This window comes from Dipodomys merriami, unplaced genomic scaffold, assembly GCF_024711535.1.
Source record: "Dipodomys merriami isolate MVZ:Mamm:240054 unplaced genomic scaffold, mDipMer1.0.p SCAF_16, whole genome shotgun sequence".
Classification (NCBI taxonomy): Eukaryota; Metazoa; Chordata; class Mammalia; order Rodentia; family Heteromyidae; genus Dipodomys; species Dipodomys merriami.
This window is the reverse complement of record NW_027202937.1, coordinates 7464231-7605239: the sequence shown is the minus strand read 5'-3', so window position 1 is coordinate 7605239 and position 141009 is coordinate 7464231. Positions and strand designations below refer to the sequence as shown.

Genomic DNA, 141009 nt, shown 5'->3' with positions numbered 1-141009 from the left:
AATGCAACAGTACAAAAAATTTAAGAGCCAGAGGTTAAAAAATCTCTTTCTCTTCCTCCCAGGGGATAACCATTGTTCACGGTGCCCCCCCCTTTATCTTCCCAGACAATCTCTATGCATATGCAAACGTGGGGATATATATAGCCTTTATTTAAAATGTAACACAAATGGGATCGTACTTTACACGCTCTTCTGCAACTTGCCTGTTCTGTTTCACAATGTAGCCTCGACGTCTTTCCCAGTCCACGGCGCCCATAAATCTCTCTGCTTCTCGCCGATGCAGAAGTGTGCGGTGAAAATGCGCTGCCGCTTGTTTAATCAGAACTCCAGTCTGCTTCTACGGCCCGGGCCAGAGGGAAAGGATTGGGGTGAGTGGAGGGCGGATCTGTCTAGGGGACCCGTTCCCCCTACAGCTGGGGGAGACCCCCACATTGTCAGCCTGGGGAAGGGATGGCATTGGTCGCCCCTCTTCACGGAGAGACAGAAGGTGATTTCAGAGTGACCTCCCCGATAATTAGGCGGGGGGGGGCAGCTCCTAAGGGTACACAACGCGCGCGCCCCTCCCCTCCCGGAGCGGGCCGCGGGCGCCGAGGCTCCTCCAAGGCCGCGAGACAGGGCCGTGGCGCCCGGCCCGCTTTTCCATCTCTTTGTCTTTGCTCATGATTATCACCTTGCAGGTCACCGGGAGCGGAGCGCGCAGGGACCGCGCCGCGCCGGCGCTTCCAGCTGGCTCCCATCAAGAAGTTAGAAGGAGGCCTGCAAACACATTTCCTCTTATCGCCTCTCCACGGCCGCGCTTCCCCCGGCGGGGCTGGGGGAGGGGAGGCGGCCGAGGCCCCTCCCCGGGGCCTGGACACGCATCTCGATGCCCGGGCAGAGCCCGCGGGACAATGGGGCCCCGTCCACATTCCACTGAACACAGGTGGGGCGCCCCGACCCCGCGCCCGGCCGCTCAGGGGGGGGGGACGCGCGCGCCCCAGGCGCCTGGCCGCGCGCGGCGCGCTCCGGGCCCGGGGTCCGGGGAGGGAACACCGCCGCTCCGCCCGCGCCCCACCTGCCGGCAACCAGCCCGGGCTTCTGAATTTTTTATCATCTCACTTAGCTTGGAGGAAATCCAGAGGTCAAAGCCGGCGCCGGCGCTCCAGTCACCTTGCCCGTCCGGGGGCGCGCAGCCTTTCCGAACCCGCTCACCCACGGGGCCCTAAATTATGGCGATTACGCCGCAATTCGCGGCGCGACATTACTTTGATACACTACCTGCGGCAGCGCCGCCCGGGAGGCGTGCGTTATTTACCGGGGAGGCGGCGGGCGGGCGGGCGGGCGGGGGCGCAGCTCCCTCCCGGCCCCCCCCACCCCGGCCCCCGCGGCCCTCCCCGCGCGCCCTGCGGGGTCTGGGGGAGAGCGACCCTCTCCTGACCGCCATCTAGGCCCAGAAAGGAGCCAGGGGCGGGGGGGGGGGCGGGTGGCAGCTGGAGATCAGGTTGGAGGGGGGGAGGCTGCTTTGGGGGGGCATCCCCGCCCCTCCCTAGGCGGCCAGTCAGGGCCTTTTTGGCGCAGGCGCCCAGGAGCACACGGTTGCCACCACCCCCCCTCCCCAGCGAGGCGGTTCACTGGATTGCCAAACTGGGGGTGGGGGGGATGTAATCGAAATGGGGGTGATCGGGTTACCGCCTTTGAGCCGATCCTGGAAGTTGAGTCTGCCCCCCACCCCCAGAGGCCTGGTTTAGGGGGCCGGGGCCGCGCTGGGCGGCCGGCCTCGCTTGGCTCCCTGATCCTAGCTCTGGCTTCTGCATCTAGATTGCAGGTTACCTCCGCTTTTAGCCAAAGCGGTCCTTAAGGGAGATGGATTTCTGATTGAAATCCAGTCAATTGGCGCGGAGGCTCGCGGGCGCAGCGTGAGGCCACTTCAGGGGAAATTGCCCCGGGTCTGCCAGCAGGGCCAGGAGCCTGGCCGGGCGCGGGGCCTGGGAGCGGCCGCTGGCTTGCCCTGGTAGAAGGACGCGTTTAGTATGCCTGAGTTAGTCTTCATGTTCCTGAGATCCCCCCCGGGGGGGGGTCTGTTCTGCCGTGTCCAGCTCCGGGGCTCTGTGCGGGCAGCACTCGGGGATCATCCCTTCCAGTGTCAGGTGTCATCCGGGTGTCCCATCATGGTGCTGCTGTGGAGATGCAGCTGTGTGGGTGCGTGCAGGCCAGGGGCCCGCCTTGATTCGCGTGCTCTGTCCAGATGTGGGTTCCTTCCTGTCTGGTAGGGTTTGCGGACAGGGAGAGGAGAGTCCCTGCAGGACCCTCCAGGCAGGGGACCGTTGGAAACAACCCCCAGCACCCGCATTCACAGGAGTCAGGCCTGTGTCCCACTGGCATCTTCCCTTCTGGACAAGGTCCACCCTGGGACCCTAGCCTTCTTTCCCTTGGGGGCCAGGGTGGTAAGGAGTCCAGGCAGGGGATCTCTGACTTGGCGTCACCATAGTTCTGGAAGCTTTTGGCATAGGGGATCTGGATTCTAGGAGAAGCATTCTCTCTAGTGGAGGAGCCCAACATGAAAGGCAAGTTCTCCTGGAAGGGGCCGCACTGGATCATTCCGGGAGGAAGGCAGCTGGCCTGGGAAGGCCTGAGCCCCCTTCGTTTGTCCTTGGGGGTGGGGGTGCATGGAGACAAGAGTAGGACAGATGCATTGCTATCCCTGACATGTCAGAGGCTCCTTGCGCCCGCTCTCCCCAGGCCGCAAAGAACACACATCACCGCTCCGTCCACTCTGGGGCCTTGCCTGAGATGAAGGCATTTTTCAAAAGGAATCCCCATTGCCCGCAGAGCAGATGGTGCTGTGGGGCATCCAAGGGCAGGGAGAGAGGACAGCACTGGGAAGCCAGCAGCCCTGGTCCTTGTCCTAGTCTAGCCATGTGACTTCCCTGCGGCTTCCCTCATGAAGTATGAGCCGGTTCCCTGTGGACAAGCCTGGGTGTGGGGCTGGACGAATCCAGGACTCCCACGGTCATTGGCCGATGGAGCCATCAATCAGTCTAGCTGTTGCCTGGTCTCTCCCTGCACCCCCTCCCCTCCTCCCCCAGCCCCCAGAAGCCCTGGCTGGCTGTTCCTGGGTCACCTACTCTCTAGGAACGTTCACTGTTTTCCCTGAACCAAGGTCACGTCCCCTGTGCCATCTCTCATTAATCTTAGCTTTTCTTAGGAGTGACACAATGCCCTTTGGGAACTTAAGGGCAGCCATCTTGTCTGTGCCCCACTGTCTCCTCAGGCTTGCCAGCTGTCCTTGCTGCTTCTGCGACTCCTCAGGACTCACTGTGATGGGAATTGATGGAGCTCCCTGTCTGATGGCGGAGTTTTGTGTGTGTGTGTGTCCGCGTGCACGCGCGCGCGTGCACGTGTTTTATGTTTTGCATAGGCCATGGGGCCTGTTGAATTTCTGCCTGGCGAGGCTCCAGGGTTCGTGAGCTTTTCAGAGGTGCCATCTTCTTCCAGAGCCAGAATATTCCAGTTCCTCTGAAAGGGCCAGCCTGCCCTTCCTCAGGAAGTGGGGCTCCTCCCCTGCCCTGTCCTCCACAGAGAGGGGAGCAGAGAGACGTAGGAGTGGACGCCCTGCTGTGTCTACAGTGGGCACCCCGCCCTGGCATCACAGACCCAGGGGCCAGGCGAGGTCATCTCAAGGTCTGCAGCCCCCCTCCCCCTTTCTTTCTCCTGGCTCTCCCCCCATCTCCTGCTCCCCCCAGCCCAGCTCTTAATTTATTATTAACTCTGGAGCTGACTTGGAGCTATGGAAGCCGTGTTGTCTCTCTCCTCCGAGTCTCTTATGGTCCCCCAGGGGAGGAGAACGCCAGATACACAGAGATGCACGGCTGCAGCCGGGGGAAGGAACCTAGCTGTGATCAGCCGCTGTGGCCTCAGATGCAGACCCGCCCCGGGCAGGGCCCTGGCCAGCTCGGCCTTTAGGTCTCCTTAGGTCTCCCTGTGGGACACTGGCTTCCTGCCTGCCCAGTGGGGGTGGGGGTGGGGGTGGGGAAATGGATGGATTATCAGCGCCCTGGGGCAGCAAGAAGGAAGAGGAGGAGGAGCAGGAGGCGCAGGAGGAGGAGGAGGAAGAAGAAGAGGACCTGTGCACAAAGCAGCCTTTCTGGCCTCTCCCTGAGCCATTAGCGTAAATGGCAGTGGGAGAGGCAGGTGGGAGGAGGTTTTCATTTCCCTAGAATTTACTGGAAGGAAGAGGGTTATTTGGAAGTTTCTGAGAGGTGACAGGGGTTCACCGGCCCCCTCACACAAAAGGATCAGTAGGTGTCTGCCCTTTCCTTTTTCCTCTCCCGTGGAGATCCAGGAGCTAAAACCTTTGTGACAGCCCCACCGTTACCAGCTGTACTTAGGCAGAAAATAACGCTGGGCTGGGACCAGGGTTGTGGAAGGGCTGGTTCTACTCCTTTAGCTGGCTAAAGACTTGGCCCCGTGGGACTTCTATCTGATGACTAGAACAAAGGATGAACCCAAGGATGGTGTCAGATGTTACGTTAATCATGTACTGGACTGAGTAGGTTGGGTTTCCTGATAATTGGCTGTGTGACCTCTGGCAAGTCACGCAACCTCTCTTGGCTTCCAGTGTTTTATTTGTAAAAGGAGAACAGAAGTGAAGATGTACTGGGGCCGGGACACAGCATTTTATATGGAGCGTCACATCCCCTCCTCCGAACCACACTGGGCCGCCGGCACATGACTGTTCTGTCACAAGGAAGATTTCACACCCAATGGGAGCATCATGGCCTTCCCCTACTAATAATGGTCACATGACTTAAACACACGGCTATAAAACCTAGTGCTGAAGCTTTGTAGTTTAAACCATTCTGGGATAGTGCGTGTGTGCACGTGTGTGTGTGTGTGTGTGTGTGCACGTGTGCGCTCATGCACAAACATGTGCCTGCCAGTGCTGGGACTTGAACTCAGGGCCTAGGTGCTGTCCCTAGGCTTTTTCTGCTCAAGGATGGCACTCCAGCACTTGAGCCACACCTCCACTTCTGGCTTTTTGCTGGTAAATAGGAGATAAGATTCTCCCAGCTGGCTTGGATCCCAGTCTTCAGATCTCAGCCTCCTGAGTAGCTAGGATTACAGGTGTGAGCCACTGGTGCGGGACTATCCTGTGATATTAGCCCCCCCACTCCCACCCCCACCTCCGTCCTTGGAGGCACAGCGGGAGGGTGAGGTGAACAATGTGAGCTGTGGAACCTGGTGAAGCACATCTGGATCCGGGACCTGCTACTCCGCAGCTGTGTGGCTTGGGGCAGACGCCTTTGCCTCTCTGTGCCTTGGTCTTCCCAAGTGGAGGGATGATCCACTGCGAGGGGGTCGTGGCCTGCCGGGCTTCCAGCAGAGGCTGGCCTATGCTGGCTCAGGCTGGTGCTGTCTGGCCCAGGGTAGGAGTTGAGAATTGCTGCTGCTTCGGACAAGCACTCTGTTTTTTTTGTTTGTTTGTTTGTTTTTGTTTGTTTGTTTTGTCGGTCGTGGGGCTTGAACTCTGGGCCTGGGCGCTGTCCCTCAGCTCTTCAGCTCAAGGCGAGCGCTCTACCACTTGAGCTACAGCGCCACTTCCGGTTTTCTGGTGGTTTATTGGAGATAGGAGTCTCACGGTCTTTCCTGCCCGGGCTGGCTTTGAACCGCGATCCTCAGATCTCAGCCTCCTGAGTAGCTAGGATTACAGGCGTGAGCCACCAGCGCCCCGCTAAGCACTCTGTTTTTATGAGGTTGGGTTCTGGGCCTTTGTTAGAGCATCAATTAGGGGCAGGATTCTGGCAGGCCTTGAGCTTCACTTCCAGCTCCATGGGGGGGGCGGGGGGAGGGGCTGGGAGTGGGTGGGTGAGGAGTGTGTCTGCTGATAGAACATTCTGGTTAAACTGAGGGCAGCCGGTCCCTTTAGCTTCACTCTCGTCGGAGCTGGAGATGTGTTTGAGGAGCACAGATCTGGGTCCTGCTTCGTCAATGGGCTGCGCCTCCCGCTCCTTCCGGAGAAGGCAGGGAGGCGTGGGGGCTTCCAGGGGCCAGTGAGCTTCTGGTCTTTTCTCTGCCATCTGCACATCTGTGAAATGGGGGAATGAGAAAATGAGACTCTCCTTTCTTCTTCTTTTGGTCTGTTATGAGGCTTGAACTCAGGGCCTGGGCGCTGTCCCTCAGCTCTTCAGCTCAAGGCGAGCACTCCACCACTTGACCCTCAGCGCCACTTCCTATTTCTGGTGGTTAATTGGAGATGAAAGTCTCACAGATTTTCCTGCCCAGGCTGGCTTTGAACTGCGATCCTCAGATCTCAGCCTCCTGAGTAGCTAGGATTACAGGTGTGAGCCACCCGCACCAGCGACTTTCCCTTCTTAAAAGGCGACTGCGGGTGAGATGATGGCTCTCCGGGAATGTGGGAAGCTGTGAAGGGCTCCACCATGGAGCCTCTGCTCTCCCGGGTGTAACCCCGGCTGGCCTGCAACTCTGGATCTTCCCATCTCTGCCTCCTGATTGCTGGGATAGCAGGTATGTGCTACCACACCCAGCTGGAGGTCTATTTTCTAGACCAGGAGTGGGCGCTGAGCCAGGCATTCACCCCAAGGATTAAGATCACTTGTTTCCTGATGTTGTTTTTGTTCTAAAACAGACACTCAATTGATGGACACTTCCACGAATAGAGGCTTCAGAGATCTGGCATGCATGGATAAAACACACACACACACACACACACACACACACACACACACACACACACACACACGGTGGGCCAACTTTGACCAATGACTCCTTCAGTTCTGTTTCCTGATGTTGTTTTTGTTCTAAAACAGACACTCAATTGATGGACACTTCCACGAATAGAGGCTTCAGAGATCTGGCATGCATGGATAAAACACACACACACACACACACACACACACACACACACACACACACACACACACACACACACACACACACACACACACACACACACACACACACACACGGTGGGCCAACTTTGACCAATGACTCCTTCAGTTCCCAGAGTTCCTCCTCCTATCTGACCCACCTGCTGACGATGAAGATTTCCATTCATTTGAACAAGTGATTGTGGGTTAGGCCTGGAGATATCCATGGGCAATTAGGGTCTTGAGGCCCCACAGCTCCCCCCACACACCGCCCCCTCCCCCCCCCCCCCGCCAGCTCAGGCTGCAATTCTAGCACCTCAGAACCCAGAGGTCCAAAGATTCAACATTTGAAGCCAGCCCAGGTGGAAAAGTCCTCGAGACTCCATCTCCAATTAACCACCAAAAAAGCAGGCTGGAGGTATGACTCAAATGGTATAGCCCCAGCTAAACAAGCCAGCCAAGACTTCGTGAGTGAGGCCCTGGTTTCAAAACCAAGTACTGGAGAAAGAATAAAAACAGGGAAGGTGGAAGGGAGAGGGCAACACACCCCCTTGGGGGTCTTGCTGGATGGGTGGCACTCTTACAGACACGGCCACGGTGTTCTCGGTCTATCGCCACTGCCACGGACCACAGTAAATGCCTTCTCATGTTTATAAGGCCATTGTACCATCGCGCCACTTTTCAGGTGAGGAAACTGAGGCACGGAGGGGCGAAGTCACCTCTCCTAAGCTCACAAGGCCAGGAGCTGCTTTGTGAACAGCGTGGCCGGCTGTGGGGGCCACGGAGCAGGATTTGAGCCATTACTTGACGAGTCACACTGCATTAATTCTTCTCCATTCCGTGTGGCCCATTTTCTTCATGTGTGTGGTTAATTGGTGGGTTTTACTGCATGTCAGTAAAATGACCGGAAGCTGAGGGTCCAGGAGGGCTTGTACCTTTCTGAGCGGGAAAGACAGGGAAGCCACAAGGAAAACTGTGGAGAGGGGCAGGAGCCACCCAGCCACACGCCACACGCGCGCTGCCTTCCTCCCGCACACGTGGAAGAGCTTGTCGGGTTCTATTAAGAGAAACCCAGCACCGTGTTCACGGCCTTGACCCATCCGTCCCGAGACCCCTTTGTAACCATTTGCCAGAGAACGGCGTATACCGAGCCAGGGTTTTCTGTAAACAAATTAAAAAGTAATAAAGTGGCCCCATCTGCATGCTAGAGTAACGTGCTTTCATTTTAATGACACTTGCAGCAGCAGAGCCGTTTGGATGGCTCGTCACACGCATGCGGCCGCCGGCTGCACAGGGGCATGCGCACACAGGCACCTGCGGCTGCGGGCCGGTCTGGCCCCAGGCCACCTGCTATGTTAGGCACCTGATAGGCTGCGCATGCAAACAAGAGTTAGCGATCGAGGTCAGAGGTCAGGAGACTGTGCACACAGTCCCATGAACAATCCTAACTATCCTGCACCCTGAGCTATGTCTCAGGGAGGCTGGCCTCTAGGGTTTGTGGCCCCCAGTCTATGGCCCTCTGCAGGGGGTGGAGGGCCTTGCCCAAAGCCAGGCACCAGTTGGAGGTGGTAAGGGAGGTTGGGGGTATGTATTTCTACGAGGTTTACATTGCTATCAGGTTTCTTCTCCTATGTCTGGCTCTGGCTCTGGGACCCCTGGCTCTTCCGTCACAGATTGTCAACCAGTGGAGCGAATGGAGTCCCGGCCTTGCCTGCTGGAGAGAAAGAACAGCTCATCTGTTCACCATCCAAGAAGAGAGCAGCCCAAAGCATTCAACAGTCTCCACGAATGAGCGTTTATTGAGCATCTACTGGAAGCCACGCTGGGCCATGGGATTTAGAGAGGAAAGGGAACTGCTCCTTCCTCTGGGGACATCCACAACTGGATTCTTGCTTGTCAGCCACTAGCATCACCGGGAGATCCAGAACAATCCATGCCCTCCTGCTCTAGCTAGTTCCTCTAGGACCTCAGCTGGGTCCTATAGAAACCCTCCTCCCCGTCCCCGCCAACCCAAGAGGTCTAAAGGATGCCAAGGCTTGAAGCTGGGGTTGGGGTTCATGTTTGAGTTCTGCAGAGAAGACTGAGCATAGGGCTGGCTGGGAACATGGATTGTGGCAGCCCCAGGAGGACTTGAAAAGATAGAAGTGGGGGCTCTGGGCAGGAGAGCGATCAGCCTGGCACATTTGATTATACATTCAACAAACCTGAGCAGGGCAAATTCTCTATCTCAAGAAACCTCTGAGAAGAGGGGTATCAGTGACTCACACCTGTAATCCTAGCTACTCAGGAGGCTGAGATCTGAGAATCGCGGTTCAAATCCAGCCTGGGAAGGAAAGTCTGTGAGACTCTTATCTCCAATTAAACCACCACAAAACTGAAAGTGGGGCTATGGCTCACATGGTAGAGGGCACGCCTTGAGTCAAAGAGCTGAGGGACAGTGCCCAGGCCCTGAGTTCAAGCCCCACAAGCAACAAAAACCAAACCAAAACAACAACAAAAGATGTCACCGGATCAAGACCTCAGGAACAGAGCAGACAGGCTACGATCCTCCATGAGAGCTGCCTCCTGTCTGGAGTGAGCTGTATGACTTTGGGGTGAGTAACTGGTTGATACCCCACATTTCAGAGTCACCGTCTTACCCTGAGAACTGTACTAACCACGTCACAGGTTTTTTTGAGACTAAGGGAAGCCTCATTGGGGTGACCACATCACCCGATTCTAAGCACCCTACAAGCCCTCAGGGAGCCCATACCTGTTCTATTTGGTAGCTTCTATTATTGTCCCTTTTGTGTGTGTGTTCCAGTACTGGGACTTGAACTCAGGGCTTGGACACTGACTCTTAGTTGTTTTTTTTTTTTTTTTTCCCAAGGCTGGCTCTCTACCTCTTGAGCCATAACTCCACTTCTGTTTTTTGTTTGTTTGTTTGTTTTCTAATTGGAGATAAAGACATCTCACAGCCCTCCCTTCCCAGGTTGACTTTGAACCATGATTCCCAGATCTCAGCCTCCTGAGTAATCAGGATTACAGGCATGAGTCACTGGTCCCTGGCTCTTGTCCTGTTTCGTAAATGATGACACTGGCCCAGAAAGACAGTAAGTAATTCACTCGAGGGTATCAAGTGGCAGGACCAGGGTTTGAACCCAGGCAGTCAGCCCAAGCATAGGGCAGACAGACAGTGGAACCGTCCTGTCTGGCTGGGGAGGAGGGCCAGGAAGCTCTCCCTGACCTGTGTCATTGGGCAGGGAAGAAGTACCCTCAGCAGGTCGTGTCTGGATGAGGAGCTAAAGCCTGCTGGCCCCGGCTCTCTTCCCTCTTGAGCCCAGAGGCTGGTGAGCCCCAGGCACACTGGTCAGGAGGGACTCTGGCCCCGAGTCCCACTTTACCAAGGGTGATAAGGTTCTCCCATCACCGTAGTGCCAGTCAGCCTGGCTTTAGGGCCAACAACAGACACATTGAGCTGGCTAGGGATGCTCTCTTGCCTGGGCTTTACTCTCAGCATCTAAGAGGAGGCCTGAGCCCTCTTCTTGTGGCTCTGTCACAAGGATGAGGAGCTCCTTCCTTCCTTCCTTCCTTCCTTCCTTCCTTCCTTCCTTCCTTCCTCTCTACCTCCCTCCCTCTCTGTCTTTCTTTCTTTTCTTTCTCTCTCTTCTTTTTTGTAGTTCCACTCCAGAAGCTGAGTCCCCTAGTCTCTTTGGTTACAACACATTATTAATTCCGCAGCCATATGGTACATAAAGGGTCCCCTGATGCCCGGGAGAGGGGAGGAGAGCCGGCTGCAAGGACGGGATCCTAGAAGGGGCTGATTCCCTCCATTGCAAGTGGTGTGGGTGGTGCTTTGGGACAGCCACACCCACCCAGTGTGGGCCCTCCCCCTCGGTGCTGGTGGGGGTGTGGTCCGGGAGGATGCTAGGCTGCACAAAGGACGGGAACCTCTCCCAGAGAAACCTGAAGAAATGTGGGATGATGGCAAATCATGCGACCTCCGGGGGCCCCCGCTGTCTGAGCTGTAAATTGGACATAATCATAGGACAAAATGACTTTGTTCAAGTAAAGCAATTTGCAATAAATAGTGTTTCCACAGAGGATGGTTAGCTGGAATGATGATGGTGGTGTTGAAGGCTTGAGGGGAGGCTCAGGACACTTAAGTTACCCAGGTCATGTGGCGGATTGGTGTTTAAATCCAATCCAAACCTTTCATTCAGAGGGGCATGGCAGAACCGAGACTAGAGAGGGCCATCAAGGGGCAGTGCCTTAGCCAGGGCTCCCAGCAGTGGTGTCCTCCACCAGGGCACTGAGTAGGGGACAGACGGTGGCAACTTGGGTTCGAGTCTTAACATAGACACTGAAAACAATCATCCCAGGGAACCACACAGACACAGTCACATTCAGCAAAAGGAGTTTGTTGTCAGCAGGGGCTGACAAGGCCACCTCCCTCATGGGAGAGGGAGAAATGGCGGCTATCCTTTCTTCAAGGGTTATTTTATAGTCAGGGGACTAGAGGTGGGAAGTAAAGTGGGAGGAATGGCCAGGGTTGAAGGCCAGTTGGGGTTAGGCCTGGCCAGATCAACGGGTTTTGGGGGAGGAGCTGAGGACCTGAGATAGAAGGCATGTTGGCTCATACAATTTACAAGACACCCCCTTCCTGGGGGACCTCTGTGGAACAGGGGACAGGGAGGACTCCAGGGGCATGCAGCCAACCTTACGTGCTACATTGGAGGGGCAGAGCCTGGATTCAAGTAATAGATTTTTTTTATAGTACTGGAATTTGAATTCAGGACCTCAAACTTGCTAGATAGGTACTCTATCACTTGAGCTACATGATCAACACCCCCTCCTTCCAGCCATTGTTTTAGTTTGTTTTAAAGATAGGGTGTTGTACCTTTGCCAAAGCTGGCCTCTGACCTCCATCTTCTGACCTCTGCCTCCTGGGTAGCTGGTATTGCAGGTATGAGCCATTAAGCCCAACCCCAAATCACAGAGATGTTGAATGGCAGAAGGGACTACAACTCTCAGCCAACTGAAGCTAGTGGTTTCAGAACTGCATGCCATCCATTGGCCTATTTTGTTTAGCTTGCAAAGTGCTTTTTTGGTTATTGCTTTTTCTTTTTGTTTGTTTTTTGCCTGTTCTGGGGCTCACACTCAGAGCCTACGCACTGTCCCTGAGGTTTTTTTGTTGTTGTTGTTGTTTTTTGTTTTTGTTTTTGTTTTGCTCAAGGCTAGCACTCTACCACTTGAGCGGTAATTCCACTTCTGGTTTATGGAAGTTTAATTGGAGATAAGAGTCTCACAGATTTTCCTGCCCAGGCTGGTTTTAAAGCACAATCCTTAGATCTTAGCCTTCTGAGTAGCTATGATTACCAAAGCCAGCCATCAGCACGCATTTATTTCATTTTTGAGACAAGGTCTCTCTACTTAGTCCAGGCTGGCCTCCTGCCATAGCCTGTCTAGTACTGGATTACAAACCCATACTATTCACATGTGAATTGTTTGCTCAGGCTGAGGTCTGTTACTGCTAGCTTCTCCACAGTTGCACTCACATCTCCTTTCACACTTATCTCCTTGGGCCCCAGTCAGTTCTTTCAGAAATCAGTAACAGGGCTGGGAAGGTGACTTAGTGCTAGAATGCTTGCCTAGCATGCATGAAGCCCTGGGTTCGATTCCTCAGTACCACAGAAACAGAAAAAGCCAGAAGTGGCGCTGTGGAGTGTTAGTCTTGATCAAAAGAAGTTCAGGGAAAGTGCCCAGGTCCTGAGTTCAAGCTCCAGGACTGGCAAAAAACAAAACAGAAATCAGTAACAATGGTTTTGTGCCATTACTGGGGCTTGAACTCTGGGCCCTGTGCTCTTGCATGGCTTTTTTTCTTTTTCTCACAGCTGGCATTCTTTTGTTTGAGTCACCAGTCTGGCTCTACTTTTGATTGGCTCTTTGGAAGATGAGTCTTGTAGACTTTTCTTCCCTGGCTGATTTTGAACCTTGATCCTCTGGATCTCAGCTTCCTGAGTAGCTAGGATTACAGGTGTGAACCACAGACATACAGCAGGCATGATTATGAGCTCTACCTATCCCCAAGGGCTCTGAGCCTCGGGGAACTATGTAAGTTACCCAACCCCCTCAGCAGAGTGAGCCCCACACACCGAGCATCATTTGCCTAATTTGGCGAAGCGATCCTTCTGATTCTTTCCTCAGTGAGCCTGACCAAGGTTACCTGGGACCAGTGATCTCTGTTCTCCACCGGGCCACCCAAGGGGCTCTGTCAGCCCTGCCTGGTCCATTATTTAGCATGGAGAGCTGGTCTGGCCCCCTCCCTTTGGGGGAAGGGGAGGGGCAGGAGAGGAGGTACTACCCCTCTCCCTTCCTGGAGTCAGACAAGTCCCTGCCCTTGTCTCTGGGGGTCTTACATCCAGAGGGCAGTGAGGATCAAAACAGCGAGTTAAAAGTGAAAAGCCACAGCACTTCCCGCACACTTCCCTCTGCCTCTTGAGGAAGGCGGCACAGTTGTGGGAGCTTTCATGTTGTTGAGAACAAAAAGAAGCGGCTTTCATGGCGTTTCCTCTGCCTTCCCGATCCTTAGTGCAAAGAGCTATTATTATTAGACAGGCCTCCACTGCTGCCAAGCGGGCTTTGCCTTCGAAGGAGGAATGAGCCATGGTGTTTTGTTTTTGTTTTTATTTTGTGCCAGTACTGGAGCTTGAACTCAGGACCTGGGCACTGTCCTTTAGTTTTTCTCTCTCAAGAGTGGGTGATCTACCACTTGAGCCACACCTCCACTCCTGGCTTTTTGGTAATTATTTGGAGATAAGAGCCTCACTGATGTCTGCTTATTGAACCGCAATACTCAGGTCTTAGCCTCCTGAGTAGTGAGGATTATAGATGGGAACCACCAGCTCCCAGCTTGTAACTGTGTTTTCTGAGTATAAGAAAAGCGTGTATACAGATGCGCAGCCTGGCACCACTCCATTTGGTACTGCCATTTTCCCAGTGGGCAAGCTTTGGGGAAGCTGCAGCCCTGGCAGAGGTCAGGGTCAGAAAGTGGGTCCTGAGGAGGCCGTGCTGGTTTGTTAATGGATTTTAAGGTTACAAATTGATCCATAAGAGAGGCAGAGGAATTGAGGTACCTGGACCAGATAGGCCATGTGGAGCATCCCAAGTTCACGCCTGGCATGAGTTGGGCAGGGCTAGGCCAAACCCCTTGGTAATCATACAGACACTACATTGAAAACTTGGTAATTGGTCCCCAGATGACCTGGCCTTGGCTAGGCTGAGATTGTGTTATCCAAGAACTACTGAGTAGCCAATCAGGGGGCTTGGGGATTACTGAGCAGCCAATCAGGGGGTTGTGTTTTGCCAGTGAGTAAATTGAGTGTGTTGGTAGCTAGGTGGATTAAAAGAGTGCCCTTCCCCCTCCATCTGACCTGGCTTTGGCCTCTGAAGTTCTGGCTTCTCAAGGCTGAATGACCAGGCAGGAAGTATCTTTATCTTTATTGTTTTCTTTATTTTATTTTATTTTATTTTATTCTTTGTTGGCCGTGGGGCTTGAACTGTGGGCCTGGGCTCTGTCCCTCAACTCTTCAGCTCAAGGCAAGCGCTCTACCACTTGAGCCACAGCGCCACTTCTGGTTTTCTGACTGGTCTATTGGAGATAAGAGTCTCACAGATTTTCCTGCCCAGGCTGGCTTTGAACCATGATCCTCGGATCTCAGCCTCCTGAGAAGCTAGAATACAGGTGTGAGCCACTGCTGCCTGGCTCAGGAAGTATCTTTTGAGGGAGAATTTTCTCTACTGAGGTGAGATTTGGAAGTTCCTCCTCCCTCTGCTTTTACTTCTGAACTGTTTGTGTCTTGGCCTTGCTGGTTTGGTTTAAGGTTTAGACTCAAATCTATCTGCCTTTGCCCAGGACCACCAGGGCCGGTCCCATTGTGGCAGGGAGTTGCCACGGCACAGGTCTGTGGAGTGAGGCTGAGGTCTCAATCCTGACCCTTGTGTGACCTTGAACTGGCCTTGTCAGGAATAGGAAGTCAGATACAGGATGTCAAGCCCGAATCACAGGTGGCTTCCACCGGTAATCTTACCTGCTCAGGAAGCCCAGCTCTGAGGTTCAATGTTCGAAGCCAACCCTGGACAGAAAAGTTTGTGATCCTCTTACATTCAATTCACCAGCTAAACATGGAGGTGTGGCTCAAGTGGTAAGAGTGCCAGCCTTGAGTGGGAAAAGCCAAGTGAGAGCTCAAGGCCCTGAGTTCAAACCCCAGTACTAGCATACGCGCACGTGCGCGCGCACACACACACACACACACACACACACACACACACACACACACACACACACACACACATCGGGAGATGTCCATTTGCATTTGAAATGCCACATTTAGGATATATTTATATGTTCAAAAATTCCTTGCTTCTCTGAAATTCAGATGGAGCTGCTCATTTTGTACTTTCTCTAGAAAACACTACTTTGGACAAGTTCCCGAGCCGCTTGCTGATTGCTGTCTCATTTCAGGGGTGGCTCTGAGGGGTAAGAAATGCACCACGCCAAGAACAGGATGATAATAATCATCCCAACCAGCGTATTAGAAAGTGCTTAAAGCTGGGCACAAACAGCTTTAAACTGTCTCAAATCTGTAATCCTACCTACTCAGGAGGCTGAGATCTGAGGATCGTGGTTCAAAGCCAGCAGGAAAATCAGTGAGACTCTTATCTCAATTAACCATCAAAAAACCAAAAGCACTGTGGCTCAAAGTGGTAGAGTGCTACTAGCCTTGATTGAGCAAAAAATCTCAGGGACAGTGCCCAGGCCCTGAGTTCAAGCCTCACGAATGACAATAAAAGAAAGAAAGAAAGAAAGAAAGAAAGAAAGAAAGAAAGAAAGAAAGAAAGAAAGAAAGGAAGAAAGAAAGAAAGAAAGAAAGGAAGAAAGAAAGAAAGAAAGAAAGAAAAAGAAAGAAAGAAAGAAAGAGAGAGAGAGAGAGAGAGAGAGAGGAAGGAAGGAAGGAAAGGGAAGGAAGGCAAAGAAAAGAAAGAAGAAAGTGCTTCATTTCTAGGGTACCTGTGCTCTACCCCCCAATTTCACCAGTAACAGCAAACCAGCAGCATGAGGGATAGAGCATAGACGTAGGAGGAACTTCCTGGCAGGAGGGACCTGGCAACATCCCTACTGCGCAGGTGGCCCAGAGCTGTAAGGTGCTGCAGCTGGTGAAATGCGGGCTGGGGAGACGGATGGCGGTGCCGCAGCTCGCAGACAATGACAAGTCCTCTCGCACACTGAGAAGGAATGAGCTGTGACTATGCCAACCACATGGATAAATCAGACCCAGACCACCAGGTCAGCTGACGGAAGCCAGACCCAGAATACATAACGTGGGATTCTATTTATCCGAAGTTCAGAAGCAAGCCTTAACCCAGCTGCCTTGTGGAGGGACACACTAGGGATGACCTGGCCCCTCATGGAAGTGGGGGAAGAGGGAGGGGACAAGAAGGCAGGGGAGGAGGGGTGGGGGAGGAGGGGTGGGGGAGGAGGGAGAGGGGAGAAGGGTCCCAGGTATCTGACTGTGAGCTGGACCTCGGTGGAGGTGGTGGCCACTCTGATGTTTCTCACAAAACCATTAGTTACTGTGGCACGCGTGCTCTTTTCTGGATGGGAGGTTGATTTCACAGTGCACCAAGGTTATGGAGAGGGAGGAAGGGAGAAAGGGAGAAAGGAGGGGGTCTTCCAAGCTCTCCTCTCCCCCCAAAGCTGACCTCCTGGTGAGGAGGGGCCCATTACGGAAGAGCAGGGAAGTGACCTCTTCCTGCCCTTCGGAGTTAGCAAGGTAGGAAGTGAGTGATCACATGGGTGCCCTGGACCTAGAGTGACCCTGTTAAGATTCCTTCTCATTTCTGCCTTCCAGGTCCATCTACCTGTGCAGGCAATGGGGGGAGGGGGAAGGAAGGGGCTGGGGAGGAAGAGATTGGAAGGGAGTTGCAGAGCAGAGAAGGCAGGTGGTGCAGGATTGGGGGGAGTTAAGGACCCCAGGCCAGGCTAGCTGGGGCTCCACGGTCTGTTCTAATGACAGTTCCTCTCCATAGCCTCCTCCCTCCCCGGCCCAAGCGGGGATAATGATCGGAGATAATGATCAGCTAGGGGAGGGGGTCACTTTTCATTAACCCTGACTTCATTTCCAACTGCCCTCCCAGAAGCCTGACCCTCCCTCCCACCCTCCCTCCTGCTGCCGGCCTCCACCAGGGCAGTACCTGCTGGTAGGTCCCTCTTAATTCCCCGGAGAGTGACATTTAAGGACTTATTTATGGAGCCATAACAATTTACAAGCTGTGAGAGGAGGGTTGTCTTGGGGCCGGTGGGGGTGGGGCAGGGACAGAGTTGGGGGAGGGGGCAGGGGAAAGGGTTGCTCTTTTTCACCTGCTGGGTTGAAGGGCTAAGTGATGGGCCCTCATTAAATCCTGGTCAGCTCTCTGGAGATGAGCGAAAAGTCCGGCCATCCGCTTGCTTTTCCTGTCCTCAGCCACCCCCCAGGGTGTGCGAAAGGCCTACAAATGTCTTAGTACAGCCTTCCTGCCCCGACCTCTTCTAGGCAGGAAGCCAGCAGACGACAGCAGATACCTAGGTCCCCCTCTGGCCCCTCGGAGCAGGCAGGCACTGCCGAACCTCCTGTCTCTGGAGTTGCAGAGGGCTTTCATCCAACTACAGGGCCTCTCCACCCTTCCTGTACAGGTACAGGCAGCATTGGAACTCAGAGCTGTGGGGGACATTGAAAGCCAGATCCGCTTGGTATGGTGATGCATGGCTGTAATCCCAGCCCTCCGGAGGGTGAGGCTGGAGGACTGTGAGTTGGAGGCTAGTTTGGGCTGCATAGCAACACCTTGTCTTAAAAAGAAAAGGCAAGAAAAAACAACCCAGATCTTTCCTGCGAAGAGGTCAGGCCAGGCAAGAAGGCTCATGGGAGGGGACCGGGACTAGTTCCTGGGGCAGAGGCTGGGCAGGGGGAGGTGGCTGGTGGGGTGGTCAGGGGATGGGGAGGGGCCGGGTGGAGTGGTCAGGGGATGGGGAGGGGCCGGGTGGGGTGGTCAGGGGACGAGCCCCCCTCAGTCCTGGCTTGTAGCTTGGTTCTCCTTTCTGCTCTTTCTCATCTCAAGCTTCACTACTTGCTCAGCCTCTGTGGGAACCTGATTGTCTCTTCCTATTTCTGCCTCTCTGCCCGTCTCAGCATGTCCCCTCTCCCCCTGCTCTGTCTCAATTCCCAGGTCATTTGCTATAGAAGCAGCCTGGCTGGCGAGCCGGCTGGGAAGAGGAAACGGGCCTTTGCGTGTGTGATTAGCTTGTGTTCAAGTTCAAATCCAGGTCTCACCACTTCTGGCTGGGCAGGGTGCCTGGGTGTCTGACTGGGAGCTGGGCAGGTTGTCTGGGTGTCTGTCTCGGGGCTGGGCAGACCGAGGAGGAGGGCAGTGGGGAGGGGGCTCCGGATAGCAGGCCCAGCACAGGCCAAGGTCTGGAGGGAAGCTGGCCTCAGAGCAGGGCAGGGGAGGAGCATGTTCGTTGGGGAGGAGCTTGTCAGTCAGGGAGGAGCTTGTCAGTTGGGGGAGGAGCTTGTCGGTCGGCCTTTCATTGCTATAACAAGCACCTGAGCCTCAGGCTGCTGACCATCTTGTGCGAGGCCTTCGCCCAGGAGTCTGAGCCTTGTTCTGAGGGGGCTAGGGAAGGTGGTGGGGACCAAGGCCTGATGAGCTGCCTTGTCTTCCTTTGTCCCACAATCCTCCTCTTCCCCACACCTGCGTTGGGGAGCTCCCCTCAGCGCCTCAGTGCGTGGGTGCCCACCGCGGTAAGTAGATGAGCACCCACGTTTCTCCCTGGGTCCTAGAGGACCTCTCTGACCAGTCCCTCTCTGCACATCCGGGCCCAGTACTGGGCCTCCTGGCCCGGTTTGGACTGTACTTCCTCCTTACCAGGAAGTTATTGGCCACAACCAAGAAGTCCGGCACCCCATTCTCTACATACATGCTTCCTCTGTAGTACCTGGCCCCGCTTTGTTGTTGTTGTTGTTTTCTGTTTTTGTCTGTTGTGAGGCTTGAACTCAAGTCCTGGGCGCTCTCTAAGCTCTTCTGCTCAAGGCTAGCGCTCTACCACTTTGAGCCAAAGCTCCACTTCCAGTTTTTGAGTGGTTCATTGGAGATAAGAGTCTCACAGGGACTTTTCTGCCTGGGCTGGCTTTGAACTGCAGTCCTCAGATCTCAGCCTCCTGAATAACTAGGATTATGGGCGTGAGCCACCGGGGCCCAGCTGAGCCCCATTTTTAGTTACATAGTCGCTGTGCTCCATGAGATCCTGGGCTTTTGCATCCCATAGCGTTCCTGGGCCTGGCATTGGCTCCAGGACTGCATGTTGAAGGAAGGATAAGGCCCGAGTCTCTGCTCAGACCCAGGGCGCCTCAAGGGCAGGGATCTGCCTCTCTCTGGCAGCCTGGCATTCCTTCACCCCCGCACAGGGCTGCCTTCTCCCTTCTTAGCTCTTCTCCTGGGTCCCCTTGCCCCAGCCAGAGCTGGCGCAGGCAGGGGAGTGAGGCCAGCAGCTGAGGAGGTTTTTTAGCTCCGACTGCACAGCCGCCTCTGACAGATAGAACTGAGGCTTTGGATTTGCAGGAGAAATCTCCAAGGACAGACACCCTTGCCAGTGCCCAAGCTCACAAACCCAGCCTCCAATCCCTGCCGCTCCCTTGACAGGAGCCACTGCTCTTCCTGTCTTTAAAGATATCTCTGCGCCCGCTTTCAAGAGTCCATCTCAATGAGAGACAGCGTGGCTTAAACATCAGAACACACACACACACCACACACACACACACACACACACACACACATGACTCATAGCCTGAGTGCAACAATCTCTTTTGGCTCTTTGCTCTTCTCTGCCTTCCTCCCTCTTGTCTAGTTTCTCCCTATTTCTGTCACTCTCTGTCTTGGTCAATCTGCGTCTCTTTTCCGTCTGTCTCCGTCCCTTGCTGTGTTCTCTGCTTCTCTCTAATTCACCGTACATCGTCTCTGGCCATTTGTGCCTGTCACTTGAGTCCTGGGCCCTCTTTGTTCGTGTCTGCCTGCTCTCCCTTCTCCCTCTGGGCCTCACTTCCCCGTCTCTCCAGCTGTGCCAGCCTCCTCGCACACCAGTAGCTCACACTTAGCCAGCTCACAAGGCAAGCATAGAAAGAAAGGGAGGGCACGCAGCGTCGCTGGGAACTTGCACAAGTGGCGGAAACAAGGCAGAGAGGCAGCAGCATGGAATAAGCACGCAGCTGTCTCTTTTATCTCTTCTTGGCAGGAGGGAAGGAGCAGGAGAGAGGGGAGGCTCAGAAGAGTGAGCATGGGAGGGAGATGGATGGTGGGACTCAGAGCAAGACAGAGAGCGTTGGGGAGCAGCTGATAGGGCCTCAATCAAAAAGGGTGCAAGTTTCCATGACCTCCCACCCTGAGCTAGGGATTTTTGTTCCTGAATTCTTGGTCCAGAAGGATAGAATAAGGAACCCATAGAAGAGGGGTGTGTGTGTGTGTGTGTGTGTGTGTGTGTGTGTGTGTGTGTGTGTGTGTGTGTGTGTGTGTGTGTGTGTGTGTGTGTGTGTGTGTGTGTGTGTGTGTGTGTGTGTGTGTGTGTGTGTGTGTTGCTCATCAGAGCTAGTTGCTAGGCAGCTCTAGATCCCCCGATTTCCAGATGGTACTTCCTGCCTTGCCTCAATAACCAGATAGGCCACATGATCAATTTGGGCCAACAAGCACTTCCAATCAGAGTAGTTTGATTGCATATGCCAGACCTTTTCGGGGTGAGTCTTTCCCTGCGGTATAATGACCAGAGAGACTTGAGCGAGGGCTCACCACTAGCCTGGATTCTGGCACAACTACAATGAGCAGAGAGTGTGAATGAAGGCTTCAAGGTTGTTGAGCCATTGAGATTTTGGAGGTGTTTGTTAATGAAGCAGAGCTTTGCCTATCCTGACTTATATATACATACACACACTCACACACATATATATGTATATATGTATGTATATATATATATATATATATATATATAATATTTATAGGAGGACATGTGTCTGTGGGGTGGGCAAGTACAAAGGTACAAATCTCTGGGCATTTGTGACATGAACTCAGCACTAAACAAAGAAGGAAAGTCTTCCTCTGCACCTTCTCTTCTCCTATCACACATTGAAGCAACATAAAGCCACATCTTCTGAGCATGGGATCTTCCCTCATTCTCCCACTCCAGACTCCACTCAGACTTGAGCAGGGTCAGGTCTCTGCTCTGAAATCCAGTGTGAGGCCTGGCCTTGGTCCCCTTTCTCTGTCTCTCTGTCTCTCTGTCTCTCTCCCCCACCCCCTCATCAGTTGTGGGGCTTGAATTCAGGGTCTGGGTGCTGTCCCTGAGCTTTTTCATTCAAGGCTAGTGCTCTACCACTTTGAGCTACAGTGCCATTTCTGGTTTTCTGGTGGTTAATTGGCGACAAGAGTCTCACAGACCTTCCTGCCCACTGCCTGGCTCCTTGGTTACCTTTCTGGCCCCCAAATACCAATACCTTTGGGTCTTTGGGGTAGGTCTTCTTTCTCTCCTCCTGGGAACCCTCCACTCCTGCCCCTTCTTCCCATACCTGCCTCCTTTTCCATGTTCCTTTCTCCATTTCCCCCTTGGACATTGTCCACCTTACTTCCAGAGATCCCCTTCTAAAGCTGTCCTTGGGCCCCGCCTCTGTGGCGCCCACATCCTGCAGGGCTCTGTGGGGAGGACCTGTGTGGTTTGTTCTGGGTCGTCCCCCAAATTGCTGCAAGGCCACAGCTCTGGTCCAGCATCACCTCCACTTCCTGTGCCTCTCTGTCCCCTGTTTACCAACCCTGGGGCTTTCCCTGCACCTGCCCACACCATGCCCACCCTCATTAACGCTCTATAAATGACGCAGTGGGAATGTTCCCTGTGTCCTGCCAACCCAATTATTAATAAGCTGCCCAGTGCCAGGGCCACGGGCACCTTCACTGCTTCTCACCGGTGCTTTTGGCTGTACCTGACCTGCCTCCCCCACTCCCTCCCTCCTTCAGGAGCCCCACTATCCTGCCCTCCCCCACCCCCAACACCTTGCCTGCCCACTCCAGACCCCAAACCCAGCCAGCAATCCTAGTGCTTCTTAAAGCCTGTGCTGAGCCACATTTATTGGCTTTAATCTCAAGAGGAATTCACACAGTCCTTCCCCCACCCACCCCCTTTGCCTTCTCCTCCTCTGCCATCTCATGAGCCTCTGTTCTCAGGGCCAAGGATTCCCTGGGTGTGAGGATGGCTGCAAACCCACCTCTTCTAGGGCTGAGTTAGGCACTGCACCTCTCCAGGCCTCCCTGGCTGCCCTCTCTAGAAGATCTCTGAGTCCTAGGGGCTTTGGAGTGAGGTGAAGGACTGGACAGAGCAGCACCCTCTGTTAGTCTCTGCTGGAGGGCTTGAGCCTCACTCTGGTGAATGAAACCACGCGCTTAAGCTGGCACCCCAGCACCCAGCCTTCTGTTTCCTTCAGGAGTCTATGTCCTCCTGTCTCCCCTCTGCAGCCCAGCTGGAGCTGAGGAAGGGGCCCCCTCTGCTGCCATCCTGGGTTCAGCTATTTATTCCTGCCTGTGGGGGAGGGGGAAGGGACTGGGGAGATGGAAGGAGGGGCGCAGGCCTCACCCTAGCTAGACTGGGTGGTCTCATGGACAGCACCAGGCCCAGGCTGGTCCCCACTTTGAGCTGATAAAAGGGCTTATGTGCTCCACCTACCCCACTCAGCCCCTTCCCCACTCCCCACCTTCTTCAGAACAATAGCTTCCCTGGCTGTCTGGGGGGGGGGGGGCTGGCCAGGAAGGGACAGGATGGGAACAGCTTGCAGATAGATCCATCCTCCCTTCCTTCCTCCCTTCCTTCCTTCCTTCCTTCCTTCCTTCCTTCCTTCCTTCTTTCCTTCCTCTTTCTTCTTGTTGGTCATGGGGCTTGAACTCAGGGCCTGTGCACTGTCCCTGAGCTCTTTCCCTCAAGCCTCGCGCTCTACCACTTTGAGCCACAGAGCCACTTCTGGTTTTCTGGTGGTTCATTAGACATCAGAGTCTCACTGACTTTCCTCCCTAGGCTGGCTTTGAACTGTGATCCTCAGATCTCAGCCTCCTGAGTAGCTAGGATTCCAGTTGTGAGCCACCAGTGCCCAGCTGCGGTTGCAGGCTGAAGGCAGAACAAGAGGCCAGCAGAGAGAAGAGGCAGGTGAAGGGGAAATGAGAGTGGGCCTCAAAGGCTTGCTCCTACCCTGGCCAAGCAGCCCAACAAGAAACCTCTCTCCTGTCCTTCCTTAGGGAGCAGTTTTCAACCACATTATTTGTGAAGGGGAGGGGTAGACAAGGGGGTCATGTGGGCCAGGCCTACAAGGAACCAAACACCTACTCTGGACCGCCCCCCCCAGCCTGCCCCAGCCATGGGCGCCCCCGCATGGCCATCAATGGCATAGCACTCACCGTCAGGTGGTACCCAGGGCCTGGGAACCCAGCCAAGGCTGCAATAGTGTCTGGGGCAGGGAGAGACCCTGGCAGAGAGTGAGCACCACCCTGAGCAGTGGTCAGGCCTAGCTATTTGTCATCTCCAAACACCAGTGCACACAACCCCCTCCACGTTGCCACCGAGCAAGGTAGTGGAGGTCTCCGGTGTCATTCCATCCATGACTCTTGCCTTTGACCCAGTACCCAGGAAGTCCTTCCTGGTACCTGTCATACCACAATGTCCCTACCTACCTAGTGCCAATGCTTCTGTCCTCAGGATCTCTGTGCAGCCCTCCAGCCGCTCCCATGTGTCTTGTTGTCTCCCACACCGTCTCCTCCATCCATCTCTCCGTACACACATCTATTACCAGGCAGCTGCCTATGCATCATGCAGCCCCATTATCCATCATTTATCTGCATATGTATCATTCATGCTTTCCGCCATCTATTATCCAACACCTCTCCTGCAGCTCTTTGATGTCCCTTACCTTGCCATCGGGGGTTAGCACTGTCAGGCCTGCTTTCTCTGGCCCCAGAGAACAAAGAGACCAAAGAGACATGGAAAGAACTGGGGCCACTGGTGGAGGGGGGATGGAGACTAGGGGGCTCCAGTTAGAGACCCAGATGGAGGTGTGTGAGTCATAGCTGCTCCGCTGAGGTGTGCAAGTCATGCCTCACAGTCCCAAACGATCAGGAGGATGTGGGTTTGATGTGAAGCAGGAGAACTCTAGGCTAGACATGAGTGGGACTTGTTGGTTGATGGGTAATGACCTGTCTATGGCCACAACACCTGCAAAAAAGATGGCGCAACTTCCTGTGTCAGGGGAACAAGCAGAGATGGAGATACAGCTGTGACTGAGGCCAAGGAGAGAGACAGATGGTCAGACAGCAGACAGACAGAGACAGACAGACAGACACACACACACACACACACTCTCTCTCTCTCTCTCTCTCTCTCTCTCTCTCTCTCTCTCTCTCTCTCTCTCTCTTCTGGGATTCCAGGAATTTGAAAGTGAGGAGGTTTTCTTTTGGCTGAAGAATTCTTTTTTTGATGTGTGCTGTAGTTTAGGTTAGTCTCAAATACATGATCCTCTTGTTTCCACCTCTCAAGTGCTGTGATTATAGGTATACACCACCATGCCTGGCTAGCTGAGTCATAGCAGCACAGGTCCCAGGTGGGTCTGGCTGCATAGTCCTAAGCTCCTCATGTGTGGGTGCTATTGTCTGAATTCCCCATCATGGTTCCAGCAGGCAGTGGGTGGTTCATGGCTTCTCTGAGCCTCATCTCGAATCCTCTCCCACCCTGAATCCTCTGTGGAGACCTCTGTCCTATGCTCCTGTGCCCCGCACAAACACACGGAGGCCACAGATAGGGAAGTGAGCATCCAGGGTGCTCTGGGCAGAGCTTGGTCCTGGCTGTTTCTACATTCCCCGCTCTTAGACGAACGGGACAATTAGAAGAGTTAGAAGGAAACGTTACCCACAGTTCTGTCCCAAAGAGATGAGATGGGACAGGTATCGGTGGCTCCCACCTGTAATCCTAGCTACTCAGGAGGCTGAGAGTTGGAGGATCCAGGTTCAAAGCCAGCCTGGGCAGAAAAGTCCACGAGAACACGATTTCCAAAATATCCACAACACAGCCAAGCTGGAGGCATGGCTCAAGTGGTAGAGCACCAGCTGAGCAAACACAAGTTCTTGAATACCCACAAGCCTAGGCACCCACCAAAGTAAACAAAATAGAGCTGGGGCGTGGGGTCATAGGGGTCACAAGGACAAGTTCTGCCGGAGACACCTTCCCCTTGGGACGTGCTGTGGGCTCTGGTCCCCCGAGGCACGGGAGTGACACTGTCATTTTTTGCCATCTCCACAGAGATTCTTGGCAGGGAGACACCTTGCCATGGGGCTGCGTTTCAGGGGAGGTGAGATGAGGGCAGCTACGCTGGGGATCATTTTTCAGCCCATTCATTTGAGACAAGAGAACACATTTGCTCTTTTACTGGGGAGGAAAGGGATCCGCTGGGCTTCCTAAGTTGCTTGAGTCTGTGGTTTCTTGGCACCTGAGTTTGCCAGGGCCGGGGGTGGGAGACGCGGCGGATGGCCCCTTCACAACAGCAAGGGTTAAAAAGCACTTAGCAGCAGCACATAATGAAAGCAAATGTAAGAGAAAGAATATCCTCAGGATTTAATAAACTGCAAACAAAATTATCACGATTCTTTTCCTAGCCAGTTGAGTTTTCAGTGATTAAGAAAATACAATTTCCTGTAATTAAATCTTAACAAGAAATGTTATTAAAAAACACTCTGTCCCGGCTCCTGTAATAATTGCATGTTCCCCTAGAACAGTAAACAGAATTAGACTTTGAAGCGTACATGCTAATCCATGTGTCATTTTGATCAAATTTGTACTAATAACCTGTCTCCTTATTCTGAGACAGGAAAGGCAGGCGAGAGGCACCCGGGCCCGGAGGGCAAAGGAGAGCCTGGTGAGGGACTTGCTGGCTTTGGTTTCCATGATAAGAAAAGTTACATCTGTTGGACACATGCTGCGTGCTAGGTTCTGTGCTCAACTGTTCGTGTATGCCATTTGACCTACAAACCATGTGTCCATTTTGCAGACCAAGAGACTGAGGCCCAGAGAGCTTGCTTAAGAATCCTTGGAAGGCTGGGATGGTGGCTCAGTGGTAGAGTGCTTGCCTTGCATGCCAGAGGCCCTGGGTTCAATTCCTCAGCACCACATAAGCAAAAAGAAAAAAGCTGGAAATGGCGCTGTGGCTCAAGTGGTAGAGCGCTAGCCTTGAGCTGAAGAGCTGAGAGACAGCGCCCAGGCCCAGAGTTCAGGCCCCACGACCGGACCCCCCCCCACCCCCCAAAAAAAAGAATCCTTGGAGCCTTGATCATGTGATAAGGTGCTGGGGTGTGGCTGTGGGACTTTCAGGGGACCGATGTCCTGCTTTTGGCTGAGGATATTTTCTCCCTGGAAAACCTGTCTGGTGGGATTTTTTGCCAGTCCTGGGGCTTGAACTCACAGCCTTGGTGCTATCTCCGTGTGTTTATGCTCAAGGCGAGCACTCTACCACTTGAGCCACAGCTCCACTTCTGGATTTTTGGTGGTACATTGGATGTAAGAGTCTCAGGGACTTTCATGCCCAACTAGCTTCCAACTGCGATCCTCAGATGTCAGCCTCCTGAGTAGCTAGGGTTACAGGTGTGAGCCGATGGCATTCTGCAAACTTCCTTCCTTTTGAAAAAGAGGCCAGGCAGTGGAAGGAGGTTACTGTATCGGGGCTGGGCATGAGGGGGAAAAGCTGGGGTTGGTGTGGTTCAAGGAGCTGGCAGGCTTTATCCCTTAATGACTCTGGAGTTTAGCTAGAGAACCTTCTAGAAGAGTGGAGAAGGACTGGGTGTGGAACTGGAGGGATGCTCTTCCTGCAGGGTGTGAGTGTGCACGCGTATCTCTGCGGGTGGTGCAGAGAGCAGGTTGCATGTGCCGGGGACCCAGCCAGGGTCCCTGCGGGCCGGGCAGGGCGCCACACAGCCCGGCCCAGGCCCCAGCTCCCTCTGTGGAAGACGAGCCCGAAGGCATCCCAAGCTCCCACACGCACGCGCGTGTGTTTCCCCAGGCAGGGGCCTCCATCCACTAATTAGCTTTCCTAATGAAATCCCTGCTGGAGGGAGGCGGGAGCATTGTCTTCTGATCCTCAGGGACCAGAGGATCTAGAAAGCACCCCTAATCTCTCCCCCCCCCCATCCTTTCCCTACGTTCCCATTCACTACAGCAGGAGCCCTCCCTCCCGCCCCAAGGTGCCTGGTTCCCGGGAAGGGGGTGTGTGCCAACTACGGTCCCAGGCTTTCAGTGGGAAGACACAGGCATGAGAGATGGACACGATAAACCGGCGTTCCCAGCCTTAGTGTCATCTCCTTCCTGTCCCCCCTCCGTGCACCCCGCCGCCCCTGCCCTACCCTGAGCTATGGGCGGAGGTCTGCTCCACACACATGGCGTGGGCTCGGGGCCTCCTGGCCCTGCACATTGTACCTCCTCCCTGAACGCAGGGCGCAGCCGTGCTGAGGGAGACCTGGAGCAGAGATGCAGGAGTGCCCCCGTGTCCTCCTGAGAGAAAGAGGAGAAGTCTGGGTCCCTTCACGGCCTGCTCGTGGACGTCCCCACGCACTCCCTCCCGGCCAGCAGAGCCCCACAAGGGAACTCCTTGCTAGTAACTTTGATTTTTTTTCAATTTGTGCTGGGCCCCAGGCACTGAGATGTTTTGTTGTTTTTATTTCCTCAAGGCTGGTGCTCTACCACTTGAGCTACAGCTCTACCTCCAGCTTTTCCATGTTTAATTGAAGATGAGAATCACACAGACTTTCCTGCCTAGGCTGGCTTTGAACTTTGATCCTGAGGTCTCAGCCTGCTGACTAGTGAGGATTACAGACGTGAGCCATTGGTGCCCAGTTATGGTCTCTTATAATAGCTTCCCATTCACACTGCCTCACCATTCCCTGAAGGACCAGTAGTGGGGCTTGAACTCAGCATGAGCCATAACTCCAGTTCTTGCTCTGTGCTGCTTCATTGGAGATAAGAGTCTCTTGGATTTGTCTGTCTGCTGGGGCTGGCTTTGAACGTTGAGCCTCAGATCTCAGCCTCCTGAGTAGCTAAGATTACAGGCGTGAGCCACTGGCATACAACCAGGCCCCATCTTTTAATACTGCCAATTAAAGATTAGGCTTCACCCTAGGACTCGGTGGGGAAGGGATAAGAACAGATCATAGCATGCTGGTTGCATGCTGTATTCGTCACATCTAGGAATCCTATCCAGTTTTACTGCCTGGCTTCATTTACCCTCCCGTGCTCTGCATTGCCTCCCAGTGGGCATCTCCAGGCCCTGCATCCTCCTGGGCCCTCTAACATCCGGATCTACCCTATCTCCCGGCCTGAGGACAGGAGGTGACCACCAGGTCCCAGACCAGCAGAGAACCACAACTTACACAGAGGCTAGCCGGTCAGGTTTCCTTCTGAGTGACTGAAGGATAGAAAGCGAGTCTTTGCTCTCAAGCAGGCAGAGAAGGGCTGGAGAAGAGACTGCTTTGGCAGGGGAGGGGGGTGCAGAGAAACTGGCAAAGAGGAGGGCTGAGCTGAGAGAGGAGACCCTGCAGTTCAGGGAAAGGATGGAAGGGAATCAGCCTCCATCATTCCCTGGCCAGGCTCAGCCATGCTGGTGTCCGGAGCTCAGCCGCAGGGAGCCCTGGGTACTGTGAGACATCCAGAGCATCCTGGGGGAACCACAAAAGCCTATGGCTACTTAGCTACCTGCTGCCACCCTTCCTTCCTTAGTGGGAAGAAGTCTGGTTTTGTCTAGGAGCAGCCAACAAGCTCAAGAAAGTGAATCCAATCTCTGGTTCCAGGAAACAACACATGATTGGTATGACTTAACCAAACTACTCCTGATTGGTTCAAGGCAACCCAGTTCTAGACAATCAGATGCTGGAGGGTTGCTAGGATTATTTCTATTTCTTGAAACAAGGAGGCCTGTAGAGAAGCCTGCAAACCTTTCTTCCTTCTTTCCAGAAGGTGTTGAGTAAAGGTGAAATGCCTGGAGGCATGGCAATTATCTTGTGACTGTAGGCAACCAGCTGGCCTTCTGGAGGACAGATAAGAGGCTGGATCCTCAATGATGTCATATTGCAGAGCCACTTAATGACCTGCACTGTCTACTAAAGACTTCAGATATGACAGAATTTTTATCTTTATTTCAGAGGCCACTCTGTGTGTGTGTGTGTGTGTGTGTGTGTGTGTGTGTGTGTGTGTGTGTGTGTGTACACGTGTGTGTGTATGTGTGTGTGTAGGGAAATACTCTCTTACCCACATAATTCCATTTTTTGTTTGTTCGTTTGTTTGTCATGGGGCTGGGGGCCTGGATGCTGTCCCTGAGTTCTTTTGCTCAGGGCTAGTGTTCTACCATTTTGAACCTCAGCACTTCTAGTTTAATTGGAGATAAGAGTCTCCCAGGGATTTTGATGCCCGGGCTGGCTTTGAACTGTGATCCTCAAGTCTCAGCCTCCAGAGTAGCTAGGATTACAGGCACAAGCCACCAGTACTTAGTTATATTGAGTTCTTAATTTCACTTATTTTTAGTTCTATTTGACTTCACAGCATGCCCTAAAGATCCTCCCATTGTGATTTGAAATATACAGACTTGAAATATGTAGACTGATACGTTGACATTTTCCTTATTTGCTCTAGATTTTTTTTTTTCTTCGCGCTGGTCCTGGAGCTTGAACTCAGGGCTTGGGTGCTATCACTGAACTTCTGTGCTCAAGACTAGCGCTCTACAACTTGAGCCTCAGCTCTACTTCTGGATCTTTGGTGGTTAATGGATATAAGAGTCTCAGCCAGGCACCAGTGGCTCTCGCCTCTAATCCTAGCTACTCAGGAGGCTGTGCTCTGAAGATCTCGGTTCAAAGCCAGCCCAGTCAGGAAAGTCCAAGAGACTCTTATCTCCAGTAAACCACTAGAAAGCAAGAAGTAGTGCTGTGGCTCAAGTGGTAGAGCACTCACCTTGAACTGAGGAGTGCAGGGACAGTGCCCAGGCCCAGAGTTCAAGCCCCATGACCACCACCAACAACAACAAAAAAGAATCTCATGGACTTTCCTGTTGAGCTGGCTTCAAACTGCAATCCTCAGATCTCGGCCTCCTGGGGTAGCTAGGATTACAGGCATGAGCCACCAGCGCCTAGCACTTGTGTTAGTATTAATTTTTTTCAAATACAGTTTTGAGTGTTTGCATGAGGCCAGTTTCAGATTGAGATCCTCCTCGCTTTGCCTTCCAGTAACCAAGATTAAAAGTGTCCGCACCATGCCTAGCTCATGACTGCTTTTGTATTCCCTCTTAAGTAAGCTATGGCCCTATGGTCATTTAAAAAAACAAGACAAAAAACCAACCAACCCATAGCTTTATTGAGCTCTAACTCATATGCCACAAAGCCCATCCTCGTAAAGCACACAAATCCATGTTTTTTTTTTTAGTGGAGTTGTACAACCATTACTATCAATTTTAGAACATTGCCACCATCTCCGAAACAAACTCTGTTGCCCCTTAGACGTTTCAGATGGCCGGCCCGCCACCCTCCAGCCCGGACATTCATCCATCTCCAACCTGCCTGGAAGGACATCTCATGTAATCATGTGGCTTGTTCACCTTTCTGGCTAGCTCATTTCACTGAATGTGGAATAAATGATACTTCTTGTTGTCGTTCCGGTACCGGGGCTTGAACTCTGAGTCTCTGGCTCTCTCATGGGACGTGTTCACTCATTGCTGGCGCTCTACCACTTGAACCCCACCTCTACTTCTGGCTTGTTGCTGGTTCACTGGAGATAAGAGTCTCACAGACTTTTCTACCTTGGCTGGCTTTGAACTGTGATCCTCAGATCTCTACCTCCTGTGTTGCTAGGATGGCGGGCGTGAGCCACCGGCTTTGGCTGGTTTGCATTTCTGACTTCCTGGCATGTCTTGCTGTCTGTTTGGTATACAGGTGTGTGAATGTTAGGATGTGTGTAGATTCACATCACCACCACCACAGTCAGGGCCCTGAAGAGTCCTGTCACCCAGAAGGAGTCCCCTGACCCCAAACAGGGTCCCTTTGTCCAGACTCCTGACCTACAGGAGCTTCGAGGGGACCTCCCTCAGCGCCCCCCCCGGGGCCCCCCCCAGCCCTTTCTCCCTTGGTTGAGTTGGAGTGTGTAGTGTGGTGTTGGGGGAGGGGCGTTGTTGCTGTTGACACTTTGAGGCTCTGGTTGGGATGTGTTGGGAGGGGGACGCTGGGACGGGGACCCCTGGGAGATGAACAGGCCAGAGCTAAATGGAGATTTGGGGGGATTTTGTGGGAAGGAAAATCACACCACTCATTCTGTCTTGGGGAGGGGCTCCCCTCCGCCCCCCTCAGCTGGGCCTTCCAGGCCAGGGTATAGGCCTGAGGCTAGAGACAAACCCTGCCGCCTTTGGCTAGGTGGGAAATCCAGGGGAGGGGGCGAGGAGGGGGGGTGATTCTCAACTTGGGGCCCCCTGCAGATGGGAGCTGGGGGCGGTGGGGGCTGCGGGGAGGGGGCCGCTGCCCAGCTCCACCTTGTGAGAGGTTGGCGGGAAGGTTTCCATGGAAACAGCAGCTCCAGCATCTCCAGAGATTTGGGGAAAACTGGCTCTGAAAAAAAATCACCAGATTTCTTTTCTGGGTGGGGAGGGACGCGGCTGAGTTTGGAGAGGCATGGGGCGCCTGGCGGGGCAGGGGTGGCTGTGGTCCGGGGCCAGGGGCCATGTCCCTGTCCCTCCTTCAGTCCCCCAACTCCCTGGACCCCCCCCTCTCTCCTCCCATGCCCTCTCCCCTCCCTGCTTCCCCAGCTCCCATCCCCCAGCCTTCCCGCTGGCCCCCATCCAGCCTGGGGGGACCGAGGAAGACACAGACGTGGGGACGCTTGCTGGGGAGTTAATCAAAGTGTCTACAACTTCTCCTGATCCTGTCCCCTCCCTGGGGAGAGCTGGGAGGGGGCGGGGACGAATCTGCCTCCATCTCTCCAGTGGGAGGCGTGCACGCACAGACACATCAGACACGCCATCAGCCGGAACCTTTGCTTTGAGAATGGCTCTCCAGCGCTTTCCCTCCCTGGCCAGGACTCCCCAGCTTTGCCAAGAAGCTCCCCGAGTTCCTGGCCCTGCCTGTTCTGGAAAGGGAAAGGCGCCCTGGATCTTTCCAGATTCAGAACCCATCGCACACAGAGCCCTCCCCCCCTCCTCCCCCCTCCGTTCCTCCCCCCTCCCTTCCCTCCCTCCACCCGTCTTCTTTTTTTTTTTTTTTTGCTTTTCCTTCCTTCTACCCTTCCTTCTCTTTCCTCCCTTTCTTCCTTCCCTCATTCATTTGACAATGATTAACTGTGCGTGTGTCGTGCAACATAGGATTCTCTTTGCTAGAGACAGATTCCGGGGATGGTGGCTTGTACTGGAGACAAACATTTCCAACCCTTAGGGTGGAGCCTATACTTGTGTGTGTGTGTGTGTGTGTGTGTGTGTGTGTGTGTGTGTGTGTGTGTGTGTGTGTGTGTGTGTGTTAGAGACAGCATAAACAAAATAATAGTGACAGTAACAAAAATAATAATAAGTAAATGAATCCAATGTGATTAAATAGTCTGGAACAAAAAAATAAAGCCAGAAGAGATAGAAACTATGTCAGGATGAGGGTTACGATTTTAAATAAGGCTTTAAGGAAACATCTCTAAAAGGCCATGCTTGATAATGACCTGCAGGAGATGTTAGCCTGAGCCGTGCGGATTTCAGAGGAAAGAACACTCTATGTGGAAGGAATGGGGTGTGCAAAGGCCCTGGGGCCAGGGGAGTGCCTGACACTCAATAGAGTAACAAGGATAGTGTGACTGGACTGGATGAACAAAAAGACCAGACAGAGATGGGGTGGGAGGCAAGGAGTGGGTAGGAGAGACCTCTGGGCTCTCTCTGGAGTATCAAAGGCCCTGTACCATGCCACTGCATTTTGTGCAAACTCCAGGAATCCTAAACTCAGGTAGGAAGGAATAAAGGCAGCCTGAGCCCTCCCACAGATGAAGGACAGGAGCCTGCAGCCGTGGTTTCCTGCAACCCGGGCTTAGTTCCGAGCCCTCCCCCATTGCGAGGTGGATCCTGAGAGCTGGGGCTGGTGGGTCAGTCGGTCACCACAGAGGGGGGACCCAGGGCGTCCCCAGGCCACGCAGTCTCTGGGGCCTGCAGACCCCCACCAGCACCTGCGGCCCTGCGCGGGGGCGCAGCGGTGTCTGTGTAATTACGGCGATGATTCCCGACAAGCGGCTTTCCCTCTTCTTATCACCTCCCAGTGAGAAATAAACCGTTCAATAATTAATTGACAAAGATGAACTCGCTGTCCTCCGCCAGGCTGGGAGGGCGGGGGGGGGGGGGGCGGCCGCAGCGTCCTCAGACAAATGATGTGAGAAGCAGTGGTCCCCGGAGAGGGGGGAGAGGTAGGAAGATCTCACTGGCAAAGGCCCTTCCACCAGCCCCTGGGCGCCCGGGACGCACCACTGCTGGGATGGACATCACTAATTCATCACTAATTAAGGTTCCAAATTGGGGCTGTCCGGAGGAGGAAGACACTGAGGCCTCTGCACGCAGAACCAGCTGAGGCTGGGGACAGAGAGACGGGAGAGGATGAGAGAAAAGTCGCGGAAGGAGCTTGGAAGCAGAGGTGTCGAGATCAGGTCGAGGTCTCTGTGTCCTGTGTGACAGGGATGGGTCACTTTCCCTCTCTGGGCCTCATGGTCGCCATCTATACAATGAGGTTAGAAAATTATCCCCTGCCCGGAGCTGGTGGCTCACACCTGTAATCCCAGCTACTCAGAGACTGAGATCGGAGGATCACAGTTAAAGCTGGCCCCTGACAGACAAATCGATACGACTTTTAACTCCAATTAACCAGCAAAAAGCCAAAAGTGGAGCCATAGCTCAAGAGGTAGAGAGCCATCCGGGCACTGGTGGCCTCAAGCCTATAATCCTAACTACTGAGGATCATAGTTCAAAGCCAGCCCGGGCAGAAAAGTCTATGAGCTTCTTATTTCCAATAAACTACTCAGAAAAAGCTGGAAGTGGCACAGAGGCTCAAGTGGTAGGCCCTGAGTTCAAGCCTTGGGTCTGGAAAAAAAAAAATCAAGGCTGAGAGTTCAAGCCCCAGTACTGGCATTTAAACAAATAAGCAAACAGAAGATCTCCAGAGTTCTCTCTAGACTGACAATGCCAGTAGTCCCAAATTCAAAATAGACCCAGGAGAGGGAGAAAGGGGAAAGGAGGAGGAGGAGAGGGGGAGAGAGAGATTGGTGAGGATGGAAAGGGTGGGGGAGGTACGGGGGGGGCATTGGGTTCTGTCCTTGGTGCTCTGTAAGGGGTAAGGAAAGGCAGGCAGGGACTAAGGCAGGACTGAGGGGGGACATGTATTGAACCCCAGCAGCACCTCGGGCACATCCCCAGCCCCTCCCAGCTGACTCCTCGTGGCCCGGGCACCACTGGTGTCCTGGCGCCGTTCCTTTGTTCAGCATCGCCACACCACGGGTGCCGGTTAAGTAAAATGGAGTCTGCCAATAGAGAGGAAAATCAAGCAGCATTTAGCAGATGGGAGCTCTGTCGATACGCAGCTGCGTATGAAATGGTATGAGAGCTGAGGCCGCTGGGTCACAAATGCCTGGCGTCGCGTTCCCCACCTGCACAAATGTGGCTCCCACTGTATACACTGCAGGGCACCTTCCTGGGTGCCACGGCCACATGACCTGCCAGCCCGAGCTGCAACAGCCTGTCTGTCTGTCTGTCTGTCTGTCTGTCTGTCTGTCTGTCTGTCTGTCTGTCTGTGTGGGGACAGAAAGTCTTGTATCCAATCCTGACCCAGCCAGCTAGGATGAGGAAGGCTCCTGGAAGATTTCTTCCTCCTTCTTGGAGCTGTAAGCATTCTCCAGCTCGGGGCTCAGAGACTGGTATAATTCTGTATATCCTCCTTCAATTACAGTTATGATGATTCCTTTACAAGGCCATATAGGCTAGTGGTTAAGAATCAAGGCTCTGACTGGGCACCAGTGGTTCATGTCTGTAATCCTAGCTACTCAGGAGGCTCAGATCCGAGGATCACGGTTCAAAGCCAGCTCCGGCAGAAAAGTCCCTGTGAAACACTCAAAAACCAGAAGTGGCGCTGTGGCTCAACTGGTAGAGCGCCAGCCTTGAGCACAAGCGCAGGGACAACACCCAGGCCCCGAGTTCAAGCCCCAGGACTGGACAAAAAAGAATATAGGCTCTGACTGGGTATGGTCGCTCACACCTGTAATTCCCGCTACTCAGAAGCAGAAATTAGGAGGATCCTAGTTGGAGCGTCCAACCTCATCTCAGCAAACAAGTAAAGGATGGGGTGAATCTGAAGGAAGAGCATCCACTGAAACCAGCAGTAGGCAAACAATGTTAGACCTCACCTGGAAAATGACTGAAGCCAAATAAGAGGTGGGGTGTGGCTCACGTGGTAGAGCACTCACCTAGCAAGTGTGAGGCCCTGGTTTCAAATGCTAATACAGAAAATAGAAAGGAGGAGGAGGAGGAGGAGGAGGCAGCCTCTGTGGAGTCAGGCGACCTGAATCTACTGCTAGGCTCAGAACTCCCAGCCTTGGAGCACCACGCTGAGGTGATTTGCTTTGCCCCAGCCTGGGCAGCCGCAGGTGAGGCTCAGTGTAAGCATTATGCCCACCTTTGGTCCTCAGCTCCACCCAGACCTGCTGGCCCCGCCCTCTCTCCGTCCAGACCCACCCACTCCCATCTACATCACTTCCTATCTCCCAGACTCTGCTGCTCGGAGCCTGCCATGCGCTCTCTCTCCGGGGCAAATATGGCTCCTCTAATAAACCTTGTAATAATCTTTCTCCTGTGCCTGCCTGGCTCTGTGTGGTCCCCTGGCCTGGATGTGAAGGATCCTTTCATTGATCCTTTCACTCAGGAAATGTTCTGGTTGGTCCTGGCAATCATATTCAATGCCATAGTCTGGCTGAATTAACAACAAGATTTTTTTTTTTTCTGGTCCTGGGGCCCAAACACTGGGTGTAGGTGCGGTCCTTGAACTTTTTGCTCAAGGACAGTGCTCTACCACTTGAGCCACGGCACCACTTCCAGTTTTCTGGTGGTTTATTAGCGATAAGAGTCTTGGGGCTGGGAAGGTGGCTCAGTGGTAGAGCGCTTACCTTACATGCATGAGGCCCTGGATTCGATTCCTCAGCACCACAGAAACAGAAAAAAAAAGCCAGAAGTGGCGCTGTGGCTCAAGTGGTAGAGCACTAGCCTTGAGCTGAAGAGCTGAGGGACAGTGCCTAGGCCCAGAGTTCAGGCCCCATGACCGGACCCCCCCCCCCAAAAAAAAAAAAAAAAGAGTTTCATGGACTTTCCTGCCTAAGCTGGCTTTGAACCATGATCCTCAGATCTCTGCCTCCTGAGTAGCTAGGATGACAGGCCTGAGCCACCTGCACTGGCTTACCTCTTCTTCATCACAAGCGAACAGCCCTGTTTTCAAGTTAGGCCACACACACTCTGAGGTTCTGGCAGTTGAGGGCCAACAAAGAAATGGGGGAAGTGGGGGCACAATGTCTGCAGTTTATTGAGGGGGCAGCGGGGTGCACTCTGGGAAGATGGGGAGGGAGGTGAAGGTAAAGGTTGGAGGATGAACAGGCCTCATTACAGGGGGGGGAGGGGAGGAGGAGGGAGAGAAGGGGAGCAAGGAAAGAGAGAAATTTCCCATCCCACTCCGGCTCACCTGGGGTTCTTTCCCTCAGCCCCCTCCAACCTTCAGCTCCCCAAGGAAACCATCCCCAGCCACAGTCTCTGTGTCTGGTGTTTTTCCTGGACTATTTCTCTTTCTGTCCCCTGGGGTAAAGCAAGCCTCTCAGCCCTGCCCTTGTGCCACCACCACTGTCCCACCCTACCCACAGTGTGTGTGTGCGTGGGGGGGTGCTGTTCTGCCCTCTGTACAGTGTGTCAGAAAGTCCCATGTGTCAGAGTGGAACCCCCCCTCCCCCCCGCCAGGTAGTGGGGACCGGGCATGGGAGTTCTGCAGTGGTGGCGAGCCTGCCTTTGACACTGTCTTTCAACACCTTGAAATCCACCCAAATCCCAGCACATACAAACATGGGGCCTTGGATAGCTGATGAGGTATTTCCCCTCCACACCAGGTTCTATCTCTGGTTGGATTCCCTGGAAATAGACTCCTAGGCAGAGGAATGTTGTAGAAAACAATCCCTCTGTGTGTGTGTGTGTGTGTGTGTGTGTGTGTGCGCGCGCGTGTGTGTATGTGATGGGGACTTGAACATCCACACAGATCCCCCTGATGGGATGTCCCACACCAACCCAAGGCGACCCTCATGAGCCGCTCTGTGGGTGCTCCTGTCCCAGGGAGGGATGGCTTCCGGGGAGGAATGGGGGAGGTGGCAGCTGCCAGCGGCTAGGATACAATAAACACAGAGGGGCGTCGTAGAAGTGCACCCTGACACCCACCTCCTGCCTGCAGGACGAAGGACACAGGCTGGAGGAATTCACAGCAGAATTTTTTAAAGAAAAGATTCAAGAATCGATATTCATCATGAAGGATGGAGCGGGGGAGGGGGGGAGGGGGGGAGGGTGAAAGATGAGCCAGGCACCGGTGGCTCACGCCTGTAATCCTAGTTACTCAGGAGGCTGAGATCTGAGATCACAGTTCTAAGCCAGTCCCGGCTGGAAAGTCCATGAGACTCTCATCTCCAATAACTACCAGAAAACCGGAAGTGGTGCTGTGGCTCAAGGGCAGAGCGCTGGCCTTGAGCTGAAGAGCTGAGAGACAGTGTCCAGGCCCAGGGTTCAAGCCCCACCACTGACAAAAAAAAAAAAAAAAAAAGGATGGTCTGCTCAAGTGTGTGCTAGTCAGGGAGGGAGGAAGCACAAGGTTCCAGGCTCAAAGAGGAGAGAGGAAATGAAGACAGAAGTCAGGCACTGGTGGCTTATGCCTGTCATCCTAGCTACACAAGAGGCTGAGATCTGAGGATTGCAGTTTGAAGCCAGCATGGGCAGGAAAATCCATGAGACTCTTATCCACCAAAAAGCTGAAAGTAGGCCAGTGGCTTAAGTGGTAGAATGCTAGCCTTGTGCAAAAAGAATCTTAGGGATACAACCCGGGTCCTGAGTTCAAACCCCAGGACAGGCAAAAGAAAGAAAGAAAGAAGGAAAGAAAGAAGGAAGGAAAGAAAGGAAGGAAGGAAGGAAGGAAGGAAGGAAGGAAGGAAGGAAGGAAGGAAAAGAAAAGAAGAAAGAAAGGAAAAGAAAAGAAGAAAGAAAGAGAGGGAGGGGAGAAAGGAAGGAAGGGAAAGAAAGAAAAGGAAGAAAGCAAGAAAGGAAGGAGGGAAGGAAAGAAAAAGGAAGAAAGAAAGCAAGGAAGGGAGGGAGGGAGGAAAAGGAAGAGAGAGAGAAAGAGAAAGAAACAAGAGAAAGAGAAATAGAGAAAAGAAGGAAGGAAGGGAGGGAGGGAGGGAGAAAGGAAGGAAGGAAGGAAGGAAGGAAGGAAGGAAGGAAGGAAGGAAGGAAGGAAGGAAGGAAGGAAAATGGAGAGAGAAGACTGAAGGACACACACCTGCTCTCAGCCCTGGTCCCTGAGGTCTCTCCCACCCCCCCCCCCATGAAGGCTACCAAAGATCTCCCTTGAGGAGTGTTTTTCGTCTCGCTCTTCAATCTTATTAACTTCAGCAGGACGTGTGTGAACCCTTGCCCTAAGCAAACACGATTGACCACCGCCACCATGTGTATTCCCCATCGGCCCGATTCCAAAGCCCACAGGCCACACGTTCCCCCAGCCCTCCTGGCCATGTATACCCAGCCCCGGAGGTTTCGCACAGTGTCTGAGAGCTTGCAGACCGAGGCGGCTGGAGTGTCAAGGGACTTGATTCTGGATGGAGAGCGGACGTGCTCCAGGGCAGCAAAAGGACATCACAAGGAGACACGAGACCAGATCTGTCTTGTCTTCTTAGAATTTGCTCTTGTTGTTCGGTGCTCTGTGTCTGCCCAGTGAGTTTCTCTTAATAGCCCATGTGACAGCTTGTCTTCAGGAAGCCAGTGAGGAAACCCTGGCCCTGAACCCCCAAATCTACACAGTCTGGCTCAGCAGGCTTTTCTATGGAGCTGGCTTTAATTTATAATCAGAATTGGAAATTGTCCAACCATTCAAATATTCTCTCCCCCTCCCCCCTGCTGTGCTGGTACAAGGGTTTGAACTCAGGGCCTGCATGCTGTCCCTGAGCTTTTTCACTCAAAGCTAGCTCTCTACCACTCGAACCACAGCTCTACTTCAGACCTTTTGGTGTTTAATTGGAGATAAGAGTCTCATAGACTTTCCTGCCCTGGTTGGCTTTGAACCTCAGTCCTCAGATCTCCTCCCTAGTAGTGAGGATTACAGGTGTGATTTGATCCATGAACATCAGATCTCTGAAATCTTGGCCATGGAAGTGCCTATCAACTGGGTTTTAAGTCTTAGAACAAACAACCCCAGGGAACAAAAGATTGTGATCCTTGGGGTGAACTCCAGGCTAGCACAGTCTCTCCTGGGCCTTCCATGGGGTACATGGGATGAGGCGGCTTCTGGTCTAGAAAATAGACCTCCAGCTGGGCGCATGCCTGTGATTCCCAGCAATCAGGTGGCAGAATTAGGAAGATCAAGAGTTCAAGGCCAGCTGGGTGCTGGTGGCTCACACTTTCTGATCTCAGAAGGCTGAGATCTGAGGATGGAAGTTCAAAGCTAGCCAGGTGCAGGAAAGTTTGAGACTCTTATCTCCAATTAATGACCCCAACCTCAGAAGTGGCACTATGACTCAAGTGGTAGAGTGCTAGCCTTGAGCACAAAAGCTCAGGACAGTGTCCAGGCCCTGAGTTAGAGCCCCAGGACTGGCAAAAAAAAAAAAGGATAGGAAGGAAGAAAGAAAGAAAGAAAGAGAGAGAGAGAGAGAGAGAGAGAGAGAGAGAGAGAGAGAGAGAAAGAGAGAGAGAGAGGAAGGAAGGAAGGAAGGAAGGAAGGAAGGAAGAGAAATTCAGGGATAGCCAGGCACTGATGGCTCACATCTATAATCCTAGCTATTCAGGAGGCTGAGACCTGAGAATCATGGTTCAAAGCCAGCTTGGGCAGAAAAGTCCATGAGATTCTCATCTCATTTCCAATGAACCACCAGAAAGCTGTGGTACTGTGGCTCCAAGTGGCAGAGCAAAAGGAGCTCAGGGACAGTACTTAGGTCATGAGTTCAAGCCCCACAACTGACCCCCCCCAAAAAAAAAAGCCTTCATGGAGGAAAGCGGAGCTGCTGAGTCTCAAAGGAGCTGAAGAAGAAAGACACAGGACATGGCATAGACAGACCCGTGGCCTACCAGCAGGACATGCAAGGGGTGTAGGGAGGGCAGGACGGGGGAGACCTCAAAATCTATTTCAGAGGTTGTCCTGGGTCATCTGGGAAGCCATTGAAAGCTGGGGGGGAGTGGGTTCCGTGACAAGCGCAAAGTGGGGTTTTAGGTAACTCCATCTGACAGCTGGGGGCTGGGTGAACTGATTTCTACCCTCCCTCACTTGCTATGGAGAATAATTAACTAGATCACGCTGTTATTTTTAATAGAGTTGTGTGGTTTTTTTTTAGCAGAGAGTAGTTAACGGTGTTCTGGGGCTGTCAGCTCCTGGGGTCTGGGGGGAGGGGGAGGCTGATGGACGTGGCTTCCACGGGCCCCACACCCACCCTGCCGAGGCTTTGTGGGTGGGGGACCCAGTGGGCCCTAACTGGCTTCTTGGAGTGAGCCTTGACTATGATGAGGAGCAGCTGTGTGGAAACTCACGTTCCTGCCTTAGAATCTGATCCCCGACGGCAGACAGCTGCCCCGTGGCCCTGATGAGGGGCCCTGCCACCTCGGTCAGGCCCACAACAGCAATGAACGCACAGGCACGGGGCGGGTTCTATTCCACCCGCACCCCTAGCCGGTCGCTTTCTCCTCTGGGGATGGACAGGACTCGTCACAGGAAAGGCGGCCTGCCCCTCCCCGGCCCACCTGAGCCCCTCGGGATCCCCATCAAATGCTTACACAGATCCTTCCCAGCACTGAACTCCACCTGCACTAGAATCTTCACCTTGTGGTCTCCTGCCCCCCTTCCCCCTTCCCCCCCATGGAAGGAAGTCCTTCCTGCCATGGCCCCGGGTTCTCTCCTGCCACGTCTGTCCATTCCCAGCAAGAGCGCGAGAGCGATGCATTCCCATGTCACCATCCTCTCCACAGGCTCCAGATCTGGAATTGGAGACCTTCCATACCTTAACATCTTCAGTCCAGGCCTGGAGCAGAAGTGACAACTATGGTGGTGTACTCCTGTAACACCAGCTATTCAGGAGGATTGGGAGTAGGGAGGATTGGAGTTGAAGACTACAAACCAGGCAGAAGGCTGTGACAACATCCCTCTAACCCTCATTTCACAAACAGCCAGGTATAGTGGGTTACAACTATAATTCCAGCTAGTTAGGAGGTAGAGATAGGGGGATCATCGTCCAAGGCCAACCTTTCTGAGACCTTTTCTGAATGTCCACATACAACATTGGAGAAAAGTAATGAGCAGGATCGCACATGACACATGATAGCCCTTACATCAACTTTTAAAAACGTGTGAAAATACATCACGGATGGAGTGGCCAACCTTCTTAATGCTGCCCAGGTCCACTTGGATATTTATAACATCATTACTGTACAAGCCATACAAGTATATCAGTACGGGCGGATGGGCTGGGCAGCTGAGGGAAAACCTGATACGTGTGTCCTATCATGTCCCTGGGGAGTCTGCAGGCCAGAGCTTCCCCGCTCCCGGGGAACACAGGGTACAAGAGTGGCAAAACAAGACCGTATGGGTCAGTGGCCACCCTGGGGATAGGCGTGCTCAGAAGGAAATGGGAGGAAGGGAGAGGGGCACTGGGCCTTCAGCTCATTACCCATCCTGAGCTTCAATGATTATGCAATTTGAAACAACACATATCCACTCAGTTTGATAGGATAATTGGATCCGTGAATATGATGGTTTACGTTGATTGATTTCTAAATATTGACCCAATCTGGAGTTCCTGGGAAAAACCTCCTTTCAGTTATAGAGGGTTTTTGTTTGTTTGTTTTTGTTTTTTCTGTGTAAGTGCTGGGGCTTGAACTCAGTCTTGTGTTCTTACTTATTGTTTTGCTCAAGGCTAACACTTTACCACTTGAGCCACAGCTCCACATCTGGCTTTTTGTGTGTGTGTGCTTAATTGGAGGTAAGCAGACTTTCCTGCCCAAGCCAGCTTTGAACCACAATCTTCAGATCTCAGCCTTCTGAGTAGCTAGAATTACAGATGTGATCCACCAGTGCCCAGTCTGGGTTTATTTGTAACATGTGCAGATCTGGTTGGAGCTGCAGAATTCTTGAGAAGTTCAAGGTCAAGAGTGAGGAGGCTTGCCTGGAAAATGAGCTCTTTTACCTTGTGCTTTGGGATGTACTGACATTTTCCTCCAGCAAGCATTTCATTCCTTTTTTTCAGTATTTAAATTTTGAAACAAACTCACAGAAGAGTTGCAATGTTGCTACAGAAAACTCTGTGTGTGTGTGTGTGTGTGTGCGCGTGTGTGTGCGTGTGTGTGTGTGTGTGTGTGTGTGTGTGTGTGTGCCTGGGTGCTATTCCTGAGTTTCTTTTGCTCAAGGCTAGCACTCTACCACTTGAGCCACAGCTCTACTTCCAGCTTTTTTGGTGATTAGGGGAGATAAGAGTCTCATGGACTTTCCTGTCTGGGCTGGCTTCAAATTATGATCTCAGATCTCAGTAGCTAGGATTACAGGCATGAGCCACCCGTGCCATGATAGAACTTTCATTTTCTGAGATGTTGGCAGTCAATCACAAATCGGCATGTGTGCATGTGTTCAAAAAATGTATTTTCTAGGAATAAACCTCACCAGAAATGGGACACATTGAAAGTTGACTGGGATGCTACTAATGCCTGAGATACTCATCTTCCTGAACAATGATACCTACCTCAGATCTGATCACCGTTAGACAAATCTGCATTGGTGGGGGTGGGGGCCACTTCCTACAAAACAGCCAGCCTGTGATCCTGAGCCGTGTGCAAGTTTTGAAAGCCTGGGGGAGATCAAAGCCGTTTCGGTGAGTGGAGACAGCTGAACCGAGCGGAAGGCGTGATTCATGACTGAGTCCCTTTGCTGGCCAGCCTCAACGAGGGATGGAACAATTGTCAGGACGTGAATGCGGGCTGAGGCTCAGAGGGAGAAGAGGCTCACTCAAGAATTCAGGGGTCAGAGGGCATCTGCTGTATTTCCAATGGTTCAAAACAAGAAAAAAAAATTATTCTTTGTACTATCCTCGCATCTCTTCTGGGAGTTTGTTATTTCCAATAAAGTAAAATGTGTGTGGAAGGAAAATGTCAATACATTCCAAGCCTCACCCCTTCCGCCGGCCTCCCTCCCTCAGCCCTGGCCTAGCCCCAGCCATTTCCGCCGTCAGTGTGCCCGCCTCCCCTCTTCCTTCCATAGAGCTCTCCAATTTTGCTGGGGGTGTTACTGCACCCCAGAGGACAGGTCACTGCCTGGGGGAAATAGGATCATGTTTGTCTCTATGCTGAGGATTAAATAAATCTTAGAGGAACAGAGGACTGAATTTGCTCACAGTACCTGTGTGTGTGTATATGTGTATACAGTGAAACCCCTTTGCACATATAATATACACTAATACAAACGTGGCAAGGAAAGCAGAAGCCAGTAGCTTATGCCTGTAATCTCAGTTACCTGGGAAGCTGAGATTGGTAGGATATGGTTCTGGGCCAGCTCAGGCAGAAAAATCAGCAAGACTCCCGCTTCCCTGAGGAAACTGGATGTAGTGGCGGGGACTGTGACACCAGCAACTGCATGAAGGCCAAAACAGGCAACTCCTGCCTGTTTCCTATCCTGGTGCCTATCCTAAAAATCGCCAGCGGAGAATTGGGGATGGAGGTGTGGCTTAGCGGCAGAGTACCTGCCTAGCAAGGCTGCGAGTTCAAATCCCATACCACCACCACACACTCTCTCTCTCTGTCTCTCTCTGTCTCTCTCTGTCTCTCTCTGTCTCTGTCTCTGTCTCTGTCTCTGTCTCTCTCTCTCTCTCTCTCTCTCTCACACACACACACACACACACACATGGGGGAAAAAGTAGACATCGGTTACAATGGCTGTTGTTTATCAGTCGGAATGTATTACAAGATCCCGAGTGAGTGCCTGTATATACTTTTTTCCCCCTTGTCCATACCTACCTATGTGAAGGTTTAATTTATAAGTCAGGCGCAGAAAGAGATGAACAATAACTAATAATCAAATAGAACTGCTCTAACGACACACTGTAATGAAAGTGATGTGAACATAACTCTCTTCAAGGAGTCAAGACAAACATTATTTTCGGGTCACAGCTGACTGGCACCGTGGAGACAGGACCGCCGTCCTTGGGCAGTGTCCTGCTCACAGCTCTTTCCTTGCGGCTCCTCTGGATTTGGTTGGCCACTCTCAAGGGTTTGATCTTGTGTTGAAGTCGCTCAGGGTTCCTGGGCCTCCCCCAACCTGCCACACACCCCGACCCTCCTTCTCCCTCCTCCCTGTATGGGGGAGAACGAGAGAGATAAGAACCAGCAGCCTCAATTAAAACCGAGTCGCTTGAACAATAATGGAAAAGTAATTGAGCTAAATTGAAATGTAATTGGGAAAAAAAAAAACAACAGTCATGGTTAACATGGATTTAGAAACTGGGCTGGGGGCTGGCGCATCTCTGCTTTCCTGTCTCCAAATCTCCTGATCTCTCTCCCTTCCCTTTGGGGGCCCCAAAACTACTCAACTCAGACTCTGCTGGCTCTACCTCCTCTTCCCGAGGCTCCTCCCGGCCCGGTTAGCAGCTTCTCTGTCAGGGACAACTTCTCGCAGGTGTGCACAGACTTCTAGCAATCGCTTCAGGCAACTTTGGGTTGGGTGGAAAGCCATATAAGGAGTGGAGGCCTGGGGTACTATGAAGCAGCCCAAAGCACAGGGCACCCCCAAAGCAAAGAGTGATCTCAGAAGCTTTGCTCCACTGCAGCCCTTAACTAAGAGGCCCTCGGCCCCCTCTACCTTCCCAGCATCTGAAAGCTACCGTGGGTGTGTCCCCTGAAATCCTCAAGTCCTTGATTCTCAGCAGACTCCCCCCCATCCCTTCTTCTCTTCCCCAATCCCGTTTCCTTCTTCCTTTCCCCTCCCCTCCCCCCCTCCCCTCTCCACAGCCCAGCGTTCAAAGGCCAGGTGGAGGCATCTGGACGTTTCCAATCTCCTGCCTATCCCGGTCCTTGGAAAGGAGGCCCTACTGGGGGCTGGAGTCACCGGGGGGTGCAAGCAGAAGGGTCCTTCGATGTCACCTTCGGGTGGGAACAGGCTTGTGGCCTGATGGCCAGGGCTGGGACCCCCTGGGCCTCCAGCCTCCACACCTGGGGCCTCTGCTCCTGAGCATGGGGACGGATGAGTTTCTCATGTCCTCAGCCTTTCCACCCTGTCCACGCCTGAACTTGGCCCTGCCACCCACAGAAGCCGCCCCGCCCCCTGTCTCTCCATCTCCCAACTCTCTCCCCTCCCTGCCCCCTCCCCCAGGTTCCCAAGTGTCACTCCAGCACGGGTGGGGGTGCTCGTTCCAGCTCCGATAAAACTCAAGAGTCAGCTGGCGTGAAATGAAGAAATATGGCTCCCGGTAAATATTTATTTTCTATCAGAAATTAGCAAACCAAATGTAATTAAAAACAACTGTGTGTGCCATCTCCACTCCCACCCCCAACCCCAAGTGGAGAAAATGACATCTCGGAATAGTGACTCATAAAGACCGGGTCCTAATTAGCAGGCTGCCCACTGCGGCGGGCCGCCACCCTCAGACTATGGGGAAGAGCCTGTGCCAGCGTGGGATCCCTCGGCCAAGGCAGCCTCTTGGGGGTCCCTGGCCCTCCTTCCTTCCCTGCACAGGGCTGAACAGAGTCCTACTAGGAGAGAGAACCAAACAGACCCCTGCACAGTGCGCCCGCTGGGGAAGGCCGGACAACTCCAATCTCTGCCTGGTTCTCCCCTCCCCCCCACCACAAGGCAGGCCACAGGGGCTGCTGGTCAAAGACATTGGCTTGGAAACCAGCAGACCTCCCCCCTCCCCCCATGCCCTCATTTTCTATCTGGACTTCGTCTACCTTGCAGATTCGTCAAAAATGTAGGAATTGCTTAGCGCTGGTGGCTCACGCCCGTCATCCTAGCTACTCAGGAGGCTGGAATCTGAAGATCACAGAACAAACATCCAAGGCCTGTGAACACTGTCCCTGATTTGTACTACTCTGCTTTGTTGAGCACCTACTATATGCAGTTGCAGAACCGTGCTTTGTTCCTGCTTCCCCCAAGGAACCTCAGCTCCCAAGCCGAAGTTGGGGAGCAACAGGGTGGGCACAGATCTCAATACCCACTGCTGTGTCCCTCCCCTTAGCCTACCTGAGCACTGTCACATGGGGAAACTACCTTCCAGAAACCTGGCTTGTCTCCAGACAGCAATGCTGTTTTAAAAGCCAGTAGGGTAGAGTCCAGCCTGCTCCATCATATGCACCTACCTTTCTGCGCTGGGTTCCTCTGTGCCCGCTGACAACATGCCTGAGAGCCTCTCCACCCCTCCCCACCTACCCCCTGCGGTACACCAGCCCTACTTCCAAGCGCTTTCTCTCCAGAGCAGCCCAAACCACCCCACCTGGTCTTGCAAATTCCACCTCTTCAGGAAGCCTGCCCAGATTGCTTCAGTCCACTCAACTCTGCTTCCTAGCTCTATTTGCCTTCAGCTCTGTGCGCACGGCTTCGCACACTGGGTATGATTGTTCCTTGTCAAACAAATGAAGTATACCTTCTTCCCTCCCAGAACTCAACTGCGTTCACTTAACTAGCTGTGCAACCCTGACCAAGTTGTTTAACTGCTCTGAGTCCTGACTTCCCTACCCTGTGAATCATGGCAAGGAGAGAAACATCTCTCAGGCTGGTTTCGAATGAAGGAGCAGGGATAGAGGAGCTATTGGACAGGCTGCCAGGCTCCTGCTGGAGAAAGCAGGCCGTTGGGCCCTTTGCCTGGTGCCCACTCTTCAGCCTGCCCAGCCCCGCCCCTCTCCTGGATTGGCCCTGCCCTTCTGTGGGGAACTGACCCCAGCAGTCCTGTTCTGATTCCAGTGGTGGGGACTTCTCTTGCTCCACCCCTTTGCCACTCAGTGATTGGTAGAGGAATGAGCACATGCTCACAGCTGGGCCAATCAGAACTCTTCCCTGGGATTTTTGAAAAGAGGTTCAGCTCCTTGAAAGGGGATCTGCTGTAAGGCTTGAGGGGAAGAGGTCATTGCCCCCCCCCCAGTCCCTGACCTGTGAGGGTCAGAGAGACATGGAGACCGGAGGAGGAGGGGGTGAGTTTTGGTTGTCTCGAAGGCTCTTCTGCCTGATGCTCCAGCCCTTCCTGACCACGAGAGATATTCTGAATTCTTCATTCGCCTTGATTCAGTCATTTCAACCAGGTTTCTTCTATTTACTTCTCATCAAGTTCCTGACCAGCACAGACAGCCCAGTTGGCGGGGAAAAAAAACAAAATCTTTGTTCTATTTGCTAGTGACAGAAGGCCCAGGACTCCCTGGATAGAAAAGGGAAGTAAGAGGGGCCCTCTGAGCTTTTCCTAAGGGAACTTCCTGCTTTCCTTCCTCACAAAGACTATCATGGACAGAACTTCTGACACACAAGAAGGCAATTAGTGCTCAAGAAGAATTTCCCAGCAGCTCAGAGCCAGAGGCTTCACAGATGCTAGTGTTCAGCCGATGTAGTGTGTATGTGTGTGTGTGTGTGTTCATGGACATGGCTGGAGATGTGAGGTGTCAGGTGGGGTGGCCTGTCCCTAACCAACGGGTCCCCATCCAGCTAGCTGGGAGATTACAGGAGGTAAAGGCCGCCCAGGGCCTCCCTCAGGCCAGCGGAGATGGGGGAGGTGCCTGCTCCCTGTCTGCCCGGCTATCATTTCAATGCATTCTTCAGACTGCTCAAGGAAAATTGCCTCTTTAATTGGCTCTTCTCTCGAGCAAGCTGTAATGAGGCTAAACTTCACTCCCAGGGTGCTTAAACACCCACGAGCATTACTGGCTGCCATCTGCAGGCTTGGGGCACCCATCAGCGGCACCGCAGCGAGGTTCGGGGGTGGCGGGGGTGGGGTGGGGAAAGCATTCCTGTCCTGCGTTGAACTGAGAAGCCCACAGCCTGTGTTCCGTGTGAGAGAACGCACGGTGAAGGAGCTTTATAGGGGTGCACAGAAGAGCAGAAATCCGGCTAGCAACGAACCCCACTCTGATGGGAGATAGTGCTTTGTCCTCAGGGAGCTCCAATCTGTCCTCAGGGAACCCCCATGGAGGGAGACACCGAGAGCAGAGTCCCCTTTTATACCCATCTCAGAAGTCCCAACCTAACGTCTGCCCTGTTCACTGGTCAAAACATGCAAAAGGGCCTCACTGCTCTTTTCTTGTCTTCTTGTTGCCAGGGAGGAGGGTAATACTGAAGTTTGAACTGAGGACCTTGAACTTGCTAGACAGATGCTCTACTACTTGAGCCAGGCCCCCAGCAACTGCTTGCTTTAGTAATATTTCAGATAGGGTCCTATAATTTTTGCTCAAGGCCAACTTTGAACCATGATTTCCACACATACACATTCCTGAGTAGCTGGAATTATAGGCCAAAGCTGCCAGTTTCGAGAAGGCACAGTGTATACACACACACACACACACACACACACACACACACACACACACACACACACACACACACACACACACACACACACACACACACACACACACACACACACACACCTTGTTTATGGGACCTGAACTCTGGGCCTGATCACTGTTCCTCAGCTCTTCAGGTCAAGGCTAGCGCTCTACCACTTGAGCCACAGCACCACTTCCAGCTTTTTCTGCTTATGTGGTGCTGAGGAATTGAACCCAAGGCCTCATGCATGGGAGGCAAGCGCTCTACCACTGAGCCACCTTCCCAGCCCTGTTTGTTTCTTTGTTTGTTTTTCTGATCTGTCTTTTGATGAAGAGTTGCCAGGTCATGGAAAAGCTGTTATTTAGGACCAAAGAATTTCCTTTGGGCTACATTGGAACATACAGTCTCCTACACATCCTTGGACTCTTCATTCATTCATTTATCAGACTCTTACAGCCCCTCATCACTGGCCCCCCTTCCTCTACATTCTGGGGCTCAGTTGGGGAGGGAGGACATGAGGGGAAAGATGGGAAAGGAAGAGAGTGACTGACAACTGACCCAAAACGTAATGTGGCTGAACTCATGCCCCTTCTGTGTGAAGTCCTGTCTGGACGGAGCAGGTGTTTACAAAGGCATCTAGGCATGCATCCTCTCACGAGATCAAGAGAAGCCTGAAATCTGGGGCCCAGCCTTGGTACCTAACGTAGTGCTTTCCATTTAGAATCATTCACTATGTCTGTTGGATGAATGAATAAGTTTAAAAACAAAATCCCTGAGACTTTTAGTTGTCCACCCTCGCCAATATTTGTTCTCACCTTTAAAGGAAAATAAAACTGCTTTAAAGGAAAAGGAAAATTGGTAGCTTAAGCACATGGCATTCTAAAATGAAGTATATGTTTTGGACAATGAGATGCATGCGCGGTGTGGGGCGAATCACTTCCGGGACAGATCTTTAAAAGGGCCGGCCAGGCCCTCCTTCCACCTCCTCTCTGTCCCCCAGCTGGATGTGAGACAATGGTGAGGAGTCTTGGACTGTGTGAACAGGACAGAGCAGCTGCTGCGAAGGACATCAGCATCTTGGATATGGCAAGCGGCCATTCCAAACCTTGATGACTTATACTCCGACTGTTATACAAGAGAGAAATGCATTTCTATTTAATTTAGCTATTTAGTTATTTGGTGTCTCTGTTAGAGATCTGAACTTCTATGTTAATCTGTATGGCAAGAAGGCAACATGGTATGGGAATGAGTTCAAGTGGGTGGAGGGCACATCTAAATGTCACCTATTAGGTGACAGCAAAGACACCCAGTGACACCAGTCACTCAGAGAAAATTTAACTCTCATATTTTGAACCTAGCAAAGAAGTTTGGAAGAGGTGTTTCCATGGATGGGCTGCAGCAGTGATCCAGGGACTCCAGGTTCATTCTACCTTTTTGTTCTACCATCCTCAGGGCTGGGTTTTGTCCTTGATCATGGAGCCTAATGTCACAAGATGGCTACCACTGTTCCAGGCATTCCAACCTCTTCCAGTCAAGCCCATGGACAGAAAGCAGGAGGAAGGGGGTTCAGGTGGTAAGATAGAAAAGTCCTCCAGTCCTCCGGAGTCTCCTTTCAGCAGAAAGAATAAACTTTCCCCAAAGCCCCCTGCGGACTTTTCCTTATATGTCATTTGCCATCACTGACTCCATCATCTTTAAGGGAGGCTGAGGGACACTTAAGAGGAGGAAGACGGGGGTGGGGGGGTGGGGGGTGGGAGGGGGTGAGAACGAGCAAGAGGGATGTGTGGAACCCCCTGTGTGGGAGGGGGGTCCAGCGCCAGGAGGTGGGGACTTCAGAAGCATGGGGCCCCAGAGACTGGCCACCTGCACCCCAGCCCCTCTGGTGTGTGTGGGGGGGGAGCGAGGTCAGCAGGTCATTCCCACCCCCCCCCTTGTGCCTCCCAGGAGCCCCTAGAAGGGTAGGGTCCTGTGTGCTTGGGGGTGAGGGATCTATCCAGGACCTTTTCTGCTCAAGATGTATACTAAGAGCTCCAAATTCTCCAGCTCCTCATTCCAGAAAGTTCCTCATTCCAGAAAGAATGTTCAAGGCGAGGCCATCGCTGTCCCCCGCCCCTCCCCCCCCAGGCAGATCCAACCCCCAGCCCCAGCTTCCCGAGCTGGGCTCCCCCACCAGCGCTCCTGACACCGGCCCCGCCCGACCCGCGCTGCAGCCCGGCGCCGCTGGTGCGAGCAGGGCCCGCCCCTGGGCCCGGAGCCGAGGCCGAGCCGCCCGCCCGCCGGCTCCGCTCCAGCGGCCGCGGGCTGCCGGGCCAGCCCCCGGGCGCCCCGCCGAGGCTGCGCCCCGGCCCCGCCCCGCCCCCTCCCGGCGGAGGGGAGGGGTAAGCCGGTCCCCATCATCTCGGGGTGCAGGCCGCCTCTCCCCAGGCTGTCTTCCTGGAACGAGGGCCCCCCCCTGTGCCGGGCAGAGACCAGCAGGGACACCGGGGAGTCTGTCAGCGGCTAGAAGGGTCCACAGGGCTCTTGCCCCGTGCCTCAGTTTCCCTACACAGGCCTGAGTCTGGGTGAGAGCGGAGAAGGGGGGTGGGGAGTGGGGAAGGCCGGGGAGCCGCAGTTGCCCCTTCCTCTGGGCCTTTCCTCCTCTGATCTGGGCAGTCACTGACCCAGGGCATTGCAATTACCCGCTTGCTTTAGAGCTAATTACACAGGCCAGGCTGCTAGCGGCTTCACAGCAGGCACACGCGTGTGAGCCCAGCACACTTACGCACACTTATGCTCTTTCACACCCACACAGCTGTGAGGATCACGCCATCGCTTCTGTGTTTTGTTTCTAGAAGGAGTTCTGTGCTTTTCTTTCAAACTTGGCTCCCTAGCCCGTACTTTCTGGCCCTGGTCAATGGAACGCAGTCCTTCGCTCTCCCCTTCCCGCCCAACTGCACGAATGTTTGCATTTGAATAAATCAGCAGGAAGAGGTTTTTGAGTTCAGAGCCCTTTCCCAAACTCTGTGATGGATAATTATAAAAAAAAAATAATGCGATGGACAGAAAGTGACCTTTAGTTCTAATCTATCGTCCCCGATGACGTTTGCCTTTTTCTTTTCTCAGGAAAATAGGTTTCCCTCCCTTGGTTATTAAAAGTAATACATGTTCATGCAAAGATAGCCAGGCAAGACAAAGTCTACAGATGTGAGCCAGAAGCCTCAGAAATTTCATTACTGTTCACATTCCAGTCTTTCAGGCTTAAAAAAAAAAAGCAACACACACATTTCCATTTACACACATATTTTGTATAACAAAAACTGAGGTGGTAACAGTCATGTTCCTTTCTAATCTGCCATTCTCTCCCCACAGTCTGCTCTGGACATCTCTGAATGAGAGCAGAGGCTCCAGTTGGGGTGCCCCTGGCCACTGTCACTCACAGTTGCTTGAGGATGAGAGTGAGCTGGTGGTGGTCGGGGGCTGGGGGCTGCCTGAGGCGGGGTCTGCTTAGAGCTGTGCGGCCAGCTCCACTGGGCTTCCCAGAGCAGGAAGCCCATTCAGCTCAGCTCTGGCCTCAGAGGACCTGACAGAAGTGCGAGGCTCAGAATTGTTCATTTTTGTCCCTAGTTGGAGCCTGAACTCAGGGCATTATATTCTTGCCATGTTTGCTCGAGGCTGGTGCGGTACCTACCACTTGTGCCACAGTTTCCACTTCTGGCTTTTTTGGTGGCTTATTGGAGATAAAGAGTCTCAATGGACTTCTTCCTGGGCTGGCTTTGAAGGGGGATCCTCAGATCTCTACCTCCCCAGTAGCTAGGATTACAGACATGAGCCACAGCGCCCAGCTTGCAACATTTTTAGGGAAGATCCAAACAGCCGAAAAGCCAGGGTGATGAATTCAGTGGTGAGATTCACGTTGGGGAGGGGGGGGGTGCCAGGTTGCCCTCTAAACAGGAAGCCACGCTGGGCGCTGATGGGCTGAGTGCCCAGGAAAGATGCACGCAGGAGGAGAAGGCTGGGGAAAGACGCCTCTGCCCAGGGTTTGGGGTGACTTCAAGGAGAACAGTTTCGACTTTCCTCTCCCCCCTCGGATTTATTTATATACCAGAGCCTCTTTCTCAAAAGGTGTTACAGTAGTTTTCAACAAAGGACGTATGCAAAAAGGTCAGGCAGCTAGAAATAGAAAAGCAGGAGCAGGAATCATTTCCACCTGTAGCAGAGCACTGGCGCCCGACCCCACCCCCCACCCAGGATGGGATCCAGCGTCTCCTCGCACCTGGGAAGGAGTAAGAAAAGCAAGGGACCACCAGGGACAAAGAGGAGTCTGATGAATATACAACCTTCCCTTGCCCCCCAAGCCAGAATTCTGGATTTGCACCCCACCCCCACCCCCCAGCCCTTCTCCTTCTGAATTTTATGAACTGCAGCAGCAACGACATCAACTTTCTGAGCCTCAGTTTTCTCATCTGTTAAGTCCTCATGAGTGGCAGGTCTCTCGCTCTGTAAGTCACCTGACCAACTTGCACCGTTTGCATCGAGATCTACCCTTGCTTGGACAAGGTCAACTGGAGGACACTCATGGTGCTTGGATCACAAAACTCTGCCCCTGGGAAGGGGTGGTCACTTGAGGAAGGGTCAAAGAAGGGAGTCTTATAGTGCCTACCACCCATTCCCCAGTGGGTGAATCCGTAAGCTCTAGAAATGGCAGCTCCCAGGTAGCCCTGTTTTATATTTACCATCCCTCCCTCCAATCCAGCTGATTGGATCAGGGTGGATCCTGACACCAGGGCAGCCAATCAACAGGTGACGCTAATGATTACCCATGGCTGGGCACAAAATGGTGGGAGAGTCTCTAGAGAGGTTGAGTCAGTAAAGGCTGGCAGCTGCCTGAGTGGGAGCAGAAGCCATTAACGCCTGAAAAGCTGAAGCTGTTAGTAAAGCCAGTCAGAAAGAGGAACTGTGACGGGGTGTGTGCGTGTGTATGGGGGAGTGGCTGACTCAGGCAGGATGGCTACCTGTGGCTCTTATAATAAACAGCTCAGCCCGAAGGGCTTTGCACAAAGGTTCACTGACTTCGTTCCAAGACTTGGTTGGTTGGAAATTCAGGCAGTGCCGATCAGGAGATTCTTCTCCCAGTGTGGCACTGGCGGAGGTGTTTGGCTGGCGGATGGGTTGTTCTGAAAGGTCCAAGGTGCCTTCATGGCTTAAGATGAGCAAAAGCAAGGGCCCCAGGGAAGGATGCAGCCTGGGGCTGCTGAGATTTTGAGGGGAGCAACTGTGGGCATCTGGGGGTGATCATGAGAACATTTCAAGCACCGTGCTAACTTGATGCTCCTTTCTCCTGTTTCCCTTCCTTAGACCTTCTAAGTCTTCCATTTTTACTTAACATTTTTTTGTTTACTTTTTCTTATTTTTAAGGTAAGATCTTGTTCTGTAGCCCAGGCTCTCCTCCAATTCCTGATCTAGCTGGTTTAGCTTCCTGGGTGCTGGGGTTACAGGTAGCACCATGATACCCAGTTAGATTTTTTTTGGGGGGGGGTCCGGTCGTGGGGCCTGAACTCTGGGCCTGGGCGCTGTCCCTCAGCTCTTCAGCTCAAGGCTAGTGCTCTACCACTTGAGCCACAGCGCCACTTCCAGCTTTTTTTTTCTTTTTGCTTATGTGGTGCTGAGGAATCGAACCCAGGGCCTCAGGCATGCAAGGCAAGCGCTCTACCACTGAGCCACCTTCCCAGCAGATGTTTTTGTTTTTTAAGATGTCTTCCCTGCAGCCCCCAATCCTCTTTGATAGCACCATTTTCTTTCAGAGCCTGAGTTACATCCATAATGATAGAGTTCGCATAATGTCCACCTCTCCCATGAAACAGATTCCATGAAGGCAGTAAGTGGTCAGTACTTGTGGAGTGAACAAATGTGTAAGGACAGACTGAGACACCATCTCCGAGGACCCCTGGAGCTCAGGTGGCAAGAAGAGAGGCTGTCCTGGGAGGCTGCAGGAGTCTTCCAGCCTCTTCCCTCCCCCAGCCCAGTCTGCCCCCTCCCGCCCTCCACCTGCCCCCCACCTGGCCACACACACAGCCGGAGCCCGGGCGCTAGAACACTGCAGCTTTATTGATTGAAACAACCGCGTCCGCAACTAGAGGTTACATTGGGGGCTCGGGAATGGGGCCGTGGGGAACAGAGGCTGGGTGGAGACGGAGAGCAAGGCAAAAGGGTGAGAATAGGGTCACGTGACTAAAATCACAGCCCCCCAATGTGTCTCACCCGTGAGTGGGGGGGTCTCCTGTTGTGCTTTTACCTTGGTGGTAGGATAGGGGTCAGACACGCAGGCCTGAGCAAGAGGGGTTCTGGCTTTTCTCCCAAGTCGTTGAGGCCCAGGGCTGGAGTGGTTTCCTCCTGCCTGTCCTTCAGGGTTGGGGATAAGGACTTGGTGAGCCGGCTGTCCTGGGGCAAGGGGCTCCCCCACAGCGCTGGGCTGAGATGGGCTGATGTGGGGGATGGCAGGGGAGGGCAGGGTGGGAAGGAGGCCCCGGGCAATGAGGGCAGGCCACAGGAGGGGGGAGGGCCAGCGGGGAGGGGGTGAACAGGTGCCATCTCTCTGGGGCACTGGTTAGACCTCTGCATCTGTTTCTAAAAGTCAAGGGATTCCCCAGGAAAGAACCATCTTCCCACCCAACACACTCACACACGCACACACACATACCGCTGTGCATGTACCACACACCACAAGCACAGCTCACACACGTGCACACGATGCACCCAGCACGAACTCAGAGATGCCTCCCTGCCTTTGAGAGAATCCAGCCTCAACCAGCAGCCTGTGGTGACCTTCAGAGCAGTTTTGTCCATCCCATCCCCCAGGATGGACAGACAGATAGATGGTAGAGTCAGGCCTCCTCAGCTCTCTGGTCCTTAGGAGGCCAGCAGGCTGAGGACATGCAGACAAGCGGACCTGCGGACCTCCGTCCCTAGCCCAGGCCCTTGAGAAGACAGAGGGGAGGGGGTTGGAAGGAGTCTCAGCCAGGGTGGGTGACGTTGGCAGTAGCCCTGTGGCCCGGCCTTCCAGGGGGTGGGAGCAGAGGCCATTCAAAACCAACATTAGGGCTGCACTGTAGACCACGCCCACCTGACGGCCAGGCACAGGGAAAAGGAGGATGATGGGAAAGGGGCAGGCCCATCACCGAGAGCAAGGGTGGAGGAGCGTCCCAGGAGGAGGAGGCTCCCTACTCGGATGGGACAGGAGAAGAGAATGGATGATTCCAGGCGCTGGAAGGCCAAGCGTGTGGTCTCAGGGTTCCCTTGCTGCCCCGCCTCCCCCCACACAGGGTAGAAGGGTCCCAGCACCCTGAGGGCCAACTCCACAGACCCTGTTTTAAGGCCACAATATGCCTCAGTCACCCTGACCCAGAGGGTGAGGCTGCCACTGGGGAGAGACACTGGATCCAGCCAGCCTGGTCTCCCCAGGGCTGGGGGTATTCGTGGGCCACCCAGCCTGGTACGTCAACACGGGCACACAAGTCATCTGGGGATGCATTAAAACACCCACAAACACACACACACAGACTCACAGCCCCTACACGCCTGCACACAAGACACATACCCCAGCACCTCAGCCTCTCTGCACACAAGCCTGGTGATCCCAGGCCACGCTTTGTGAAGTAGGGCTGCTCTGGCATGCAGTCACCCCCTCTCCACACACACTGGAACCCAGGGACATCACGCCTCACACACAGCCGTTTCTGTGCCCAGGTCTATGGACAGAGTCAGACAATGCAGACGAGCGCAGGCCGCAGCTCAGCCAGGACGGGAAGGATTATCTAGCGGGTCCCACGGAGTGGTTTCCATACTAGGCTGGCATGGGCGAGAGGAGGGAGAGGAGTTGGGGCTCAGAGGAGGAGCTCACAGTCTAGTTGGGACAACAAGCGTACAGATGGGGTCATTAGGAAACAGTGCCTGGCAGACGCGATGGAACCTGGAATAATTCACCATCCCACCGAGGCCTTGGGTGGGCCAGGAAGACAGCCATGCTGGTTGGGTACCGAGAAAGCTCTGCTGCAGCCTGGCCTGGCCACGCATAAGCTGTTGGTGATGATGACAGCACAGGCCTGGCAGAGCGAAGACTAGGCTGTGTGCGCCTCGGTTCTCCGCCTGCTTCCTGGCACTGCAGCGCTGGCCTGGGCTCCAGGCCTCTTCCATGCAGCTGTCCCCACCAAATGCTCCGGGAGGAGCCCCAGGACACCCCACCTAAGGTGCTTTGCCTTCAGCAGGGTCATCTATAAGCGCTCTGGGGTCCATAGGGAGTAAAGGGTGGGCGCTAGGCTCGGGGCAGGTGGCTGGAGGCTAGACTGGGGTAGGAAGCAGTCTGGCCAGTACCCCACAAGTTAGATGTCACCAGAGAGGATGGATGCGCATACTGACATACACACACCCCTATGGAGATAGGGTACAGACTCAGCCTTAGTCAGATCCATGAACCACACACATCACTTCTTACACACACAGACTGCTTGCACATACACACCCATGCCACCTACACACACACACTCATGAAGACTCACCCTGGGAGGGGCTGGGGCTCCTCTCTTGTACAGACGGCTGGGTGGGGGCTGGGAGGGGGATGCTAAGGAGAGATCTAGAGTCCATCCTGTCCATCTCAGGCTCCGATCCAGGCCCAAGGGCCAGGAAGCCCCTTCACAGGAACAAAGAAACTGGCAACCACTCCCATCACCCAGCCCCGCCCAGACTGGGGGGGGGGCCCACTCCTCCGGGTGTTCTGCCCTCCCCATCCACACTCTGTCCACAGCACCCCGTCAGGCCAAACATGTAGGAAATGGAGGCCCCACTCCATCCACCTGGAAGCAGCAGGATTTCTCCTCTGTCCCTCTCAAAGTGAAGCCTTCCCAGGTCCTCTGAATCCCAGCTGAGGGCAGAGGTGGGTGTCGGGGTGGGAGGGGCTGTGGCCTTGGGAACCCAGTGGCTGGTGCAGGGGGGTGAGGGGAGGGGTCAGGAGCTCCAGATGTCCAGGCCCAAGATCTCCTGTTCAGTCCCCTCCAAGGGAGCACAGTGAGGAGGGACTATGATGTTCCAGAAACAGAGTAGAAGGATCTCCCCCCCCTTCCCCTCATTCTGGAACAGTCCAGTGCAGCAGGTCCCCCTTCCTTGTTGTCCCCCTCTGGATGGGGACCATCACAGAGCTCAAAAAGTCACCCTTGGCTCTCCTCTGTCCTAGGAGTCCCAGAGTCTGACCGGGAAGGGGCTCCTGTGTCTGCCCACTCCGGTTCCCTTCAGGCAAAGCCGTGGGGCTGGCATTCGGCTTGAGCTAGGAGACCGGGGAGGGTCGGAAACACTGCAAGCGTCACCGGGACAAGGCTCACGTCACGTGGAGGTCCCTGGGGACGCCGGTCAGGCGAGTCCCCTGTCTCCGCAGTAAAGAAGGTGCTGGCAGGGCGGATAGAAACTTGTGCTTTAATATATTCTCTGTGTGGTGAGTGTGTGGGTGTGTGTGCGTGTGTGGAACAACCGTGTCCAGGGCCTCGTGCCGGCCGGCCTCTGTCTTTGTCCGTGGCTCACCCCCACAGCGGAGCGGAGCCCCTCTCCCCGGCGGGCCGGCCCTGCCCTGCCCCTGGGCACCCCGGCTGGTGGGAGGTCAGTCTTTGGTAAGATGTGGACACTTTGGTGTGCCGGGGACGGGGTCGGGGGAGCCAAGAAGCTCTCATCATCTCTGCAGCGCCAAGAGGAAGATAGCCACGGGCCCCCAGAACCGCGAGCAGGACTGGCAGGGTGCTCGGCTGCCCGGCATCACCACCACTGCAGTGAGAGAGAGAGAGAGAGAGAGAGAGAGAGAGAGAGAGAGAGAGAGAGAGAGGAGAGGAGAGGAGAGGAGAGAAGAGGAGAGGCAGGCGGGTTGGCTGGGGAGGGGGAGGCCCGAAGGGTCGGGTTGTTCAGTGTGCATAGGCGTGAGGAGGTGTGGGGTGAGGGTTCATTCAGCCTGCACACAGAGGTGAATTGGCCTCAGTTTCCTTATCTGTAAAATGGGTCCAATAGCATGAGATACCCCAGAGGGCCCTGGTGAGGACTGGGTGAAACAGCAAAGTGGGGTTTTTAGAGAATGTGTGGGGACACCTGGCCTCCCACGCCTGAAGGCATAGGGACCCAAGAAAGGGGCTCAGCCCCAGCCACAGAGGCGCTGTGAGACTTGTGAACAGCTTGCACACTCCCAAGGAGGGGGCCGGGTGGGGGGAGGCCGAGCTATGCCCGTGTGGGCACACATTCACAGACACGCCGTCCCGCCCCCCAGCACTGCCAACCCTCACAGCCCCACGCATGCCTCCCCGCGCCCTTCTCCACCCTGGCACCTTTATTGGGGTCCATGGGCTTCCGTGGACACTCTCCTTTCTTCAGAGTGACGTCATCAATGGCAATGTCGCCTAGGTAGCCCGAGCCTCGAACTCCCTCGAAAATAATCTGAGGTGGGGGTCAGAGGGCAGGGGTTGGGGAAGTTCAGCTGCATCCCTGCCATCCACCTGCAAGCCCTCCATACCCTGCTGGCTTCCTCCGCCCCCCAAGCGGGCAGGGGAGGGCTCCCCACAGGGCGGCCCAGGCGGCTGGCCAAGGACTCACCTGGAATGGCCCGCTGGGGTTGATGGGGACGTGGGCCTGCTGCCACACGTTACCCTTATTGCCGCTGAGCGACCAGGCGTGCGTGTCCAGGGCTCCTTTATTCCGTGACCGCACCAGGAGGTTGAGGGAGCCTGTGGTGGTGAGAGGAGCAGGGGTGCTGAGAATCCCCCCCCCGCACCCACCCTGGAACTTTCTCCTCATCCTCACTCAGACCCCTTCACCCCTCCACCACCTCGCAACCACAACAGTGGGGAAGAGGGCGGCGGCCTGCAAATGTTCCTTTCTTCCTGTCCCTGCTAATTACTAAATCTGTCCCTCAAACACCCACAGCCGGTCCCTGAAGTATGTGTGTTGTGGAGGGAGGGGAATTGTCCAAGGCTATCTTAAAACACACAGCCAGAACAAGGTTCAAGGCACACCCCAATAATATGTGATTTTCTGAGGGGAAAGAAGGAATTCAAATATTTCCCCCCCTATTTATGTATGTTTTGTGTGCTGAAAAAAGTCAGCCCTTCCAACCCACCCAGGATTTCTCTATAATACTGACACTCAGGACAAAGCGGAAACTTAAAAAAATAGAGAGAGAGAGAGAAGGGGGGGAGGGAGGGAGGGAGGGGCGGGCGAGAGAGATAATCTAAAGAAAAGATACTAATTAGTCTGCAAGCTATATGGCTGTGATAAAATAATGAGAGAGAGAGAGAGAGAGAGAGAGAGAGAGAGAGAGAGAGAGAGAGAGAGAGAGAGAGAGAGAGAGAGAGATGCTGGAGACACTAGCCTGGGGGTACTGAGCCCATCTGCCACAGCCCCCAGGATCTGCAATTGGAGGACTGGAAGAGGAGGGCTCATGGCTTGGCTAAGCGCACCCAGACAATGCCAGTGCCTCTCCCTGCCCCTTCCAGCTTGCCTCCAGCTCCCCAGTGGCACAAAAGAAAGACCTGGCTCTGAGGGAAAGGAAATCAATCTTAGGTGGTGCCTGGTGGCTGGCATTTCTATGGCACTGCCCACAGACAATGCTGCACCATCTGTGACACCAGATACAGACCCCTCCCCGGCGGGGCAGGGCCACCAAATGTTACCTGCCCGGGATGAAAGGAGTTGGCTGGGACAATGAGAGCCAGCCAGACCCAAGGTCGAGGGACAGCTGGTGCCCAAAGCTGCCAGGCAGGGCGGGAAAGAACAAAGGGAAGACCCCCCCCAGCAGGAACAGCCCCTTCCCAGCGGCAGAGCCTGGTCTGGAGAACAGAGCCTGGACGGCTCAGGCACGTGTGGCCTCACCAGCCAGACACAGCCTTTAAAGGGCTATGCCGCGTCCAGAACAGCAGCCAAACACCCAGGGTCTCCGAGGTTCTGATTAATCCCACCCCCAGCTTGGTCCCTGCCCCATCCCCCTGGGGTCTGGTGTCAACCCCTTTCCCCCCTTTATTCCTTCCCAACTAACTCCCCCAGCCCCGAGAGCCCTGAAGGGCAAGCATGATTTTTTTTTTTTGTACTAAGAAAAAAAAAATCTAGCCTGGCATCAGTGAGTCACACCTGTCATCCTAGCTACTCAGGAGGCCGAGATCTGAGGGTCACGGTTCAAAGCCAGCCCAGACAGGAAAGTCTGAGAGATGCTCATCTCCAATGAACCACTGGAAAACCGGAAGTGGTGCTGTGGTTCAAAGTGGTAGAACACTAACCTTGAGCAAAGAAAAAAGAGCTCAAGGACAGCACCCAGGGCATGAGTTCAAGCCTCAAGAGCTCCCCACCCCAACCCCCCCAAAAAACCCTAGCCAGGTGTGATGGCTCATGCCTGTAATCCTAATTACTCAGGAAGCTGAGATCTGAGATCACGGTTCAAAGCCAGCCAAAGCAGGGAAGTCCTTGACTCTAATCTCCAATTAATCACACACAAAAAAGCTGACAGTAGGGCTGCGAGTCAAGTTGTGAAGCGCCAGCTGTGAGTAAAAAAAACAACAACTAAGGGATAATGTCTAGGCTGATTCCAAGCCTTGGTATTCACACACGCGCACACACACACACAAAATTTTCAGCCCCCTTTCAGCACCTGACAGGTTCTCTGCTCAGGGCTTCCAGGCATCCCCTGACAGACGTCAGCCAGAACCCAAGAGGCTTACCTTGCACTGAGAGTGAGCCCAGCTCGCTACTTTGCATCCAATCTCCCTCACTGCCTAGAACCAACCAGGGGTGTGAGCTCACACCTGGTCCATGAAGTCCTCCACTGGCCCGAGATGCCCTCATCCCCACACCAGGATCCCCCACCCCCACCATGATCTCCTGGTCAAGTCCTCCTGGGTCAAAGTAGTGCCGAAATGCAACCTCCTCCAGGAAGCCTTCCTAGACTCCAGCCAGGGAACCCGTGATGTACCCCGTGAACTCATCCCTGAAGCCCACCCGCTCACTGTCCTGCGGGCGGGGGCATGGGGCTCCTCAGTTTCCTACATCTGTGAGAGGGAAGATGGGGACCAAAAGCCTATCTGCTCTCACTAATAAAGGTAAGAAGAGGGGTTGGAGGCGTGGTTCAGGTGGTAGAGCAGCAGACAATGGGAGAAAGCAGATACTGAGTGTCAGTACTGAGTTTGAGTTCTGGTTTCAGACAAAAATCCAAAAGGGGAGGGAGGGTAGGAGTCCCAGGAGATTTGCTCTTAAATCTAGTCTATTGTTGTCTCTGAGATGTGAGGGCCTCTAGTTGGCAGGTCTGGGAAGGGAGGGTTTGTTATTGTTGGTTTGTTTTTAATTAGGACACCCTTTTGAAATTCATCACTTTCTCTACATCTCCAACAGCGCCGCCTCCTGCCTTCACCTCAGGATCATCGAGTGGGGCAGGTTTCCCTGCTATGAGCTGCTCAGAACCTGTCCTTCTAGCCATGGCCACAAGCTCCTACCTGATACCCCGTGTAGTCCCATCCGTCTCTGACTCATCCATCTCTTGCACCACATCCCGCATTTCTGGCCCAGGGCAGGAGCGCTGGGTTGGAGTACCAGCTCAAGGGTTGCAGTGCAGCAGTGCTGCCTGGGCTGGCCTCCCAGAGCTCACGCCCACCCACCCCGAGGAAGCGGCACTGGCTCTCAGGGCTCTGAAGGAGGCACTTTGCATCGACAGAGTTGGGCAGACCTAGACTGTTGTACTGTGTGGTCTTGGGCGAATGCTTAACTGCTCTGGGTTGTTATGGATACAGCCTAGAACCTGCCAGGCTCTCAGTAGACACGCGTGCAGAGTTCTCCGCCCCTCCACCGAGTTTTCCCATCCCCTTCCTGCAGGAGCCTCTTTATTCGCAGACCCAGGGAGCCGGGCTTATTCAAAACCCCAGCTGCCTCTCCATTTCTCCCCTTGGCCTATCTGTGGCTCATACCCTATGCAAGGTGCCGTGGTTTAGTGAAGCTGGCGTGCTCAGCCTCGGCCTCGGGGGGCCCTGTTCCCCTCTTCGGGCAGTTGCAGCACCCACGCCCTTGTCCCTACTCACCGATGTGCTTCCCGTACATGTGGTAGAAGAAAGACACGCAGTAGAACTTGGCGCTGGCGTTGTAGAGGGGGCTCACCAGCCGGGCGCGGTCCCCCAGCTCCCGGGGCCGGGAAGTCTCTATGAACATGTAGTAGCCTGCAGGGGACAGGAAGCTGCGCCAAGACTCCCCACACACACACCCGCACCCGCCCAGGCCAGCCAGCGCCCCCCTGCCCGACATTTGGGGACCTTGCTCCGGCTCCCCAGCTCCTCCCAGGCCAGGGCACCCGACGGCAGGGTTCTCAGTGCAGAATCTGTCTTCTTCCAGATCCCCAGTCAGAACAGACTCTGCCCCCTCAGACGGGGGCTCCCCCCCCAACCCAGGACAGGTCTTGTCCTACAGCCCAGAGCCCTCTAGGACAGGTGGCATTTCCCTCCCTCCTCAGACTGGGGCTCCATGGGCCTAGATTACCCCCCCCACACACCCGTGCGCAGCCACTGAAGCGATCCCTATTCCTAGCAGCAGCTCTTATTCTCACCCTCCGGGGTTCCACTGATGTCAGTGGGGGGGCCGGTATTGGGGGAGCGCTTGGGGTTCTGGGTGAGGGCGTTCTGCCGCGTCCAGTCAAAGTTGTCCGTCAAGTCCTGGGTGTAGCCACAGATCTTCTCGTCCTCAAAGTGGCAGGTGTTATCTGCATGGAGGGGGACAAGGGGCAGGGTGGCGTAAGCAGGGCTGGCCTGGGCCCCTCTGATCCAACCCAGCCTCCCTCACCACCCCAACGTGGCCCCCAACCAGCTCAGCAGCCAGCCCAGGTTCTCACGGCCCGAGAGACAAGGTACCAGGACACGGAGCAGGACTTGCTGGCGCCCCGGCCTCTCCTGACACGAGAGAACCCAGTGCGGAGTTTTAGACACGCCTCGGGAGATGCACAGGCCTTCAAAGGGAGTCAATGAGGATGAATTACAGCTGTCAAAATAGCTTTATGATCTTCTATATAATAACTGGGCTTCTTTACTCTCTAATTAAATCACAAAGTCTCGTGGTAGGCCTAGTTACGACCACAGTTCAGAAATAGTGATGGATGCTGGTGTTATTTAGAGATAGCGGCAGCACCTGTAAGGTGACAGGCACACTTTGGATTCCGGCCCACGGGAGCAGCCACAGGTACTGAGAATTCTACTGCGCTCTGGCGCCTGTGCTCACTGTGGGATCTGAGAAGCTTCTGCTAGAAGCCAGGGGAAATAAATAAACAGTAATTGCTCTCGAGTTCATATAGATCTTGATTCTTTTTTTCTTTCTTTGTGTGGGTACTGGGGCTGAACTCAGGGCCTGGGTGCTGTCCCTTAGCTTTTTCACCTGAAGCTGTCAATCTAAGACTTGAGCCACTTCCAGTTGTTTGTTTGTTTGTTTTGGTAGCTAGAGATGGGAGTCTCATGAACTTTCCTTCCCTGGACTGGCTTTAAACTGCAATCCTCACATCTCAGCCTCCGGAGTAGCTAGGATTATAGTCATTGGCCCCTGACCATCTTGAATTCTATACCCAGATTCGTTAGGGTTCCGTGGATCCTTGCTTACCCCTGTCCCCCGCTCCCCAGCCCTGGGAAATGGGGTGTGGATTTGTCTGTCTTCCTTTGTTTTCTCTAGGTGACTGAACACTACTCCCCATCCTCCCACCTCCCACCCCAGAATAAATCCTGGATGCAAAGATCCCCTATCCGGCCCCTGAGGTTGAGGCAGGTCCCCTGGTCCCTCTCTGTGGGGTCACAGGGACAAGTCACTTTCTCTAATCTCTCGAAGCTCCTCCCTCCCACAAGGAGAGCCTGTGTCCTTAAGGGAAAGGGAAGGGAGGGGAGCAGAGGTCTTACCCGACAGGCTCGGAGAGTTGATGGCTGGAAAGCAAGCAAGGAAACCAAGTCAGAAGCCAAGTGTGAGCTGTAGCAAGGTCTCCCAGATTTCTACTGGGACATTATAAGAGCGTACACCATGGGGAACCCCAAGTTCAGGAGCAATGTGAGGTGAGTCCTCCTGTACCTCCCCTTCCCTTCTCCTCCTGTCCTAATTACCACTGCCACCAGCACCACCAGTCACCTACGCTCTGTATAATGGATGGTGCGGGACGCCGTGTCGCCAGCCCCGAAGGTGGTGTAGGGAGTGAGGCGGATCTCATAGCTGTGTGGTACGCGGAGATCCGTCAGGATGAACTCCAGCAGCTGCCCCTTCTCCACACGCCGGACAGGAATGGCCTTGACCATGGCATTGTGTTGGTTCAACTGCAGATACAGAGAGTTCCCAGATGCCTAGCAGGTCGGACCCTCCCCCAGAGAACCAGCCTTGGTGAGACTTGGGGGCGGGGCAGAAAAAGCACAGGCCTTGGGCCTTGGACATGAGGCCCTTGGTTTCCTCATCTATGAGGTGAGCTCATCCCTTCCAGGTCCAAGGGCTATCTCAATAAAAACAGTGACAGGAACGTTTACCAGACAACTAGAGTGTCTGTGGTATGTGGGGGCGGGGGGGAGGTGCTGTTCTAAGCTCTTGGAGGGTAAACTTGCCAATGCTGAGCAACAGTCCTCTGAGGGAGAAGATTAAAATTGTCCCCGTTTCACAGAGAAGCAAAAAGGGCCAAAGAGACGTAAGCCTGGCCCAGCTCACATAAGCTGTCTTGTAGACTAGCTACTGTCTCCAGAGCCACTCTTCCCCTCCCCAGGCCGAGAGGCACACACAAGGTTTCTGGCCTTGCACTGCAGAGGCCCCAGCCCTGCGTTCTTGACCCAAGAGTGCAATCAGTATTCTCTGACCAGTGCTGGCTGCCCCGGCCAGCTGTCAGGTCTGTACCCAGAGACTGGTCCAGAAGGACCCTGTGGCTAGAGGGTCCCAGCTCCCACTGAGACGTCTAGAACTTCCTCTGCCTCAGAAGAGTTATCTACGAAAGGATCACTGTGTCTGAGCCTGTCAGGCTCAAACTTGCCCCCCTTCTCCCCTTTATGAGCATTTCCAGGATCAGCCACACGGCTCCCCACTGGCCTGACTCCTCCCCCTGGCCCACCTGGCGGACACTGAGTCTGTAGTTGAGGACGGGGTCCACAGCGTCCGGCTCCCTCTGTGTCCACTGCAGCACGTAGGAGTAGTTCTTAGACAGCTTGTGGCTGCGGGTGGGGTTGGGGGTGTCGAAGTAAAACTCCGGGCTGTAGGCTTTGGCTGAGAGGGTGGGGAGGGGGGCATGGGGCCGTGGAGGGGGGGATGGGAGAGACAGAGGGGGAGGCATGGGAGCAGCAGAGAGGGAACACAGGGTATAAAGAGAAAGGGAATTTGGTGAGGAGAGGGATGTTGGGAGTGAGGGGTGGGGAAGAGGGGTGGGGTAGAAGAGAAGATGGAGATGGAAAGGAAGGTTACAAATTCCAGGAGGGGGTGTTGGTGAGAACAGAGAAGAAGACAGGGAAGACAAATTGGGGAGGACATAGGGAAGGAAAAATGCAGAAAGAAGGTTGGGAAAGAGGAGAGAGAAAATAGACAGAAGCAAAAAAAATGGGGGAGATGGGAAGTGTGGGAGAAAGGGGAGAAGGGGAGGAGGTGGGAAATGTCACAGGGGCCTCTGGCTGGCAGGGCTGATGGTGGGAGGGGCAGGGCAGATGGCCAGTGACCTGAGGTCCTAGCCCACACTCATGCACGGAAGGGTTAGAACAAGAGTTAAAGGGGCACTCTGTTAGGGGCTGTTCAGAAAGCCAGGTTCAGGGAAATGGGGGGAAAGGCAGGGGGCTCTTCCCAGAGGGCCATCCAGATAGTACTGCCTATGTTCCTCTAGGCCTTGACTTCCACATCTTTCTGACCCATCCACCTGCAGCCCCAGTCGGCCCTGCCAGAAATGACTTGAGGTGGATGTGAGGCCCAGAGGGATTTCGGGGGGCCAAACAGCCTGCATCCCTAGGGAACAGGAACTGGAGGGCCCAACTCCTCACTGTTCTAGGGAAGCTGGTGAAGAGCATCTCTCCCCCTCTAAGCTACAGCTCCATGCCCTAAGTCCCCTTTCTCCATCTGGGGCCTCTGGGACCAAGGATGTAAAAAGCTGCAGACTGAGATCTAACTGCCTAGGGTGGAGTGTAGGCGAAGCTGGAGGACCAGGAGCAGAGGGCGAAGCTGGAGGACCAGGAGCAGAGTGGGGATTGGTCAGGACTACAGGGGGTGGAGCCTGTGCCTTATGTGGGCGGGGCCGACATGCAAGGTTGCCTAGCCTTTAAAGGCTGGGGGCGTGGCTGCTAGAGGCCCTGGAAAGGGAGTAGGCTGTGGTGGGCGGGGCCTAGGACAGGCAGGGGCGTGGCTGTTAGAGGCCTCAAAGGGACTGAGCTGCGGTGGGCGTGGCTTAGGACAGGTATCTGAAGGCCTAGGAAGGGAAAGGTGGCCACGTCTGGGGAGTCAAAGGTTGGATCTGGGCGGCACAGGGTGGAGCCGGGCGGGCGGGCGGGTCCAGCAGCCCGGGGTTGGCCCGCGTGGGCGCGGGTGGGTGGGCAGGTGGGGCGGGACCGACACAATGCTCACCGGAGACCTGGAAGAGGCAGGTGGCCGAGCCCACGTCGTTGGAGAGGCTGCACTCGTAGCTGCCGCTGCTGTCGCGGGTGAGGGCGTCGAGGCGCAGCTCGGCGTGGTCCGCGGCCTCGGAGGCGGCGGGGACGACGGGCGGGGGCGGCAGCAGCTGCCCTTTGAAGCGCCAGGCGGCCGAGGCGATGCGCTGCGGGCTGCCCCGCAGCAGCGAGCAGCGCAGGAGCACGGGCCGGCCCAGCGCCTGCCGCACGTCCTGGGAGCTGGGCTCCACCTCGGGCGGGACTGGGGGGCGGGGGGGGGGGGAGGGGGTCAGCGACCCGACGCGAGGGGCGCGCGCGCACGCGCACACACACACACCACACACACCCTACCCCGACCCCTGAGCTCCGGGCCCTTCCCTCCCCCCGGCCCAGGTCCCCACGGAGTGAAAGGCGGTGCAGGTTCGAATCCCAGTCATGCCTCTCCATCGAGGTGAGAATGTAGGCCAGTTACTGAACCCTCTGTGCCTCCCTCCCTCCTATTTGTCATGGGGGGGGGGGGATAATAGAATCTGTTCCTAGGGCTGTGGGGAGTTAAGTAGGTTTCCACATTGAAATGTAGTGAGCTACTTTCCTGTCAAAGCACCCTTTGTTCCCGGGGTCCCCACAAACGCAGGTGAGGGGGACACCTTCATGGTGGAAGTGGACCTAGGACGGAGCAGGTGGGGGTGGCGCGGTGGGGGGGGTGCAGGGGCCGGGGTGCAGGGGGGACTCACACTGCACGTTCAGCTGCACCTGGGCCTCGCGGGCTCGCACGTTGAAGCCATTGTAGCGAGCCGTCTGGCAGCGGTAGGTCCCGCTCATGTCGCGGCTCACGCGCTCCAGCCTCAGTTTCCCATCCGGCGTCTCCTCCAGGGGCAGCCCCGAGGGCAGCAGGACGGCCTCCTTGTCCACGCGGGACCAGAGCACGGGCGGCCGAGGCTTGCCCCGCACTTCGCACTGCAGCTCCGCGGGCGAGCCCTCGCGGACGGTCACCACCGCGCGGCCCTTGGGCACGCTGATGGTGGGGGGCACTGAGGGAGGGAGGGGGGAGGGTCAGCAGGGGCATCAGAGCTCCCTGACCTCCGCCCTGGACACCCGCCTGCCCCCCCCTCCAGGTGCAAGCTTCTCTCCTCCATCCCAGGCTCCCCCAAAGTCTCTGGAAGTTACCAAAGCACAGCTGACCTTCCCAAGGCCTCTCAGCTTTCTGGGCGTCCATCCCAATTCACCGAGGGCCCGGAAGTGAGCCTCGGCTCCGCCCTTCCCAGCACTACCACATCCTTTCTACTAAGCCCTCCTCTTCTGGCCTCCCTCTCCTACCCCCTGGCCCTGGGCAGTCAGAGCCTTCATCTTTCCCTGACTGGCATCTTACTCACCACAGAGGGCTAGAGTACCCCAACATCCTTGCCCTTTCCAAAGTCACAGGATGCTTGGTGTGGTGTTTGGCAGAGTGTACATGCCATCTCCCAGTGTGCCTATGACTAAACTCAGACCCGTAGAGTAGGAGGGGCAAACGGGGTCTTTTGAAAACAAGAGACGGTCGGGCCCTGTGGCCCATGCCTATAATGCTAGCTACTCAGGAGGCTGAGATCTGAGGATCACGGTTTGAAGCCATCCCAGCCAGAAAAGTCATGAGATTATCTACACACACACACACACACACACACACACACACACACACACACACACACACACACAGCTAGAAGTGGAGCCTGGTCTCAAAAGATAGAGTACCAGCCTTGAGCAAAAAAGATAAGGGACAGCACCCAGTCCCTGAGTTCAAGCACCAATATTCACACACACGCACACACACACATACACACACACACACACACACACACAGAGGCTGTCAGGCACCTGTGGTTCATGTGTGTAATTAATCCTAGCTAGTCAGGAGGCTGAAATACAAGAACCACAATTCAGAGCCTCAGAGCCAGCCTGCAAAGTCTATGAGACTCGTCTCCAATGAACTACCAAAAAGCCAGAAGTGGAGCTGAGACTTAAGTGATAGAGGTCTAACCTTGGGTGAAAAAGCTAAGGGACAGCATCCATGCCCTGAGTGCAAGCCCCGGTGCCGGTACAAAGAAACACAACAGCAACAATTAAAGACAGCAACAATTAAAAACAAGGCAGGCCGTGTCCCTGTCTCCTTCCTGCTGGCCAGGACGCAGGTCACTGGCTGCAGCCAAACCCTCACCGGGGCCCAGGTGGCACATGCTAAGGATAGAACAGAAGCCAGGTGGAGCCTAGAGTTGGGAGGAGCTGGGGCAGAGCTGGTACTCTAGCCTAGCAAGAGGAGCAGGTGAAACCCATCTAGCTTGCTTAGCCCCGCCCCTCCTAGCCCCTCCCACCCCAACCCGCCCCCTTCTTTTTCCACAGCATGGAGGACAGAAGCCAAGACCTTCCACAATCTGGACAAGCGCTCTACCATCGAGCCCCACCCACAGCCCCTAAGCAGCTTACAACTCTTCTGTTAGGCAGGGCTGAATCTTGTGCAGCCCCACACATGGCCACACGGAGGGGTTCCTGAAGACGCTCCCTGGGTCCTCTCCCCTCACTCCTCAAATTAAAATGCACTCAACCGACTTGCCCTTAAGTATTACACATTTCACATTCAACAGGAAGTTTTTATTTGTAAATAATCCTACAAGGCAGCTAGGATCCAGCTATCTGGTTGGCATAATTTATAACCCATAAACATGTATATGTTTATTGGCTTTCATTCTTCTGTTTTCTCTGCTCTTTTGGAATCAGTTCAGTCTTTGTTTTTTTTTGTTCTAAATCATTTCCAGGGGCTCTTAGAAAGCTTCCCTGCCCGCATCTGACCTCTGAACTAAACACAGAAACAGCCCTGGGTCCCATCCCTATCCTCCTGATCACCCCAACTTTCCAGGCCCCCCTGCCCCAGGCTAGAGAGCGGCCTTTCTCCCTCAGGCTCCAGTGCCCTCAGCTCTCTGCAAACAAGACCCTCAGCCTCTGCTCCCCACCCTTAGCCTCAGCCCCCCCCCGCCCCACCCCCTTCTCAAATGTCCCAGCTTCAGGATTAAGTTTACATCTAGCTGGGTGCTGGTGGCTCACACCTATTATCCTAGCTACTCAGGAGGCTGAGATCTGAGGATCATGGTTCAAAGCAGGAAAAATTCATGAGACGCTTATCTCTAGTAAACCGCCAGAAAACCAGAAGTGGTGCTGTGGCTCAAGTGGTAGAGCCCTAGCCTTGAGCTGAAGAGCTGAGAGACAGTGCCAGAGTTCAAGCCCCACAACACACACACACACACACACACACACACACACACACACACACACACACACAATTTACATCTAAAAGGACCGCCCCCTATTCTTTCTGCCTATTGTATCCCTTCCTGGATTGTCCCCACCTGACAAATCCCATCCCCCCCCCCAAGTCCTCTTTCACTTGCAGTACTCCCTTTTTAGTGACCCCAGGATGCTCTGTGGACCCCTTGGGACTCTCCCTGCCACATTTCTGGGATTTGCCTTGAAGAGTTCCTGCCACACCCCTCCCTCACATGCCTAGCCCCACCCCCACCCCACCCCCACCCCACCCCCTCTGAGGGAGGGGCTGTGTCTCAGGCTGGATCCTCAGCAACTCCTCCAGGCTTGGTAACAGGCCATTTGCCTGGTGAATCTGTGGGGGCCTCCCCCACCCCAACCCTGTGCATTCCCAAGGCCTGGCTCAATTAGCCCATCTCCTTCCAGAAGCTTCTCCTGCACTCTGCAGCATCATCGGACATCACTTTGTCTAGAGTCAGGGCAATGAAGCCCAGGCCCCAGAGTGGAAGGGCCAAAGGGGAACCTGCTCCATAACTAAAGTCCTGGGCCAGCTGGCCAACGCCAGCCGCTCCTCAGCTCAGGGTCTGGGGCTAGAGGCAAGATCCTGTCCCAAAGACCCCCTCTCCCTCCGGAGAGCGTCTCATGCTTTTGGAACCCATTTCATCATCTGTAAAATGAGAAGACAAACTACTACCTCACAGGGAGGGAATCACAAAAGGGAAAGAGAAATACATAACATCATCAGGATGCATAGCAAATACTCAGTACATGCTAGCCTTCGTCATTCCATCCTCATCTTCTTCCTCTTCTTCTCCTTACTATTATCATTACTACCACCACCATCATCACCATCACCACCATCACCATCATCATACTACCACTACCATCATGATCACTACCACCACCACCATCACCATCATCATCACCATCAGAACAAAGATTTGAATACTGGCCTGGTCTGTGCTGAGTGCAGCCCGCCCTGTGTTGGAGTCCTAACCCTCACTCTCTCAGGATGTGGCGGTGTGGGGAGAAGCGATGAGGGTTGAACAACGTCACTGAGACGCCCCTAACCCAGTGTGACCTGTCTCCTTCTGAGGGGAGAAGACCAGGACACAGAATGCACACACACAACAAGACCAAGTGAAGACAGGGAGACAATGCCCATCTACCACAGAGGCCTCTGAAGACTCCGCCCGTGTACCACACAGCACTTTGACCTTGACCTTAGATTCCCAGCCCCCAGCACTGAGACAAAACAGAGGCACCCAGTCTCTGGGTGCCTTGGCTAACGAACCTAGACAAAGAGGCTGTGTCTCCTGACTCCAGGTCCCTCTGTAAGTCCAACTCACTCCATTCTCCCCAGCCACTTTCCTTCCTTCGCGTCTCCAGTGGCTGATGTACTTTCCTGCCTCAGTGCCTTTGCACATGCAGATTTCCTGCTCTCCTTTGCCTGATCAAAATCACGCCCCTCCCTCAGAGGCCAGATCATTCAATCTCAGGAAATTCTTTCTAGATTCTCGCAGATCCTAGTTCACAATGATGGATCTATTTGTTTGCTTTTTTTCCCCTAGCCGGGCATGTCACAGCGTTAACACGTGTGTGCATATGAACAAACAGGGCCCTCCCTCAGGCCCTCAGGCCGCCGGCTTCCCTTTCTCAGGCTGCTGTCCCACGCTGGCCCTCTCCAGCTCCCCTCCCCCACCATGTCCCCGATGTGCCCCTCCAGCCACCCACCTGTCTCTGAAGAGATGTTGACCTCGACGCTGAGGTCGGGCACAGGTGACCCGGGGAAGGAAGCCATGCACAGGTAGGTGCCATAGTCACTGAAGTGCAGGTCGATGAGCTCCAGGCTGCTGGTGACGGCGGGCAACTCAGGGTCATTCCGGGTCACCAGCAGCCGCTTGGACATGCGCGCCGGCTTGCCGTTCTTGAACCACTGGTAGGTGACTTTCTCTTGGGGGACGGCGTCCACGTGGCAGGACAGCTTCAGGTCCTGGCCCAGTTGGATGTTCTCGCTCTCTTTGATCACATCGGGGGTGATTTGGAACGTGGCATTCCTCATGGCTACAAGGGAAAGGGAGCCGGGGTTAACAGCACACGGGGTCCTAGCCCAGCGTAGGTGGCTCACGATGGCAATCCTAGCCACTCAGGAGGCTGAGATCTAAGGATCGCAGTTCAAAGCCAGCCTGGGAAGGAAGAGCCCAGGGAAGGAAAGTCTTTGAGACTCTTATTTCCAATCAACCACCAAAAATAAAAGCCAGAAGTGGAACTGTGGCTCAAAGTGGTAGAGCGCTATCCTTGAGCACCAAAGCTCAAAGACAGCACCCAGGTCCTGAGTGCAAGCCTCACAACTGACATTCCAAAAAACAAAAACAAAAACAAGGAGTCTGTGGCCCAGCCTAACCCTGCTTCTTCCCCTCAAACTGGCCATCTGCAAGTTAGATGGGTTTGAGGTGTGTAAGGGGGGTGTCTAGGACATACCCTCATGAGAGACCATATGCATGCTTGCTCACGTATGTTTGAAAGGATGGACATGGTGGTCCACATCTGTAATCCCAGCACTTGAGAGTCTAAGACAGGAGAATTGAGAGTTCCAAGCTAGCCTGGACTACTCAGGAAGACTGTCTCAAAAAAAAAAAATCTGTCTGAAGTAATAAGACAAAAGAGTTCTTCACAGGTCACATGAGAACACTGATGAGAACGCTAATGAGAACACTGGTAGATGGGCCACAGAAGCCACAGATCAGGACAGGGCTGGGCAAAAGCCAGCCGCAGTCACGCTGACGATGGTGACTCTCCGGAATGACCTGCTCTGAGGCAGCTTTTCAAGGCCAGGTAGAAACGAGTGGAGAAGAGCCATCTTCCCTGATGGGAAACACCATTGAAGGCCCATGGGGTCCCCAAACATGGCCACCATCTTGTGACCTTCCTTCTCAGCCTAAGGAAAAGTCAGCAAGGGCTGGCTTCCAGAAGAGTCTGGAGATGGACAGGTCCGTGAAAGAAGATGAGCATCAGCTATGGTGCTTTATGTTCAAGGCTAAAGATCTTGCGAACAATGCTAGAGCCTGGTCTAAAACCAGCCACACAGCTAAAGCGGCACGAGGAGAGGAATTCAGAATTTCTTCCTTGAGACTGAGTAGCAAAATGAAGATCATAACTAAGGAGAGAGTTTGGACTTTTGTGGACCTTGTTCCAAGTTTTATATGGCTTCCCACTTAGTAATGACCTTTCTAGTTCCTGGCACGCTTTGCTACATAAGAGTTACATAGAAGATAGACAGCACTGTGTGTTATTTTCGATTAAATTCGGCTAATCTTGTAGCTAGGAAGAAAGCCAGGACATTTCTCTTGATGCCTATGGTATTCCACGTTTTTTGCTGCCTTCGTTTCCCAATCTAACCAAACAAAAAGTAATCAAAGTTGGGTGCCAGTGGCTCACGCCTGTAATCCTAGCTACTCAGGCCTGTAATCCTAGCTACTCAGGAGGCTGAGATCTGAGGACTGAAGTTCAAAGCCATCCAGGTCAGAAAGTCTGTTCTGTGAGATTCTTATCTCCAATAAAGCCAGAAGCAGAGCCGTAGCTCAAGTGGTAAAGTGCTGGCCTTGAGCAAAAGAAGCTCAAGGACAGTGCCCAGATCCTGAGTTCAAGCCCCAGTAATCAATATCAGTCCTTCCTACATTTGCATTGCTGAGGTTGTTACTTGGAAATGTAAACTCTTAAAGATTTCTATTTGAGTCCTCTGCCTCCTGCTGACAGGTGGCGGAATTGCAGGGAAATCAACATTCGTATCGCACTCATCTACCAGGGGAAGGGTTGCTGGGTCTGGCTTTGTTCACAGGTAGTCCCTGGAGGGCTGGGACCCCGCCTCCCTCACAACCTCCCTCCTCCCCGGCCTGCGGTGGTCACGTACATCGCACCAGCAGGTTGACGGTCTTCTTGGCGGGGTTGCCCACGTTGTTGGTGGCTGTGCAGTTGTAGTAGCCAGAGTCCCGGGCTTGCACCGAAGGGATGCTGAGGGTGCCACCCTGGGCCAGGGCACCCAGGGGCAGTGGGCCAGGCCCATGGGACCACTGCAGCTGGGGAAGGGGGTCTCCGCCTGTCAGCAGACACTGGACTGTCACGTTCTCCCCAGGGTTCACCACCAGAGTTTCGTTCACAGACAGCTTCAGGGCTGGCGGTGCTAAGAGGACAAGGAGGCTGGGTCTTAGGGGTGTGGGGGGGCTGGATGAGGGGGAGAGGGGGCTAGGAAGCCTTCCCAGGAAGCGGGGGGAGGAGACAGGAGCAGGCAGAGGGAAGGAGGGGCTGACGCCAGCGTGGAGCACAGTCACCAGGGAGGAAGCTGGCCACCGTGGGCAGGGGGCGTGGGGGGAAGCAGTGTACCCGTGGCGTTGGTGAGCCGGAAGGTGACGGCCCTGTCTGGGATGCCGCACACGTTGCGCACCGACACCTGGCAGGTGTAGCTGGCATAGTCCTGGGGCCGCAGGTTTTTCAACTTCAGGACCTTGGTCTCACCCTGGGCCACAACAGCAATGGCGTGAGGGCCCCCACCCCCACCCCCTGCCACCAGTCACCCCACACTGCAGGCCAAAGCCAATTCCTATTCAAGTCCCACCTTCCCAACACCATCTTCACCTGCATGTCACCCCCAGACCCTGTGTGCCCCAGGCAGAACCTCCACAGCAGAACCTCTGTGGGCCTGAGACTGCCCTGGTGCATGCTGGTCGGGACTAGGCCTCAGTTTCTCCTCTGGGAAACAGAGGAGAAGGGAAGGGAGGAAACTCACAATCACAGAGCTGGCCCACAGGCCCCATGTGAGCCTCCCTGCCTCCAACTCCCGATTCTCAGGAGGTCCCAGTCTCAGCCAGCCAGCAGCTGTCCCCGGGCACCTCTTCTTAACTAGCCCCGCTCCTGAAGGCCACGCAGCCTTGGGCTTTCCCATCTCCTCGTAGCTTCCTGACTTCTCTCTGCTTGGGTTTTTCATCCGCAGGTGTCTGATACAGGACCGCTCCCCGCTGGGATGCAGGAGGGCGGTGTGTGGTGGGGGGCGGGTAAGCTAGTTGCCGGTCCTGACCTGGGTGTAGAGCGGTTCGTAGATGTCCACGCCGTTGTCCTGGCTGTGGGACAGCGTGTCGGAGCCTCGCTTCCAGATGAAGCGGGCGGGCGGGTTGGAGTTGACGGTGCAGCGCAGGAACACCGTCTTCTCCTGGTAGAAGTTGCCTCGCACGTCGCTCACGGTCTGGTGCACGGTCAGCACGGGCTCGTCCAGGTCTGCGAGGACACAGGATGGGGTAAGCCCTGAGACGGGGGCTCCGGCCCCTGGAAGCTTCCCCCTACCTCCTTACCACCCCTGCCCTCCCGAGACCGCCACTCAGCCACATGCTCCCCTGCCCCTGCAGGCTTGCGCAAGCGTCAGGCTGAGGAGAACTGGACTCCCCCACGGGGGCCTCCCCAGGCCCCTCCGCTGGGAGCTGCACCCACGGGGGGCGTGGGGACATCTAGCTTTATAATCACAGCCTCCGACGTGCAGAGATTGCAGCAGACTGGAAATCAGGAAAGAAAAGCCTGGTTCCATTCCCCCTTTGGCTATGACTGTAGTGTGACTGGTCTAAGTCCCTTCTCCCACCGAGCCTCAGTATCCCCACTGGCCATTAGACTCGACGGACAGCTCCCAGCCCTGCGCATACAATAGACTCACACACGCGCACGAGGACTTTCCCTCTCTCTTTCCCTTTTCTTTGCTTCATCTTTTTTTTTTCTTTTGCTTGTATCAATGCTGGGGCTTGAACTCAGGACCTCACACTCCTTGCTTAGCTTATTTTCACCCATGGCTACCACTTTTAGCTTCTTGCTGGTTAATTGGAGATAGGAGTCTCACAGACTTTCCTGCCCAAGCTGGCTTCAAACCATGAACCTCAGATCTCAGCCTATCAGCTCATGCCTATAATCCTAGCTACTGTAACCCCAGTGATAGAGCTTGAGCCTTGAGCACAAAAGCTCAGGGACAGTCCCCAGGCCTAAGTCACAGCCAGCCCTCTCTCCCTCCTCCCCTCCCCCACCGGGGCTGGGTGAGTGCTGGGGTGTGGGGATCCCGGGCAATGGACTCACACTGCACGTCCACGCGGATGGACTTGATGGCCGGCACCCCCACGCCGTTCTCTGCCTTGCAGTAGTAGCGGCCGCCCTGCGTGCGCGCGATGCGCTCGATGCGCAGCGTCTCGTTGAACACCGATGTCTCCTGGAACTTGTCAGAGGCGCTGCCCGCCGTCTTGGTCCACCGCACCTGGGTGGGAGGGGGGGGCGGTCAGACCCCCGAGCAGGTGGGAAGTGGGGGCCGAGTCCCCTGCTGTGGTGTTCCCAGTGTCTCTCCACGGGAGAACACAGGGAAGGGGGCAGATCCAGGCCTGATCCAAGCAGACAGCTGAGTGCACCATGGGGCAGGGAAAGCCTGGACTCGGGAGGAGACTCCAAGTCAGGGCCACAGCGCTCCAGATCTGAAAGCCGGTGGGCGGCCTGCCTTGATTTGCCCCATCATGGAAATGGGAAGTAGCACCCCCTTCCTTTCTCCTTTCTAGTCTGATCGGATGAGCAGAAACTTAGGACCGTGTGTTTTACTCCCTAGCTTAGTGGCTTCCGCTGGGGGATGGGAAGCTAGTCTCAAAGATGGCTCCAGGATTTTGCATCCTGCTTCATTCCATCCACTCCATACTAAGTGAGGGTCCGTGTGACCAAGGAGTGACGCGATGAATGACACTCGCAAGCTAGATGGTGACAGGCTCGTTTCCGTCTCGGTCAGACTCTGAAGAAGGCCAGCTCTTCTTGTCCTAAGCAGCGCTATGGAGGAGAGCTTGGGGAGGGACAGAGCCGCAGGCCCACGGCCATGAGTTTGCTAAGAGATGGCGTCTTCAGCCTCAGTCATCTTCAAATGGCTGCGGCAACCTGGCCGACACAGCGATCGATGGGAGCCTCTTACGACGCTGAGCTGCGTCTGTTTTCCTGCTCACAGGTACTGTGAGACCAGACTGTTGGTGGGTTCTTTTTTCTCCTCCCTCTCTTCCTCTTCCTCCTCCTCCTCCTCCTCTTCTTTTTTGGTGTAGGTTCAGTGGCTTGAACTCAGGGCCTGCACTGTGTCCCTGAGTTTTTTTTGCTCAAAGCCAGCAATGGTGCCATTTGAGCCACAGCTCCACTTCTCTCGTTTTCATGGAAAACTGGAGATACAAATCTCATGGAATTTCCTGCCTGTGCTGGCTTCGAACCGCAATTTTTCAGCTCTCAGCTCCTAAGTCGCTAGGATTACAGACGTGAGCCACTAGCACCTGGGTAAGTGCTTGTGGTTTGAAGCCCCTCAAGTTTCAGCGTATTCATTAGGCAACAATAACTAAGTCCTTAGGAGGTTTAAAAAGTACGATGCTGGCATACACTTAGTCATTTGGCAATTTTTTTAAATTCTTAATTTTGCCTATGAAGGCAGAAAAGATATCAGCAGTTATATGAGCTGCCAAAGATTTTTAAAAAACAAAACAACAACAAAAAAGCTGATCAGTTTCCAGATACTTAATTGGTATGTGGAATACTGGGAGCTAGAAGAAGCTTCAGTTTGAATTCGGGGACTGGTTAGGAGGAGACAAGCAAGGGTCACAGTCACGCACAGATGGGCCCACTGTCCACAGAGCTCGTGCAGTGAGGAAGACAACTCTCCATTCCCACTCACCCCAGCGCCTGCAGTTTCCCAAACTTGAAGGACAGAAGTGGTTTCAGGAAATCTAGACTTAGACAGGTGGCCAATGCTTGTAATCCTAGCTACTGAGGAGGCGGTGATCTGAGGATCACACTTCAAAGCCAGCCCAGGCAGGAAAATCCCTGAGAGTCTTATTTCCAAATACCCACCAGAAAAGATGGGAGTGGAGCTGTGGCTTAAGTGTTAGAACACTAGCCTAGATCACGAAAGCTCAGGGACAGTGCCCAGGCCCTGAGTTCAAGCCCTAGGACTGGTACAAAAAAAATTTTTTTCTTTTGTTCTTGCTGTTTTATAGTTTTGCCATTTTCTTTTTGGTCAGTTGTGGGGCTTGAACTCGGGCCTAGGCGCTGTCCCTCAGCTCTTCAGCTCAAGGTGAGCGCTCTACCACTTGAGCCACAGCGCCACTTCCAGTTTTCTGAGTGGTTTATTGGAGATAAGAGTCTCATGGACTTTCCTGCCCAGGCTGGCTTTGAACCGTGATCCTCAGATCTCAGCCTCCTGAGTAGCTAGGATTACAGGCAGGAGCCACCAGCGCTCAGCTCTAGGTGGGTTTTATTTATGTACCTCTTTATCATCATCTTCCAGCAGCTACCTTTCTCCAGTTCTGCAAAATGCTTGGCCTTTGTCTCTTTAAATATTGCCTCCTCTGTTTTCTCTACTCTCCTTCAGCTTCTCAGCCTAGCCTTCAGATTGCAGCTTCTTTTCGGTTCTAGGGACTGAATGAATTCAGGGTCTTACACGTGCTAGGATACACCCTGCCTCGTGAACCACACATCCTCCCATCTCTTTTGCTTTTACTTTTGTTTTTCAGATCATGTCTCACTAACTTTTGCCTGGGCTGGCCTCAAATGGCAATCCTCTTATTTTTGCCTCCAGAGTAGCTTGGACTACACGTATGCATGCACCAGAATTCCCAGTCTCTTACTCTTTTTCAGACTCATGATGGTTAATTCCCTCAGCTCTATCATCTACTTCACTCATTTTCCCTCTAGGAGTTTGAAACCATTTTTTTTCCTCTTCAAAGACTCCATCACTTTTATTTCTAAAATTTCCATTTTTCCCCCTCCATCAGGTTTTGTAATCTCTGTCTTAGGCATTGTATATCTCCCATGATCTCTTCAAAAGTTTAAGCATCTCTGTTCAGAAGATCTCTTTGGAGTTCTCTGTTTTCTAGAATTCAGACATGAATTGTTCAGTGTGTCCGGGCTGTGGACAGGCTCTCCCGGCATAGAACTAACAGCTGTTCCAGGGAAACAGAACTACAAAGACCCCGGCCTTGCGGCGACCTCGCCTTCTCTTCAGATGCCCAGAACCTGCAGGGCAGAGCAGCCCTGGGATCAGCAGAGCAGGTTGCCCGAGTCTGGAACATACAGCTGCCCCCGGCCTGCCTGCAGCGGCCCTGAGCTCCCTGGGCCTGAGACCCCCGAGGGAAGAGGGTCTTCATCTTAGTTGGTTTGCTGGCTTTCCAGATAAATCCTTTTCCTCATCCCACCTTGTCCTCAATCACTGGCCTTTTCAAGATGCACTGGTGAGCGTGAACGCATGGTTTCACCATCCCTGTGGACTTCCTTCCTGACACACTTATTTCCTCTTCCTGCTCCTTCTCCTCTTCCTCCATTTTCTCCTCCAGCCCTCTCCCACCGAGGCCACGATCCCAATCCTTTTGCATTTATTTATTTATTTATTATTGTTTACTTATTTTTGCCCCTCCTGGTGCTTGAACTCAGGGCCTGGGCTCTGTCCCTGAGCTTTTTTGTGCTCAGGACTAGCAGTCTACCACTTGAGCCACAGCGCCACTTCCAGCTTTTTCTCTGAGTAGTTTATTGAAGATTAGAGTCTCACAGGCTTTCCTGCATTGGCTGGCTTCGAACTTCAATCCTCAGATCTCAGCCTCCTGAGTAGCTAGGATTATAGGCGTGAGCTACGGGCACCTGGTTTATTCTGCTTTTGAGAGTGTGTAGGTAATATTGCCTCTGCTAGCCTCAAACTTGCAATCCTCCCTCCTCCACCTCCTGAGTGGCAGGGATTACAGGAACACCATGTGCACTCAGTCCTCCATCCTGCCCACAGTGTGAACATGAGCGTCGGCTCTTGCTCCTGTCCTGGGCCGGTTGCTCTGTGGGAACAGAAGCTGCAACCTCAAACTCAGGAATGGCTGCTGGCTTTGGGACGTGACAGTACTCAACCTACGCAGGCTGTAATGCAGCGGGCAGAAGGCACGTCAGGCTGGACGGAGGATGGAGGTCTGCAACTCCATGGTAGGAGCAGATGGGAGCTGGGAACTAATGGGGAGCACTGGGGTTGCTCAGCAGGGGAGCGGTGTGCTCTGGTGGGTTTGGGGGGTGATCGTTCCATTAGCAGAGTGTCAGGATGGACCAGACAGGGAGCAAGTACAGTCCAAGAGCTCGGGGTGGAGTCCGCCGCACTGAGCCGAGGCCTGAGACTGAAGTCCTGACTGAGGAGGACAGTGAAGGACAGAGAGGAGAAGGCTCAAACAAGCCACACAGGACAAAAGCCTCAGAGCCTGGCTAGGGGTGGCGAGGAGAAGAGGTAGACCCAAACAGGACCCTAGGTGTTTGCGCCGCCAGGATAGCACTAGGCTGGACACAGTGTCTCCTACCTGTAATCCTAGCTACTTGGGAAATAGAGATCAGGAGGATTGCGGTCCGAGGCCAGCCCAGACTAAAATGCAGTGAGACCCTATCTCAACAAAACAGTGAGGGATAGCGGCTCATGCCTGTCATCCCAGCTACGCAGGAGGTCTAAGTAGGAAGATAAGGGCCTGAGGTTGGCACTGGCAGAAACAGAGACTGTATTGAAAGAACAAAGCAAGCGTGTGCTGGGGAAACGGTTCAAGTGGCAGAGTGCCCATCTAGCAAGTGCTAGACACTTGGGTACTACCAAACAAGAACAACAAAAACCACTGGTGAAAATAGAAAAAAGCAAGTGCAGGGGCCCGTGTCCACAGCCGCCAGTAGTTCCTGCGTGAAACATCCTGAGGACACACACACCTGACACCGACAGACACACGTCAGTGCTGTGCAGGGTGAGCAGGCAGCAAGCCTTCCGCGGGGCTGTGTGTCTGCCCACCGCCTTCCCCGCTCCCACCATTGTCCAGACCAAAAAAAAAAAGACTGCATTTCAATGTCGCTCCCAGCATCCAATTGGCACACCTGTCCTACTGCTGGTAAAGGTCAGGCTGCTGGCCGATCGCCAGGCCCCTCCATCCACACCTCCTCCCCCAGCAGCAGCCATACGCGGCCCCCCCACTCCCTGCCTGCACCCCATGGGTCACAAAACTCACTGAGCGTTTCCACAAACTTGCCTTCTGCGCCCGTCTGATTGCTTTGGGTCTTGGAACCTCCAGAGCGTGCAACTTGCCCGCCGGGAGCCTCGGAAGTGGAGATCGCTATGTCGTGCATATCTCTCTGAGGCTCTAGCCCAAACATGGATACCCGAGGATCCAGGGTGAGGGACTCCGGTTCTAGATTCCGATCCTGCTCCCCCTCTCACGGGAGCTGTGTGGCCTTGGGAGTCTGCCCTACCTCTCTGAGCCTCCCTTTTCCCAGCTGCAAAATGGGACCATCAGAGGCTCCTGGGAGAACGCAGTGCCGCAGTGGAGCGTGCACGGTGCCCCGCTGCTGGACAGCGCGGGAGGCCTGGACGGCGGGCATCGGCTCGTGCCCTGAGCCAGGGTTTGGGGCGGGGCGCAGGCTCACCTGGGGGCGAGGGTGGCCGGTGAGCAGGCACTGCAGCACCAGCGTGTCGCCCTCTCGGATCGTGTACACGCGCTCGCTGATGTTGTCTTCTTTCACCACGCACGCCTGGCCCGCGTGCACAATCTGGGCCTGGGCGGGAGCTGGCGAGAGAGGGCAGCGGGGCTTAGGGAAGCCCGGGGAGAGGCCCGGCCCCCCCCACCCCGCACCCCCACAGCCTTCCCTCGGAGCCAGGGCCGCAGACCCAGGGGCCGGGAGCCCCGGGAAGAGATCTGAGCTCCTGGGTGCGCTGGTGGGTGAGGGGTTACACCCACCCCTCCATCAGGGGCCTTGTCTGGACAGCTCCAAGCCCCGGCTGCCCCTGGGGTCCCCCCACACCCCCAAGATGGCAGATACACTAGGGACAGCCTCACCCAATGGAGCAGCCCTAACCAGAGACGTCCAGAGGTCCCCGGTGCACGTGTACACAGGTGTCCACACGCATGCGTGTGCACGCGCGCGCACGCACGCACGCACACACACACACACACACACGTGCTCACCCACGGCCAGCTCCCGCTCCAGGGCCCCCTGGGCACGGGTCAGGGCTAAGTTCCCTCAGTTGTTCCATTTTCCCTAGGACCATCCCCTACCAAGCTCTGCTTCTAGAAAGTTCAGTCTGACACCTGCCCCCCCTCCCCCCAGCCCAGCTGTCTCTCCAGGCCTGGTTTTTTTTACTCCTTCTGCTGCTGCTTCCCAGGGGACCGGAGGGCTCCTGAGACGGTGCCTCCCGCCCCCCCCCCAGGCCCGTCACAGCCCCCAGGGTGGGAGAGACCAGGCCTGGGCCCAGGGGCCCAGGAGAGGAACAAAAAAGAGGTCACAGCCTCTCTGTGTGCCTCACCCCATCCTAGAACCATGCCCGGGGCACTGGGGGGACAGGGGAGGCCCCCCTAAAGAGGCACAGAGAGGTAAGGCCAAACTGCACAAAGCAGCCACTTCCTCCAGGAAGCCCTCCAGGACTGGCACGCGTGTGCCCTCCCGTACTGGGTCAGTGTCCATCACCGCCCCAGCGCAGAAACAAAGCAGGCTCGGATTCCAGTCCAAGTACCAACATACAGGGAAGGAAGGAGGGGGAGGGGAGGGGGCGGGAGGGGGACCGGGGGACAGGCAGCCACTGAGCGTGGCTCAGACCCTGTTTAACCACGCAAATCTACACAGAGGCAGATCCCTGAAAACAAGGGCCGCGGCTGCCATCCCAGGGCAGCCGTCCTGCTTGCCTACCTGCCTGCCACCGGGAGCTGCACCTGGGCCAGCAGGCAGGAGGTGAGCTGTGTGGCTTTGGGCCACTCCAGGCACCTCTCTGATCCCGTTTCCTTGCCTTGCTGGCCTCTGAGGTCTGTCTGTGAGTGGTGGGATGGGTGTGAGACCCACCGCAGGCTCTCGGGGCTGAGCCCCGCACTAGGCCTCTGCCTTGAACACCCACAACCCTCTCCAGGCAGGGCAGAGAGATAGGCATCTGTGAGCAAGATCCCGAAACAACCCGCCAGGAAACGCAGGGCATGCTGGGCGCTGATAAGACGCGGGGCCGTGCACGGGTCTGCCAGAGGCCTGTGAACACAGAGGACGCGGCGTGACCCCAGTGCAAGATAAGCCGCCGTGGACACCGTGGCTCAGCTGTCCTGACAGCCACACTGACTGATAAGGAATGTGGAAACGGAGCTGTCTCTGGCCACAGCCAGGGACTCGGGAGCCCGGCCCTAAGTAGAGATGAGGTCATCACCGCGGGTGACATCCGCCGGTGAGATCATCCCTCCCTCCCGTGGTGACATCCAACTCTAGAATGGCAGAGCAGAGGCGGCTGTCCCTGGGATAGCAGGGTCTCCTGCCTGGAGGTGAATTGCACAGAAATGAGTTCTTATAACAAACACACAAAAGCCGTGAGACAGAGCAGCTTCCTACTCTAAATGACTTCCTTGTGAGTGCCTAGCTAATACCTGAGACCCAGAGAGAACACATAGAGCCATGAGGGTCGGGTATGGTAGAGCCTACCTATAATCCCTACTTCTCAGGAGGCAGAAGTAGGAGGATCAGGGTCTGTGGCCAACTCTAGGCAAAGTTCGTGGGACATTCTATCTGCAGAGAAAGCAGGAAGGCCTAAGGGTGGATGGAGTTCTTGAAAGCCAGGACACTGCAGAATTCTTGCCTAGCAAGTGCAAGGTTCTGAGTTCAAATACACTATCTACCCTTTCAAAAGAAAGATTCGCATTTACAAGAACCTATCTGTATCCTTTATGCAAAAAATAATAATAATAATGCCAGTCCTGGGACTTGAACTCAGGGCCTGAGCTTTCGTGTACAAGGCTGGTGCTCTACCAACTCGAGCCACAGTTCCACTTCTACCTTTTTGGGCAATTAATTGGAAGAGTCTCACAGACTTTCCTGCCCAGGCTGGCTAATCAATGCATTTATCCTCCATTCCAACGTGGGAAAACCATCCTGTGAGCAGCAGAGCCTTGGATGGGATGGAGAGGCGGCCCCTGGGAAGGGCAGGCGCGGAGCTTACTGGGAGAAGCCGGCCACACGTGACAGAACGCACTAGCCATTGAAGATGGCCCCCGGTTGGTAATGGTTTAAGGATGGAATGTTCCCTTCCCCAAAGGCGCATGTGTTGAATGCCTGGTGCCGGCTGGCGGCGCTAGCGAGAGGTGACGGGTGAGGAAGTTGCTGACTTCATCAATTAGCTCCCGATGAGCTCACAGCTGCAGGGGCAGCTGGGAAAAGCTCTGCGGCTCTTAACAGCGGAAACCCAGAAGCAACCTGTCAAGAGTAGCAGAAAGTAAGGGTTGGAACGGTGGGTCCCACCTTTAATCCCAGCTAGACAGAGTGGGAAGGTGGAAGGGTCACAGTAGGAGGCTGGCTGGAGCCTCCAAGCAGAATTAGGTCACGCGTGCACATGCACGCGCAAACACACACACACACACACACACACACACACACACACACACACACACACACACAAAGTTAGTTGTCTAAGGACACCCTGTGGCCTGGAGTCCGCCTCTCTCCCAGCTCTTGAGTAGCTGGCACTGGGCCTCAGATTGCTGGGCCTCCAGGCCCGGCCTCCCCAGCGCTGGCTGGACCCTCGGCGCACCCTCACAAGCCATCCGTCTGCGCTGGCACTCGTGCCCTCCTGGCGCCTGGTCCGCACGTGTTTATCGATCCTTTTATGCATGTAATGCACATGGACACTTAATAATTTAGCGGAGTTAACAGTGCTGAAATATTAACAGGCTTTTCTCTTTTAATTAGCTGCTCCGAGAATGGCGGCCAGGGGCTGGGGAAGAAGTTTTTCCCGGGCAGGTGCTGTTGGCCAGCCAGCTCTGCCTTGGCCTCCTTCAGCCAGGAGTGAAACTCCTGCGGCTCATGACCACTGGGCCCGGGCCTGGTAGGGAAAGGACGATTGTCCCGTACCCTCTGCCCTTCCCTGGCGTCCCCAGAGCTCAAGGAAGGCCCTGAGGGCCAAACCCCTGAGGCGAGGAAGGCCCCGAGACAGGTCCGCTTTAGAGGAGCAGCAGCGGATTCCAGCCCTTCTCTAGTGATTCCCTCCCAAGCCCAAGTTCTTTCCCTCCCCATCCCCTCTCTCCCCTCCTGTATCCCACGCCGTCAGCCACGCTCTAGCGTGCCACGGAGCACAGATTCATTCTGCAGCACCTCCTAAGTGATGTCCACATCAAGACACCCACCTTGCTCCAGAGAGTGGCAGCCACAGACCGAGATCAAGAGGATCACGGTTCAGAGCCAGCCCGGGTAGAACAGTCCATCAGACTTCATTTCCAAAATAAGAAGCCAAAAGCAAGGCTGGAGGTATGTCTCAAAGGGTAAAAGTACCAGCTACGAGTGAGCAAATCCATGAGTTGGAGCCCCAGTACCAGCAAGTAAGTAAGTATGTAAGAAAATGAATGACTGGAGCTGGACTCACGTTTTCTAACCCGGAGCCCACAGCCCCAGGTGCCGCCATCCCTAGCAGCTACAGATACTGTGGCCCCCGTCTTGGAACCACGAGATCTGTGGCTTTGTGGAAGCCAGGAGCCCCAGAAAACTCTCCACCCCAAGTCCCAGTGAGACAAGGGAGTCACACGGCTCCATCTGCGCCCCAGGGTGCTGACCCCCACCCCACCCCCCCGAGTCTGAAGCCAGGGCCCAGGCCCACACACGGGGGCGGCCAGAGCCAGAAGGCCAAGGCACTGGACTTGGGCTGAAATGAGAGAAGGGATAGCGGAAGGTGACAACCCTCCCCGCGGGCCAGTCCCGACCGAGGCTCCACGCCGGGTCTTGACTGAAGCCCATCTCCCCATGTAAAAAGAACGCCACCAAGCAATCTCAGGCCCCACGGGGTTGTCTAAGTGAGATGGCATCTTGCAGCGTGCGGTGTAAACTGTAAAGTTCCGCACAGATCAGCTCTCGTTATGGTGAGGTGCAAAAAAAAAAAAAAAAACCAAAGGGGAAAAAAACAACAAAAACAGGAAGCGAAAATGAGAACTCCAAAGCACGTCACTGTGCGTCTGTGAAACCGGGGCAGGGCTCAGGTGTGGTAGTGCACACCTGTAATCCCAGCTACTCCAGAGGTAAGAGTACGAGGAGCCTGATCTGGAGCCAGCCTTGAACAAAAACGAGTAGACCAAACCTAAAGATTACTGAGGCAAGAAAAAAACAACCAGGCTGAAAGCATGGTTTGAGGGCAAGGTTGTTTGTTCAGCAAGCATAAGGCTCTGAGTTCAAACCCTAACATAACTCCCCCACCCACACACGCAGGCGCACACACATACACACACACACACACATTCTATGTGGCTGGACTGGGCACACCAAATCCAACTTTCCACTAGCCCAAGCCAACAGTACAACATGAGACCATACAACAGCCATGCTAGCCGCTCAGGAGGCCGAGATCTGAGGATCGTGGTTGGAGGTCTGCTTACTCAGGAAAATCTGTGACTCTCTTTTCTCCAATGAACCAGAAAAACTGGCAGTGGCGCTGTGCCTCCAAGTGGCAGAGCGCTAGCCTGGAGCAGAAAAGGTAAAGAGACACTGCCCAGGCCCTGAGTTCAAGCCCCACCACTGACCGACAAGACAACAGAACGGTTCTCTCTCCTATGGCCTACGAGGTGATCTCACTTTGGGGAGTCGGCTCCCCCAAGAAAATCGTTTCGGTGAAGTCACAGATGGATGCGCGGCCACGCTCTTTCAAGGGACGGCGACCGGTGTCTAGCCAGAGGCCAGCAGCGGCCGGGACTGGACGCGTTCAATGCAGGAGGTGCTCGGAGCTCATTCAACTGACAGGTCTGAGGGCTGGTCAATAGCCGGAGATGAAGCCAGCGGGAGGGAGGGGCGCGGCCGCACTGACTGCTGTATGGATGGGCTGGGCGGGAGCTGAGGATGAATGAGGAGCGGTGGTCACCCGCCCCGTTCCCCTCTCGCGTTGTTTAAGTGGATAATAATAACAAGAACAACCCTGAGAGCCCAATCAATCTGCGGCCTGACAGCGGGGGCGGGGCGCCTGTGTCCACCGCGGTCTGGGCCCTGACCCCACGCCGCCGCTGTCCGTGACTCTGGGGAGCCTGGGGACGCCTCCCCCTCCCCGGCAGGGCCTTCCGAAGGCTGCTTTGCACCTGCACAGAGCCAGCCCTGCGGGCCGGGGCTCTGCCCGCCCCAGAGCCCGACCAGCACCGCCGCCATGCAGCTCACAGTGCCAAACAGACTCCCGCTGGCCACCGGGCCTACAGCGATTCCCCGAGTGACATCCAGTCTTGGCCTCCCACCTCACCGCCCCCCTGCCCTGCCCTCTGCCACCTGTTCCCCTCCTTCCAGCACCTTCCCCTGCCCCATTCCCTACTCCATACACACCGCCCTCTGCCATTTCTCTGAGCAGCTCATGCCAACTCCTACCTCAGGACCTTTGCACTGGCTCTTCTCCAGGTTGTCGCTCTCCTCTCCTCTCTCTCTTTCCTCTGAGGCTTGAACTCAGAGGCCTGGATATTTAACCTTTAGCTTTTCCCCTCTACCACGGATGCTGATGCTCTACCACTTGAGCCACACCTCCAAGTCTGGCTTTTTTTTTTTTTTAATGAAGTCTCCATCCCTCCCCTGCGTGGCCAACTTCTCTTAATATTCCCGGGGGCCCAGCCTGCTGCGGGGTCACTCAGAACTCTTGGTGGGAGTGACGAGGAGAAGACATCTTTTATCCAGCGCCCATTGGGAACCAAGGGTGGGGCCGATCTTCTTTAGCATCTGCTCTACTGTTACACACATTGGGAGCCTCCTGCCCAACATCTCTCAGCCCCCCCCATCCCTGAGGGTTTCCTGTCCTTCTTTGGCTAAACTTGTAGAGCGCGCGTGTAAGTGACGGGCAGGCACCTCTGAACACCTGGTGCGTGACTCGAGGGCATCCTTGGAAGCATCTTGGGGAGCAGGGCTGGGGCGACGCTGGGGGGTGGCAGGGCGGGCTGATCTTCCCACCCAGCCTCCTGGGCTGGCCCCACGCTGTGGCTCTGTCCCTGTCCCTCTCCCTGTGACTGCCGTCCTAGCTGGAGGTGGGGTCTAGGCCCAGAACAACCCCCTCCCCCACCCACACCTGCCCCCTCCCTCCTCTGTGACTAAGGCCAGCCCTGTCTTAGGAGTAGGGAAACTGAGGCACGGGGCAACACGCTGTCCCAAGTTTTCCAGCACCAGTGGCTGGCGAGGGGCAGAAGAACCCGGGCCCACCTCCGTCCCGCAGCCTGGACGCCGCTGCCCTTCAGACGCCGCTGCTGCCCGCTCCCGCCGCCCTGGGTAAATATAGTTCCCTGCTTCTGAAATTAGACCCGGCCGGGCATCAGGCGCCACAGCTAACCTCAGCTGCCAGTGGCTGGCACCACGGGGTGCGAATGTCCCCCCTCCCCGGGGTGCCAGGCAGGAGGGAGGAAGCAGTGCGGGGGGGGGGGGGAGAGGGCCCATGGGGACCAGGCCTGGTTTGGCCAAGGTGCCCAGCGCTCCGCTGAACCCCGCAAGTCCGTCCCTGCGTGGCTGGCGGGGGTGGGGTGGGGGTTCAGGAGACCACCCGCCCCTCCCCCACGGCTGGGCCCAGCTGGGCCCTCTGCTGCCTGCGCCCGCCCAGCCCCCCTCCTGGCACGGGCACAGCGGCTGAGCGCAGGCCTGGCACCGGCCCCACGCCCCCCGGAGCGAGCGAGCCTCCCAGCCGGCGGCTTTGTGTTCTGTGAAAATCAAATCCACCACTTGGCCCTCCAGCCAAGCGGGGCCTGCCCGGAGCGCTGGCCGCCCTTCCCGCCCCCCGGGCCCCCCGGGGCACCAGCTGCCACCCTGGCGGGCAGAAGGGCGCCGTGGAAGGCTGGGCCAGGGTCTGCCCTCCCACCCTGACCCCCCCTTCCTGCCTGGGAGAAATCAGCCTGGAAAGCGGAGGGAAGGACTCCCCCCAGTCTGAACAAATTGCCCAGGCCTCCCTCCCGTGGCAGGTCAGGCCCCGCCACGGGGAGACTTCCACGCGCAGACTGCTAATAGACTCGGGGGAGCCGCCCGATCGATGGCCTCCAGGAACATGAGCCGGGAGCTCCAGGCCAGCCTCCGCTTGCCCCTGCCCCCCACACCCCAACTTGCGGCTCCTGGAAGGGGCAGAGAGCCGCCATGCTCACCCTACAGCAGCAGGCTGAGGGGGCGCAGCGGGGGGCTGAGCCCGCCTGCCCCCCAGCGGGGCAAGGCCACACACTCACACACACACATGTGTAAATTCTGCCTCCGTGCACACGGCCGCTGCACACACCGAGCCGCTGCAAGTCCATGCATGCGAAAAATGCAAGCAGAGCACGCGGCGGGCAGAGGGCACGGGACTTCAGCCCGTCAAAGCCCCGCGGACAGCGTGGGCCCGGCACCGTGCACAGAGCACACCCCTACACACGACCTCTCAGCAGCCAGCCTGCCCTGGCCCCAGCGGGGTTACCCCCCTCTTCCTGTTCCCCAGAAGGGAAGGAAGTGAGCCAGGCGGGGTGCTGGGGTGTTGGGTGCATCCTGTGGCCCTCTGGACACCCACCTCACCCCCAGGCTACTGTGCCAACAGAGCCCACCACGAGTCAAGAAGCTCAAGGAAAGCAAGAGGCTGAGAGTGCGGTCAGTCTTCTCTGAACACCTCAGAAGAGGGAGGCGGCTCCATCTGGAAAAAGCCACTCAGAGTTCTACTTTCCTGTGGCCCCAGGCCCTTTGCATACACCCTTGGTCCATTAGAACCCAAGTCTGGCAGAGGAGATCTAGAGCAGGAAGCTACACAGGCCAGAGGCCCCTTGTGCCTGGCCATTTCCCTCTGCCTGTAAAGTGTGAGCGGGTCACCTCTGACCTGTTACCCCTGACCTCGCGAGGCTCTAAGCTGGGCTCCCCGACTTGCTGGGTGGCCTGAGGACTTCCTGTCACCTCGCTGGGCCTCAGTGCCTTTGCTGACAAACAGTTTGATTTGCCCTAAGAGCCTCCGGGCTCTGTCACCCCCTAAGCCCACCATTCCAGATCATCTGTCTTGCTCTCTGGGGCCTCCTGAGCACCAGAGCAGGGGCGGCAGGTGCACCGGAGCCCTTGCGCTCAGAGCCCCTGCTGACAACGCCCCAAGGTGGCCGCAGGGGACCCTCGCCCCAGCTGTGGGGTCTGCGGGTACAAGGCCTCAGCCCTCCTGGAACTGCCTGAATTCCATCAGGAAGGCCGTGGGATTGCCACGCCGGGCTTCGGGGCAGACACGCCAGGGCGGTGAGCAACAGCTCAGGTTGGTAGCCAGCCACGAGTGAGTTGGGGTTGGTTTCTTTTTTGGTCCTGGGGCCTGCACCTAGGGCCTGGGCGCTGTCCCTGAGCTGTGTCATGTAAGGCTGGTGCTCTGCCACTTGAGCCACACCTCTACTTGTGTCTTATGTTGTGTGTGTCAGTCCTGGGGTTTGAACTCAGGGCCTGGGCGCTGTCCCTCAGCTCTTTAGCTCAAGGCAAGCGCTCTACCACTTGAGCCGCAGCACCACTTCTGGCTTTTTGCTTAGAGTCTCATGTGGCTGCCTGGGCTGGCTTTGAACCACGATCCTCAGACCTCAGCCTCGTGAGTTAACTAGGATGACAGGCGTGAGCCACTGGCATCGGATGCTTTCTGGACATGAGAACTCGTGCCCGCACCGAGGCTCCTTGCTGGGGTGTCGCCTGCTTCCCTGTGGCTCCCACCCGGCCTCACCTCCCAGATAAATCACCCGCACCCAGCCTGCCTGGGGCTCTGGGCCCCCAAGTCTCAGTGAGGCTCGCCACCCAGTGCTCACCGCGCCTCCCCCGAGGGCCACAGCAGGAGCCCAGCCAATGCCTAACCACCAACCCACGCTGGCCAGGCACTGGCGGATCCGCGACTGAGCGGGCGGAAGGCGGCCCAGGGAGCGGACGGCAGCAGCCCCGGCCCCGCCGTGTTCCTCCTGGGGCTCTGACCTCTGAGCTGAGTCCTGGAGATGGTCGAGGGGGGCTGGAGGGCTGGAAATGAACCCGGGGTGCTGTGTGGGTGTCCCCGGCATCTCCCGAACCCCGGGGAGACACAGGACAAGGACAAGGACCCAGCTCCGGGCGTCCTCCACTGTGGCCTGAACCCCCAATGGATGATGTGCTTCCTCCTCCAGCCCCCTGCCTTCTCTGGCCTCTAAGATGGCATCCCGGGAGCCAAGGCCTCCGGAGGGGGCTGAGCCCCGGCTGTGTGACCCCCTGGCTCTCTGCACAACGCTGCTGCACGGACGAGGCCGACGCCAGGCCCAGCGGTGGGTTCTGGCGTTTGCCAGAACCTGACATCTCTCCCACGCCCTTCCTCCCAGTGTCCCTTGTGGGAGGGTGGGGGAGGGGGAGGAGAATGCCTTCAAGACTGGAGGATCCCAGGCCAGGAGAGATGAACATTGGCTCCAAGGCCTCAGCTTCTGGACCCTTCCGACGGAGGTGATATTCTACAACAAGGTGAACTTAGGTCAGATCGCAGGGAGAACTTCCCCACCTGAAGGCCCAGAGGCACTGGGCAATGCACAGCGTCGTGGGTGTGAAAGATGACCGAAGCTTCCCAGACAGACTCAGCTCCTGGGAGTCAGGAGGCCGCTCAGAACCCTTGCTGCCCGTTGGGAAACCAAGCCCGGGCCTCGCCGTCCTTTTCGGCTTCCTGTGTGGCAAGGGTGACCAGCACGTGTCGTCACGCCCCGGGGGGGGGGGGGGGAGAAGGGGAAGGGGAAGGGACCTCGCAGACATTTCTGCCCCGACCGGCCTCACCCTGCGGTCCTCCCAATCCCAGCCTCCCCCAAGTAGCTGGAATTACAGGCACAAGCCACTGGCACCCCCAGGGCCCTGGGCTCTAAAGAGCTTCCCTGGTTCTTCTGATACACAGCCAGGTTTGAAGGCCACTGCTTCAGAAATCAGATGAAGAGCCTGCAGCATGGGGGCTTCAGCAGTCAGCTGAAGCCTCTCTTTGTGACCCCAGATGACTCCCGGGGCGTCCAGGGAACTTCCTGCCACTCCCACAGCACAGGCCGAGGATAAAAGGGCTCACCCAGGGCCCCCAGCCTTGGCATAGGGTGGGTCTGGGTTCAGATCCTGACTAACTGGTAAGCCTGAGCTCCTACGGGAAATGTCTGTGCTCTTCTGTGCATGTGTGAGCCCGCCCCCCTCTCCCCCCTCCCCCGCAACAGGGACCCCTCACCTCTGCAGCCAGCACCCCCTGCTCCCCACCCCCGCCCCTCTGACCAATAGCAGGCACAAATTAATATTCGCGCCATGTCCCAAATCGCTGCCCTGCCCGCCAGCTCTGAAATTTTAATTTACCTTCAGCCAAACAGAGAAGAAAATGACAAAAGTCTCCATTTCGGAAAGGCAACAGAATTTACACGAATCAGCCAAGGCGCTCCGAGGCGGCTTGCCATGCCGGGGCTTTGGGACTTAGACGGGGTGCGGGGTGGGTGTGGCTGCAGCAGCCTGCCAGCCCAGCCCGAGGGGGATGAAGGGGAGGGCCGCAGGCGAAGAGCTCAGCCTACACCAAAACGGTGAGGCGAGGAGGAGACCAGGCTTGCAGAGCAAGCCTGACGCCGTGAGTTCAAATCCCAGTCCCACCACAAACAAAAACAAAACCCCAAATGGAGCAAAGGGGGTTTCTGGGTACGCTGGATTGAAACTCAGCACGGAGAACTCCAGGGGCCCCCTGCATGTTCCCCAGGAAGACCCCGTTACCCCTCCCGGCCCGAATGCCCCACCCCCACCCCACGGCAGCTCTGCCAGTGTGGACTGAGCCACATCTGCACGCAGTTCCAGAACATCGGGGCGCTCGGCTGACTCGCTGGGACCTCTAAGGACCCCTAGAGAGCCGGGGCAGCCCCTGGCCTGCAGCCCAGCCTTCCCGGGGCCACTGCCGGGCTGGGGGTGGGGGGTTGGGGGAAGCGGCCATGCCAGACCTCCCAGACTCTACTGTGTTCCTCCCAAGCCCAGCCTGCGCCTCCCTCCCCCCCCACGCCGGCTTTCCTGCCATCTGCCCGGCGCCGCCTCTGCAGCTGTGACACGGATGAAAGAGGAGGCTGCCAAGTGCCACCCATCACCTGGTATCTCCCCGACAGTGGGTAGGTGGGAACCCCCTTTCCAGCTAGGGAAACTGAGGCTCCGCGGAGCCCAGTCCTCCTTCCGGGCCCCTGGTGCATGGCGGGCGGCACAGCAGCGCCCAGCCCCAGCCCCTCCGGCCGCAGATCCTGTCCCTGACTCCCAGAGCAATCTCGTCATGCCTCAGTTTCCCCCTACATCCCATGGACATTGATCCAGATGTGCACAGGGGCCTCTTCCGAGCGGATCTCGTTCATGAGCGCCAGTCCCACCCCCGCCCCGGGCGTCTCCACACCCCCCCCCCACCAGAGCCCCAGGTTCGAATTGGCACTCTGAGGCCTTGCCGGCCCAGCCCAGCGCTCAGGGCAGCCTGGCACCGCCCCCTGCCCCGGGCTAGCACAGGCCGGGCAGATTTACTCTTCCGTTCTCACCTCCGGCTGGTGCTGGGCAGAGAGATGGGTGCAGATGCAGTTTTCATCCCCCAAATCCAGGCTCTTAACTACTTCCCAGGGCCTTTGCACAGGCTCTCCTCTGACCAGGACACACTTCTGCAGGTGCCACCAGACTCCTCCCACAGCTCCGAGTCTCCACTTTGGGGCCACCTGCTCAGGGAGGCTCCGGCTACGTTGTATAAACCTGAACCCTCGCTCATCACCCCTTGTCTCTGTTCTACTTTCTTCACAGTCCCCAAAGGCACGTGCTAGCTAGTGCTGGGGCTTGAACTCAGGGTCTTGTGCTCTTGCTCAGCATTTCTACTCAAGGCCGGCACTCTGTGCTTCTGGCTTTTGGGGTGGTCAATTGGAGATGAGTCTCATGAGCTTTCCTGCCCAGGTTAGCTTCAAATCATGATCCTCAAACCTCAGCCTCCTGATTACTAGGATTAGTACTTCACATTCGTGGGACCTGGGTCTCCTCATCTGTTAAGTGGGGACAATGTGACGGGGGGGGGGGTGCGAGCTCCCAACATGGGGGGGGCATGGAAAGCCACAGAGTCACAAGGCCGCGGCACCTCCAGATTTATAGGAGATTCTGGTCATCCACAATTGTCTTTCCTACAAGGTTCCTTGCACTAAGACACAACCGAAAGCGACACACACACACACACACACACACACACACACACACACACACACAGATGCACGCGGTGGGATTATTATGTACTCTCGTGGTCTTTGCAAAGAGCAGGTTAGTCGTAGACACAGGAAAAAGGGAGAGTTCATTGTTCAAAAAGCAAAGCTACATTTCTTTGAGCTAAACATGGCTCTTGCCTCTGGCGTCAGCATTGAAATGCCTCCTGAACCCTTCGGCATCTGGAACCTTCCTCAGCAGAGGAGGACCAGGAGGAAGGAGATTACGAAGAGGGGGCCAACTCCAGTCCTCCAGGGGCCAGCTGGGAGCTTTCCCCTCCCCAGGAGGAGGGCAAGGCAGGAAATGTGGCTTTGGCACTGGGGTGGGGGGAGGGGTTCCCCTGGATGGATTGTGGGAGCTGGAACTCCACAAGGCCCCGCCCGAGGAGCCTCCTTCTGCCCTAAGGAGAATTAAGATTCCTCCTTCTGACTTTCCTTCAGGGTGAGGCCCACAAAAGCCCGGCAAAAGCAGAAGCGATGTGGCGGCCAACGCTGCCCCCTGCTGGCCATGCCTGGAACAGCAATGCCAGCCACAGAGAGCAGGTGCCCCCAGGCAATTCACCCCACACATTATCAGGGCCCTAACTCAGGTGTTCTTAGGCAGGAAGGAGGGGAGACATGGGGGGGTCTTCTGGGACTGAGGGGACCCAAGGTTCCATCTTCCAGGTCTCCCAGCCTCACTGCCTGTGGCACCTCCTGGTCCAACCTTTATGAGCCCAGCCACCAGGAGATGAAAAGTCAGGAGAGGGCAGAAGTCGGGGAGGGGGGCAGGCGGGAGGAGAGGGGGTCCTCTCCACCTGGCTGCCTCTGTCTCACTCCTCCCAGGCCGGTCGGTGCCTGTGGGTAGCCGGGAGGAGCCAGGGCCGCTACCACTGCCCGGATTTCCACTCCCGCCCCCAGGTATTGATTTCCTGCATCATTCATTTGCCAGGCCTCGGCGCTGTGATTAGCTCCCTCCATTCTCCCTACGGAGCCCCCCGCCCGTCCTTCCATGTTCCAGCAAAGCAGATCTAATACCAGGCTCTAAATGAGGCTTTGCCACCCCAGCTCTCAGCAGCTCACCGCCAGGCCTGGCTCTTGAATAACCCACTCTCTCCCCTTCCTGCCCCCCCCCCCCCAGGGTGCGATCCTGCCTCACAAAACCCGGCTCTGACCAATCTCCCTTCAAAGCTAGGGCCCCACCCATCTGGGAAGCACAGATGTCCCTCTGCAGCGTAGGAAGGGACATCAGAAGGACCCAGGGCCTGTGGAAACACACTGACCGGACTCCACAGACAGTTCATGCTGGCTCGGGGGGCTTAGGAGCCAACATCTACTTTGGGAGGTGGGGGGTGAGAAGTGTTCGTGCTCACAAAGCAAACAAAACAGCCAGGAAATGTGGACCCAAGGCGCTTTCTCCTTCCTGCCAAGTCTACAGAGGAGAAGTGAGAAGGGACTGGGGTGATAGGACCTTCCGAGGACATTTAAGAAGCCCAGAACCTTCTGCGGGCTCTAGGGAACTGCTTTCGGATGTAATACCTCCTCCAGGGAACCACAGAGGCAAGGCGGGGAGTAGAAACAGCAGCACAAACTCCCGGGTGCCCACACCCAGAGCAACACCAGAAGCCCACACTGGGAGACACCCTGAAATTCCTTCACCACGCTCCCCAGAGGAGGAGAAAAACCTGACTCGGTGATAATTCTGTAAAGCTACGTTGCTCTTGTCAAATTATTCAACATCTGTCTTCATGTTCCCACAAAAATTAGCATAGGATAGTAGTTTCTGATGACACCTTTGGTGAAATATTTTGACTTCCACCAGTAAGTTGCAAACAACCTGTCTTAAGGATAATGTCATTTCCCATCTCTGCATATTAAATAATCCAGGGGTTTGTGTTTTGGGAAAGGAAAGGAATCCCACCAACCTGTCCTACTTCTGGCCACTGGAAGAGGAGACTAGGAGGCCAGGAGAGAAAAGCGGGCGGGCTCCGCCATCTCCACACAGAACAGTCCCCTTGGTCACCCCGCTGGTGTCTCTGTCCCAGAATTAGGCCTCTGGCTCCTGCCAGAGAGCAGATTACAGGAATCCACCCTGAGGACAACAAGCTAGGCCAGGAGATGGGGAGGCGAAGAGGGAGGGGAACCGCTCCAAATGGACCATCTGGTCCAGCACCCGGCAGTTGTAGCATCTGTGCCCCAAAGATGCGAGGAGCCACCTGGCCAAGCTGAGCGTGTGTCCCAGCCCCCGATGCACAGCAGGCTTGAGCGCACGGGAGGGAACGGGACAGGGGCTGGCAGCAGCTGTCTCTCACCAGCCTGGTGAGATCCAGGCCCAGGCCAAACGCTGCCAGATCCAGATCCGCCCCACCCCACCCCCACTCTTCTCCACTCCTCAGCCCAGTCTCCTCATTCAGCTGCCTTTCTGTCCCCCCTCGCTAGCCTCACAGGCCTGGGACAGAGGGACAGGCTGAGGACCCCCCCTCCCCAGGACATACATTTTTTTTTCGTTCTCTTGTGGCTCCAGGAAAACCTCCTGCTGCCTCCTACCCCTCTCTGCCAGGGCAAACACTGGGCTTCCAGACTTTTCTAAATCTTCTCAAGCTACCAGCTGGAGACTCTTATGATTCTGCCTAAGCTGAAACCCTCAACCACAGCCCACTGCTCTGACAGCAACCAAACCCTGGCACGCCTTCCAGAAGACGGGGAATTTCAAGGAGTATTTCTCCAACTTCCCTCAACCATGGCCTTTCATTCATTCAACACATATCCGCAAAGCTCCTAAGATGTTTGGGGTGGGGGGAGGCTGGTTACAAGCACCCCCCCGCACAGGACTTTTTCTCGGCATACTAGCTTGGTCTGCACGGGGTGGGGGAGAAACAGCCCAGGGGCAGAAGAAGGAGCCCCGCTGTCCTTTCTACTTCTTGCCCTATAGGGGTGAGCTGGGCTTCTGTGATATCTAGGGAAGCTGGCAGCCTCAAAAGGGCCTGGCAGCTTGGCCATACTCTCCTGCTGTCCCTCCGTGTCCACCCACCTCCACAAAGGCCTTCTGCATGCAGTCCCCTTGGGGACTGAAGCCATCTCTCCAAGGGAAGGAGGAAACCATGTCACTGGAGAGCAGGGTCACCCAGCACACCCACTCTCTTTGATTTGTGCTAAGAGCAGCCAGGACCCAGACTCGTGAAAGAGGGAAGAAAACGCAGAGAGCAGAGGGGAAAGATGAGCCTATGGCCCGTGCTGGCCCCCAAGGCCTCCGAGAGGAAGAAGCACGCACGAAGCCCACTGGCCTTTGGGCCTCACTGTTGGGCTTTCTAGCTAGGCCGGGAGGGGCCTCCCCCGAGATGGCCCACACATTCCTGAAGGGTTGGAGAAGCTGGTGCCCAGGGCACAGGAGCAGGGCAGGGGTAGGGAGGGCAGCAGCACCCCAGGAAAGGTTCTTCTGTGCTTGGCCTCAGCTGACTCCTCGGAGTGCCTGGGCGGGGGGTGGTGAACTGTAGGAGGTCCTTGGGGGAAGAAAAGAGAGACCCCAGAGCCCTAGTGTCTTCCTCTGTCCTGGGGAGGCCAGGGCTTCCACGGCCTCTTCCCCAGCACCCAACGTCTCTGGGAGCCTGCAGCAGCAGCCCTCCTCCTTCCTGCCTTCCTGGCCTATGCAAGGGGCCAGGCAGTAAGAGACACACAAACTAATTAAGAAGCAGCGGAGTTTGGCCCAGTGCCTGGGGCAGCCTCAACCAGGGAATTCAGCCCAAGCCAGCTTAGCCCTGTGAGGCCAGGGACGCTGCACCTCTCCTAGACAGGACACCCCCACACCCCCTTTCCCCAGGCACAGGCCCAGCAGGGCTCCTCAGGAGGAAGCCTTTGGCACCAACACCTGAGGCTGTTTTTCCAGGGGCGGCTGCCCCACCCCCCTGCACAGCAAGAGATCCAACTCCCCTCGATCTCATGGGGGGGGGGAATAATGAGGCCCTCGGCCCTCCACTCCAGACACGAATCACGAAGAAGGAGCAGCAAACAAGCCATCCTGGCAATCAGGAGAAGGTCCTAGAGACCAACATCCCGTGCCACGGGGTCAGGGCAGGCAGGGCCGGAAGGGGAGCCTGGCTGACTGGGGGCAGCCGGTACTCGGAGCCTGGCCCTGGGAAAAGGCCGCGGGATGGAATGGAGAAGGGAGACCCGAATTTCTACTTGGCGCCTCCAGGGCTTGCTGCAGGAAGCAAGTGTTGGGACCCGCAGCCCGCGGGTGCGTGCGGCGGGCGGTGTGTGCGATTCCTGGGGGCCGGGGCGCGGCGCACACACGGGCAGGAGGGAGGTGGGGCCGTGGGGCTCGGGTCGCCGGGGAGCCGGGGGTGGGGACAAGGAGGAGCTGGCTGAGCCTGGGTCTGGAAGGGAAGCCGGGGTCGGAGGCGCCTGAGCCGGGGGCTGCCTCGGCGTCTGCTCAGACCGGCCAGACGCGAAGCCCCGGCGGCCGCCGCGGGGCCGCTGGCGGGCCGCGGGCAGCTCGCACCGCGCGCCCGCCCGCCGCGCGCCAACTCCGGATCGGGCACCGCCCGCTTCCCGGCCCTGTGTTGGGGGTGGGTGTCTGTCCGGGGTCCCCCCCGCCACTCCGAACCCTCCGGATCCTGGCGTTAAGAGCTCCGAGAGCCATTTCCCCACCCGCAGCCGCTAGCCCGGTCTCGGCGCGCCGGGTCCCGGAGCGGAGCGGGCGGGGGACGCGGGCCTCCGCTCCGGGAGTCCGAACCCCGGTCTCCGCCGAGCCCGGGGCTGTGCGCGCGCTGCGCCTCTCGCAAAGTTTCCGCGCGGGGCGGAGCGGGCGCGGGCGCGGGCGCTTACCGTAGACGCCTTGTGCCCGGCAGTGGGACGGGATGAGCACCAGGAGCAGAAGGCAGGTCACCTCCATCTTCACGGCCCGAGCTTCATCCCCGCGAGGAGGCGCAGCCCGAGAGGCGGCGGCGGGCGCCTCCGCCGGGGCCCCCGCGACGCCCCCGCTGTCCCCCGTTTCCCACAGGAGCGGCCGGGAGGGCGGTGACCGCGAGCCGGAGACGCGCGCTTCTCCTCCAGCGGGGCCGCTGCCCGCGTGGGGACGCAGGGGGCGCCGGCCCGGCCTCGGGAGCCTCCGCGCGCCCGGCGCAGTCGCCAGCGCCCCGGCCCGGGGTGCCCCGGGCCGTCCGCTAAGGTCTCCGGGCTCCTGAGACCTCGCTGCGGCGGCCACCGACGACCGACAAACTTGTCACCTCTCCCCGGCGCCCGCCGGGGACGCCCCTCCGTGGGGCGAGGGCGCGGGGAGGCCGGGCTCGGCTCGCCCGGGTGAACCCGTCGCGGGCTCCGGTCCAGCGGCGGGCTGCCCAGCCCGACCCCCCCCCTCGCCTCGGGCGACAAAGGAGGCCCCGGCCCCGGCCCTCCGGAGCGCGGGAGCCGCCGGGCGAAGCGCCCCGGCCCCGGCTCTGCGAAGTTCTCCCGGTCACCGAAGAGCCCGGAGAGGAATCGCGCCCCAGCAGCACCCCGCGGGAATCGGGGCTGCCGTTCCAGGCAAGTGGGGCCCCGGGCAGCGGCGGGAGGTAGGGAAAAAAAAAGAGGAAAGTTTGAATCGTTTGAAAAATACTGGCGCCCTCGCCGAGGCCGGGGCTGCGGCGCGGGCGCCGCCGGCCGCCTCCGCTCGCCGCGCTGCGCTCCCGCCGTCTGGCCGCGGCCGAGGCGCTCCCGGGCTCCGCGCTCTCGGGAGGACGGGGCTGCGCCGCGCCCCAACTTGGTCGTCCCCGCCCCCGCCCGGCAGCCTCGGTGTCGGCGGCGGCGGGGGGTGGGGGGAGGTGGGGGCCGGCGGGCGGGGCCGGGCCGGGGCTCCGGGGCGCGGCGGCCGCTCGGCTCCGGGCCGCGGGAGCGCTCCGTTCGCCCGCTCGTTCGCTCGGCAACTTGGGCTCCGCTGTGCTGCTTTTTTCCGCCCCTCGGAGCTTTTCATTCCGCGTCTCCCCCCCTCCCCTCCGCCTCCCTCCCTCCTCCCCCTCCTCCCTTCCCCCCTCCCCTCCCGCGTCTCCGCGTTCAGTCTCTCGCTCTCCCACCCTTTGTCGCTCGCTCTCCTGTTTGATTCCCCTCCAGTTAAAAAAATAAAAAAAAAAGGAGCCAATTAAAGGCAGCCGGGCTCGGCGGCCCGGCCTCCGTCCAATTTCCTCGCCTCCCCCAGGACCAATTAGAGAAAACAAAACAGGGCCGGGGGAAGCCACTGCCCCCCCCCGTGTCTCTCTCTCCTGTTTCGTCCTCTCTTTTTCTCTCTTTCCCCCTCCCCACTTCTCCTCTCCCCCTCCCTTCCCCCCCCCCCCCAGCCCCTGGCAGGAAAATGTCAGGAAGCAGGAATGGATCCATCCATCCCGAGGACAGTGGCGGGGACGCGGGGCTTGGCGCGGGCTCCGCAGCCGCGCGCGCTCTCTCGCTCTCCTCGCTCTCTCGCTCTCTCCTCGCTCTCTCTCGCTCGCTCTTCGCCCGCCCTTGCCCTGCACACCCAGGCCGGCGCTGGAGCCGGGCGCGGCGATGCCAGCTGGGTCCCCGGCCCCGCGGCGATCGCGGCGGGGCGCGCGCGGGGCCGCTCCCCTCCCCCCTCCGAGGACCCCTCCTCCTCCTTCCCCCCCCCCACCTTGCACACTTCGTGAATGTTCTTTGCACTTTGGGGAGGCGGCGGGTCTGGAGCGAACCGGGATCCGAGTACAGGCGCGGGCGGCTCGCGGCGCGTGTGCGGGGGTCCGCGGCGGGTCGGCGCCCGCCGTCCCCCCCTCCGCCCCGGGCCCAGCCTTCGCCCCTTTCCAGACCGCCTGGGCCTCGGCCTCTCGTGGGTCGAGCGCGGGGCCGATGCCGGTGCAGCCGGCGAAGCCGCGGGCGGCGAGGGCGCGCCCAGAGCTCGTGCCCCGGCCGCGGCCTACAGGTTGCCAACAGGTTTGCCCGCTGGGCCCGGTGCGGGGGGCTCCGGGGCCCGCGCTCGCTCCGGGGCCCGCGTCCGCCCGGCCCCCTCCTCTCCGCGTCCCGCCTCCCCACGGGCCCCGAGGCTCGGCCGGGCGCCCGGGGGCGCTCGCCCTCCTTCCGGCGGCGGAGCCCCGGGTGGGGAGCGGGGAGCGATCGCCCTCCGGGAGGGGCCGAGGCTGGGCCCGGGGCGCGGGCGGCCTTCCGGTGCCTGCGACCCAGGGATCGTGCCACCCGCTCCGGTCCTGCTAATCTCACCTGCTCCACCTGTCGCCGTTACTCACCCCGGCGAGCGCCCGGGGACCGTGGGGGAGCGGCGGCGGCGCGGGAGCGGCGGCGGGCGCGGGAGCGCCGAGGTCTGCAGCCGCTCCCCAGCCCGGGGACGCCCGCCCGCCCGGCGCCCGACCTCCGTGGCGGCTCCACGGCCGCGCGTTTGTCAAAACTCAAAGACCTGTACGCCCGAAAGGCCGGTTTTCCAGCACGTACGTTATGACACACCGATTTTAATCGCCACAGCAAACAGATCACCCCTTGCCCAGGGCGAGTTCCCTGCTGGGTTCCGCCCACCCCGCCCCCAGGCCCTCCCGGGGGTGACCGCCAAGTGTGCAGGAGCGCTGCCACCTCCCCAGCGCTCCCTGCATGTGCTGGACTTCCAGAACACCCCAAGACTTTCCCCCCTACTCCAGGGCGCCTCCTTCACCACTTCCCTCCCCCTCCCCCTCCTCCTACCCCCACTCACATCCCCCACAGGGATTTAGGCTGATCCAACCCCAATTTACTGCTGTGCCCCCCCTGCGCCCCACTCCCAGACCTGGAGTGCCCCTGATGTATTCCCCTTACCCCAAAGCCAAAACCCAGAGCTACCTTTCTTCTTCCCACCTAGCCCTGCTTGGAACAGAAATGGCACCAACCGAGGGTGTGATGACGAGTAGTTTAATTTTTATTGTCATCTTCCCGGTGTTGGACAGCTTCTAGAAGTCCCTGGGGAAAGTGATTCTGGCTCTCCCTGGCTCTGCTCATCACTGCCTAGGAAACAGACTACCGTCCACTTGCCCAATTAGCCGTCCCCTTACCAAACATTGGTGAGTTGTTCCTCTTGGCTTTTAGGGTGTTACAAGAGACAGGGAGCCCCCCCCCCCTACTTAACTGACACCCTCTGGAGTTTACCCCCTCCTCTCTTCCTCTCTTCAATGCACAGGGGCTTGGAGGAGAAAGAAGATGTCTAATAGAGCCAGGCTGGGAGGGAGGAGAGTGGAAGTCCAAATTGGAGCCAGGCTGGGATTGAACATTTGCTGTAGCAATCCGCTTGTGAATTCTCTGCAGCTAATTGTATGCAGTGTAAATACCTTGACAGCCTGTTTGCGTGTGCCTGGAAATTCAGTCATTTCCTCCTGCAAGCTGGGCCCAGCCAGAGCCCAGGATCTCACGCTGCCTGCAACCACACAATCAGAAAATGTGCCCGGGCCAGGCCTGCATTCCAGTCCTAACTTGTCTAGCCCTCATTTTCCCTCCTATATGAAGCAGAGAAGACCCATGCTTTACAGAATGGACAGACAGAAGTCATAGTGACCATAGCTGACACCATGTGGAGCCAGGCACTGGCATTTATATCAGCCATTCCCCCCTTAGGACTTGCATGGCTGCTGGGGGGAATGGTGGGGGTGGGGTTGTGGACTGGGCTTTGTACCTGTGTACAAGGCTGGGTAGCCTTGCTTTCCCATTGTTCTACCCTGAAGAGACTCAGGGACCTAGGTGTGTCCAGTTGTGTTCTTGATGGGGCTGTTCACCTTCTTTTCACACAATGAACAATTCTTGGGACCCCCATGGGGCTGTTGGGGCAGAGAACATTGAGTACCAGAACTATGAGGAAGGAGCCTGGGACCTGAGGTCAGATGAGGCAGGCCGGGGTGGGGGGAGGGGGTGTTGAAGATTTAAGAGTCTTGCGTTCTACCCACTTATTCTGCCTTGACTTCTGGTATTCTGCCTCTGAAGAATCTCCATGCTAACGGCGGGGCAGGCCCGAATGCAGGGGCTCCAGGCCTTGCTTAGGCAGGGCAGCTGTAAGCTTTTGTTATAACCAGTTACCAGAGAGCCTTCTCATCTCCTGCCACTGGCTCTCCTCCTGTGAATCAGAGGCTGGAAGTGCGGAGGGGGGGGGCGCAGGGGAGGGGGGACAGAGGAAGTCTGCTGGGTGGGTGTTGTTGCTTTACGCTTTGCCAAAGAGATGGTGTCTGAAAATCATACGGTGGCAGGTATTGATTCAATCCCAGAGCGGGCGCTCCTGGGGCGCCTGGCTAGGAAGGGGCTGAGGAACCTGGAGAGTTATGACCCCACTGAAAGACCAGTTTATTAATTCGGGCTCTAACAAATAGCCAATTAATGGCTCCAGCTGCTAATTAGTAAGCAGTTAACTCCTGTTATAAATTGTATGGCTCAAGACTCCTGATAATGCAATCCTGCAGTGACACTCTTGGAGGTGTAGGGAGGGGTGGAACTCATCTGTATGTTTACTATTCACTGAACAAACATTTATAATGAACACCTACTATGCGCTACACACTGTTCTAGGTGCTGTGGACTCAATGTGAATGAAACAGACAAGATCCCTGCCTCATGTAATTTATAGTCCTGGGGGTGGGAGGCGGGGAGGATGGATAAGACACTATACAAATGAGGAAAGCCCATAGTATTTGGGGAATGTAAAAACTTAGGAAGAAGAGTAGGGGCTGTAAATGCTGAAATGTTCCAGAAGGAATCCAGACAAGCAACTTGATGATGTCTGAGTTGTGACCATGGGACTCAAGAGGTGAGGATTCAAACTGTGGCCACAGCTTCAGCTAGAGGGGAGAGACAGCAGCCAAGCGGGCTGGGGGACAATGGTAGGGGCTGAGATCAAAGAGGGTAAGGGAACAAGTCATTAGTACTTGGGCTTTAGTTAGTGAGTGGAATGGGAGCTAGGGTGGTCTTAAGCAAAGCCAGAGCGGGCTTTGACTTAATTTAGCACACACCCTCTGGCTGCTGCCTGAGAAACAGGGACTCCAGCATTGGCCCTGTAGCCTGCCCAGTGCCATACACTGATCTTAGCGGTACTCAATAAATACTTCTCATAAGAACCAACACATGGGCTGGGAAGGTGGCTCAGTGGTAGAGCACTTGCATTGTATGCATGAGGCCCTGGGTTCGATTCCTCAGCACCACAGAAGCAAAAAGAAAAAAGCCGGAAGTGGCACTGTGGCTCAAGTGGTAGAGTGCTAGCCTTGAGCTGAAGAGCTGAGGGACAGTGCCCAGGCCCAGAGTTCAGGCCCCATGACCGGACCAAAAAAAAAAAAAAAAGAACCAACACATGGCCGGGCACCAGTGGCTCACACCTGTAATCCTCACTCCTCAGGAAGCTGAGATCTGAGGACCACTGTTCAAAGCCAGCCCAGGCAGGAAAGGCCATGAGACCCTTATCTCCAATAAACCACTCAGAAAACTGAAAGTGGCGTTGTGGCTCAAGTAGTAGAGTGCTAGCCTTGAGATGAAGAAGTGAGGGACAGCGCCCAGCCCCAGAGTTTAAGCCCCACAACTGGCAAAAAAACAAAAAAACAAAAAAAAAAAAAACCAACATATGAAAATGGGCTAGATGAAGACCAATTCCTTTGGACTCCTTGGTTGGTGACTTTCAACACTCACAATGGGTGCCTTCCTGTTTGGGCTTTCCACCGATTCCATATCCATTGTCCAAATGGGTCGCTTGTCTGTGTCAGGTAGCCTGTCAACGATGAAAGATGGAAAGACAGAGCCAAAGCTGGAGACACTTGCTGGCTAGCATAACAGGGAGTCACTGAAGAGCAGTTCTAGAATGATCTCTGCCATCACGTCATCATGGCGCCCTGCCTAGCTGTGTGACCTTTCTCTCTCTGTGGTGCCCTGCACCTCATGACATGTAGCCAAGGCCTGGGTGACTGCTCAGTGCCCCCCGTTTCCCAAGTGAGGGACCCCCAGGCCCTCCCCAGCTCCCTTTGTCCACATCAGTGTTGGAATAGGAGGTGTTGTTTAACCTTCTTGAAACTGATGGTTCAGTGGACCCGAAGTAATTTTGCTTTAACACTGACTTTAAAAAATAAATATGGTCTTTGAACTCTGAACGCTGAGTTACCAGACAGGAAGGTTTGGGGAGGACAAAAATACAGCAGGAAAAGCTGGGGTCTCCCGGCTACTCATTAATTTAACAAATACTTACTGAGCCAGGTTTTGTACCCACATCATTCTGGTTGTTATTTTTCTAGAGACATCCATGAAAGAGAGACCCTGCCTGGGCTTCAGGGAGACCCATCTGAAGAGACACGACCTGTCCTCAGGGAACCCCAGTCTGAGGGAGCCCCACCCAAAGGTCCAAGCCAGTTATCACAGGATTCTAATGCCAGGAGCTGGTGACTCACACCTGTAATCCTAGCTACTCAGGAGGCTGAGATCTAAGGATCATGGTTTGGAGCCAGCCCCAGCAGGAAAGTCTGTGTGACTCCAATGAACCACTGAAAAAAAGCTAGAAGTAGAGCTGCGGCTCAAGTGGTAGAGTACTAGCCTTGAGCAAAAAAGCTCAGTGATAGAGCCCAGGCTGGGAATTCAAGCCCTGGGACTGGTGTATGAGTGCGCTTGCATGTGTGTGTGTGTGTGTGTGTGTGTGTGTGTGTGTGTGTGTGTGTGCGCGCGCACGCGTGCTCTCTCTCTCTCTCTCTCTCTCTCTCTCTCTCTCACACACACACACACACACACACACACACACACACAAATGGAGCTGTACAACCAATCTCGGAACTGAATCCCACAGGGCAGCAGAGTTGCTGCCACATGGTAGGATCTAGGAGGGTGGGGGAGCCAGTGCAGGGCTGGTGGCTGACTTCTGAGGTCTTCCTTCGGCATTGTCTCCTGCCTGTTCAGCCTGGTTGTGTGCAGCCTTCTAAGTTTCATCCAAGCCCAGGGGAGGCAGGCTGAGGTTTTATTTGGGTATTTTCTTCTAATGCAAATGTCTCTGCTGGCTCCTGGGATCCAGGCCTGTTTGAAGATGGAGTCTGAGCCTGACTGCTGTCGTGAATAGAGCAGAAAACCCACTCTCGCTCAGGATCCCACCCCAGCAAGAAGCCTGGTCCACACCAGGCTACGCTGGCTCTTCCTGGGGAGACACATCTGGCTAGGGGGGACTGCAGAACCTCTGGAGAACCGATCCTCCCTGAACACCCGGTCCCCCACAGCTCCCCGCCTGCCACTGGAGCCTCACACATGTCCCTTGTGTGATGCATAGCACCCAGGGCTGGGCTGAGCACACATTATCCACCTGCTGTAATGCTTGCTGTGGTGAGCTGAGCTGGTCTCAGTATACTGAGTGGTCAGTATACCAGAAGCCCACATTGTGCAGACGATACGTAGATCAGGGAGATGGTTACAGGTGAATGCGGTGTGGATTGGGACTGTGTGAGCAGCATGTGAGGCAGATGCAGGCTGTGGGGGGAAGGGAAGGGGCAGATGGGCAGAGGAGATCCCCTGGGAGGCTCTGCGCCCTGCTGCTGTGGCTGAGGTCTGGGGTGAGGTTTGCCTGCAGCCAGTGTGAGCTGGCCTAGGCTGGGCCAGGCTGGGCAGGGCTTGTCTCTGGCCTCTGCTGGGCCACAGCTGCCCCAAAGGGAGTGTCAGGTTTTGCTGAGCTGGTTTTTCCCACTCTCCCTGGCTCTGGGAAGCAGGGTGGAATGTTTCCCAGCCTGCCAAGACAGCCCAGTGTGAGGGGAGGAGGGAGAGGAGATGAAGGGGGAGGTGAAGCTGAGGTCAGGGCAGACAGGATGCAGGACAGGCCTTGATCTCTTCCTTGCTCTGTGTTTAATCTCCCCTCCGGTGTGATCTGTTTTTTTCTTTAGGCATCACCCCTTTTGATCCAGGTCAAGATGGGGGGGAGGGGGATCAGAAAGTGTGGAATGGACTGTGAAGTGCACAACACCACACACACATGCCCACACATGTATGCGCACGCATGCATGCGCACGCATGCATACGCACACGCACGCACACATACACACGATGACCGCGTGGCATAAGCTGCAGGGGGCGCCATTCCCATAAAATACAGCGAGATGGGGAGCCCCCCTCCCCCCCATGGGCAGGGGACAGCCCTGCAGCCACTGCGCTGCTCTGGCCTGACCTGTCCTGACCTGACCCCGGATGGCTGGCCGTCCCTTTCCTCCTCTGCCAGCCCCATTGGCTGTCCTCCAGCCCGTCTGTGCCCGTCATCTCCAGGTCACCCATCATGTGGACCACAGCACCCCAGGATGTGCCCTGGGCTGTTCAGAGAGGACCAGGGAAAAGAGCTCCCTCTCCCCTCAATACACACACACGTGCACACACACGTGCACACACACACACACACACACACACACACACACACACACACACACACTTGTTTCCGACCCTGCAGCAAGCCCTCGGGACTCTCTGCCCTTTTGATTAACTCATCTCATTTCCCGTCTGGTTCTCCTCCAGGATCCTCCATTGCCTAGATCCAGGCCCTGCGGGAGGTATCGAAGGACACCCCAGAAGCCCACCTACTCAGCCCCTCCAGGGTGGTCCTGCCTAAACTAGCCCCATTCTTTGCAGGGCTAATCTCAAGGAGGGTGTATTAAAGTTATGTCACCAGAAAAAAAAAAAAGGCTCAGATTTAAGATCATTTTCCCTCACAACCACCTGAAGAACAGAGAGGTTTGTTTAGTCACCACCCCAAGGTCACACAGCTAGTAAATGGCACAGCTAACAATCAAACCAGAGACACTGGCTTCAGAGGCCAGAGTCTATACTGTGGGCCACTCTTTGGTGTCAACTTTCAGAGAGAAGAGACCCCAAAATGGACATCCAATAGTTGTGCCCACCAACGTGTAGCCACACGTGACTGTTTAAATGAACTTTCACGTTGTTTGCTCAGTCACACTGTGGCCAGTGGTTCAAGTCCACCGTGGCCAGTGGTTCTGTGTTGGGCGGCACGGTATAAGATATGTCTACCAACGGAGCAGCCGCCCTGGGTGGCAGTTCCCTAGGGTCCTTAATTTTCATCCCAGCTCTATGGCTTACTAGCTGAGCAGCTATGGGCAAGCTCCTTAGCCTGTCTGGATCTCGATTTCTTCATCAATTAAACCAAACCCATTGATAAGAGTGGGCTATTGGGGAGCTCAAATTGAGACTTAACATGACATCTTGGAGAAGAGCCTGACACATGGTAAGCACTCTAAGAATTATCTGCTTTGTTACTAGATACTGCACGAGTCTTTCATTTCATGAAGTGGATGGCTACGGATCAGAGGAACTAAGAAATGCCCTCAAAGCCAGACAGCAAATTGAGTGCTAGAAAGTCCAGCTCCTTGATTCTAGCTACACAGTCACATACTATAATAGAGGATTCTTGTAGCTAGAGATCCCAGCAACCCATTTTACCAATTAAGAAATGAGAGAAAGCCAGGCACCTGTGGCTCACGCCTGTCATCCTAGTTACGTAGGAGGCTGAGATCTAAAGATCGTACGTTATTCAAAGCCAGCTGGGGCAGGAAAGCCCATGAGACTCTTATCTCCAATTAACCACCAGAAAACTGGAGGTGGAGCTGTGGCTCAAAGTGGTATAGTACCAGGCTGGAGCAAAAAAAGCTTAAGAGCCTGGGCCCTGAGTTCAAGCCCCACCACTGACAAAGAAAAACAAAACCCCAAAAAACTGAGAGAGGCATGGGGGGTGTTATCACTTCTCCCATCAGGGCCCCATTTGGTAGCAGGGTTGGGGTTTGTCCCTGTTCCCTGCCCTCCATGCTTCACCAGTGTGCAATTAACAAAAGACTGTGTGTGTGTGTTTATCATATAGAGCTTAGGGACCTGTTTCCTCTATAGGTAGGATATAAATAATATAAATAATATTAACATGGCCCCAATTATGTAAAAAGCGGCGTATGGAATAAAGATGAGAAGGATGGATAATACCATTTTAATGACTGTTGTGGGTGATGGAATTAGGGCTAATTTGCATTTTTGTCTTTATATATTTCTGCTCCTCCCAGGTTTTCTACAAGCGGCATGTATTATTTTTATAACCAGAAATAAATGGATGCTATTTCCAAATACATTAAAAATTTAAAAAACAAAACAAAAACACAAAAGAAATTCCTCTATTGTTTCCCCCAGGGGCTTCTCTGGCCTCCAGGGAGGCCTGACCTGGGGTTTGGCGTGGGGTCTGCCCAGGCTTCTGGCAGGCAGGCCAACCTGCGCCGCCCCCCTCAGACTCTTCTGCCTAGAGGCCCTGGGATCCCTCTGCACTGGAGTGAGTCTGAATTTACTCTGCCACCTCCGCGTGCAATAAATGTCATCCTGTTTTATTTTTCCAAGTCAAATAAATTCTGATCCCAAGTCTCCAATTGCCACAGTGCTGAGAAATCAGCCTAAGTTATGTTTGAGAGGGATTCTCTAGGGTCATAGAAGAATCTAGGGTCTAGGCAGAGAGGCCTGTGGTTGCCATGGTAATTGACTCATCGTGATGGCTTCTGAACCCAGTGTCCGGCTGCGCAGCCCTGCACATGCTGTGAGAGGCCCCCATAACAGCTTTCTAATGACCACAAGTGGCCTGGAGACCCCTGGGACTCAGCACTTGGTGCTGGTTTCTACACACATCCTCTGTGTGACACCAAGACACAGGGTAAGGCCCGAATCTCTGGATGGGGTGGCCAGGCTGCGCTTCCCCCTCTCCCCCATTTCTTCCTCCTTTTCCCATCAGGAGACCTTTCCTTCCTGCATATCTGCTAGGGAGGGCTGGCATTCCTACCGCTTTTATATCAACCCCTAAAGCTCCCCCTACCCCCAGCAAGAAATCCTGGACTGAGTCCCCTGCCCTGTTCCTCCAAGGGAGAAGAAGACAACTCATTAAAGCACAGCTCCGCAGGACAGGCCATGGGCACGTGACTCCTGCCAGCCTTCACTGTAAGGTTCTTAGGTCTCTTGCCAGGTCTGCTGGAGGCCAGAGGAGTGCAGATGTGCATGCTGGGTACAGAATGGAGCCAGGAAGTCCCACCTCCCCAGCCCTGGGCAAGGGAATGATTGGAAGGAAGCCAGGAGCTTCCTGAAGTCTCGGGTCCAAAGTAGCTGCTCAGGAAGTACTTCTGAGTGAATGAATCCCCCACTGAGCACAGTCGTTCATGTGCCTGGACCCTGTCATCTTCATCTGAAGAAAAAGGGCATCTACTAACTCAATAGCTGTGTCTTCTTGCTGGGGCCCTGCTGCAGGAGGTCCCAGAAGACACCTTCCCTGATGGAGTTCTCCCCAGAGGGGAAGTTTATATCAACATAACTAGGTTGCATTGCTAGGTCGTACCTGGTCTAGTAGAACCTGGCGGTGTCCGGCCCCAACCCCACCCTCTTAACTCAGTGCCCTCAGCTGATTTTGATGCCGGTATGGACCTGCTTTTAACCTCTTCTTTGCCCTCTGAGGTGGCAGCCAGAAGGTCCAGGGCTCCCGGCCTTTCAGAAGGAGAAAAACGAATCCCATGGCTCCCTCACACCCCAGGCTGGATGTCCCAGCACCGCACCCTGGCTCCCAGACTCCCCAGTGACTGGAATTCCACCTCCCTACAGAGGCAGGGATAGATAATACATCCTGATTCCCATCACCTCCTGATTATAACTGGATCCTAGAGTCACCACTTGTCCTGGAATTCCTTCTTTGGGGTCTGCTTCTAGGAAAATCTAGAAGATTCTGGAAGCTATGGAACCCAAATTAAAATAGGACAAAGGGGTAGAGGCACTGAGGGGGAAACCCTTGGAACTATGGGACCTTAAGGCTCCCACCCAGCTAGGTTTTGTGTGTGTGTGTGTGTGTGTGTGTGCGTGTGTGTGTGTGTGTTTGGGGGGTCCTTGATACCAGATACCAGTCTAGATGAGCTGTTGAGCCATTAGAATTCTTTCCCTTTTACAAGAAAGAACACTCTTCAGGGACTCACCAAACCTCCCAGCATACCTCCTACCTCCCACCCCCCTCCACACTCACAGCCTCTCTGGCCTGGAGCAGACTTGGTTTTTCCAATAACTCATTAGTACAGATTCTGTCATGATTGAAGAAACAAAAGCTCCAACAAGAAAAGTATATTCAGCAGCCTCACAAGTTATGAGAGAATGCAAAGCAGCCACAGCACGGGGGTGGGGGGCCCGGGGGCGGCAGCCAGGCCTGCGGGGGTCAAGGGCTGACCCTTTCCATCTTCCTCCCACCAGTGCCTCTGCCCACTCTCTGCCCCTCACCAAAGCCAGCCATGGGGCACTCTGGGTTTAATACCTCATTCAGCCAGCTCTCCAGCCATCCATCCAGCCATCATCCATCAATAGCCAGGCACTAGTGGCCTACACCTGTAATCGTAGCTACTCAGGAGGATGAGATCCAAGGCTCATAGTTGAATGCCAGCTCAAGCAGAGAAATTCACCAAATGCTTATTTCCAATTAGTCAGCAAAGAAGCTGAAGTGGAGCTGTGGCTCAAGTGGTAGTGTACTGGTTCTGAGTGGAAAAGTTCAGGGACAGCACCTAGGCCCTGAGTTTAAGCTCTAGGACACACACACACACACACACACACACACACACACACACACACGCTACTGGGGGCCTATTATAGGCTAGGTACTATCTGATATTAATATTTACAAGGTTGACCAGCATCCATCTCTCAAGCTGGAGATACTGCAGCTAGGCTACCAAGCAGAACCTTTCTCCCAGACAGCTGGGAGAAACTTACCAGCCCAGCCCTGCTCCAGGCGCTGGCATCCAGCCTCACAAAATGGCACCCCAGGGTTTCATGTGTGTAAAACAGAAGGACACTGACCCCCGAATTTACTCTATCACATGAGCCCACTCAATGTCCCAGGGAATTATTATTATTATTATTATTTGTGGTAAGGTACTACTCTATCACTTGAGCCACAACTCCACTTCTGCCTTTATTTTATTTTGGTGGTTAACTGGAGATAAGAGTCTCACGGACTTTTTTGCTCAGGCTGGCTTTGAACCATGATCCTCAGGTCTCAGTCTCCTGAGGAATTAGAATAACAGGTATGAGCCACTGGTGTCTGGCCCAATAGAATTATTGCCTAGTTGTCTTTGCAACCCATGCACCTCCCAAGAACTGGGGATTTAATGCTCTCCTGAGAGCCCTTGGGAAGGCTCAGTAAGGGAATCTGTGCTGGGCTGAAAGGGTGCAAGCTATCCCACTGAGCAGCAGACATTCTGGGGTCTATGACATTGTAAGGGCTCCCTCCAGGCTGTGAGGCCGGGGAGGAGGGTTCTCCCTCTCTTAGTCAAAGTGTCCCACCCTGGGAGTTTCTTCTGCAATCACAACAGCAAGAGAGAAGTCCTTTCGAGAGGAAGAGTCCTCACTGCAGGAGCTGGACGGTCAGGGTAGTCTGAGGTTGGGAGTGAGGACGGTACTTCTTCTCATCCCCCCCACCGTTCCTGCCCTATGGGCAAATGTCCCACACCTGGAAGGGACAAGAGTCCTCCCTCTAGCCTCCTTCCATACCAGTGCCCGCCACAGCCACCACCAGGGACCCGTGGCTGCTTACCGTGGGCCGGCCGGCCCGTGTGAAGCCCACACTGACGGATGCGTGTGCGCATGCTTGGCTTACAGACAGCAGGATTGACCCACAAAGATCTAACATGAACCCCGCTGCTCTGAAGAGGTCAAGAGAGAGCTAACCTGAGCATCAGGCGTCTCAAAGATACCCCACCTGCTACCTCCTCTAATGGGAGCCAGGGTGCCCCTCTGAGCATGCGTGCTCCCACACATCCCACACCCGTGGCGACAGAGGCAAATGCCCATCCTGACGCAGCTCCTCCGAGGGCCACGCCGTTCGTGGTGAGTCAGGACCAAGAAGGAGGTCGCGGTCCAACAGGCTCCACGGTCCCTCTGGGGCTTGATGAGCAAGTGCCAGCCCTCGTCTGTCCCGCGCCTGCCCTCCGCCAGCCACCGCTGACCTCACCCCGCTGGTCTGACAAGCGACCAAGCTGTCTACCAGTCCAGTGTGGATTTCCTGCTTTCCTTCCGCAGTAAAGCCACCTCCAGGGAGGGGGGCAGGGGGCACCCTAGAACACATCCTCAAAGGAGTCATGTATGCTCTCATTTTATGGTGGGACCCCCCAGGGAAATGGGGGGTTCATGTGTCCAGCGTATAGATGAGGAAGCTGACTTGTCCACACGGGAAGTCAGATCAGATGCAAGGGGCTTGGTGTCAGACCAATTCCACAGGGATTTGTGAAGCCCTGGATACCTGAATCCACAGAGCTCCCCTGGTTGAACTAGAATGACACTACTGACAAAGCTGCAGAAGGCCTGTCCAACAGCCTCTCTCCTCACCAGGGCCCCTAAGAGGACCACGTTTACATCTGTTCTTCAATGCCAGCCCCCCCAGCATCCTTCCTACACTGACAGAATTCACTAGGCTGCAGGCCAGGACTCCAGCCTGTCCAGACAACAGATGCCATACGGTGGGATATGCAAAGATTGGAAATGCATTGTTTAAAAGCTGTCCAAGAGCTGGGCTCCAGGGGCTCACGCCTGCAATCCTAGCTACTCAGGAGGCTGAGATTTGAAGATCAGAGTTTGAAGCCAACCCCGGGCAGGAGAGCCCAGGATGACTCTTATCTCCAACTCACCAGCAAAAGGTTGGAAGTAGAGGTGTGATTCAAGCAATAGAACCACAGACTTGAGAAAAAAAAAAAAAAAGCCAAGCAAGTGTACAAGGCCCTGAGTTCAAACCCCATGTTTGTCCCGTGTTCCCTGAACTTCAGCTCTAGACCCTCCTTATATTGAACCATAACTTCCACCTCCCCTGATGAAGTTTATCCCTCCTCTGGGGTGGGGGTAGGGTTCACCATCTGTGCTTGGGAGATGTGGGTAAGGTCAGTACCAGGGGGTGGAGCCAGGATCGCTGCCCTGAACCAGCTCTCAACACCCCAGTTTCCTGATCTGTGAAACAAGCACAGCAAATTCTTCCAGTTTGCTTACCCCATGAAAGGAACTCTTCAGACCCACTGAGTGTAGTATTCACTCATCTAATCTCCACCTCCCTGGGATGCTGGCCCTCCCAGCCACAGTCAGCTGTAGGTTCAGCCCCTGCCCACCCTCTCCCTCCCAGGCTGCCATTTCTTTCCCTAGAACACAGCCCCATTCTTTCTCCTGCCTGTCTTATCTCCGTGGATGGCTCCTCATTGTCTCCCAGGCAGACTCAGGGGACCCAACCTCAGCTCTTCCTTTCCTCTTAGTATTCACATTCAAGTCCTGCAGCTTCCTCCCCCCCCCCCCCACCTCATCACCACCCCCTTCCTCTCCATCCATTTCCTCTTCCCATCAGCGTGGCTTCCGTGTGACCCAGTTCATTTCTCACCTGGATTATGCCAAAGCCTCCCCCACGGCTCCCATCCCACACACCCCACCCCGAAAACCCTCTCTGCTTCGCTAGGCATTTCCAAACCACAAATCCACCGAAATCCCTCTGTGGCCCCGTCATCTCCAGGATCAAGTTCAGACTCTTCTCCGGCTTAGTGCACAGTGCTCAACGCGGTGAGATTTGGGCCTCGGGTGCCTCCCCTGCGCAGGCCACCCACACGCTGTCACCAGACTGCTTGGATCAAGCAAGTTCACGGCTCTGGCTCTTTGCACCTGCCAGCCCCCTCCCCCCCAGCCCCCTTGTCTAACCAGTTCCCTCTCTTCTTCCTGACTCAGTTCAGACAGCATTTCTAACCATTCCACCTCCAGGCTCTTAGAAAAACACCTTTAACATGTGGAAATCATAATGACATTATGTGCTCTCCCATCAGATATAGCTGTGGTCTGGAAGTAGATGGTATGTACGGTCTCATAGCAGGCAGATGGGCCCAGGTTCTGATTCCAGCTCTACCGTTTTCCAGTGTGATGTTGTTCAAGTTGCCTAACCTCTCTGAGGCTTCCTTTCCTTGTCTCTAGTGCAAGGCTCATGATAGTGCCTACCCCCCTAAGTGGGATGAGGAGAATCAAGTTATGACAGGAAAATTGCTCAGCACAGTGTCTGGCACAATGGAAGTGCTCAATAAGCAGATTCCCACTCATGAAGTATGTGGTCAATTAAAGTGCAATTGAAGCAACCTGGAGCCTACATTTCACTGGAACCAGGATTTCTAAGCTACAAGCAACAGAAACCATTCTGGCTGCTTTTTGCTGGAGAGGAATATGACAGAGGAGATGACATGAGTCCCTGGGAGGGGCTGGGTCGAGGCTGGGAAAGCACAGAGCCAAGAACAATGGTGCAAAATGACAGCCAAGGTCTGCCCCCCCCCCACGTCTACGTCTACGCCCATGACCAGACGCAGGTGCCAGACAGAACTAGCTGCGTCTAACGTTTGCAGGATCTGGAGCCAAAAGCAACAAGTCCCACATGCTATATCTCAAAATATTTTAAAGATATGGAGCTCATCATCTATTAACTGAAATATATCGTATCTGTTCCAATTACAATGCCTGCATAACAAATTATGCCAAAAAAAAACCCTTAGTGGTATAAAACACTTATTACACTCATGGAGTACCTTCTGGTAGCACAGTCTCATCGTGCATCGATTGTGAGTGCTTGCATGAATAGACCTGGTGAAGATTGAAGAGGAAATGTCCTCTATATGCTCTTGGGTTGAAGCTTGGTCCCTAGCTTGGGCCTCTCTGGAGGAAGTAGGTTGCTGCCCTGTGTCTAAGAGAACTTTAGCTTGCTCTTGAGCCTTTCTCCTGTGAGTCTCTAAGTCCCTATGGGCTACAAGCTTAGCTTCTTTGTTCTTTGTTCTATCCTGTTCCTTCCCCTCACCCCAGGGGAACAATGGACTTGACCACAGACTGAAAACCTCTGAAATGGTAAGTTAAATTCAATCTTTCTTCCTTTAAATGCATTTCCTCAAGCAACAAAGGCTGAGGAAAGGGGGACGCTGTTGTCACACTCGAGACCACGGGCTCAGAAACCTTTGGAACTGGTTTGTGGGAAGAATTTGGAAAAGTCTGTGCTGTATGTACAACTCATTGGGTGATTCTGTGGGAACCTCAGAAGACCAGAATGTTGACAGGAGTGTAAACAGAACAGACTCTTGTGAATGAAGTCTCAGAAGAGAGTGAGGACTGTCTTGGGAGTTGGACTAGAGGTCATTCATGTCTGAGGACGTCCATGTTCCATTGTAGGAAAGAACTTGTCTGCATTTTGTCCATGCCCTAAGACTTTGTGAGTGACTCAAGCTTAAAAAAATGACAGAGAATTTAATCTGGAAGAAGAAACGTCAAGACCCCCTAGTAGTCAGGATCTGGACTGGTTACTGGTGGCTTCTTTTAGCCAAGTTTACAGTGAGAATTGTGAGCAAAGAGCAGAGCAGAAAGATTTGGCCAGAAAAGAAGTGATCATTAAAGTTAAGATCAAGGAAAAGGTAGCTGCTAAAGAGATTAGGGTCATTTAAAAGAAGCCCAAGAGGGGCTGGGAATGTGGCTTAATGGTAGCCTTAACACTTGCCTAGCATGCATGAAGCTTTTTTTTTCTCAAGTCTGGTGCTCTACCACTTGAGCCACAGCTTCACTTCTTGTGTTTTGATGGTTAATTGGAGATTAGAGTTTCCTGCCTAGGCTGGCTTTGCATCTTGTTCCTCAGGTCTCAGCCTCCTGAGTAGTTAGGATTACATGTGTGAGCCACTGATGCTTGGCTTGGACTTAAACTTTTGAACAATACTGGAAAACTGTTAAGCCTGAGGACTATTAGGATAGACTATATATGTTTCACATTATAAGATAATATAATTATAAGATAAATGGCAGCCTTTGGGTGCCAGAGGCAGAATGTCCTGACCGAATGAAATGTCGCCCAGAGGCTCAGGCATTGAAACCTTGGACCCCAGATGATTGTGCTATTTTGGAAAGTGCTGGAAACTTTAGGAGGTGGGGCCAGCTGGAGGAAGCTGGGGGAGGGGGGGGCGTGTCCCTGGAGACCATATTTGGTAATGTTCCTTCTCCTATTTGTCCCCCTGTTTCCGGTTTCCCACATGTCCCAGCCTTGACATTCAGCTTTAAAAGCCCATGAACAATAGAGCCAGCGGATCATTGCAGGTTGAAACTTCTGCAATGGTGAGCCCCAATCAATCTTCACTCCTTTTAAAGCCCTTGTCTCAAGTATCTGTCACAATACTGAGAGCCTCTGATGGCCACGCAGGATCAGATCCTAAAGGGCTTGTCTGAGGGCTCCAGGGGAGGCTGGAAGGCGGGGAGCTGGCTGGAGGCCTCAGTGCCTTTCTCATCGGCTTCTCCACGTGTCTCTCTACGAGGGCTAATTTGGGTTCGTGGTGGGTGGGATTCATGGGTAACCTTTCTAAGAAAGCTGCCCACTTGGGGCCTGGAGGGGAAGGCGGGCTCTGCCTCTGGGTGGGGAATCGTCAAGCTCTGGAGGCGCACATGCTGTGAGCACTGTGCAAGGCACCGGTGCGCGCGTCTCCCTCTGGGACAAACACACCTTTCTCTAGGTCAGATGGGCCTCTGCGTCCTCCATCTCTGCGGCCAAGGCTGTCATCCCCGGGTGGCCCCTTCTCCCACCCCTTCTCTTCCTTGCTTCCACCCCATAGACTGTCTGTGCCTTCCTGGCAGTGCCCCTACAGGACATCGACCCTCAGACGTCAGACAGGAACAAAGCCTAGATTCCACTCAGAAGAGGACTTGAGAATTTGGTGTTCCGGCTGATGCATAAGCTATGGAAGCGTCCAATCAAGAATGGTGTTTAAAAGCCCTAGGCAAGGGCTAGATGCCAGTGGTTCACATCTGTCATCTTAGCTACTCAGGAGGCTGAGATCTGAGGCTCGAGATTCAAAACTAGCCCAGGCAGGAAAGGCCACTGAGACTCTTATCTTCAAATAATCAGCCAAAAAAGCTGGAGGTGGAGATGTGGTTCAGGTGGTAGAGCACCTTCAGTGGAAAAACCAAGGAAGAGTGCAAGGCCTTGAGTTCTAGCCCCAGTACTGGCATAAAAGGAAATAATAAGAATAAGAATAATAAAAGCCCTGGGCAGACAAGAATGAAAAATGTTCACTACAGTCCAATCTTAAACTTGCCAGCATGACAACCACACCAAAACCTGCTTCTGCTCAACATAATGTAATTATTCCTCCCAGTGAAAACTTACTCAGCTTTCCCTCCCGAAGGGAGATGCTGTGAGTTCCTAGCCGTAATTATTCCAGGCTAACTGAGAAAGTTCATTCTCCCTCTAATCCCACTGTGATCTCATCTCACATTCAATAATCTATGCAATAGATGGCAAATATCACAGTCCAAAACACCATGCTGTAAAAACACAGGGTGGGAGGAAGAGGGTAGCTGGGATACAGTCCAGGAATGCAGCATGGCGGACAGCGCAATTCCAGCCACAGGGCCCTTGTCAGCACTTACCACTTCATCCCGAATCTCAGTCATCTCATAAGTACTTCAACTGGTCAGAGTTCTTTATCCAGTGGAGTCACTTTAGCCTTTTCTCTGAGAAGAATGAACCTTTGGTGGAGTACCTGTTTGGGACTGCTATGGTCTTCCACTAACTTTTCTTTTTCTTCCTTCCTCCCTCCCTCCCTCCTTTCCTTCCTTCCTTCCTTCTTTCCTTCCTTCCTTCCTTCCTCACTCACTTCCTTCCTTCCTGCCTCCCTCCCTCCTTCCCTGCCTTCCTGTTTCCCTCCCTCCTTCCTTTCCTTCCTACCTTTCCTTTCCTTCCTTCCTTCCTTCCTTCCTTCCTTCCTTCCTTCCTTCCTTCCTTCCTTCCTTCCTTCCTTCCTTCCTTCCTTCCTGTCTTTTAATTTCACCACTGGGATTTGGATTCTGGCTTTGTGCTGGCTAGGCAGGTGCTCTACTGCTAAGCCAGACCCCCAGACCATTTTTGCTTTATTATTTTTCGTTTTATGTCTTGTGTTCTTGCCTAGACTGTCTCCAGACTGCAATCCTCCTCCTTGTAGTCTCCTGCATAGCTGGGACCATAGGCATGTGCCACCATGTTCAGCATCTTCATTGAGATGGGGGTGGTGGTGGTTCTCACTCACTTCTTGCTGAGAGTGACCTCAAACCATGATTCCCTTGATCTCCACTTCCCCTGAGAAGCTGGGATAACAGGCATGAGCTACCATACTTGATCACCCACTAACTCTGATCATTTAGCTTAAAAGTAGTACCCTCCCTGCCCAGAATTGCTTCCCATTAATAATTAAAGTCCATTACCACAGCTAATACTATAATCCTCATTTTTGCAGGACAAATCAATAGGACCTGGTGTCAAGGTCACCTTTCAAAAAAAAAAAGGTCACATTTCAGTGCATCAGAACCATCCTTGTCCCCTTGGGAGCACCCCAAATTTGATTCCTCCTCCTCCTCCTCCTCCTCCTCCTCCTCCTCCTCCTCCTCCTTCTTTTTCTTCTTCCTCTTCTTCCTCTTCTTCCTCTTCTTCCTCTTCTTCTTCTTCTTTTGGTTGGTTGTGAGTCCTGAACTCTGGGCCTGGGCACTGTCCCTCAGTTCTTCAGTTCAAGGCTAGTGATCTACCACTTGAGCCACAGTGCTACTTCCGGCTTTTTCTGTTTGTGTGGTGCTGAGGAATCGAACCCAGGGCTTCATTCATGCTAAGCAAGCACTCTACCACTAAGCTACCTTTCCAGCCCCATTTCCAGTTTTTGAGTGGTTAATTGGAGACAAAAGTCTCTGGGGGACTTTTCTGCTGGGTCTGGCTTTGAACTTCAATCCTCAGATCTCGGGCCTCCTGAGTAACTAGGATGATGTATACAATGTCACTCCTTACATCATCCTCCCAGCTCTCCCAACCCCACCCCTCTCCTCAAGTTACCCGGCTCCATTTTCACATTCATGCATAGATTATCATGCCTGCATTTTGCCCACCTTTCCTTTCTCCATTCCCTAGTTCCTCCTGCCCCACCCCCGCCCCCGCCTCTGACATTAACGTCCCCCACCCCCCACAACATGTTCCAGCTGATTGATCTTCATTTTGTTAAACTGTTAGTTGTTCAAAAAAGTTACCCCATTGGAATCCTCCCCTGCATATACCATACTTAACATGTTTGTATATAAATGCATTTGGCCCTGTATATGTTCATATATATATATGATATTTATACACACATACATATACCTATACCTCCATTTCTGGAAGCTGGGAGAAGAGTTCCTGGGAGAGATTGTCACTTTCTAATTAGTCTGTCCTGCTTATCACTGTTGGCATTATACCAATGTGGGCTGGAGCCCCATCTACTGCCAATAGTGAGTCTATCTTGTGAAGAAAACACATCTTAATAAGTTTATATGTACCGTATACTTCGTGCAAGTCCTTTGGGCACTATGCTGAGAAATAAGTTTTAGAAGCAAAAGTCCTTAAATTGGCAAATTTTGTATGCATAGTACTGCTAACCTTCCTCGGAGATCCAAATGTTACACTCTTCAAATACTATCCTGTCATAGTCACTGGCATTTTCCAGGGCTTGAATATTAACTATGGAAGAAATGCAAAGAGAAAGAAATAGGAATGCATTGAAATTCCCAGACACAAAATCAAAACTGGATGCAAATTCTAAATGGGCAAAAGCAAAATCAATTTCAGTGACAAAAAGAAAATCAGGGCAAGCAGGCAAAGTGCTTTCACAGTTGTTGTTTTTTTAAACAGGTGAAAGATAGTGCCAAATACCTGTAATTCCAGGTAACTCAGAAGTAAAGATAGGAGGATCAGGGTTTGCCATCAGCCTGGACAGAGGGGGGGGGGGGGAGTGAGGGAGTGAGGGAGGGAGAAGCTATGTCCAAAATTAACCAGGTACTGTGGTCCATGCTACTCAGAAGGAGGAGGTAGGAAGGTCAAAGTTCAAGGCCAGCCCTGGGTAAAAGCATAGGACTTTATCTGAAAAAATAACTAAAGGAGCCGGGCGCTGGTGGCTCACGCCTGTAATCCTAGCTACTCAGGAGGCTGAGATCTGAGGATCGCGGTTCAAAGCCAGCCCGGGCAGGAGAGACCGTGAGACTCCTATCTCCAATAAACCACCAGAAAACCGGAAGTGGCACTGTAGCTCAAGTGGTAGAGCGCTCGCCTTGAGCTGAAGAGCTGAGGGATAGCACCCAGGCCCAGAGTTCAAGCCCCACGACTGACAAAAAAAAAAAAAAAAAAAAAAAAAACTAAAGGATTGGCAATGTTGCTTAAGTGGTAGAGCACCTAACTGTCTTTACCAAGTGTGAAACCCTGCATTCAAACCTAATTACCACCAAGAAATAAGAGACTGCCAGGTTAATTAATAAATGCTTTGTGTGTGTGTGTTGAAGTTTCACTTTAAGAATAAAAATTTTTAATATTAAATATTTTCATGAGTGCTTAATTTTTAATGGCTTTTATTTGGCATGAATTTTGCATTAATATTACTTTATTTTAGTGTTTTTGCTTATCGAGTGTCTATGTCAGGTAAGGAGTAATTTTACCTTTTATTATAGAATCTTGTCAAAGTATACTGGTCCATAGAAATCATGATCTTTCTATCTTTTTTTTGTTGTTGTTGTTGGTTGTAGGGCTTGAACTCTAGGCCTGGGCGCTGTCCCTGCACTCTTCAGCTCAAGGCGAGTGCTCTACCGCTTGAGCCACAGTGCCACTTCTGGTTTTCTAGTGGTTTTTATTGGAGATAAGAGTCTCATGAACTTTTCTGCCTGGGCTGGCTTTGAACCATGATCCTCAGATCTCAGCCTCCTTAGTAGCTAGGATTACAGGCGTGAGCCACCAGCGCCCAGCTCTATGTATCTTTTATATCTTTTTAATGTGTTAATGTGGATTGAACTCAGGATCTAACTTTTGCAAGGCAGGTGCTCTACCATTAGAACCATGCCTCTAGCCCCTTTTTGTCTGGGTTATTTTTGAGGGAGGGTCTTGCTTGATGCTTGGGCCAGACTGGGATGCGATCCGCTCCTATTTATGCTTCCCTGTGTTGCTGAAGATGTCAGGTGCTCACCACTGCACCCAGCCACTGATTAAGATGGAATCTCCTGAACTTTTATACCTGGGCTGGCTTAAACCTGTGTTCCCTCTGTCTCTGCCTCCCAAGTAGCTAGCATTGCAGTCATGAGCCACCATGCTTGGCCCTATCTATTGTTTGTTGTTGTTGTTATAGTTGGTCATGAGCTTGAACTCTGGGCCTGGGTGCTGTTCCTGAGCTCTTCAGCTCAAGGCAAGTACTCTACCAATTGAGCCACAGCACCACTTCCCATTTTCTGGTAGTTCATTGGAAATAAGAGTCTCACAGATTTTCCTGCCTGGGCTGGCTTTGAACTGCAATCCTCAGATTTCAGCCTCCTGAGTAGCTAGGATTAGAGGTGTGAATCACTGGTGCCCGGCTCTATCTATTTTAAAACAAAAGACCTCTGGAGGTTTTAACATAGCCCTATCAGAGAAAAACAATTCACTGTTTATTATTATTATCATTTATTATTATTTAGAACATAAAAATATAGGATAATGTATGGTTTCAGAATTTCTAAGAATTATCAGGAATTTCAATTTCTCATTCACAAATCCCGCAAACTAGTGTTTTGAATCCGGAAACACTGCACACATGTCCTCGACTCTGGCTGGGACCTCTGAGTTGAACCGGGGGCAGGGGCACTGGATGGGCAGGGATTGCGCATGCCAGCCCCAGGAAACCCACGCCGAGGACTCCATGCCCACCTGCAGCTACCTCAGCCTGCAGAGGTAACCTCTCATCTAGCACCCAGCGCTTGGACCAAACTAGAAACAACCAGAATCCTCTGCCTCTCTTTCTTCCCCGGTCCCCGGAGAGGAGAAGAATAGCATTTGCCTTCCTCCTAATTGAGTCTTTTGCAAATGTCAGCAGGGACGGGAGAGGCCCAGCTCTTGTCTCAGCTCCACGGTGGAATCCCACCGTCCCTGCCTGCCTGTGTGAGTGGGGACCCCACAAGATCACAGAGGCTCAGGGGCGAGGAAGCTGTTTCTGTGGGGTGATGGTGTCTTATTGGGGTACCTCTTTGGGCTTCCTGGACCTCAGGTAATACGAAAAGGGATGAGAAGTCACATAATGAAGGCTCCATGGTTGGAGGCACAGAGTCAGCTGGTTCTATACCTGGGGGAGAGAGGGCTGCTCTGTATCTATCGGTGCATGATAAAATACTGCCAACCTCCAGGCCTTAAGCAACAACTTTATCTGACCAGCATTCTGTGGGTCAGGAGTTCAGATAGGTAACAGTGGTTGCAAGCTGGTGGGCTATCTCCTGCAACTACAGTGTTCAAGGCTGTCTCATTCCCAAGGTGGGTACCCTGGCTAGCAAGGTCAAATGGCTTAGGCTGGCTGGGCATCTGGGTTTCATTCTGCCTGGAACCTCTCTCTCTGTCCCCCACCCCCACTCCCTGGGCTTGCCATGGGGTGGGCTTTCTGGGCTGCTCATGGAGTGAGTCAGAACTCATCAGAGCTTAAAAGTAGAGCTGGGGGCTGGGAAGGTGGCTCAGTGGTAGAGTGTCTACCTTGCATGCATGAGGCCCTGGGTTTGATCCCTCAGCACCACATAAACAGAAAAGGCTGAAAGTGGTGCTATGGCTCAAGTGGTAGAGCGCTAGCCTTGAGCTGAAGAGCTCAGGGACAGCACTCAGGCCCCCAAGACAAAAAACAAAAACAAAAAACAGGGGCTGGGAAGGTGGCTCAGTGGTAGAGTGCTTGCCTTGCATGTATGAGGCCCTGGGTTCGATTCCTCAGCACCACATAAGCAAAAAGAAAAAAGCTGGAAGTGGCACTGTGGCTCAAGTGGTAGAGTGCTAGCCTTGAGCTGAAGAGCTGAGGGACAGTGCCCAGGCCCAGAGTTCAGGCCCCATGACTGGACCCCCCTCCCCCCCAAAAAAAAAAAAGTAGAGCTGGGCATGGTGGCTTGTGCCTATAATGTTAACTCATTAGAGGTAGAGACAAAGAAAGATTGGGAGGCTCACAGTTCAAGCCTGAACAAAAAGTTAGTGAGCTCCCATTGCAACGACAACAAAGCTGGGTGTGGTGGCTCAAGACTCTCACCCACTATGCAGGGAGGGCCTACCTAGCCGGAATGAGGTTGTAGCCGGGCACTGAGGGCTCACACCTGTAATCCCAGCCTACTCAAGAGGCTAAGACCTGAGGATCACAGTTCAAAGCCACCCAGGACAGAAAAATCCCTGTGAGACTTTTATGTTCAATTAACCACTCAAAAAAAAAACACCCCAAAACAAAAAACAATGTATCCAGTGGAGCTGTGGCTCCAAGTGATAGAACTCGAGACTTGAGCTCATGGATAGCTAGCACCCAGGCCCCAAGCCCCACAACTGACAAAAGTTAATTAATAATTAATTATATTTAATTAAATAAGGGCTGTGAATTCAAACCCCAGAACCACCAAAATAAATTAAAAAATAAGTAAAATGTAGAAGGTGTTGGGCAGTGGTGGGCTGGTAGCAGTCTCTTCATAGGAAGTAAGAATGAAAAGGAAGGGAGGGAGGGAGGAAGGGAGGTATCAGTTTCATAGTATTTGCTAGTTTCCATGATGTAAATTCTTCCCACCAAAACTAACTTTCTTTGAGTGTGTGTATGTGTGTGTGTGTGTGTGTGTGTGTGTGTGTGTGTGTGTGTGTGTGTGTGTGTGTGTGTGTGTGTGTGTGTGTGTGTGTTTTCTCTCAAGGTTAATGCTCTACTATTTGAGCCACAACTCCACATCTAGCTTTTTGGCGATTGATTGGAGGGAGGTAAGAGTCTCACAGACTTTCCTACCTGGGCTGGCTATGAACCAAGATCAGATCTTAGTCTACTGGGTGTCTGGGATCACAGCATGAGCCACCAATGCCTCACTCAACCCAGACTAATTTTATGCTACTGACTGGATGTCAGTCAGTCTATGCAATTCTTCAAAATTGACCAGTCCAGTCTTCTAGGCTGGTACCAGCTTGCTCTGGCTGCCCAGGGCTGCTGGGCCTACTTAAGGCGAAAGCATCAATGGACCCCATTTCCACCATATTCTATTGGCTGAGGTCAGGCTCAGGCCAGCCCAGAGCCCAGGAAACATGGGGACAGGCGGAGCTGTGAACGACCGAAGGCCACATGAGTGGTCACTGGCTCTGGTCAGAGGACTCTCTAGACTCTCTAGATTGTGCTCACCAGCTCCAGATGCTTTCCAGGTACTTGGCAAATACTACCCCTTTCCTGCCCCATGAAGTAGCTGCTGTGAGCCCCCATTTTAAAGATGGGGGGCTGAGGTCATGCAGGGGGACAGTATGTACAAGCCTCAGGTTCCCCTGGCCTCTGGTAGCAAAGCATCCGGTGCTAGGAGGGCGGGAACACTGAAGTTATATCAGATGGTATTAGGGAACTCAAGGGAATTGGGGAGCACAGGAAATCAATTCTTATTAAATGAGTGCTTGTCAAATCTGGCAGGGAATGACAGGAATGAACAGGCAGAAGAAGGGCAAGGGAAGTAAGAAGCCACTCTATGAAATCCTGGAAGATTAACAGTAACTGTAATGACGCTTAACATTGATTGAGCACTTACTGTGTACAAAGGACCCTGAGAGGATGCCCAGTGGGGTAGTTCATGCCTGTAATCTCAGCTACCCAAGAGGTAGATCAGCAGGCCAGCCTAGGAGAAGTTAGTGTGAGACCCTATCTGATAAACAAACTAAAAGATAAAAAGGACTAGGGGTATGGCATGAGGCCCTGAGTTCAAACACCAGTACAACAACAACAAAGACTTCTACATACATTATCTCATTTAAGCCTTGCAGTACCCCTGTTTTACTATAAGGAAACAGGCACTCAAGGTCACACAGCCAGAAAGTGGCAGAGCCAGGAATTAAACTCATAATCTATCTGGTGCTAGAATTCTTTTGTTGTTGTTTTTGGTGGTGGTGGTGGTCGTGGAGCTTGAACTCAGGGCCTAGTCAATGTCCCTGAGCTTTTTTGGTCAAGGCTAGCTCTCTACTGTTTTGAGCCACAGCACCACTTCTGGTTTTCTAGGAGTTAACTGGAGATAAGAGCTTCACAGACTTCCTTGCATAGGCTGGCTTTGAACCCTGATCCTCAGATCTCAGCCTCCTGTGCAGTTAGGATGACAGGCACAAGCCACTGATGCCAGGCTGAATTATTTTTTTAATCACTGCATGCCTCTAGACCCAGGGCAAGAAGTTGCTCTATCCTAGGTCTAAGCACAGAAGTGCAGTCAGCACATTATAATCCTGTTTGGTTTTTTTGCTTTTTTTTTTTTTGGGGGGGGGTCCGGTCATGGGGCCTGAACTCTGGGCCTGGGCGCTGTCCCTCAGCTCTTCAGCTCAAGGCTAGCGCTCTACCACTTGAGCCACAGCGCCACTTCCGGCTTTTTTCTTTTTGCTTATGTGGTGCTGAGGAATCGAACCCAGGGCCTCATGCATACAAGGCAAGCGCTCTACCACTGAGCCAACTTCCCAGCCCCTTGCTTTTTTTTTTTTTAAATGCATTTGAAATATTGCCCAGAGAAAGGGTGCAGAGTTTATGCCACTGCCTACTGTCCATAAGACAAGATGGCTTTAGAATCATGTTCAGGAAGTGAAGGCAGGGCCCAAGAGGTAGAGCTTAGCCTCGAGTGAAAAGGTCAAGCAAAAGTGTTAGGTCCTGAGTTTAAGCCCCATTACCATGCTCACATGCATACATGCATGCGTGGGAGCACACATGCGCACGCGTGCACACACACACACAATTATGTTCAAAGACAAACAAGAAGGGGTTGGAACCATAGCTCAAGTGGTAGAGCACCTGCCTAGCAAATGTAAGAACCTGTGTTCAAACCTCCCAGTGCTGCTGCTACTGATGATGATGATGATGATGATGATGATATCAGTTTATGCTTCCACTAATATCTCGCATTTGATGCTGGGCAGAATTTCTTTCCCTCTCTTCCTTCCTTCCTTCCTTCCTTCCTTCCTTCCTTCCTTCCTTCCTTCCTTCCTTCCTTCCCTCCTTCCTTCCTCCTTTCCTCCCTCCCTCCTTCCCTTCCTTCTTTCCTCCCTCCCTCCTTCCCTTCCTTCTTTCCTCCCTCCCTCCCTTCCTTCTTTTCTTTCTTTCTATCTTTTTTTTTCTTTCTTTTGCCAGTTCTGGGGCTTGAACCCAAGGCCTGGGTTCTGTCCCTGAGCCTCTCTGTGCTTGAGGCTAGTGCTCTATCACTTGAGCCACAGTGCCACTGTGGACTTTCCTGCTCGGGCTGGCTTTGAACCGTGATTCTCAGATTTCAGCCTTCTGAGTACCTAGGATTACAGGCTTAAGCCACCTGTGCATGGTCAGAATTTCATACAAGGTAGTGCATGCCTATAATCCTGTAATCTTAGGTACTCAGGAGGCAGAGGTAGGAAGATCTTGAGTTTGGGGCTAGCCTGGGGAAAATTAGTGAGACCCTATCTCAAAAAAGAAAAAAAAGTAAGTAGAGGGCGATACCCCACTAGCATGCATTACCCAGACAGCCGGGCAGGCCGGGTGGAGATCTATTTATCACTGGAGCTGGGCATGCACCTCAGCAGTGTTAGAATGTGAGGAGCACAGGCTGCTGTGGACCAAGATTCTGATCTGCTGGCGCTGCCTGGCGAGCGAGAAGGACGGAGTTTAAAGACAAGCCTGTCCTTCTTCATCGCTCTGGCTCTTTGCACCAGCTCTCCGCTGCTTCCCTGCCACGTGTGGGCAGGCCGGGCATCGCCGGGAGCCAGGTGCCTGCTGCACCGAGAGGCAATTTATGAACTGTGGGTATTTTGTCTGTTTACTTGAAAGCACAAAAATTTGTCACTTGTGTGGGTAATTTGCTGCTAATTACGAGCTTACAATCTGCAGATAGGAAAATCAGGGCCAACGTACGTTTCTTGAGGAAGAGGAAAATTACCCCAAGTACTGTGTAATTATATACTTAGCGGGCACAGCGCTCCCAACCCTCACCCTTCCCACGCGGGCTGGCGGGCATGGCGAGTTTGCACACAAGCCCACTGATGGAGGGCGGGGAGGGGAGAGGAGGGGCGGGAAGGGAGGACCTGTTTGGGGCTGAGACTTCCACACAACTGCTGACCCCACCATCCCTTCTGTCCCCCACTAAGAAAGCAGAAGCGTAAGGGGAGCTGGTGGCTCACCCCTGCAGTGCCAGCTGCCCAGGAGGCTGAGATCTGAGGATCACAGTTTGAAGCCAATTAAGGCAGAAAAGTCCGTGAGACTCTGATCTCCAGTTACCACCCCAAAGCTGGTAGTGGAGGTATGGCACAAATGGTAGAGTGCCAGCCTCGAGTGAAAAAGCCAAGGGACAATGACCAGGCCTGGGGTTCAAGACAAATACCAGCACAAAAAAAGAGAGAGTGAGAAAGAGAAGACAGGAGAGGAGAGGAGAAAAGAGCAGAGGAGGAGGAGGAAGAGGAAGAAGAGGAGGGGAGAGGAGAAAGGATAGAAGGGAAGGAGGGGAGGAGAGGGCAAGGGAAGGAGGGGAGGAGAGGAGAGGAGGCAGAACAGAAGGTTAAGGAAGGTTCTTCTAAGTGAGTGTGTGGCGGGAGGGAACACAGCCTCTGTCCTCAGGGGCTCCTGAGTCTGATGGGGGAAGGGGGTATAGGCTAAGACCTCCATCAGCCAGTCTAATGGAGGTGGCACAGTTCCTGTCTCCAGGGGTCCCGCTCTGAGGGGACAGATGCCCGCCCTCCGGGACCCCCTGGTCTAGTGGAGCAGCTGCAAGGTCATGCATGCCCTTGGCCTTGATTTCAGGAGCCTCCTCCACCCCCCAAAACTAGGCACAGATCCTGACCCTGGAAGTCCCCAGGTCCTGACTTCCCAGTGCGCAAACTCCAATGGAAGAATGAGGGACCACAAAGGATGGAAGCCCTCGGTCTGCTGAGGGGGACCTGGCCCTGTATCCCGAATCCCCTCTAGGTGATGGGAGACGGCGCCTGTCATCCCCAGGCTGGTTCCACTTCCGTGCTGCCCACCTGTATGTATATTGAATGAACTGACACGAGACTAAGGATGAGCGTGTTGCTTGTGTTCCCCCTCCCTGGAAGGTGTGTCCCCAAAGCTTCTCAGCTAGTGTTATGGTTCTGGAATGTTCTGCACAGGCCCCTGTGTCAAGGCTTGGCCCTCAATGTGCTGCTTTGGGAGGGATGGAATCTTTAGGAGGTAGAGCAGGTGGGAGGGTGGAGGTCATGAGGGGTGGGCCCTAGAAGGCCTTCTCTCTCTCTCTCTCTTCCTCCCCCTCCCTCCCTCTTCTCTCCTTCCCTCCCTCTCCCTCTCTCTCTTTCTCTCTCTCTTCCTCCCCCTCCCTCCCTCTTTCCCTCCCTCTTTCTCTCTCCCTCTCCCTCTCCCTCTCCCTCTCCCTCTCCTCTCTCTCTCTCTCTCTCTCTCTCTCTCTCTCTCTCTCTCTCTCTCTCTCTCTCTCTCTCTCTCCTTCCTGGCTGCCATGAGGTGAACAACTTGTCCCATCATGAGCTGCTGCCTCTCCAAGGCCCAAAAGCAACCAGGCCAGCAACCATGGCATCCAAACTGGCACCCAAAGTCAACGTTTCCTCCTTTAAGCTAATAGATCACAGGTACTTTGTTATAGTAGTGAAAGCTGTTTACTTGGTGCCAGTGGCTCACGTCTGTAATCCCAACTCCTCAGGAGGCTGAGATCTGAGGATCAAGGTTCAAAGCCAACCCAAACAGGAAAGTCTGAGGGAATCTTCAATTAGCCACTAAAAAGCTGAAAGTAGAGCTGTACTAGCTTCACACACACACACACACACACTCTCTCTCTCTCTCTCTCTCTCTCTCTCACACACACACACACAGACAAAGACAAACACACACACAGACAAAGCTGCCTCACGTACTCCTGTAGTTATACCAGCGCATCTCCCCTGAGATCCTCACATGATTCAGACTCCCCCCAGGCACCCCCAATGGCAGGACGCTATGTGACATGATCCTAGAGAATCGCTCTCTCACTCTCCTCCTCCTGATCCCCTTTATTTGCTGGCCTAAATTATTCATCCCTTGCAATAAAGTCCTCCATGGCCCCCTCCCAGCCCCCTGCAGAAAATATTATTTAACAGAAAGGTGACAGTTATGTAATTTAGTCTTGGTCTCCATTATTGATGAATTTGACCATGAAATATTTAGACTCCTCCGTGTTCTGCCGCTCAGGGTCTGACAGTAACAGTGTCACATTCCCGTTACCCACGGAAGATGTGTTGATCAGAAATCCTCAGGCTCTCCTGCCCAAGGCTGCGTCCCACACGGCCCGGCCCTCCCTGCTCCACTCCATCCAGCACTGATATTAAGGGTCCTTTTGTCCCCTAAGAATCTCCCTACCAGCCAAGTGGCCAGAGTCCAAGAAGAGGCCTGTGACTTCCAGACAGCAAGAGAGGAGGGAGGGAGGGAGGGAGGGAGGGAGGGAGGCAAGCATCATCTTAGGTATGTATAAGTGCTGATGTGGTGTTAACTATTTAATTCTCCGCCAACCCCCATAGATAGATATTATCCAAACCCATTTGCATTTGAGGAAATGAAGGCAGAGACACATTCCAGGGGTCACCCTGCTCGCCTGTGGCAGAGTCAAAAGAGATCACAGACCCCTAGCTTGCCAGCCTCTGTTCTCTCCTTCTTCCACAGTACAGATTCTGCCACTAGCCATGGCATAGAGGAGCGTAACACATGCACGCTAGGCTCTCAGTCCAGTGCCCTTTCTGATCTGGACAGTCCTTAGCTAGGAATTCTGGGTAAACACAAGAGGAAAGAGAAGACAAAGAGAAGACAGAATTCAGCCTGCAAAAGGGTTCCTGGCTGGATGGGGAGATAGTCCCCCCCCCTGCCTCCCAGGAATCAATACCACAGCCAGCTCTGAGAGCCCAAGTGGGTGTAAAGCTGCCATGGGGAAACTGAGGCCTGAGCACCACTTTCCTGTCCTGGAAGCTGCAGGAAAGTAGTCTGTCTGTCTATCCCTGGCTACAAATGATTGATGAGCAACTCTACTGCGCTGTTAAAATATGCATTAGGCTAATTGCAAGCTAATTAAACAGACGAGGCCATTAGGGCTGCTGGGGGCTCCATCTGTGCTGGGTACTCCAGTGCTCTGGGGGCTTTGAGACACTGGGGACCAAGACCAGCAGAGGATAAGCAAGGTGACCCCACGGGGTAGGGGCAGGGTTGGCAGGGCGGTCAGGCTGAGGAGGGCTGGCCTGTGGAATCTTTAACAATGCCTTTTGGTGTAAGGTACAAAAGGGGGTGAGCTCCCCGCTGTTGGAGTTAAGCAAGCAGACAAATGGGGAAAAAAGAACGGATAGATTCTAGGATCGCTTCCGTCTCTAAGGTTCTGGGTTGCGGTGACACAGGTGTGTAGCGGGTACTTAGGGCTGCTTTTGTTGAAGTGCACTGACTTCTTACTTGGGCCCATGAACAAAGTAAAAGCAGGAGAAAAGTTTAGCATCTCTGGCTCCATTTTGTATCTGTGTTCTGCTCTGGGTCATTCTTATCTGCAGCCTTGGACTTGCTGGGCTGACATTCCACCACTTGAGCCACACCTCCAGCCTGGCTTTTTGCTGGTTAATGGGAGAAGTTGTTGCACAGACTTTTCTCCTTGGCCTGGCCTCTCACACTCAGTCCTCTGGGTCTCAGCCTCCTGAACAGCTAGGATTTCACGTGAGACACTGGCACTTGACTAAGCAAGGTGTATTTGAACCAGAATTGTTTTTATAATTATGCATACCTTTCACCTCCTGCCCTCATTCTCTCTCTGTTTAAAGCTCCTGTCTGGGTGGGTGCCAGCATGGCTGAAGATGCCTGCAGTGGTTTTTCTGCCTCCCTGCTGTTGTAGGTGAGGGCCACCATAATGAGCCTTCTTTCTCTGCCCCTTCGCCATGTCTGGTAAGAGGCTGGCCCAGACCTGGGCTGCCCATGGAGTTTAGACCGGGGCCTGAGGCTCTCATTTCAGGTGAAAGGCCTCTCAGCCTCCCCTCCGCCACTCCTGCCACATCTCCTTGCCTTTGTGGAGGAGAGGGGTCCGCTCAAGAACTAAGGAATCAGCTTAGATCTCTAAACACCGACACCTAGAATGTTCGGGGGAGGAAGGGCGCAGAGAGGACAATGGGGCGCTCTGAGGACTCCCCCAGTCCCTTCCCACACAGCCAGTCCTATCCACAGGAGAGAAATTTCCACCAGGGCCTGGGGATGGGCTTGTTTCATTGTCTGCTGCCTCGTGTGTAAATATTTTATATCCCCATTGAATATTTTGGGATGATTATGAATTCTTGATGTGATAAGAACCTTGGTATGTATGAGATGCGGCGCGCGCCGGCCGCGGGGAGGGGGAACGCAGGGGAAGCCAATGAGATCAATCATTTCACACCCAGAGCCCGGAGAACCGCTGCCCTGCGCACCGCTGCTTCCCCAGTGTACGCATGCACACACGTGCAAATGTGCTCACGCTCACACACGCGCACGCGCACACACACACCACCACCAACATAATACCCACACACCACCCATACCAACTACAAACCACGCACACCACACACACCCTGTCCACTTCCTCTCTGACCGCTCCCTCCCTGTCCACGCAGCCATTCCCGAGGATACCCGTGGGTGGTGACTTCCACCATGCATTTACTACAGCACAGAGACAGAACCCCCCCCCTCCCTGCCCCCCCTCCCTGCCCGCCCAAGGCCAACACTGAGCCCAAACGACTCTTGGGCAGGAAAAAGCTGTTGGCTTGTGTTAAACAACCTGTTTCATTTGGTACTTTAAAATGTCCAGCCCCTGAAGGAGGAGGAGAGAAAGAGGCCAGGAAAGCAGGTCATCAGCATGCCCAGAACTACAGAAGTTAAGCTAGGAGGCCTAGGGTGCCGTTAGAGTACGCCTTTACCTAGGGGTAAGTTTGAGGTATTCCATAACAAGGCTCTTTTGTTGTTGTTGTTTTGTCAGTCCTGGGGCTTGAGCTCTGGGTCTGGGTGTTGTCCCTCAGCTCTTCCACTCAAGGCGAGCATTCTACCACTTTGAGCCATACTGCCACTTCTGGTTTTCTGGAGTTAATGAGATAAGAGTGTCACAGCCTTTCCTGCCGGGGCTGGCTTTGAACCACAATCTTCAGATCTCAGCTTCCTGAGTAGCTAGGATTACAGGAGTGAGAGCCACTGGCACCTGGCTAAAGGTAATTTTTTTAGAAGTCTAGTCTATCTAGGCCGGAGCAGCCCCCTTCGTGTCAGTCCACAGGGCTTCCTGCTGCCCACCTGAGATGGGCCTATCCCTGTCACCCTCTGTGAGGGAACCTCTTTCCTTGCCTCTCTTTTGCTTCTTTTCCCCTCCCCAAGCTGGCCAATGGGATATACATGGAAATACAGCAGATTTCCTGAAAAGTAGCCATCTGTGCCTTTGTCCTCTTTGATTCTTGGAACACAGAAATGATGGCTGGAGCTTGAGCCACCATTTTTGGATCATGAGGATCAGCAGACAAATCAGTAAACTAAAATGAGCTTGTGTTCTAGCGACTTTATGGAGTAGAGCCCTACCTGGGCTTTCTATGAAAGAGAAATGACGTCTAAGTTGTTAGTTGGAGTCTCTATTATTATAGCTGGATGTAATGCTAATAAAATCAAGTAGAGAGTTAGGATTGTGGCTCTGAGTCTGCAGTTGGGGATGCAGGGAGTCTTGGCTGGGGCTGGGAGTGGCAAGATGGGAAGAACATACAGTTCAGGGGCAGAATCCCTGCAAGAGGGCTGGGGGGGTGGTGTTATGCAGATGGGGGAGGGAGAGGCACTCAGAAACTGAACCCTCTGGTCTACATGGTTGGATGAGAGCCAAATGTGGCACCCCCATTTTCAGACTGAGGGACAGAGAGGGTGGGGCGCCCGTTGAAGGCTTGGAGATCGAGGAAGGACAATCTAATTTGCAAAGGAAGAATCTAACAAATTGATACAGACAAATTGAATTTGAGTTTCCTGCAGGAGAGCCTCATGGCAGTGTCCGGGACACACGGGGAACGAGGTCCGGCGTCCTTGGAGAACGATCGAAATGGAGGTTAGAGATGCATTTGGGGGTTTTCTGCTTGGGTGTTTAAAAGAATGTGATCAGAGTACATTATATGCAAGTATGGAAGTATCATGATGCAACTCTCCATGTTAATGCATACCCATTAACAATCATTTAAAAAGACGCAAAGCTGGACATGGCGGCTCAGGTCTAGTATCCTAGCTACTTGGAAGGTAGAGATCAGGTGGTGATAGTTCAAGGGAAGCCTGGGCTTGCACGTTCACAATGCCCCATCTCAACCAAAAGCTGGATGTGGTGACTCACGCCTGTGATTCCAGCTACACGGGAAGCACAATGTCTAGGTGCCATGTTGTCCCTAGCAACACCAGGAGGTGTGAGTCAGAAGAGCACAGCCTAGATATGAAGCTAGACCCTACCTCAAACATAGACAATGTAGCCGGGCGCTGGTGGCTCACGCCTGTAATCCTAGCTACTCAGGAGGCTGAGATCTGAGGATCGCGGTTCAAAGCCAGCCCGGGCAGAAGAGACCGTGAGACTCCTATCTCCAATAAACCACCAGAAAACCGGAAGTGGCGCTGTAGCTCAAGTGGTAGAGCGCTTGCCTTGAGCTGAAGAGCTGAGGTACAGCGCCCAGGCCCAGAGTTCAAGCCCCACAACCGACAAAAAAAAAAAAAAAAAAAATAGACAATGTAAAAAAATGAGGGGCTGGGAAGGTGGCTCAGTGGTAGAGTGCTTGCCTTGTATGCATGAAGCCCTGGGTTCGATTCCTCATAAACAGAAAAAGCCAGAAGTGGTAGAGCTCAAGTGGTAGAGCTGAAGAGCTGAAGAGCTGAGGGACAGCGCCCAGGCCCAGAGTTCAAGCCCTATGCCAAAAAGAGAGAAAGAAAGAAAGAAAGAAAGAAAGAAAGAAAGAAAGAAAGAAAGAAAGAAAGAAAGAAAGAAAGAAAGAAAGAAAGAAAGAAAGAAAGAAAGAAAGAAAGAAAGAAAGAAATCAGTGTGGCTCAAGTGGCAGAGCAGCTGCCTAGTAATCGCAATGCCTTGGGTTCAATCCCCAGTACCACCTAAGACAAACGAATGACTTGAAGACAAAAGGATCAGGAGCTTATACAAGGAGCTGGCAGTGTGGGAAGTGAGCTCAGCTAAGGATGGCGTCCCCCAGGGCTGTCTGCACAGAAGGGAGGGACAGAGAAAGAATGGTAGCAGAGTCAAAGAAGATGCCAACCGAGAGGCGGGAGGGAGGTGGTGGAAGAGCTCTGGGTCTGCAGCCTAGAGACAGAGAGTTTCAAGAAGGAAGGAAATAGACACCAAGTGTTTTTGCTTAGCCCAAGTCCCCCAGCCCAGCTGGAGCCTGTGGAGAGAGGGCGTGGCCCGTGGAGAGAGGGCGTGGCCCGTGGAGATAGGGCGTGGCCCGTGGAGAGAGGGCGTGGCCGGTGGGAAGTGGGCGTGGTCACCGTGGAGGCAGAGGACAGACCCAAGCCTCACCCACTCTTTTCAAACTGGCCAATGAGAGTTCTCTAGGCACAAGGGACTCCACGCACCTCATATAAAGTCCATTTTTACATTCTTCTGTGGTGTTTAAATTACTTTCTTTAACGCAGCTAGTCATGCGGTCTCACCTATTTGACAGAGAAATGTTTCTAAATTAATTCTTATTCTTTCTCACCCAGACAAAGGCTTCTCGGTGACAGGTGTTCCATGACAATGTGTGCACAGGACAGCTCGTTTGCAAGTCAGAAGTGCAAGGCTGCGTGTGCATGCATACACACACACACACACACACACAAGTGTGCTCAGGGTTAGGGCCCCTGCAGGCCCCTGGCCTGGGGACTGATCTGGACGAAAATGCTTGTGTTGCTATCGATGGTTATTTAACTGAGTGTGCTGGTGGGTGTCTTGTCTGGGAAATAGCTTCCATTTCTTATCTCCCTCATCACCCCCATGGTGCCTGGGAGGGGGGAGGGGAATCCAGCCACGGTGTCCCCAGCTCCCTGGGGGCACAGAGACACTTAAGGGATTCACGTTTCCCCTGTCCTCATGCCATGGTGCCCTTTCTGAGATAGTTAGAACGACTCCTGCAGGGCCCCTGATTACCTGCCCCAGGTCTTCAAGCTAGGGAGAAAGGCAGGTACCCCGTGAGCCAAATAGAACACCCTGGGGCCCCCCAGCTCCGCCAGCACCCCTGCCATCGCTCCCTTGGTCCCCGACTACAGCTCCACAGGCGATCTTCACACATGGGGAATATTAATAGCTATCGGGGTGGGAGGGTAGCTCGGCAGCAGAGTGCGTGCTTAGCATGTATGAGGCCCTGAGTTCAGTTCCCAGCTGCAACTAAAAGCATACCGCAAACACCACTAGCAAGAACAAAGAAGCTTCGCTCCAGCTACACCTCGCTCCAGCCACACCTCCCTGTCCCCACAACACCTGTCTACCAGATCCTTCCTACCCTCCCCGCAGGAGAGCTCTCCAGGGAGGCCCTGGGCAGACACCCTCCCCCCCCCGCCCCCCCCTTTTCTTCTTGTAGTTCTCAGGAATTCCTGCAGGCTCTGCTAAGAATGCAACCTCCTGACTGGTGGGACTGGCCAGAACATTCTGGACTCTTTTGCAGTCCCTTCTAGAAGCAGGTATCTGGAAACACAGTCATGATACACTGAGGGATAAAGCCCAGGGCAGGCTGCTTTCTGAGCTCCCCTCAATTGGTGCAAACAGGGGGCTGGGAAGGTGGCTCAGTGGTAGAGTGCTTGCCTTGCATGCATGAGGCCCTGGGTTCGATTCCTCAGCACCACATAAGCAAAAAGAAAAAAGCCGGAAGTGTTGCTGTGGTTCAAGTGGTAGAGCACTAGCCTTGAGCTGAAGAGCTGAGGGACAGCGCCCAGGCCCCAGTTCAGGCCCCAGAACCGACCCCCCCCCAAAAAAATGGTGCAAACAGGGTATGCATAAAGGAGACTCTGCCCCTCCACCCCGCCTCCACCCACCCTCCGCCCCACTTCTCCCCCACTCCCTGCCAGGCAGCTCTCTGGAGACTTGGGGGGGGGTGCATAAATCTATGGCTTCTGTGGGCCCTGCTGCCTCCCTGTTAGTAACAACCCTGCTTCATGTATGTCAGGTTAAGTGTGTGAATGGATCATGTCTTACCAGACTTGGACAGGTGACCAGCACACCGTGAACCTGCTTTGCGCCATCAGTGCTTTTTGCTTCTCCTGTAGGACCACAGATTTGAACAAGCAAATGGCCAGGTGTCCCCCCTCCCACTCCTATAATAACCGATTATCTATGAAGCCTGGATTTGTCTTAAGACAGTGCACACAGGCTCTCATTAAATCTTGCATCAACTCTACAAGGCAGATGCTCTTCTGACAGGCACCTCATTTTACAGGAAAATGACATGCTGCCTGGAACTGGTTTTAAGACTTGGCTAACAACAAGGTCAGGAACAGGGGGGTGGAATACGGAGAACAAGACTTAAGATGACGTGAGCAAACTGCGTGTTGAGATCATAGGAGCTTGTTACAATCATAGGTGTGTGTGTGTGTGTGTGTGTGTGTGTGTGTGTGTGTGTAAATTTCCATCATTAAAAGCAAAACAGTAAAAAAAAAAAAAAAGCAGTCCAGACCTATAATATAAGCTTATCTTATGTTTATTATTATCTCCTAAGGATTAAATAAGATAATGTAGATAAAGAATCTACTATAGGGCTGGGAATGTGGCTTAGTGGTAGAGTGCTTGCCTAGCATGAAGTCCTGGGTTCAATTCCTCAGTGCCACATACACAGAAAAAATTGGAAGTGGCTCTGTGGCTCTAGTGGTAGAGTGCTAGCCTTGAGCAAAAGAAGCTCAGGGACAGTGCCCAGGCCCTGAGTTCAAGACCCAGGACTGGCAAAAGGAAACAAAAAACAACAATCTAATAAGTTCTTCTCCAAATAAAAGGTTGAGCAGGGCTGGGGCTGTTGCTTAGAGATGGAGCAAGGCTCTGGATTTGAACCCCAGAAACACACACACACACACACACACACACACACACACACAGATTGAATGACATTATTTGACTATTATTATTATTATTATTATTGCTACTATCACCTAGATAGAGCAGGCACGCAGGCACGCACACACACACACACACATACACACACACACACTCAGATTGAATAACAATTTTACTGTTATTATTATTGCTACCATCCCCTAGTTAGAGCAGGTGCCTCAGTCCTGCCTGTCACTTGATACCTCTAGTACTGCCCCTCCCTCCTACCCCAGACCTGCCTCCTAGCCTGGTTTCCAAGGCCAGCTTCATCCTGGAGGGAGCCTTAATCCCTCCCCCTGGACCCTGGGAGCCCCTCTAGCACACAGGGAGCGGGGGCAGAGCCCATCTTCCCTCCATCCAGCAGATTTTGCAGACAAGGCCGCCATGGCACCCCTTGCTCTGATGGTCCCCAGACTGCTGGGGTGAGGTGGGGTGGGGCTCCCCTGCCAGTCCCGGGCCACTCCCAGATGCCCACAGTAGAGGGCAGCCTCCTGGAGCTCTAATTTTAACCCCGAGGAAGGTGCCAATCGTTCATTTTCAAAGCTGTTTCAAAGTGACTCTGATAAGCAAATTGCTGGCAGCCCTGGCGGGTGATTATTCCTGCATTAATCAGAGGGAAATTATGCCAGTTACTGATTAACTAATTACAGCAATCAGATCGGCTGGGAGAGCAGGGCAGGGGGAGCAGGCCAAGGTAAACACAACCTGGGAAAGGTGAAGGAGGCCATGGTGTGGGGACAGAGGGCAGAGGCAGGAGGCTGCTTCCGGCCTCCTCCTGCCCAATTCCTCCCCCAGCTCAGAGGCCTCTGCGGCCACAGCTGGGTGTCTGGTCTGCTGGGGCAGGCAGGCCCAGAGGCAGATCATAGAGGAGCTGTACTTGCCCTCACTTTTCCTGGGACTCCCCCCCCCCCATTTGCGGGAGTCCACAGGCTCGGGTATGGGAGGCCTACCTACCCCACTCACTGGAGGGAAGAGACTGGAGGAGCAGCCCAGCTGCTCCAATCCAGTCTGAAAAGAAAGTGCACAAGTACGGAGTGAACCCAGAAACCATCTAGTCACCCCCGTGAGTCACCACTGGCTCCCCTCCACACCCCAAGACCATGCAGGGGCAAGAGGACAAGCATCTCTGGATAGTCTTCCCTTCCGTGCAGGGGTGAGGCTGGAGGGGAGGGGCCTTCCCAGAAGCCTTTGGGCTCAGCCCTGATTTCCGGTCTCCCAGATGGCTTTCCTAGAGTTGGTGTGGGTGTAGGGGTGAGGTGGTGAGGTTTGATGGCCAGGAAATCTGGCTTAGAAGGGGTCCCTCAAGGGGAGCCTGGTTCTAGATAAAGCAGGATGAAAAAGGACAGCTGTTTTCTCTGTGTGGTTTGTAACAAAGTTGGGGGAGTTATGGGGGGGGCCTGATGTCCCCCGACATGGAGTAGATATGTCCCTCACAGGCCCCTGCCGCTGGTCCCAGCTGTGTGTGTACATGGGGTATCTGCTGTTCGAACTGTAGGGTCACCAGGGCAAGGCCCCCAACTCCTCCTCCCCAGTGCTCCTCCACATGGAGTGATCTGCCTTCTGTCCTCTCCCCAGTTCCATGTGAGTTTCTCTCTTAGATCTAAAGAATGGCTTTTCTATTCATAGATATTCATGTTTCCAGTCTCTTTGCTATCAGCAGCAAGAGTGCAGTAGGTATTAAGTACCTATCCCCGGGGGCTGGTGGTTTGGTTTGGTTTGGTTTGGTTTCAGTTGGATAAATTCCACAGAAATCAACCTGCTGGGTGAGAGGGACTGAGGCAGACCTACTCCTGGATGGAGAGCCACAAGGGCAGATGAAAAGCTTCTTTCTTGAAACTTCACAGCCGGGAATTCACCTTCACCACCCCCCTTTCCCTCAGCTATGCCCAGTCCCTCAGAGAGTCACCAGGATAAAAGCTTTTCTTCTTTCTTTCTTTTTTGGGTGCTGGTCCTGGGCTTGAACTCAAGACCTGGGCACTGTCCCTGAGCTTTTTTTTACTCAAGGCTAGTGCTCTACCATTAGAGTCACAGCACCACTTCTGACTTTCTTGTGGTTAATTGGCAATAAGAGTCTCACAGACTTTCCTGCTGGGGCTGGCTTTGAACCATGATGTTCAGATCTCAGCCTATTGAGTACCTAGAATTATAGCAACGAGCCACTGGTACCCAGAAGGTATAAGCATTTTTACCCAAAAGCTGGAAAGGGGATTGGGGCCACTTAAAACTCACTAGAAGGCCTGGTCAGTC

At 54.4% G+C, this 141009-nt stretch overlaps 1 protein-coding gene across 2 annotated transcripts; it reads right to left on the bottom strand.

Moving 5' to 3' along the window:
- Positions 1-54804: 54804 nt before the first annotated feature.
- On the bottom strand, positions 54805-99856 carry Mdga1 (MAM domain containing glycosylphosphatidylinositol anchor 1). Of its 2 annotated transcripts, none has more exons than XM_070023849.1 (17): positions 99586-99856; positions 82073-82212; positions 76724-76898; positions 75690-75886; positions 74999-75131; positions 74529-74798; positions 72353-72682; positions 68062-68358; positions 67305-67589; positions 65818-65969; positions 64867-65044; positions 64640-64663; positions 63313-63465; positions 62795-62929; positions 59334-59464; positions 59069-59177; positions 54805-58151 (listed from the first exon to the last, which is right to left on the bottom strand). In XM_070023849.1, exons 1-17 carry the CDS (start codon positions 99650-99652, stop codon positions 58084-58086), a joined length of 2844 nt encoding a protein of 947 aa, XP_069879950.1. In that variant the 5' UTR covers positions 99653-99856; the 3' UTR covers positions 54805-58083. The 2 variants fall into 2 exon arrangements, with proteins under 2 accessions (XP_069879950.1, XP_069879949.1); XM_070023848.1 differs by having other exon boundaries at positions 58069-58520.
- Positions 99857-141009: the final 41153 nt, after the last annotated feature.

What these genes read in the sequence shown, in the direction of transcription:
- Mdga1 (XM_070023848.1), bottom strand. Translation starts at nt 99,652, where the DNA reads ATGGAGGTGACCTGCCTTCTGCTCCTGGTGCTCATCCCGTCCCACTGC. An exon ending in CCGGCTCACCAACGCCACGG is followed by an intron (nt 74,799 to 74,998) that starts GTACACTGCTTC and finishes TTGTCCTCTTAG; the next exon opens with CACCGCCAGCCCTGAAGCTG. An exon ending in CATCAGTGGAACCCCGGAGG is followed by an intron (nt 62,930 to 63,312) that starts GTGAGAATAAGA and finishes TGTCCCCTGCAG; the next exon opens with GCTACTACATGTTCATAGAG.